Genomic DNA, 127,429 nt, shown 5'->3' with positions numbered 1-127,429 from the left:
ATGAACTTTTGGTACGGGAATAGGAAGTGAGAATATGGATTGGGAATGAGAATGAGCGGGATATGTAACCTGTAGAGGCATTGTGTGAGCACTAGGAAGAGGAGAGAGGGTTTAAAAGGAGATGTCGCTGCACATTGGTTTTGAATTCCTGAATGTTGCAATGACTAGGAAAGGCAGAGTGTGAAAAGGAATTTCACATTCGCGTAGTACGGTTAAAGAACAAATCTCTGTATTTGAGATTTCGGCCGAAGTTGGATTCGAGGGTATACTGATGAGCATTACTAGAAACGCGAGTATTACGGTTGAGCTGTTCAAGGGGAGGAATACTTACTTACTTACCAACTTACTTAAGGTGGCGCTACAGTCCGGGGCGGACCTGGGCCTCAACCAACATGCGTCTCCAGCCAGCTCGGTCTCTAGGTAGCTGTCTCCAGTTTCGCACGCCAAGTTGGTTGCGGTCCTCTCCAACCTGGGTGCGCCCCCTGAGTCGCGGTCTTCCTCTACTGCGCCGTTCCTCAGGATTGGATTCGAAGACCTTCAGGGCTGGAGCGTTGGTGTCCATTCGCTCTACATGACCAAGCCATCTAAGCTGTTGGACTTTAATTCTGCTAACTAGGTCAGTGTCGCTGTACAGCCCGTACAGTTCGTCGTTATATCTTCTCCTCCATTCTCCATCTATGCGTACGGGACCGAAAATCACCCGAAGAATTTTTCTCTCGAAGCATCCTTAGACACTCTCATCTTTCTTTGATAGGGTCCAGGCCTCATCGCCATAAATGAGAACCGGGATGATGAGTGTCTTATAGATGGTGATTTTAGATGCTCGAGAGAGGAGTTTACTTCTCAATTGCCTTCTAAGTCCAAAGAAGCAGTGATTTGCAAGAGTTATTCTTCGTTTGATTTCAGCGCTGGTGTCGTTGTCTGCATTAATAGCGGTGCCTAGGTAGACAAATTCCTTAATTACCTCAAAGTTATAGCTGTCCATGGTGAAGCTTTGTCCAAGACATCGTTGTTCAATGTCCTTTTTTGATGACAGTGTTGACGGTTGAGTTTTTGCACAATTCTTTCCAGAACGATATTGAAGAAGTCGCATGCCAGTGCATTGCCTTGCCTAAAACCTTTTTTGACATCAAATGCATCGGTAAGATCTTTTCCGACCTTGATAGAGCAGCGTGCATTCTCCATCGTCAATCTGCACAAACGGATAAGTTTGACAGGGATGCCAAAACTAGACATTGCTCGGTAGAGCTCTTCCCTATAGATGCTGTCGTACGCGGCTTTAAAACCGATAAAGAGATGGTGGGTATCGATTTGAAGCTCCTGGATTTTTTCCAAGATCTGCCGTAGTGTGAATATTTGGTCGATAGTGGACTTTCAGACTTTCCTGGTCTGAACCCACACTGATAATGACCTATCAGGTTGTTCACGAACGGCTTCAAACGTTCACATTATACGGAAGAGAGGATCTTATATGCAATGTTAAGGAGACTGATGCCTCTGTAGTTGATGCAATTAAGAGGGTCTCCTTTCTTAAGTACTGGGAAAACTATGCTAAGATTCCACTCATGGGGAATGCTTTGTTACAACCATATTTTGGAGATCAGTTGGTGCATACTCCATACCAAGTCATCGCCTGCTGCTTTGAATAGATCGGCAGCGATGCGTTCAGCTCCAGCAGCTTTGTTTGACTTAAGTTTAGATATAGCTATCTTCACATCGTCAAGGTCGGGTAGGCGAAATTGTTGATCTGCGTCGCCGAGGTTGAGTGGTTCTATCTCCCTTACAGCGGAATTTGGTTCGTCATCGCTGTTATATAATTTGGAGAAGTGTTCTTTCCATATTCTCAGCATCGACTGCAGGCTTTGGTTCGTGGCTGGTACCCTTGGGAGGTTTTATTTACCTTTTGTTAAAATTTACGAACCTCATTGCTGTTGTAACATCCCTCTATCTCCTCGATCGCGCGCTTCTCATGCTCTCTTTTTTTCATCTAAGAAGCCGGTGTTCCTCTCTCCTCTTCTGCTCGTAGAGCGCGCGAGCAGCTCTAGTCCTTTTGAGCAGCGCCGTTTTGTATGCCTTTTGTTTCGCTGCGTGCGCTTGCCGGCATTCGTCGTCAAACCAGGGGTTTTGCTGTGGTGGCTGCATAAAACCTAGCACTTCAGAGGCGGCATCTCTGATGGCTGCAAGGCAATGTTGCCACTGGTTTTCAATGCTTAACGCAGGCAGCATAGGACTCCTTAAGAGGTTATTAGAGACTCGATCGAAAAAGGACATGGCAGTCTCTTGCGATTGTAGCCGTCTAACGTTGAATCTTCTCACAGTACTTCCTTGTTTTGGCTTGGATCGGGATATCCGTAGCCGTACCTTGGCTACAACGAGGTAGTGGTCCGAATCAATGTTGGCCCCTCGGAATGATCGGACATCCTGTATACTGGATAAGTGTCGCTCGTCGATCGCAATGTGGTCAATCTGGTTGACGGTTAATTGATCAGGAGATTTCCATGTCCCCTTGTGGATATTAAGATGCGAGAACTGCGTACTAGCTACCAGAACGTCTCGCCCCGTAGCAAAATCGACCAGCCTGAATCCGTTGTCGGAGGTAGTGTCGTGCAGGCTGTATCTCCCGATTATGCCACCAAAGATGTCTTCTCTTCCTAGCTTGGCATTAAAATCACCTAAGACAATTTTAATGTCATAGCCAGGGCACTGCTCATATGTCTTGTCCAAAAGCTCGAAGAATATGTCTTTGGTGTCTTCATCTTTCTCCTCTGTTGGGGCATGCGCGCATATTAGGCTTATGTTGATGAATTTAGCCTTGATGCGGATTGTCGTGATGCGCTCGCTCACACTGTTGAAACTCAAGACTTTTTGCCTGAGCCTAGTTCCAACAACAAAACCACACCCAAATAGACGCTGTCTTTGTGCTCGGTAGCAGTCGCCGTAGTAGATATCGCAGTCTTTTAGTTTGCGTTTGCCCGGTCCATCCCATCGCACTTTTAGGATGGCGGTAATATCTGCTTTGCAGCAGTTTAGGGCTTCCACTAATTGTTCGGCTGCACGTGGTCTATTAAGGGACCTAACATTCCACGTACATATCCGCAGTTTGTTGTCCTTATTTCGTTTGCGTGGGTTGTCAACAGTGAATCCGTCCGTATCCGAGGCTTGTTGGTGCTTCGAAACTAAAGGTAGTTTTTACGTGGCCAGGAAGTCACCCCGACGGCACAACCCCCAACCTGGAGGGCCAGGTCCTTAGTATAACTCCACGGAAGGGAAGCCGGATAAACCGCTCCTTACAGGCCTGGGCTCCGAACATGTCGAAGAAGCCCTATAAGGTGTTCACTAAGTAGTTCAACCTTACTGGAACTGTAGATGCCACCGTTAAATCCATCTCGAGAATTCCTCCGCTGCCGGATAAGGAGAGGTGCCTTAGTGGAAACATCTCTCTCGTTTGCTGCCCCCAACAACTTTCCACTGGGGTTGGAACCCAGTCTCCAGTTGAGGTACTAGGCACCCGATGTTCACCGCGGGGAAGTGAGAGTAGGAGTTCATAGACAGAGGTGGGTTTTGAGAAAAACCTGTGGACGCTTGTGTCCTCTTGAATGCACATGTCTACCTTTAGTCAATTCAACCATAATTAGCGTTCTTCTAGGAATTATCATCAGTTTACCTTTGGGCCCCATTTCGGAAGTATAGAAATTTGTTCTTTAGCCAAACTTCACGAATGTGAATCATTTTACCATGCCCAATATTTCCCATTCATTGCAATGTGCAGATATTCAAAAGCAATTGGCATCTGTATCGTCTTTCTAATCATATCGTTTCGTAATCATTGTAAGGGTATTCATTATCCTTTAAGTGCGCGAATATTGATTAGAACACTTTTTCTTAAGCTGTCATTTTTTAATGATTAAAACTTAAAAGTATTGACATTCTTTTCTTATTTACAAAAAAGAAATCTTTTTATTCAGCAAGAATCTAAACCTCACAAAGCATTCCTGGCAACATTAGTCATGGAAAATGTTATGTAAGGGATATGGTGAAAATTTTTGTTAGCAAATTAATTGAGCTTTGATAATAAGTTAGATATTTTATTGTCATGGGTCAGTTTCTAAATTTGTCAAAATGTCGGGTTGATAGTTTTTTAATTCTTTAATTGATGATTTCATATTTTTGTTGAATGTATGCATATGAAATATTTTCTATTTAAGTAATTTCTTTAACTTTTAAATTTAGTTAATAGAATTTTGTCTGTTTCATTTAGCCTCAGCACCACTGTATACTGGATTAGTTCGAAATATTTACTTATTTATTATTATCAATTTTATTGTAAATAAATACAATTTGACAGATGAAAATGTTTGATATTGTTTATATTGATTTTATTGTTAAACACCTCATTATATTGTTATGATAGGTAAGAAATGCAAGAACAATTTTAGCCGGATGGTACTTTATCTAAAATTAATTATTTTTTTAACCTTTATTTTATTTCTTTTTCTTCTTATCAATTTTTTAAATTATTATTTTGGAATTTGGAACCATATGTTCAATGTGACGAAAATGATTACTCTTACCGCTTTTTTTACTTTTTCGGTCGATAATTGTATCTTATTTCCATATAAATAGACATTGATCTAAAGCTTAGGGCAGATGGTTATCAAAACTTTTGTTATTGTCAGATTTGTCAATAAAAAAATTGTTGGAAATGTCTTAAGCTCGTGTAAACTTTCTGAGAATTTTCTCAATCAGATTGACAGAGCAGGATAATGAAATATAAACACAATTCAATAATTATCTCACCTAGCAATTGAATTAGTTTTTCTTTTCTTAATTTTAAAATTGGGCGATAAGGAGTTCTTGAATAATTGAGTAATAAAAATTCAATTTTTAGATTTCTGACAGCAAAAAGGAGACATTTTGTTTATATTTCTGAGAATACAGAAATCTCTGAAATGTTATGGTGTTTTTCATGGGTAAATTTAGATTTCCTGATAAAATTGATTTTTGTTCGTGGTGCATGTTTTTTTTAAATCATTCAAGGCTGTCAAATCTCCAGCTAAATGTTTTTTTTTTAAATTGGAATACAATCTAAAAAAAAGGGAACATTGTTTTGACATTTCTATATCAAGAATAAATTAATTTATTTTACCCATGAAAACCTCCATTAGACATATAAACTGGCCTTATAGTTCAAGAAAATTGTAAGATCTGCCAACCGTGTAAACACATCATTATTATCTGTCATCATATTCATGTTAGAATACTCTTGTCAAGGGTGAATTTTTTGCATATGGTGCCTTATTTGAAGAAATTTAGTAATATATAGCAAGCTGCAAAGAAAAACGGCCTTCTCGGCCTTAATTTAAGTAATGCTGGTTTCCAATGCACTATACTAAACGTAAATTATATTGATTCACTAACCTTCGACATCCATAACACTTCAACACTCATCAATTTTCTTCACAATTTTTCCGATGCCTTACGTAGTGGCTTTATTAGTACGACCGTAATTATCAAAAGTTAGATACGTTTTAATAAAAACACTATAAGCATTTTACGATTTTTAAACAATCCATTATTAGAAATGACAAACATTCAGCTTCAATTTGACATGTATCAAAGGCTACTAACTTGAAACTTCGAATGAACCACCCTATATTAATCTTTTTGTGTTTACCGTCATTTTCTGCGTAGTCCCAAAAAATGCCTACCGAATTTATGTTTATTCATAATTCATTCACAAATTAACAAATCACTTTAATTTTATCAATTAAATAACAGTTACAGATTTAAATAAAATTCAACTTAATTATACCAATTATTACCAAAATCAATTAAATTCTGAAATCAAAACAAAAGTCCTCAACCCTTTACCATAACCGAACATTAGATAATTATCATCCCTTTTTACATAAACTTTATTAATCGAATAAAAAGAAAATAAATGTTTAAAGTATTGACAGTTTTCTTCTTGATTTTCTCCGAAGCAGTGGATTTTTAACCAAATGTCAGTGCAAATTGAAAGTCTACCATTATATTCGATGACAGCTAAGATTTTGAAATTTTTTGCTTATCTAATCGATGATCATTGGAGATGCTATATTTTCCTTATGATAACGTTGGTTTTTAATTTATTGGAAATAATTTACGTTGCCACATCGGATAATGAACTTGCCAAATTGGTTATTAATTTATTCCTCGTGGTTCTATGGTTGTCGACAAATATGCGGGCGTACGTTTTAATTCGCAATCGAAAGAAAATGAATTCATTTTTGACCGAGATTCATCATATGTATACTCATATTATGGTATCAATAAACGTCTTATGCTTGTGAAATTATAGGACATTTAATTTTATTGCATCTCTTTTCTCTATTTTTAGAAATATGGTGACTCAAATACAAAAACTATGCTTCAGGAATGTACGAAATCTGCAAGAAATCTGGCGAATTTTAATCTTCTTTTAGGGTTTTTTACATGCGTTGGAATGTTTGAAAGCTCAGGAATGGGAACAAGAAGAGGTGTGTACTTACCATAAAACTATGCAAGTCCATGAAGATATTTTTCATCTTTCTTTTCAGATCTCATTTATGACATGTATCTTCCATTTTACAACGACAAAAAGTTGCAATCTCCATGTTTTGAAATTCTCTTTGCTACACAATTTGTTCTGATACCGGTTGGATGTTGCATGTTTGTGCCATTTCTAAGTCTTATAATTTCACTGGTGATGTTCAATATATTTCTGTGTAAAGTCCTACAAATAGAATTTAGAAGTCTAAAGGAAGGCATAACAATGGAGGTTGTGAATAATAAAATAGCTAAATGCGTATATTTCCATAATAAAATCATAAGGTAAGATGAAATTTGACAGTTAAAATATTTGTACACAGTGTGTTCATAGCTTTAAAAAGAAACGTTTCCACTTTATCATTGTCCCTAAGCTCCGCTCACATAAGACTATTTTAAGACGTTTTATAATCCCGCTGTAACTCATTTTAAACAAAACTTTTAAGCAGTTTTAAGTTAAGTTAGTTAAGTACGTGACATAAAATAACCTTAATTGATGAAATTTTACGCTTTTGACTTAAGTCGAAGGACTGTATATTTTTCATAGAATTTTTTGAGCGCTCAGATCCACTTTATCAAAAAGTTTAACTTGCTTGTGACTTATTAGAATCCATTAAATGACAATCCAAAGAAATAAACTGCATTCTTTTAATCATAGTTTAGACCAAGGCAACTAGTTTGTTTTTCAAGTGTCATTAATTTAAACATATCACTTAACAAATTAATTAAGAGATGTTATACATATGTCATCTGAATCTGCCCAAAATTAATGTCCAAATGCTCGCTACTGGACTTATGGCTGAATCACGCTTCAGCTTCGTCGGCGTTACGGTGGGCCTGCTTCGGTGTTGCTTTAATTGTCATTTCTATTATTTCATCCCTCCAAAGAGCAAATATTTAGTTTGTGGACATTTTTACAGCTGTTGAGCTGTCAGACAAAGCAAATGTTCAGATAATTGAACTAGAGCTTCCGTTTGGAGTCACATTACGTTCTTTTCCTTACGATTGTCAAAAGAAACGTGAGGTCGAAGCTCCATTGTGATAGCATGCATTGAATTCCTATGGCTGAACTCGTAAACGTCAGGTGAAGCCGAATCTGAAGCTTGTTTGTGATCAGCCATTACTGTTGGCTGAAATAACTGATACAACATTTGACAATTCTAAAGCTGTTCTTATACTTTAAAAATTACTTACTACTGATCTTTTTCTTTCAGCTACGTTGCCAGTGTCAACAGTTTATCAACCTTTGTTTTTGCAGTGGAATACGTATTTTTTGGAGCATTAATGTGTGTTTTATTGTTTTTACTGGTCATTGTAAGATTGTGTTTTTAATAGATTTTAGAATCCATTGAATTAGTTGTGGAATACCTTTTTGACACTTTAACTGATGGTGAAGTGTCAAATTTGACATTTGATTTTCTCCACTGCCAACTCATTGGATTCTATAATCGTTGTGATTGTTTTCAAATGCTAATTTTGTCTCTTCCTAGGTAAAAACAGTTTCCGAACAACTAATAATGTCCGCATACATATCAATGATTTTCGTTCAACTTTCTGTCACATATTTCTTTGCAAATAATTTGTTCTTTGAGGTATACGTAATTTAGTTTATTCCGGTTGTCACATTTTAACATCTTAAGCCTTTTCGTTATTTTGGTTCTCCTTTCTTTTAGAGTCTCGCTGTAGCTGATGCTGCTTATGACACTAGCTGGTATGAATATAATGGAAAAACAAGGTTAAAACTGATGCTTATAATACAGAGGGCACAAAAACCGATTTGCGTACGCATGGAACATATTTTAGATCAGAGTTTGCAAAAAAATTAATAATTATTTAATTTCAGCTTACTATGGGAAACTTTCATCCAATGACACTAGAAGTTTTAACAACTTTACTCAATTTTTCATATTCTTACTTTACGATTTTGAGAAATATGATGGAATAAAACTGCTAAAAATATATTAAAAATAAACTTGATTTATTATAAAGATGTTGCTTGATTGTCAAATGGTTAAAAGAAGATACAAACATGAGATTCTTGCTACATTCAAAGGGTACAAAAGTAAGAGATTACAAAATAAGTTGAATGCTTATTAAAATACGTTATCAACTTAAGACACGGTTTTTAAAACATCGAGCTTAAACCTTTCATTATTTACAATAAGTTCTTAATGTAGCTAGCCCGAGCCATTTTAGTTTCTCCACACACGGTCGATTTCGGATCGGCTCGGGTCCATTTGGCTGTGTCGTGTATGGAAAGCTTAAGGTTTGTAGAATAATATAAGTGACGTTTACCAAGTTTCTCTTGTTAGGTAACTCGAAACGTTCACCAAGTTTCAGCAAACGCACCTCAGACTTGTTTACTTCAATTATTGCTCATTTTGCATAAATTATTAAAACGATTTTTAAAAAATGGGAAATCAATAAAAAATTTTAAAAAAGAGTATAAGGAAATGTCAAAAAATGATAAATGCACATTTTTTGGAATTATTTAATTTTAATGGTGTTTTCGATAGGCAACTTAAATCAATTAATTCTTGATCTAGATCTGGGAAAACACAAATATCAACTGTTTTTGAATTCTATGAGGGAAAAACAAATTGATTTATTTTTGATTTAAGATCAAATCTGCAGATTGGATTTTTTGCATATTCACCCCTCCTTACACCAATACTAAAAGAATTTTGTTTTAAATATTTATCTGGGAATTTGACAGTTCTACCACACTCGTTAATATGTACTTTTACATTGAGAGAAACAAATTTTAACGAATTCTGAATTTGCCAATAGAAAACCATAAGAGTGAGGTCAAGGATTAAGGTTGTGTAATAAGTTACATTGGAAATATTGAGGGCACATTTCCCGTTCGAAAAGCTCGTATACTGACAAAAGACAGTTGTCATTTTAAAACTCATAAAATTACCTTTCTAAAAATAGGTGGATGAACTTTTCAAGCGAGTTCTGCAATCAGACGCTCTTTGAATAACATAGAAATTTTAGCTGAACAATCGTAACATTTGATATCAGTAAATTAAGTAAAACTCAATTGTGATTTAAAGTTGTTAAACAAAAAAAAAACTTAAATCATGGTTCAACTTCAGTAAATTGATGGGAATTTTGCTAAAAGGCGGAGCAAATACCCGTGTTTTTATGGAAAATCTAAAATCTAGTAGGATTTTACACGAATAACAAAATCAATATCCGCAGTATGAGTTCTACCGATAAAATTTAAAGTAGAATCATACTATGGATGGGTTTTTGACATTTATACGAGTCTCAAATGGATCTTATGTGATTTCGTTCTCAAATGTTGGTACTATTGATATTGAATTTGTATCACCAAGGCTGTGTTCGTTGAGTATTTTGAATCATTTGTTTTCCATTAGAGAAAAAAATCAATCTGTTACTGTTGATATTATTTAGTTTTGTTAATGAAAATGAACTAACTGGGCTTATTTTTTAAGAATAGAAAAGATAATTAAGTTTTGCTATGTTTCTACTAAAGGTTTATCTCAGTTAAGATTAAATAAATCATTTTGGTGTTTCCACAGCACAAGAAGATTTAAAAATGATTAAGTTTGACAGCACTTTCTCAAATGCAAATGGCGTTCCGATGTTTCTTATGAAGTGCAATTGAGATAGTTTGATTCATGTTAAATAATAAAGAACTGAATAGGTCAGCAACTTTTTTTGTTTTAATTTCATTAAAACAATAATATATTTTTTCTATACAAACATGCAAATATACAGACCATAATGCATTTTCTGTAAAACCAACTCCTCTACACAGGTTTTTCTTCTCTTCCTTTGAATCGACTCCGATCCCCGACCGAAATCGAGTCAAATCAAGCTCATTTCAACCCGTTTCAGTTATGTAAAGAATTGAGACGAGCTTCAAGCTCGCTTTAATACCACAAGTTAATGTAGTAGCCTACGAACAAACGCCGTTGTTGAAGTTTTAATTTTATGTCAAAGCTGCAATTGTTAAATGAACTATTTTTATAGAATCTCAATTTGAAGACGTTTTCTTACCATTCCTTCTTAAAAATTGTCCATGTTATTAGTTTTAGTTAGTTTTTTTGCTGAAGTTAATTTTAACTTTTGATTTTCACAAAACTTTCTTCTATTTGTGTGTTTTCTTTTATTATTATTTTGACAGATCTTCTTTCAGTTGTACCAATTCTTAAATACAAAAATCTGGCTACTGCCAAAGCCCTTTCTGGGGAATTTTCTACTTTACTATTTATAGAATTCCAAAAAAACACGGGTAATATTGAACCACGATCTTGCAACCAAATTTTAAAAATTGAATTAAGAAATTTGATGCTTTTAAAGTTGTTTGTCAATATTTAAGGTTTTCCACCTAGTGGTATCTTTTTAAATCATAGTTTATTTAGCCACTGACTGCTGTTACCCATTCGAAATTTTCATAGAAAGTCATTGACATGCCTTCACTAAACTAAATATATCGCTGAGCTCTTGAACAACATTTTGAAATGTCCAAGGCTTAGCCTAACAACGTTTCTTAACAGAGCTATGTTAACCGATTTGGGTACCTTCTACTTCATGCAAGATGGCACCCCATGCCACACTTTCCATGTCACAATTATATTTTCCCCACACAATAACAGCGAACTGTAATTTTAAAATGTACAGCATTTTTTAAATGAGTTTTAACATTTGCAATGCCTTTTTTAACAATATATCGTTTTAATTTTAGTATTAACAATGTATCGTTTTAATTTTAGTAATAGTGAAGTTCTAATTTATCAAATGTCAAAAATGACGGCTTCATAATTGAAAGCTGCTCAAATAAAATTTTAATTTGAAAAACAAAATTCGAATGTGAAATAGAAATATTTTGAAAAAGGAGCCTTTGTAATAATAATCATAAAAAGTGTATAAACACGTCGCTTTTCATCTCCTCATACATTTCCTAATAAAATTAAGGGCACGCTTACAATATTTGCATTTTTATTTTGTTTTCACGATATCTCACCACTCACCTTTATACGGCTTTGTATTTTTGCCATAAACGAGTCTCGCCATAATTCGCCATACCGCGTGAGCTGTCATTTCCATAATTTTTATTATGCCAGCTGCCATTCCTCATTGGCTGTCACCACTAACCCCCGTTCAATAATATTTTCATTTTTTCGTGTGTTTTGATTTTTCGTTTATTTTGGTAAACACAAGAAGAGAGGAGTCTGAACCGCGGTATTAAAATATTTATCCTTAAAAAATCCAGCAACAAGGAAAAATGTCGAACGCTGTGCAAGATTATGTTTACTTATACGAGTAAGTAACCAAAATAAAACCCAGCGTTTCAACAAATCGATCATTGATCAGCTTCAGAGACAGAGAGACAGAGCCCCGACCCGACCGACAACGACGACGGTGGAGAAGAAGAAAAAAATAAGAATTCTATATACACACAATTGGCCAAATATAATTTCGATAATCCTCGAATTAAAATTTATTCTTTTATTTCAGATTGCTGATGAACAAAAACATTGAGCACCAGCCATTCGAACTTATTTCAGCGGTAGTTCAGCACCGCTTTAACCACGGGAACTACTTAAGCGGTAAGTTTGATGTTTATGGTGCTTCGAGCTCATGGTTCTTGGGAGGTGGCGGCTCTTAGTTTTTTTTTTAGCTTATTCTTATCTTTTGTTTGGTAAAATATTTTGTTTTTTAACTCATTAAAAATAGTGGGCACTCTTCTGACTCTGCTAATCCGCCATGGTGACCTGCCGGGCATTTTGCAACGCATCAGCGCGTTCTACATAATCTATGATCTCTTTCACTCGGACGGGCAGGAAGAGAGCCCGTTCTCGGAATTCCTGCTGGCCCAGCTGCACAACAAGGACATGAGCGCTGGGCGGCAAATAGAGAGAAACTTCATTGTTCACCTGCTGGCCAACGGAACATCCGAAGTAAGATTTATTTTCTACTTGTTTTTTTTCAAGGTTAAATAATAAAATATTTTGTATTTACTTTCATTTGTTTTTAAGCTGGGAAAACAAACCCCAGGACACATCCTCAAATCAGAGCTCTTTCCCACCACTCTGGACCTGTCGTTTTTCAAATCGCAGTCGTGCGAACGACAGCGAGAAATTCCAGCTGCTGCACGTTCGGGTGTCATGAATTGTGCAGCAGCTGGAACTGGCATCCCAAATCCCCCCGGCCAAGAGTCGACGGTGCGCGAGATGATGGAGGGCCTGACATTAACCGATGTCAGTCCGCTTAACAACTCTTTAATGCCGCAAATGTATTCTGTCGCCCCACCACTAATGAACTTCGAGGACGAGCTGGTGTGGTTCGATCTAACTGTACCTTCGTACCATAAGCCGATGTTTGATTCGACAAATGATATCGGCGCCCAGGCCAAGCGGCTGATTGAGCGCGCCCTAACGCAGGCTTTAAGTCTTCCCGATCAGCAGCTTTTGTTGGACGAATTGAAAAGGGATCCAAATTTAGTTTACCAAATTGGATTGACTCCAGCAAAGGTAAATTTTCTTTCTTTCTTCTTCTTATTTTTTTCTGATTTTTAATTCATCGTTTTAAGTTTTCTCTCGTATCTCGTAAAATATCTGTTTTGTTTACACTTTTATCTCTGCCTCCAGCCCCAGCCCCAACCCAGTTCAACAACTGAGGCTGGGGTTGAAGAGAAGAAACAAAAAATCCATAACTGTATCTACGTACGTACGTACGTTGGGTTCGTACAAACGTCGACGACGGAAACGAAAACAAGTTAATTGATTATTTTCATTTTTTTTTTTTTTTCAATTTCATTTCATTGTTTTTGTTGTTGTTTTGATGAATAATTTTGTGTATTTTGTGTATATCTGGAAATCCGGGGGAGTATTATTGGGCATTGGCATTCGTCTTGTTCTGCTTTTGCTTCTGCTTCTCTCACTTTGACGTTTGTAAACACGTGGTTTTTCTGTAAACATCGATTTTTAACACAAAATGTTTTTCTGCTTTCTGTGATTCTGATTAAATTTATTCCATTGAAGTTAAAAACTTAGACTAGCAGATTTTTATCAAAGCTCTTTCTTCTCTTTATTGTTGCCTTGAATTTGGTTTGTTTGGTTTAGCTAAACGATACGCGATGCGACGCGGCTATAGGCGGCGCACGCATTGGTGAAATATTAGTCATTGTTGTTTTATTCGCAATTTCAATTTTTTAAGTTTATTGCGATATTTTTATTGTTTGCTTTCGAATTTCGACTTTTCGAGTGATGTCATCCACAAAAGAAAAACAGAAGAAGAACAAAGTATACCAAAGCTACTTGGTTCTTTGGTTTGGAGTTTTATTTACATATGCTCCGCTCCGTTGCTCATGATAAAGAATAAAAATAAACATTTTTTACGGACATCCATATCGTATCGGTCGAATGTTAATATCAGTCATCTTCAAGAGAAGGAAGAGCCGGTGTTTTAATTAGATACACAATTAAATAAAAAGTTTTGTCTAAAGGGAGGAATTTAAGTTTGATGAGTGAGAGAGTTTCAAATAGGTCAACAAGTTGAGAGTTTTCAATAACTGTCTGTATGGTTTTTTTGGTTGATGGTTATAATGATGCTTTTCTGAGAAGATTCTTTGAAGGTCAAATGAATGTCAAGAGTAGATTGTTGTTGTTGTTATTTTTGTTTTGCAGATTTGATTTTTTTTTTCAGGGAAGAAATGAAACAGGTTTCCTTACAATAACAACAACATTTAACACAAAATATTCCACCACTGTATTTTGTTGTGCCAAACACACAGTTTTCTTTCAAAATAAACAAATAGGTACACGATACAAGTTTTCACCCCCTGTGATTCCTTTTTTGCAAAATATACCTATTTTATGTTAACCCTTCTTATTGCATGGAATGTTTCAACTTCAAGCATAGAATGTGTTTAAGAAAATTATTAAATCTAGGGGTAGTTAATTTTATTAGAACACATCGCAATTGGTTTCGTTTAAGTTAGAAGGGTTGTGTGTTCTCAAAGATAAACAAAATAATAAGGAATTTAATGGAACAGGATGTGAGGATAAAGGAAATAGAAATAAATGAGACTACATAGAAATATCATGTTTTGCTCATTGTGCAAATTGGTCTGCTAAACGAGCTTGGAGCGTCTTCTAGGTGACATTTTTCTTTCGTGTTTGGTAGAAAACTTATTTAACAAAGACTTGTTTCAAATTTGAATTTAACAGAAGTAGGATACAATTAAAAATGGTTTTGAATGAAAAATGTTTTGAATTTCATTCATATTGAATTTCATCTTTGAGCTAAGTTGAAGAAGGAATGTTTGTTATTAGTTAGAATTACAATCAAAAATCACAGCTTAGACCAATGTGCAATTACTTTTAGGTGAATTCATAAATTGTTTAGTATGCTTATTTAAAATAATGTCCTAATCTCTATAAATACATACAATGTTGTGATTAGATTAGATAGATTTGTATTTACTTGCAATTATTTGTACAACTTCAGCAACAGTCTTTAAATCATGGTTTTGTCGTCTGCCTGATTGACAAAGTTTTAACTTTATTAAAATTTTATAATTAATTAAGTTGCAGTTTTGTTAACAAAAAATTTTCATCTCTAATTCTGCTTCTATAAATAAGTGCTGTTTTGCAATATATAAGCATTTTGGACACATCTACTTCATTTAAGAGAGCTAAAGTTTCGTTTTCTGATAAAAAGTCTCTACCGAGTACATTTCTTCTAGTTTCTCTCGGGACTGGATACCTTCCAATAAAATGAAAAATATCCTCTCGTTCAGCCATGTTGCAAATATCACATAGCAGTGGATGATCCTCGCGATGCGGAACGTAATTAATGTTTAGCAGTTCACCTCTTGCTCTACAATATTTATGTGCTGAAAGTAGTTTCTTTCATTAAGATTATAAGCCTGCTATAGATCATCCGATGAAGTGAGCTGGATTTGCCTGTTCTGTGAACACATTTCTAAAATTTTCACCCAGGCGCCTAATTACCTGGTTTAGTGACGATTTCCATGTACTCTGTTCACTGAGATTTAAAGTTACATCTGTATCTTCTGCTAGCCCAATCCACTCTTTAACCAATCCTGTTTTGCTATGTATCGCTTGTAAAGCTGCTTTTTTTGTAAGCGATTGTTGGGCATATTCAGTACTTTCAGAATGTAATCGACTTGCAACTTTATGAAGAGTGGGGATAAGCATGTTTCTAACATTATGATGTAGTTTGGGATGCATGAAGGAAGGCGAAATGTTCGTTTTAAATAAAATCGCAGGAGCTTTTCCACAGTCTCAAATTTCTTTGCTCCCCACACTTTGGCAGCGTAAAACAGGATTGATTGGGATACTGCTTCGAAAACTTTATATTTACTGCTATGTGCAATATTTTTGTTGTTGAAACATTATCTCCGTGCCACGTTAATCGCGGTTTTAGACTTAAAAAGTTTTTCGTTGAGGTGTTTTTCCATACTTAAGTTTTGATTAAAATATACTCCCAAGTATTTGTATTCTTTCACTCTTTCTATGTTCTCATTGTTGAAGTACCAGTGTTCCCTTGACCTTAACCTTCCTCCACCTTTCTTGATAACCATCAATTTCGACTTGTTAATGTTCACTACCAAGCTCCATCGTCTACAGTATTCAGAAAGTCGATTTATCATAAGCTGTAACGATTGCTGTGAGTTTGCCAGCAAGACTATATCATCTGCGAAGAGTAAGGCTTTATTGACCGCTAATGCATCATATCTAACACCTCCTGGTAATGCGTCAGTGATGTCAGTGAGATCACAGCCCTGTCTTACTCCTGACTGCGTCTGAAACCATTCAGATACCTGCTTTCCATTCCATATCGCTGCTCTCGTGTCTGCGTACAAGATCTGAATTACTCTTCCAAACTTAAACGACATCCCGGATCCAAACAACTTGAACATCAATGCGTTTCGATCAACTGAGTCAAATGCAGCTTTAAGATCCACAAAAAAAGTGTATAGCTTTTTATTTTTTTCAAAAAAAGCCTCTGCAATGCTTCTTAGAACGAATATATGATCGATGGTTGAGTAACCCGACCTGAATCCGGCTTGAGACTCACATAATAGATTATTCTAGTCTATCCACGTGTTCAGCCGTTTTAGTAGAATCACAGTAAAAAATTTGTAGGAATCGTTTAAAATCGAGATTCCTCTATAGTTGGCTGGATCTACGATGTTGCCTTTTTTGTGTATCGAAAAATTCAAAGCATCTTTAAACTGCTGAGGGATGATTCTAATTTCAAAAATTTGATTATATATGTTTGCCAGGTTCTTAATCAGTTCGTCAGTGCCATATCTGTCTGCACCTGCCGCTTTTCCATCTGCTATTGCGTTGACCGATACGCGAACCTCAGGCTGGGAAATTGCACTGTCTAAAATCTCGTCATGAATATAGGGTTGGGCATAGTAGATCAGAACATTGCTGGGATCAGCAGTTGGCACCTTACTCGGCGTTTTAAAATTTCCCACAAATTTTCGATGGGGTTCAGCTCAGGGGATTGAGCTGGCCAATCAAGCATTTCAATGTTTTTACCTCCAAAAATTCTTTAACATACTTCGAGGTGTGTTTTGGATCGTTATCGTGTTGGAATCTCTAAACCAACGGCATCACTTCCTCGGCATATGGAAGCATTACTTTTCCCAGCATATTTTTGTATCTGAATCTATCCACATCCCTGACCTAAAAAAAACCCATACCATTGTCGAGCCATGTTTCAAAGTACCCCGAACATGATTTGGCTTATATCGGGTCCTAGGTTCTCGCCGCACAAACACTATACCGTCCGAAGAAAACACATTAAATTTGCTCTCATCGCTAAAGAGAACTGTCTTCCATCGTTACAAAGCCAAGTTTAAGTATTTGCTGGCAAATTGAGTTTTGCACAAGCTTTACCTTCTTTGACGATGTTTTATGGTCAACAAAGTTTCTTAACTGCTCGATATGCCCTTAAATTTACCTCCTTGGCATGTCTACGCACAGTGCTCGAATCAACCATTAAATTGAGCTCCTTCACAATGGATGCCGACGAGATAAATGGTTCCCGCGGAATCAGATTTTATATTCTTTGGTCAAGGCGATGGTCCGTTTTACGTGGACGACCACCTGAGTGTCTTGTTTCTATGGGCCAATTATTTCGATCCCTTGAAATAACTCTGAAATGATCGCTTCATGGATTTTTAACCGATTTCCTTCGCCTTATCCCGCACTTAATTGCTGCGATAGTTAATTTGTTTTAATTTTCGTTTTTGCTGTCAGAACTCTGAAATTTAGAATTTTTAGGATTCTATTTATCAACATTTTTATCTATCGCACACTTCAAAAAGTTATACAGAGCTCATTTGACTTTTAGCCAGAGAAATCTGTTTTTGTTTTATTCTTCTGCTTAGATATGGGCAGGTTCATACGACATAAGGGACTTGAAAGTAAGGCAAGTTTCTACCATCTGATTGGCCAGCTCTCAAAAATTTGCCTTCCAATTAGGCAACTTTATTGGAAAGTTGACTGGAAAGTTAGTCAAAACAAATCTCCCAACTATCCAGTCAAGTCTACTTCTGCCAAACTGACAGTTGACCATGTCTTTTCCTTTAACTGAAAGTTGAACTTTATTACTCTATGATTTATTTATTTTTTGCATAGTTTAATTTAATGTTTTGTGTAAAAGGGTTCCTTGTCAATTTGTAAAAGAAATAATTAATATTTTCTTATAGTACAAAATAAAAATCGTGATGGACTTGTACCTTGTCTGAGGAGTGTTTTGTAGGCAGTAATGTTTTTGGTAGTTTTGGTACCATGAACTTAAAGTAGAGGGTTGTGAAGTAAAGTTCTGAATTTGAAATTTATGATCAAAATGTATATTCAAAGAATGAAGTTGACTGCAAATAAAGTCCGTTATGTTGTCTGAACCTGCCCAATATAAACTGGCCGATTTCGCAGGTTGTTAAAATAAAGTCTCAGTCTCAGAAATCATTTAGTGATTTACTTAGAAATTTACCATAAGATATTGACGATATTTTGTTTATTGTATTTAATAAAATTACATACAAAGGAGATCTAGTAATTGGTAAAATAAAGAACTTAGCCGGAATAAATTGATAAACAATCATCAATGTATAAATACTACACAAACGGATATTGAAATATGTTATGTGAATAAGAACTTGTTCTGGCATTTTTTGAATATCAGTAGATGTGCTGATTTGAATCTTTAACTTATTTATCTATGTGGTGGTACATAAAGAGAACCATAGTGTACAGTTTGTACATAAAATTGCATTAAATTTTGTCATACAAAATAGAAAAAAATCTTCTAATCTGATTTTAAATTAAAAATCATCAAAATTAGCGCTGATGACCAGTTTGTAGAGAGTTAGACAGAGCTAGGAAATTGTCTTCGCAGGACACTGCCTAATAGGTTGGCATGCATTTCAACTTGGAAATATTTTTCCAGAAGCTGCATGGGTGAAGAAGAAGAAGAGGAGACAGTGTCTCACCTTCTGTATATATGTCACAAAGGCGAATGTTCCACTTAGCAGACTTCTAATACAACGATACTATTGATCTGATAAATTCCTACATTTATAGTCTTTAAAGAAGATCTTAAATCTATTTGAAATCACGTGTAGTAGTAGTAGTAAAATGGTTTTTTATTTCCGACTTAATATTATCTAAAAGTTAACATTTTCAAATAAGATTTTAAGTTTTTTTTTAAATTTAAAAACGCAAAACTTTCGACATTGACAAACGTCGTCTTTCGTGATAGTGATAATTTAAATTTTGTACTGGTTATATTCTCTCACTAGTTAATTTCGGTATGGTAAGGCTACAGTAATAACGTTCGCAAGTCCTTCAAAACTGGTGCTTTTTTCTCCATTGAGAACCTTGATTATTTCCGCTTCTGTTAACCAAACTTTCCCAAGGAAGGCCACCCTAAATTCCTTTAAACCCGGACATCTGCCCAAGAAGTTCTGGATGTTTTCTTCCTCCCTTAAGTTGCACACAGTATATAATGATGATGCGTTCTGGCCAAATCCGTTTCCATTAAGCTTGATTAAATCACATCTTGCCTTTAAAATCCAGGTGATCTTTTTCAGTTCGAAACCATCGTTAATGTAAATCTGTCCTCTTTAATGATCCAGATGTTTGTAGATTCGCGTACAGCTCTCAGATTGCCTTCGTAGGTTTTCTCGTTGATCCTCTGATTTCAACAGCAGCAATAGATCATTGCCTTTTTGGATCCAATTAATTTGACAAATAAATCTCTCATCCTAACGCAGTCCAAAACAATATCCAAGGTTGTTCAATTCCTTTACTCAGAACAATTTTTCCCTCCAAAGCATTTTTGTTAGCTGATGCAGTAGTCTTGTTGCACTGTATTCGAATATTTTTTTGATATATATCTGAGGTGAAGGTCAAGGGTTTAGTAATGTCCGTCCTCCCTCCAAGTTTTCATTGCCAAAGAGTAGTTTGAAGTTAATGTAGGTAATTTTAAAATTCGTTTAAAAAAATAGCGTTGAAGTTTATCCACTTCCTCAAACACTCCAAAGCCCCAGTTCTACATTTGGTTCTTAAGTTGATTTTTCTTTTTGCTAGAAAACATCGCCTCGTCGAGTTTATGCTGTTCTTGGCTGCAGTGTTTCTTTTTTCTACGTGCTTTGAAAACGACATCTTTAGTAAAAGTAAGACTCCTTAGTAAATATATTTGGAGACAATTCGAATTTTTTCTCCATTTATTGTCCAATTTTCTTGACTAGATAACCTTCCACCATTTCTGAACACCATTATCTCAGATTAAGGTAGATTAACTTCTAGGTTCCATTTAATGCAGTAACATTCCAGTTGCGTTATCATCTGCTGCAAGACCGTGACATCATCCGCCAGTATAACCATATGGTCTTCATAAACCTTATTTTGAACAAGTCAATAAAGAGTCCTCCTCCTAAAGATTCATGCAAATCGTTTATATACAGTGCGAAAAGCAATGGTGATAGCAAGCATCCTTGGTTGACTCCAAAAAGTGTCTCAAAATATTCGGAGAGCTCTTCTCCCGTCCAAACAGCTGATTGTGTGTTGAAATCTCTGCAAACCAACTACTAGTCAAGTCTTCGTGTGTTGGCTTTTCCTGCCAGCAACAACCTTAACCTAACCTAAGGCAAAATAAAATTTGTATTTTTTAATTGTGTGGGAGTGGATAATTGAGTGTTCGAATCCTTAAAATTCAGAGAAATTTGAATGCGAAAAGGAATAGGGGTACTTTGGTATAGCTTTTCTCCACAATTTAACAATATATCATTAGAAAGTTTAGCTCTAATTTTCGTCATGATATACAATTCCATGCAATTTCCATCAAGCCTCTTAAATGGAAACGGCATTTTAACTTATTTGCCAAAGTCCATATTAGCAGAAAAGATCATGGTAACCAAATAATTCGCATAACGGTATATTCAATTTCTTTCAATTTCATTTAGTGAATTAAATGAATGGGAATAATTGTGTGTCTATAGTGTTAACCAGTTGTGATATATTAAAGTTGGAAAGCTTTGTTAAAGAGCATTGTTTTTAATAATGCAAATAGAATTGTAAGCAATGTGGCTTAGACAGTATATTACAATTTTAGAGATATTTTGGAAAAAGGTGTCGTAGTAAGAGATAAACGATAGTTTTTACTTATTTTCACTTCTAAACTTGTTCAAACTCTTAGCTGATGTCAATAGGTATAATTTAGTTGTTGAGATTTTGGCATAAATCATTCTGATTTGGAAAGAGCTTTTCTTATACTCGTACGTTAGTAAACTCCATAGCACCTAATAATTTGTTAAGTTCTTGTTTCGAGGCACTAGGTAGACTATGTCGCATATATTTTAGCCCGTTCTATTTTGTTTACAGTCTTAGCAATATTTTGCCCAGCACACAACCAAATATTAAAACTCGATTAATTATACCAAAACGTATGTTTAACATACATCTTAACAACTTTTTTTCTGTGTTGTTAAGTAATGGATCATTTGATTGGAATAGAAGTGTTTTTCAAATAATTTCTGAGTTGACACTAAAGAGCTTCTTTTGTTTTCGTCGATGATACTGACCTTAAATTACATGACCATTTATTCAGAGAAATCAATTCATTGAGAAATCAATTGATTTTGATTTAATTATGATGCGAAAAGTAACTCAGTATGTGGATTTCCTCGTTATTGACAAAAAAAAGTATATTATAGTTTTTGAATTAATGGATAACATATTACCATAAACCTAAGTTTTCACATTAAAATGTGTAAACCATAAAATCTGTATGGTCCGAATAATTTTTTGAGAAAAAAACTCAGTCAAGAAATTTTTCTTGTAAAATTGTGATTGTTTTGATACTTGACCATGCTAAGCACAGTTGTGCCTATTAAGGTAGTCTTTACTAAGTTAAAATGACATCATCACTTAAGATGATTTTTTTGATGAAAATCCAGTTTTCATTTATGTATGTATTTTTAAAGACTCATTCAGTAAAGATAGGACGTTGCTGTTGGTTCAATTGGTTTTAGCTTATGTCTAAACTGAACCTTAAAAGACGAACGGCCAGTCTTTGTACAAGAATATGTTGCAATATCGTTATTAGCATGCATAATTCCAGAGATTGAAGAAAAACCCACAAACCTAGGTTTTTTTTAATAATTTTAATTTTATTTATAAGATTGATTTATTTCTCTTAAAGTAATTTTGATATCATATTTAACATTAGCATGGCCTTGCCCGTCACCTCAGATGGCAAGCAAAATAATATAATATAAATAAACAATTTATAATAATAAGTTTTTTTTTAAAGAAACAATTTTTGTTTTTAAATAAATGTTTGGTACTTGGGTTGGGTATTTTTTGTTTTTGGTGAACTTTTTTTTTAAATTCTTCTGCTATTATTTTGGATCTGTAGCTAGCAGCTTCCTTACAGAATGCAGCAAGCAGCTTCCATCCTTCACATCCATTTAAAATTTCTCTAATGTTATTTCCGATATGTCGAAAAAAATCCTTCTTATCTTACTGAGAACGGGGCATATTGCTATAAAATGGAATATATGCTCTCGTGATCCAAGGTTACATAAAGTGCAAAATAAAGGAAGATCATGCCTGTGTGCTTTGAAATTCAAGTTAAGCAGTATTCATTTAAGCCGTAATTAAGTGTGCAGTAGTATCGTCTAAAAAGAGATGACTGCGCTTGCTCTTTAAACTCCTCTCTCAGTTTCTCATCCAGTCTACTTATGAAAACTTACAAATTCTCTCTCCGAGCATCCATATTAGCAAACGTAACATTTAGATCCAGGTTGTATCTTCTTGACATTGTTGCCACTTTTTTGTAAAACAAAGATTTGGAAGAGATAGCATGTTACAATAAGCTTAGTTAGACGGTTAGATGGCTGCGACATTGCTTTCATTATATAAGCAAAGTGAAGCTTCAAGGTTGCAGTAAATAATGGCGAACATCCCGTTTCTGATAAAAACATATAGTTTGGACAGTTCGAAGGGAGTTTGAACAATCTCTTGAGAGCTTCTTCACTTTGCTCGTAACCCCAAACCTGAGCATCGTAAAACATGACTGATTTAGAAGTCGCATCAAAAAGTTTATACTTTGCACTTAAACTGAGTGTACACGAATTAATGCAGGATTTCCATGTAGAGTTCAGTGCTGTTTTAGCTAGCTGAAGCTTGTTGGAAATTCGACGTTTCAAAGATAAATTTGATACTCCTTGACGATTTCAATATCTTCACCACCAAAATTCCACTTTTCATTTTGGGCATACAGTCCACCAGCCTTTCGAATTATCATTATTTTCAAATTCACCGCGAGATTCCATTTTTCGCAGTATTCTGCAAGGTCCAAAATCATGCGACTTAAATCATGCCTGAGTCGTGTCCGATAAGAAAACAATATCAACAGCATACATGAGCACTTTAATTCTCCTTCCAGTCCACCAAATTCCATCTTTGCGGTGCACATTATTCGGGTCGTCAAGAAACAGAATGAACAAAAGAGTACTTAGAACACACCCCTGTTTTACTCCCATGTTTGTTGGAAATCATTTCGAAAATATCTTTCCATTCCAAAGTTCTGATTGTGCATCCGCGTACAAGAGTTTTAGAATATTTAGTATCTTTGTGGACATTCCCATCGATGACAATTTGTAAAATAGTGACCTTCTATCGGTAGAATCAAAAGCTGCTTTAAAATCGACGTAAAAAGCATACATAATGTTGGTTCTGGAACGATTGCGCAATATTCATTAGAGTAAAAATCTGGTTGATTGTTGAATGATTTTGCATAAATCCAGCCTGAAAATCACTTAGCAGGTTCTCCTGAACAGATGAAAAATCTTTAATGAAGAGTTCAGGAAGGAAATTTCTCTATAATTCTCGGCAAAACTTATGTCACCTTTTTTATGTAATTGAAAGAAAATCGCCTTTCGGAAGTGATTAAAAGAGTAAGTCAGCATAAATCCTCTTCTGTAAGACTCTTGTAGCACTCAAAAGGTATTCTGTTTTCCCCTGGAGCTTTGTTCAACTTTGTTTTTGCGATGGCCTCTTTGACTTCCTCCAAACTTATGCATCTAACTAGATAGTCATTTTCTACTAGAGGGCTGGCATATTGTACTAAAGGGCCGTTGTTTATTGGGTTGAGAAATTTGAAGAAATGCTGCTTAAGTATATTAGGGTGTAACTTACGACAAATTGTGAAGAATCTGCCATATATACATCTTATAGCTTTCCAAAACTGTTTTGCATTTGTTGCGCTTGAAGCTTCCTGCACTAGTTGAGCAAAATGATGAAATGAAATCTAGGTTTTCGACTACACTATGGGATGCAGCTGTGAATTTCTCAGTTCTTCTTAAGCAACACACACGGTTTCGATTCTTCATTTTACTAACTAGTCATAACAGCTCAAAATGTATCACTAGTTTCCGATAGGTATTTCATAACTACCTAAAAGTTTTTTGCGACTGAAAAATGTTCTCCATGTTTGTAGTGAATTTTTCTTTCCTTATTGATTTTTACTACTTAAAGACGCCTTTAATGCCGACAAACTACAGATATTTGTCATATTCGCCACAATTAAGTAAAGTAAAATCAGATCCATTATTTCATTGATTAAAATGGCGTTTTCATTTCCCTTCATCGAAATTAATTAATCACTGAGTTCGCTAAATTTCTTAAACAACCAAAGTGCTAAGGCCAATTTCACAGCTTTCAATATTTTAAAGATTTCTTCAGAGATTTGATTAACGATAAACCCCTCCGTTAAATTTTAAAAGTCTGATAGTGAAAATATGATAAATGAGAAACTATAGATATAAGTAAAGAAACAAGTGTATGGTGTAGAGAAATTAGATATCAAATGTCTCCTAATGATTGTGATCAAAGAAGAGTAACCAAGGTTGCTCTAGAAATTCGTCATATTTCTTTCATTCAAAAGTAACGTTTCCACATTGAATAACAGTCCTAGTCCTTGAAAATCTATTTAAAAATATTTTCTTTCTTTTCAGTTACCCCAATTGGTTGAAAATAATCCAATTATTTCCATCGAAATTCTTCTAAAACTAATGGACTCCATGCAAATCACTGAATATCTCAATGTTCTAGTTAATATGGAGATTACCTTGCACTCAATGGAAGTTGTGAATAGGTAACTAGACTTTCATTCTAAGTAAAAAAAACACAATTTAAATCTTCCCTTTCTTTTTACAGACTTACAACCTCAGTTGATTTACCGACCGAATTCGTCCATCTCTATATAAGCAATTGCATCTCAACTTGTGAGACAGTTAAGGATAAGTATATGCAAACAAGATTGGTTCGTCTGGTGTGCGTCTTTCTTCAGAGTTTGATACGCAACAAGATTATCAATGTTAAGGTACATCAAAGAACCTACAACTTTCTTTCCATTTCCATATTTATTAATGAATTTTTGTTCTGTTTCTTTTAATAGGATCTATTTATTGAGGTACAAGCCTTTTGTGTGGGTTTCAGTAACACCAAGGAAGCTGTCGGCTTATATCGTTTGCTCAAGCATTTGGAAATGGACGAAGGCCAACAAAACAATGGAAATCCAAAATAGAAAGGCACCAGCCATCATCATCCAACAACCAACAACAACAAAAAAACCCATCAAACAAAACAAAAAAAGCAACAAAAACAATTACATAGAAATGCATAATGCTACTCTTTTAAAATTTTATTAAAAATATAAACTAATGCATAATGTGAATTCCTTTTTCTTAAAAAGCAAAAACAGAAAACAAAACAAACAAAAAAAAGAAGAAATATGAAAGAAAGGACAAAATGTTGAATTGGCTTTCACACATGAAATCATTATTTGAAACTTTGTTAAGAACGAAAGTTACAAAAACAGAATAGAACAAAAGCAAAACACATTTTGTTTTCCTTGGAATAAAAAGTATTTAAAATAAAATAGTCTCTCGCTGTCTTATAAAATAAAACAAAAACAAAAAAAACAAGAAAAGTAGAAATTGTTGTTCGCCTTTGCTTCCTTCGTTTTGTGTGTTTCTGTGGTTGGGTTTGGATTTCCCTGTTTCCTGTCTCTTCTTCTGTTTTTTAGAGTTTGTTCTTCTTGTGTTTTATGTGAGGGTTTCGCCTTGAGTAACGCAGGCTTCCAGGTAATCAATACGGCGCTCGAGAGTTGTTAGTTTCTCGTTCAGGACTGCCAGTCTAGATCGACAAGACATGTCTAAGAGAAAGGAACGAGAATGTAGTTATTTGTTATAGTTCATGATGATTCAAAGTGTTTACTCACCAAAGGAATTTAGGAAGTCAGTGATTCGTTTTATGCTGGCGGTTATAACTTCGATGTACTCCCGATTGGCCCAGTCTTGATGGATTTGTTTTTGGATAGCTTCTCGGTGGACACCACTCATGTTTGCTTGATTTGGAAGATACTTTGTTTTTATTTTTGTTTGCTATATTTTTTGTGTTGTAAAAATAGGAAATTGGGCAAGAAAAACAACAAAATATTGAACTTTTTTATTTTTATGGGAATGGCTAGTTTTGTGACAGATGTAATTGCAATTGGAAGACAAGTGCAGTCATTCGAGACTCGTAAGGGTGGCTTACAGAATATTGACAGAAAAAGCCTTTTGAGAGGGTGACCAGCTTAGGAGTATTTATTTCATATATCATTAAGGGTTTTCCAAAAAGGCTTTAGTTTTGAATTAAAAAAAATATTTTCAAGAGAATTTAATTGGTGTTTATTTTATTTTAAAGAAGAAAAGAAATAAGGAAGTATGTAGGTCTCCGATAATTTCGCAAATTAATTAAATCAAATATGGAGCAGTAGTAAATAGCACTTTTCTTTTAAGAGGACCATAAGAAAATGGTGTAAGGAGACAATCAATTGTGATCACCTCAGACTTTTCTTCAAAAATTTGCAATATGATTAGTTGCTTGAGTGCTACACAGCGCCTTTGTTTTTCTTTAAACAGAATCAATTGATATCAAGACTTTTCAATTCCATTCAAAACACTAATCACAATACCAACCAGTTTTGGATTTTTTTGGGCCCCAAAAAATAAGTTTAACGGTTAATGAAGGCAAAACAAAGTACATGCTGTCGTCAAACGCATAAAACAACACCAGCGCTGAGATTAAACGCAGAATAACTCTTGCTTATCGCTGTTTCTTTGGGCTAAGAAAGCAGTTGAGGGGTAAAGTCCTCTGTCGAGGGACCAGTGTCGCTATATAAGACTCTTATCATCCCAGTCCTGCTATTCGGTGCAGAAGCATGGACTATGTCAAAAGCGGATGAAAGCACCTTGGATCGGTTCGAGAGAAAAATTCTTCGTGTGATCTAAGGTCCCATAACCATTGAAAGGGAGTGGATTAAAAGATGGAACGACGAGCTGTTCGGGCTGTACAGTGACTTAGATTTCGCCAGAAGGGTAAAAGTCCAACGACTAAGATGGCTGGGTCACGTAAAGCGCATGGAAACCAATGCTACAGCCCGGAAAGTCTTCGAATCCACACCCACAGGACAGCGCAGTAGAGGAAGACCTCGAATCAGATAGCGTGCACAAATAGAAAGTGACCTCACCCAACTTGGAGCTCGAAAATGGAGACATCTAGCTAGGGACCGAGCTAGATGGAGAAGTTTGTTGGGTGAGGCCCTAGTTCACACAGGACTGTACCGCTACCTTAAGTAAATAAGTAAGTATAAAAAATCAAACCTCTTATTGGAAAAATCATATACAAGTGGTGTGTAATTGTACATATGATGCTATTGTTAGTTGAAGATTTTCACACAAATTAACATTATTGTACTTTACTCACTTTTTTAAATATTTAAAAAAAAATTGCTTCTGGTTCTTAAATAACACGTAACAAGCTGTCAATTGTGTGAATGACATTTAAAATAACCCAAGATATTCAAAAAAATCAAATGGGGTGGCGCAACAGTCCGTTATGAACCAGGGCCTAGTGGCTTACAACTCTCAACCATTCCTGTGTGCGAGTACTGTTGTCAGGAATGGAAGGGACCTACAATTCAAGGCCGAATCCGAACGGCTAGTTTGAGAAAGCACTTTTTCATGACAAGAATTACTCTTGAAGGATTTGTCAATTCCTCGCAAGAGGCAGTACCCGCGAAAATTATTTTTTTTAAAATTAAGGTGGCACAGGCAGGGATTGAACCCAAGACCACTTGCATGACAGGCCAACGCACTAACCATCATGCCACGGGTACATAGATATTCTGTGTGAATAAAAAATATAAATAACTGCCTCTTGTCAAGATGAACTCAAAACTTTTGATTTGTAAAGAAAATATAATATTTATTTACTGATTAAAACTAAAATATACATTAGAATGCGCAGAAGGCGACTTATCCCTTTTAAACGACGTCGACGACTCCCTATCTCTCCTTCTTCCGATGAGTTTCTGGTTTATGGCAGTGTTGCCGTTGACAGCTCGGCCTCTCCTGACATTTCGTCCCCATCGGACGAATCTTCATCTTCCGGTTCTGATCCGCTTCGGTTAACATCTATATCAGGACTGAGTCTACACCATGGCTTCATATGGTCACTCGAAATAACGTTGCTGTAGCGCTTTTGTTTCAATTGATTATCTGGAAGGTCTTCAACGATGTATCTGTCGTGGTCTAAAACCTTGGTGATAATATATGGACCCTTGTATTTTGGATCGAGTTTATGTGAATCTCCTGTTGCTTGAGGAACATGATCAATAACGATGAGATCACCTTCAGCATATTTATATGGTCTCTGATGTTTTTTATCGTATCGTTCTTTCCATTTACGTCTTTCTTCCATAATGCTGGCAGCTGCATTTCTCGTTTTAGTTACAACATCTTCACATTCGTCTGTCGCGTCATCTTGTACTGCTTGAATTAATTGGTTGTGACTGACATCTCTGGGATTGAAGTTAAACACCAATTCGTTTGGACAATACTTTGTAGTTGAGTTCGGTTGTGAATTTAGGTTCCATTGAATGCCTGGCAATGCTAAGTCCCAATCCTTATCACTTTTGGTTGAGCACTTCAGTGTTGCTAGCAGGGTTTTATTGACCCTTTCGGCTTGGCCATTAGCTCTTGGGGTGCGGACAGCTGTTTTGACGTGCTGCAAGCCGTGGTGATTGACAAAGTTACTGAATTCACTCGAAGTATATGCTGTACCTCTATCCGATGTAATGCGTAACGGTTGACCAAAAATTGACATTACCTCGTTCAGCATACTGATGACCGGTGCTGTCTTCGTATTCCTCACAGCTTTGAGGATACTATACTTGCTGAAAGAACAGACAACAACAATTATATAAAGGTTACCTCTTTTGCTCTTTGGGAATGGACCCAGATGATCGATGTTGACACTTCGAAAAGGAATTGGTATAACCTCCATTACGTGGAGCTGACTTTCAGTCTTCCCACCCTTGACTTTGTTCAAGCAACATTCTGGGCAGGCTGCAATATAAGACTTCACATATCGTCTTATTCTGGGAAACCAAAAATGTTTTGTGATCCGTTGGATTGTCTTATCAGTCCCAAAATGTCCAGCTTCATCGTGGCAAGCTCTAGTTATTCGCCACCTCACCAGCTCTGGTACCACCAACCTCTCTTTCCCATCAACTTTACGATGAAGACGTCCACCTTGAATCACGTAATCCTCTCGTATTTGTTGTGTCGTCGAATCAGTTCTTGATGTTCCCTCTTTGATAATTTTGATGATATCTGCGAGTTTCTTATCTTGTAGTTGCATGGCTAATATCCAGTTGTCATCTAAAGTAGCTATTTTCAATACCTGGTCAGCTACTGTCATTGGCTCCTTTGGTGGAAGAGTTGGTATTCGGCTCATCCCGTCAACATGCTGCATTCTTATACCTGGTCGGTGCACACACTCGAAATCAAATTCTTGTAGTCGTAACCACCATCTTGCTATGCGTGGCGGTAGAGGTGTTGTCTTTTTTGTAGTCACAATCGCGTTACAATCCGTGATGACTCGAAACCTTGTACCTAATAGATAAATCCTGTATCGCTCCAAAGTTTCAACGATAGCCAAGATTTCTAATTCGTGACTGGCATATTTACTTTCGGAATCACTGCATTGACGACTGAAGTACGAAACTGGTTTGAATCCGTCTGATTCTCGTTGCATCAGAATTCCAGAAAGTCCAATTGAACATGCATCTGTATGCACTTCGTGCTCCTTCTTCGTGTCGAAAAGTGCGAGAACTGGTTCTTTAGTGATTGAAGCCTTAAGACATTCGAACGCTTCCTGTTGTTCAGGTTCCCACTGGAAGTTGACTTGGTTTTTAAGAAGTCTTGTAAGCGGCTGAGAGATGCGAGAGTATTCATGGACAAATTTCCGAAAAAACCCTGTAACTCCAAGGAATTGACGTACCTCGGTTACGTTCGTTGGTCTTGGAAACTCCTCAATACATTTGGTTTTATTTTCACCTGGCCGTATGCCTTCAGGACCAATGATATGTCCCAGAAAATAAACCGTCGTTGCCATGAGAACACATTTCGATGGTCTAAGCGTGAGTCCAGCTCGTGTCATCGCTTGAAGCACCTCTTCTAACACATTTACACCCTCGTCAAATGTATTTGTTGCTATAATCAGTTCGTCTACATAATTTACCACATTTTTGCGGCACGACAGATTCTTGACTACTTCTTGAACAACCTCTTGGAAAACCATTGGTGCATTTACCAAACCAAATGGCATAACGTTGTGCTCAAATAGCCCATCTGGAGTTAAGAATGCCGTAAGCTCTTTGCATTCTTCTTTTAAGGGAATCTGATAGTACCCAGCAGTCATATCTAAAGTAGAGAAGAATTTGTTACCTGCTAATTGTGACAGCTGTTCCTCTACCACTGGCATTATACACTGCTTCTTGACCGTAACTGCATTGAGTGCACGATAATCTATGCACATTCGACTCTCTCCGTTAGCTTTTGGAACCAAAACCACCGATGCTGCATGTGGTGACGTACTTGGACGAATAATATTATGCTTCAGAAGATCGTTTGTGATTGCATTTAGCTTTTCCCTAAAGGCAAATGGGACCTGGTATCGTTTTCCAACTATAGGGTTGCTTGTCGTTACTGCAATCTCCATGGTCTTCATATTGCATCGACCCAGTTGAGAAATATCTTCACCAAAACAATCTTCAAATCTTGTAATAAGATCTAACACCACCTTACGTTCGCTCACTGTCAGCTCGTCACCAATGGTGGGGATTTTCGATGTTCTCGATTGAATTTGCAAAACTCCAGCTTCGAGTATCATACGATGATTTTTCCGGCATAGAACGTCGCGACCCAAAAGAATCCCTTGAGGTAGAATCTCATCTGGTACTATCTGAAACGTAACGTGCATTTCTTGATTATCCATCCGCAGAACCACCTCGATGACTTCTTTTGATTCTACGATGGAACCTCCGAACCCTTTAAATTGTTTAACAGATTCTTTTCGTTCTACGCCTTTTGGAGATGTTGATTCGTTGATAAATGAATGATCACTTCCCGTGTCAACAAATGCTGAATGCTTCTGTCCAGAGAAAACAACATCCTTCATGACAGGAGGAATAAATTGCGCAACTACCTCATTTTCCTCGACCTTGGCGATTGTTGACTTGTTTGCACGACAAGTTTTCGACTCGTGGCCAACTTTATTGCAAACCGCACATCGAGCCTTTCTTGGTGGTTGGGTACATTTGGATGATATATGTCCCATCTCGTTACAATTATAGCATTTTATATTTTTTTGGAAGTTCAAAGCTCGTCCGAAGTCTGGTTTCCGTTCTTCAGCTTCAGTTGAACCAACTGTTGACAATACCCCTCTCGACGAATATGCAGGAACTGTTGTGGACAAACTTTCTAACGACCTCAAAAGATCGTTGCACGTCCCGAAGTTCATAGCCAAGAGCGTTCGTGTAATGTTGGGATCATTAATACCATTAATAACGTAAGAATTAACAGAAAGATCATCCAACTTACCTCGTCTTCCAATGGTAAGTATTGCGTAATAATATTCAACCAAAGATTCGCCTGACTTACGTTTGCGTTTCATTAGTTCTCGATGTATTTCTGCTATGTTGACTGAACTAGGGAAATCGTTAAGCAGAGCACTGGTAAAATCCGACCAAGTCTGGAATACCGGCAGTGCATCAACCCAACTCTTTGCTATTCCTTTAAGCTTGTGTTGAACCGCAAAGAGCATCATTTCATTGCTCCACGAATATAAGCAACGTAATTGCTCTACTTTTGCGATGAATTGTTGTGACGATAGATTTCTTTTCATTGGATCGAATTCAGGGAGGATTCCGATGATATCGTGTGTTTTATTTGGAAGAATCATGTGAGCTGTGAGTGGCGTTCCATAGATTGAAGATTCCGTCGAACCCGAACCGTGTGACATTGCATTAGACGCTGCTCTGTCGTGAGGAGGACCCTCTTGGCCTCTCGGGTTCGTCGGCAATTGTGGTGTAGCCGTGGCCGTATCGACGTTTCTTATACCCACAGCTAATTCACCTACAATTTTCGTCAGATTTGTCATCGTATTCTTCAAGTCGTCCATTTGTGTTTGCCAAGACTCTTCCGTAGCCATCTCGCTCGACTCTAATTCTTCCGAATCCACCACATCCGATCCAAACAGCTCAATTAATTTTGCAACTTTTTGCGCTTTATTGCCAATTCTTGGTTGGTTTTTCGATTGCAAAAGGCAATTTAATTGGGCAACTTTTAAGCTTTCGAATTTAATCATTTTATTTTATGTATCTTCCTTTTTTCCTAATCGTGTGCCGCCGACTCTGTTTCGTTGTCCTCCCGAAGTTTTTTTTCCCTATTTCGTTTACTTTTCCGTTTCGAGACTCGTTGGAACGTTACCCTGTCTCTTTCGTTTTTATAGTGTCGAGGCTCGTGGGTCTGTCTCTGCCTCTTTCGTTTTCAGTATTTTCGTTGAATGAATTCGTTTTGTTTGATTTTTCCCCGTTGGACGTTTCTTTATGTCCTCGTTGAGTATATCGCTACTCCGTTTGTATCTATATACATTTTCGTTGTCGTTGCGCCAAAGATAATAAATTCTAACTTATGACTGAATGGATTTCTTAAAAAAAAAATTATTTCTGAATCTTTTAACTAGAAAGTAGGTTATCCCACTTCTGATTCTGTCAAGATGAACTCAAAACTTTTGATTTGTAAAGAAAATATAATATTTATTTACTGATTAAAACTAAAATATACATTAGAATGCGCAGAAGGCGACTTATCCCTTTTAAACGACGTCGACGACTCCCTATCTCTCCTTCTTCCGATGAGTTTCTGGTTTATGGCAGTGTTGCCGTTGACACTCTTCTTTAAATGATTGAATATCTAATATGAGCTGATCTGTCGTAAGAACGAAGCACAGAAAAAAGTTCATCAGGTCTTGACAGCTTATATTAACAGTTTATACAGGGTCCGGCAAAAATATCTCCCATATTTTAAAAGTGAACGCCGTGAAGTATGTACTGTGGCTCCATCTTGTTCGAACCAAACTTCTTTGTGATTCCTAGTAAACTGATTTAAGTTTGGTTGGAGGAAGGTCTCAATCATGTGACAGTAGCGACTCGCATTAACTGTAACTTTTTGCCCATTTTCTTCGAAAAATATGGATATATTCCTCTACGACAAATGCGTGATGCTCACCGTGCCACGCCATTATGATTACTTAAAACGGCACGTACATAGACCTCTATCTATCTATACCCAGAATACCATTTTATCTATAAATAACTTTAAATAAATAAAACTTCTAAAAATACGGGAGGTTTTTTTGCGAACCCTGTGTAATTTAAAGCGGTTACTCCGGAGGCCTACTAGAAAGGCCACAAAAGTTTCAAAAATAGAACTGAATCCATTCGTGGCTCATTCATCGGATTCTTTAATAGGCATGATAACATGTTTCATGAAAACTGACACCAAATTTGTCGTTTGGTCTTAAATAACTATTGTTTTATAGAATTACGTCTTTTTGTTTTATTTATTTAGTTTTTATGTTATTTGTTCATATTTTGGTTTTGCATTCATTTCAGCCTTATATATTATCTCGAATTCGATTTATGGTGAATTTACATTGCATTTTTGTAAACCTCAACTTAACGAACACACCCGCTCTGTCAAAAAGAATTACGTTTATCGATTCTCGAACTCTTACATCGAAATGACAGTTCTTTATGTCAAAATACAGCCCTGTGCTGAAAGAAGTTGAAGAAATTCCATTCTTTTTTCTGTAAAACATCGGTCTCTGTATTTTCTATTAAAACAATGTCGATCGCAAGTAATTTACGTAATGCAATCCTTCGAAAACCCCTGTGCATTGATTTGAATAAAACACTTTTGAACCTGTCACTCAGATGTAATTCAAATGCCGCCCTTCAGTATGGTAAGTTCTTGAGGTTATTATGGCATAATTTCATGAGTTCCTGAAATTAAACCGATATCTCCTTTAGATAAAGATCCCAGCTCGGACTTCCTTAATCCAAAAATACAGAGCCTATTAAAATCACTGACTAGAGTTCGTCTGGATAAGGTCTTCCGGAAACGTTCTGTACAGGATAACACAGTTGAATACAAGTAAGATCTAAGGATCTATGTTCAATATCAATTCATTCTTATTCTGGTTATTTATAGATTCCTGACCACCGAACAGCTGGAAGATGAATTCAAAAGAATTATTGCCGATTCCGAGAGTAATCTTCAAATGCCTCCAGTTGTCATGGTGAGCAAATGACCTGTGATTCTATTTTACCCAAAAACTCAAAAACCCATTGAATTCCAGGTCAAAGAAGATAAACAGAAAATCATATCCCAAGATCCGGCCCTAAAGAACTTCTCCGATTCGAAATTCGTCATCACAGACATCACCTTCGGCATCAAACAAACCCAACGGAAAGTGGTTGTCCGGCAGATCGATGGAACTCTCGAACAAGCTCCAATGGAAGTCACCAAGCGAATGATCCAGACATACTTCCCACTTCCTGGGCGCAAGATCCGCACTCCCCGAATGTTCGAGGAGAAGAACCTCCAAAGATGTCTCGATGAATTCAAATACGAATTTGTCTTGGATCGACTATGCATTCAATACGAACCATTCGAGAAGGAATTTCACTCGGTCTCGGCCAAAGTTTATTCCCATATCAACGAACACAAGAAATTCGATGATCTTCGGTCGACTCGTCACTTCGGACCAATGGCATTCTTCCTAGCATGGCACAAGCAAATCGACGATCTCCTCTACGACATCATCAAGCGAGATTACCTACGCAACGGAGTCGAACTCATAACCATCCTCTACAAAATCCACAAAATTCCATTCGATGAGAGTGTCCTACAGAAACTCGATAGTATTCCCCAGTCATCTGATATTCTGGGCGAACTAAAGAAGTCCTACCAAGGAACTTCGGATGATATTCATGAAGAAATCAAATCAGCCATTGGCAAGTCCCGGGAAGACTTCGAAGCCGATGACATTTGCTTGGGATTCATCGATAATTTCGTTAAGCAACATTCACTGAAGAAGGTGCAGCTAGAAATGGCCATACAGACATTCAAAGAGGATAACGACGAGAAGAAGAAATTGTACGAAGGACTTCGGAAGGCTCACGGGGTCAGCACTTGAAGGAATGTAGCGAAAAGAATTGGGAAGTTCTGATAATAATAATTGTTGTTTTAATTTCTTTGAATAAAATAAGAAAAAAGAAACGTTAAAATTTCTTGTAGAATCTTTCTTTTATGAAGTTTTTAACGATGCTAAAGATGAAGTAAGTAAAGAACCAACACAAATATTGTACGTGGTAAAGCATTCCACATTTTAGTGTGGCTAGAGAAAGAATGAAAAACTTCTTGAATCGCAAGAGAAACGCTAAAACCTTAGAAAAAATATCATTTTTAAATATAAGAAATAGTGTCGGAGAAAAAACGAAGCCCTGCGGCACACCAGTTTTTAATTTATTACTTGTATTGAACTTTCTAAAAGTTAATAACAGATAATTTGTTCTACGAAAGCCATATTTACGTTCATTAAATAGTTTCGTTCTCTAAGATATTTCATAAGCTGAAGATTGATAATAATCAGAGGTTCCATGACTTTTTAAAAGAAGTAACGGAAATGCAATTGGACAATAGTTAGAGAAGGAGGAGGATTCGTCCTTTTTAGGGATGCTTGAAAAGCTGTTTCCACTTGGGAATAGACTTGCAAAGTAGGTAGGTAGGTAGGTAGTAGGAGGGATTCTATTCATACCACCGGATTTGTGAATGTCAAGACCTTTTAAAGTTCTAACAACTGTACAAATGTGAAATAACTAAAAGCCCATTAGATCTTTATAAAATGCATGTACAAAATTGTGAATTCTATCTGACAAAGCTTAAATCGGAACATGTAATTATTCTTGGAGATTTTAATCTGTCAAACATTGAATGGGTATTCGATCCAAAGGGACTACAATCTCTTGTCATTTTATGTAAATTTTTTGAATGTGAAATAATTGATCCTTTTGCAAGTTATGATTTAATCCAAATTAATTGTTGTGTGAATAATTTAAATCGTATTCTGGACCTTGTTTTTGTTGACAAAAACAATGTATGTATGTATGTATATCTGCTTTAGATTTTTGTTTCTCTTTTTATGATTTTATCAAATCTAACAATTGTGTGAAATTGAAACTGAATTACAAACAAAAATAATTTCGAAGGCATAGCGAGTTACATTGTACATATTCTGTGGTGTGAGTATTTTTGTTCTTTGGATTTATTACATTTTTATGATTTTTTTATTGATAACCTTAAATTGGCAATTGATACGTATGTATGTTCCTAAAGTTGAAATTAAAACAAATTCCAAGCCACCTTGGTTCAATAAAAAGCTAAGTAACTTAATCAATAGAAAAAACAAGGCTTATAAACGTTTACGGATAGCAGAAAATAAAGATGAACTACAAAAATTTTTATTTCAAAATTATATTTTTGCAATTGAATGTAACCTTCATCAAGAAAAAAAAAATCAATTGGTATTCCCAGGTTCGACATTTTCAAATGTATCAAGTATTTGTGATTCCTCCGCACACTATTTTGAATCGAGTTACGATTATTCGAATGTAATGTTCAGCATGGAAAGCCTAATATTTGTCTTTTGAATGTAAAACAGATATTGGATGTTTAGATTAAATATTTCCGAAATCGAAGATGGTTTCTTGAGTTTAAATGATGATAATAAAACAGGTCGAGATGAAATTTCACCTATTGTTCTTAAAAATGTTCTGCTTCTCTAGCTGAACCGCTTTTCATAATTTTAAATTGCTCTTTGAAGAACGGCGAATTTCTTCCAACATGGAAGAAATCATTTTTAAACAATATTCACAAATCAGGGTCTAAACAGCAAATATCCAACTACCGTCTGATTTGTAAATTGTCGTGTTATCCAAAACTTTTCGAGAAATTGATACATTTTTAGTTAAGGAACACATTTCAACGCTGCAGCATGGTTTCGTTGCAGGAAGATCAACAACGAATAGTCTTTATATTTTCTCCAATTTCATTTTAAATAATCTCGACGAAGAACATCGATGTAATTTGTACCGATTTTTCAAAAGCATTTCACTCAATTTTAATTAAGATATTAAAAAACTTTGGATTTCATTCTAAGTTTTTGAAATGGTTGGAATCTTATCTTAAGGGTCGAGTTCAATTTGTTTGCATTCACGAAAGTTCTCTCAAAACCAATTTTTCGTTTCATCTGGTGTGCCCCAAGGAAGCCATCTTAGACCCCTTCTTTTTCTAATTTTTATAAATGACATACCTAGTATTTTCCTCAATTCTAGTCAACTTCTTGTTGCCGATGACTTAAAATTGCATACAAACTATCAATGACTGTCATCTTTTGCATACGATATTTCGAAACTATCCCGATGGTGCACGAAAAACTTATTATATTTAAATGTCGCTAAAGGTCAATGTTTTTCTTTCACTTTGATTGAGGATCAAGTTCTAGAAAGAGTAAGGGAGAAGGAAGGTGATGGAAAATTACTACAGATCAAACTGGATGCATAAAATTACCGGGCGATTTTTGCACGATTCACAAGATTCTCTTATTGACCAGATATTTCCCGATGTACACAGACAATGTAAAAATCAAAAGTGGCAAAAAATGTGGAATGTGGTTGTCAACGAATTAAATATCAAGATAACATATTTTTTACCAGGAGACCTGGTGTCAAACAAAACTATTGATACAGTTTGTGATTCTACCGAATCTGTTAATTATCCAACTGAGTTTTTGAACTCATTGGATTTACCAGGCATGCAACCGCATAATTTAAAACTGAAGGTGCGATCTCCAGTAATTTTGTTTCGTTATTAGAACCCAACACGGCACGCGATTAGTAATTACAAAATGTTTTCGAAGCCATAATTCTAAATGGCAAATTCTGAGGTGAAAGTATATTATTACCGCGGATCCCTATTATACCCACAGATGTGTCAAATCAATAAGTCTCGAGGCCAAACGATGTATGTCTATTTGAGCACTTCATGTTTTTCACACGGACAATTATAATTGGCATGCTCTCGAGTGGGCAAATATACCACATCCTTCCACACTTACAATAGGGGAATTCACGATCTAGTGCATTTAGTCTGGGAATTGTATTTGAGTGTAAATATATGCGCAACATAGTGAACGCCCGAAAACCAAATGAAAAAGCAAGGTGTTCTTGCAACGATTTTTGACAGTTGTGTGAACAGCTGATTATTGTTATTTTTATTTTATGTGAAATTCAAAAGTTTATTTTGGATTTTATATGCCGAGGAAAATTGAAAAAAAAAACAAATTATTGATTCGCTTATAGAAGAAGCTGCTGCTACAATTATTGATGAATTTAGGTCAATTATTCGTATACATCATTTCGTCAATTGACCACTTTTTATTCGGTTCTTCTCTTTTTAGATCAGCCATGTTGATTATTTAAATATCAACTGATTTATTGCTGTCAAAACACTGTTGCTCATGCTTGTGCATTTGTATACTTTAGGGTTTCAGCCAAGTAAATTTGCAATACTAAAGCATGTGCATATTCATATATTTTGTTAGTGTAGAGCATCTGTATGCACAAAAAATATGCACATGCACTGATGCAAGACCATTTACACCCGATCTTGAATTCCCCTATTAAGTTATTAATTTCTAGCAAAATATTCTCTAGAAATTATTTATATGACAAAACAACTTTTGGCGGGTCAGCTAGTAAATAAATAAATTGTTAATATTTGTTCCATTAAGTCGCTTAAGCCTAGTACATACTTGTGAACCATCTCGTGAACCCATACAAATTTCAGTTTTTGGTTCACCCGTGAACTTGCTCGTGAAGCTGAGTGGAGAACAAAGTGGAGAGTTTTCGTTCACGGGCAATTCACGTGCAAAATGTACGGGAACTGTTGGTGAAGCTGAAGTCAAATGTTCACAACGTGTACTCACAAGTGTGTACCAGTGAGCAATTTCAAAAGTTCACTTTCTCCACTGGCGAACGTTCACTTCACGAGGAAGTATGTACTAGGCTTTACGCTTTCAAAAAAGGGATGTGCTATGTCAAAACTCTGGCAGCCTAAAATTAGCAGCATCATACGTGCTGCAAGCAGTAGAAGTGTCATTTAAAAAGAGCGTAGAAACCGAAGATGATAAGGGTACGATTGAAAACTATCCCTAAATTTCTGGCAGTACTGGCATATCAATGACTTCACCTGCTAGCTTTAAGGAGTTTAGGATCAAAAAATCAAAGATTTTGCGATAGATCGGAAGAGCTGTTGATATGAGAGGATTTTGGATTTTTTGGACCATTTCATTAAATCTACGGCATCATTTTTTGCTACAAAAGGTCGACTTATAAGGAGCTTTGGACTTTTTGGACCATTTCATTAAATCTACGGCATAATTTTTTGCTACAAAAGGTCGACTTATAAGGAGCTGTACATCATCAGCATAAAGATGAACCAGACAATTTTTAACAACATGCGGAAGCTCGTTTACATATAGTGAGAAGAGGATTGGTCCGAGAATAGATCTCTGAGGCACTCCAGCTAAGACATTGAGAAAGGAAAAAGAACTTTCAATTGTCACCACGTATTGTTGTCTTCCGCTAAGATATGAATGAATAAGCTTACAGGATTCTAAGGAAAAACCAAAATTTCTTCACAGCTTCTTACACAGAATTGGATGGCTAACAGTGTCAAAGGCTTTTGAAAAGTCTAAAAGCGTTAGCAGTGTCATATAATCATTATCCATTGCGATTTTTATTTCATCAATAACTAAAAGTAAGACTGATGATTGACAGAAACTTAACAGGTTGTTGATTGTTAGGTATTTTTTTATCTGCTTCCTTTAAAAGAAACGGGAGAATAGCAATGGGCCGATATTCAGCAGTAACTGTTTGCTTTTTGGGCCTTCTTCCATTCTGATGGAAACTTGAATGTGGTAAGTATACTATTAAATAAATGAGTAATATAGCGTAGTAAATATGGTAGCAACAGTTTAAGGGACTTAGGTTCCATTAAATCCAGGCCTGTAGCGTTTTATTTGATGGATATTATTGCCTCCTGCTCTTGCATTCCAATATATTTGAAGTAGCTGTTTATAATAGTTAATTCCTATTCAATAGGAGAATAAATAGCTGAAGTTACATCCAGGGACGGAGGTGAGGTGGTAAATTTTCTACTAAGAGCATCACATTCGATGTCACCAACTAACCTCTTACATGGGATTTCCTTATGCCGATTTGCCGAAGTTATTCCATAACTTTTTGCCAGATGTACAATTTCCAAGTTTGTGTTCGTAGTAAATCCTTTTTGACGTTCTGATTATTAATACAACTTGATTGCAAAGTCTGCAATAAGATTTGTGGAATTCCCCAAGCTTGTATCGCATCGTGGCATCGCAGCAGTGATTTCACCATTCAGCCAATGTCTAGCTCCATTTTTAACTACACGGGTCTCTAAGGGTATATGCTGATCGAAAAGTTGATTCACATTATGTTGTAAAAAACCTACTTGGTCATCTACGTTTTGCATGACGTACAACGAGTCCCAGTCTATGCACTCAAAGTCAGGCACCAATTTAGCTGCGTTAATATTTTGGTAGTCTCTTGAAACCTTTGTTGTTTAACTTGACACGCTACCACCAAACACACGAAAGCCAAAAGTTGGGTGTAGAGAAGAATTACCTTAATCGCTTAAGATTCCTTAAAAAGTCTTTAAAACTATCCTAGTTAGCTTTTTTATATTACCAAACGGTGATATAACGGTTCTTTTTAGGCCAGAATAGAATAGAAGAACAGAAATCTTTCAGGATTCGTCCCAAAAGACCAATTGAGATCTAGATTTGTATATCTTCATTAGGGTCATCTTTTTCCTAGTGCAAGTAAAAAATTCATTTACTAACCTTCAATGATTTTGGGAGTTATAAAAGATAAGTTAAATAACGAAAATTTATTAATAAGGAGTTTTTATCAATATAAGGAGTTTTAACCTGCTTTTGTAGGCTTTAGTTTATCTTGATTCGAAGTGATTGACTTCTGGGCACAAAAGTTATGCCTTAATCAAATTTGTCTTGTGCAGTTTTTTGAAATAAAAACACAATTCTATGCAAATATTTAGTGTAGTTTATTTTGTCAGTATTTTTGAGACTAGTTTTATTATATTTCTTAAATATATAAGTACATTTTTTCTTAGCTAATATTTATTACATTTATATTATTTATATAAAAACGAAAAGAAAAACAACAATCAGCTCGAAAAGCATGCATATTTTTGTTATCTTTATATATTTTGATTATAACAAATGTTTGTATGTAAAATATTTATTATTTTGTTTATGTATAAATTTATGTATGTAAATTTGACTTAGCTAATAGTTTACAAAAACGATTTACGAACGATGGGTTGGATTTTAGAGCAATGCAAAATTTGTATTTTGTATTTTGTTTTTGTTTTTTATTAGTTTGATTTTAGGATGTTCGCCAGGTAGGCGCAGACTTAACAGTTTTTTTTGTTTGATTTATGATTATATTTTATTATTTATCATAGCTATATTTTTGTTTTGTTTATTTATTATTTATGTTGTATAGAAATATATATACTTGTTAAAAATTGTGTGATTTAGTTATTTTCAATTTTTACAATTTTCATATATTTATATATTTTGGAAAACATCATAGCTACATTGTTTTAAATAAGGCTTTGTTGTTGATTTGTTAGTATAGTAGAAAAATGTATTTAATTATTAAATTAGTTGTTCTTAAATACAAAATTTAAAAATGGAGGGTTAGATAAGTTCGTAAGTTTAAGCATTAAAATATTGTAGTTAGTTTTTGTTTAAAATACATATTTGTAATAATTTTAGTTTAAAATTCGATTTCACTCTTCGTTTGAAAAAAAAAATAACTTATAGGAATAGTTAATAGTTTAAGCAAGAATAATTATTAATAGTTAAACAATTATAAAATAGGTAGTTAAATAAATAAAATAACATATTAGTTAAAAAGAAAAGATTTAAAGCAAACAGAATATGAAAGCTGTTTATATATTCAAATAATTTCGTTATTATTTGCTTACAATATAAAAGATTATTGTCTTGCAGATTATAATTTACATTTATTTGTATACAAAAGTATTATTTTGTTTAAAATTAAAAAAATTATATAATAAAGTTAAAATTCAAAACACAATTCAAAACACAATACAAAATAAAACTGTTATGGAATTTGAAAGTAAGGCCTTAAATTTCAATGTATGTTATTGTTTTTTTCTATAGAAATAATAATTCATTTTGTATGTAATGATTTCCTACCCCTCTCTTGAGCATTAAAAAACGAATTAGGTGGCGTAATAGTCCGTTAAAAAATAGGGCCCAATGACATACAACTCTCAACCATTCCTGTGTGCGAGTAGGGTTGTCAGGGATGAAGGAGACCTACAGTTTTAAACCGAATCCGAACAAATTGTTCGGATTCGGTTTAATTGGGGAAAGAACCTTCTATGACAAGAATAACTCTTTGGAAAAAACTGTAGACCACATATTATGTAAGCAGGATTCGAACCTAAGATACAGTCCTACGCACTAACCATCACGTCACGAGTACCATCTCTCTGGAGCATTGATACCTAAAAATTTAATTTGGAATTATTTGGTATCAAGGACAAATATTTTAATATAAATCTAGTTAGTATTCCGTTGGATTTCTATTCACCGAAAATTAACTTTTTGGAAGATTTACAATATAAGATGCAATTTTGATGGAAAGGAAAACTAAATTATACCGGAAGTTCGTTTGAAGTATATTGACACACTTATAAAGATAATATTTCCTGTGAAATCCTTTTTTCGTATGTATTCAAAAATTCATTTTCTCCAAGATTAGTTCGCAAAACATGATTTTTTTAAAAGTAATTTTGTAGGTTATACATTTTGTTAAAAGGTTAAAATCAAAAGCAAGTTAATTCACACAAAAATCAGTTTTTATTTACTTCAGGACCAAAGTTATACCTATACCCAGTTTAAGTCATCCAATTGTATGTTTTTTCACTGGATTAACAAAACATATATTATTTGAATTTATTTCATTTTAATTTGTTACGTCTGTGAACTAGCTTCAACTTAAACCCTATGTGAGATCATTTCAAACGGAATTGCTTTTAGGCGATTGAAAAACTGGGATAATTATTTATATTGACTGACAAGAAGACTAAGGTGTTTTAAAATCAAATTTCTTTTATTCTTTTACATTTCAAAACGTCTTTCCGAGTTAATTGTGATTTACTACGTAATTTTGAAATAATTTGGTCTTAATTTTTAATGGGATTGGGAAAGAAATTCGCTCTACCTCAAATAAACTCCAAAGAATAATTATGTCATTAAATTGTAAAAACAAATATAATTTCGGAATTAACTCATAATTCAATACCTATCAACTAATTATTCAATGGCGTTTAAGAATTTGAAGATTGCATTGGTTAACAAAATTAAAATTTATTTTTGGCTTACAAATGAAACAATAATTTTTTAAAGGATTATGTTATCCTAAATTATATCAGGGTTAACAAATTTACTCTTTAAAAATGACAAAAAACCGCTACTGCGTTGTTTTTAAAACTTGGAATAGCCTTTAAGAAAACCATGTATGATGATTTTGCAAAAGTCCAAATCTTTATCTTCTTTGAACAGTTAAAATAATTTCAGTACCTCAATCATTTTTCAAAAAACTCTCATTAGTTATGAGATGATTGGGTTTTCATTTCACTTTATATAACATTTTGAAAAAACTTTAAATATTTTGCTTCGTTTAAAAAATACCTTTCAAAGTAAATTTTTTGGTACTCATACTAGTTTTCAACATTATTTCTTTCTTTTTAAATATATTTCAAAACCTAAAAATTACTTTTATACCAGTTTGCATTTTTCTGTTCAAAACTATGCATTAGCTTTCCTTTAAATTTTCTGTACGTCCGTCATTACAACTAATGAGGATTTTTTGAAAAGTATATTAGATGTTGAAAACATTTAAACCAAATATTGAAAAAAAGTATTATGGATACGAATTTTATTTAAAAAAAAGCTTTTTTATAAATTTACAAAGCCTCAAAAAACAAAATTATTAAGATTCGTTTTCTATCGAAAGTTATTCGAATTCGAGAAATTTATTCGATCTACTCGAAAGTTTGGTGATTCAATCGAAAGTTCATTTAAAAAAAAAAAAAACAAGTAAACTTTGACTTTCGAATGATTCGAATTAAAAGTAATTTTTATGTCGTTCAGATATTTTCTGGTGGAAGATGTAAGTTTTAACAATTTTTATACGATAATTAAACGAAATTTGTTATATTGATTAGTTTTTTTTTTTGATATTTCATAAAGTGCACAGTCACATTCAAATTGGACCAATAGGGAGCAAAAAGAAGTCCTGATACTGATAAGGTTGATGGAAGAGAATCCGGAGGTAGCAAGTGTTTTTTCTGTAAAACGTATAGATGCTGACCGGTTTTGGAGAGATGCTGCCGTGAAGCTCAATAGCCATGGACCTCCATCTAAAGACGGTGCTACATGGAAAAAGGTTTTTAAATAAAATAATTGAACTAAAAGATACAAAATCTTCGTGCAGTCCGGTTTCAACAATAATAATTTAATTCCATTATCAGAATTTGAAGAAGCTATCATTAGAATTACCTCTCTAAGCCAGTCTGTCAGTGGAATCAAGGTCAAGGCATTTGGACTAAATGAAACTCGTATTTAGGAGTCTGATGTAGCAGAAACGGCATCAACATCAAACAATAACATATATCTATTAATGAAGATGAAGAACATTTGGTGGAAAAACAGCGATCGAAACGGACAAAGAAGGACACTCCGGTTCAACTGCTTCAAAAGCAAAACGAAGTTTTTGAAAAGTTTTTTGCTGATTTGTGTTCTAAAAGAAATCTGCAGAAGACTGAAGACAGAGAAAAACAAATATACGACGAAAATCGTCGACACAATCTCGCCCTGGAAACATAATGCTGCAGAAAAAACTTATAGAGATGGAACTTGGTAAGGTCACCGAAAAACTCGTCGATGCATACATTTTTTTTCACTCGGATTCTGGGAATGAATTCGATTCAAAATATAAATTGAAGTTCTGAAATTCCCTTTTATCGATATCGATTTCTTTTTTTTCGAACTCAAAATAAAGTGAACTTCAGTGTTCTATATTTTGATATTTTGAATTCGACCAGATTGGAGTGATTTGATTTCGAAAAGAGGAAATTGTTTCAAAACAGTAATATTTGTACTTAAAGAAAATAAAGCTCCAATTTTTTTATAGAATGCACTTCATTCGTGAAAGTTGCAGCTTTGGCTTTATATTTGAAGAAAGGAACAAAACATTTAAAAAGATTTACTGACACATCAAATGTCATCTCTATAGTAAAAACAACGTTTTTTTTCAAAAACTTCCAAGACACATTCATACACTATACTTTGACAACAAAGAATTGCTTAACTAGGTGTATATCTCAAATTCCTGACATAATAGTTTTGAAAAGTATAATTTGAATCGGCTAAGGTGATAGTTGACTATCATTTTTTTGATAGTCAAATTGACTATTATTTTCATATCGTCTGGGTAAGATGATTCAACTTAATTCAATTCTATTGAACAATTTCAGATTCAAATTGTCAAAATTCATTGTAGCATTGGTGAAATTTTAAATTCATTCTTATAAAATATCTAAACAAAAATATCAAATTTTCTATGTTTGAAAACAAATCTTATTTTTCTTGCTTTTTTTCGAATGTCGTAAGCTTTATCGGTTACATAAATGTGTTTTTTTAATGAAACAAAGTGAACTAGGAAAATTTTTCAGTCATTTGTGTAAGCGTCTGGTAGCTCTATTCGGAATAAACATATTTGTTTGAAAATGACTGTCACATTTTCTTGTGACAGCTTTTTAGGTATCAATTTGACTATCACCTTACGTAGATCAAATTCGATTATTTTGATTATCATTTATCAAAAATCACCTTAGCCGATTCCACCCCAGTTAAAAAATTTCTGAAAATTATTTCCAAAGTTTTATAAATAAAAAATATGTTTGAAATCTCAAAAACCGTCATCATTTTCCACTTTTTCGCTTCCAAATGATTTATTTCTATTTTGATTCGATTGAAGAGGGGGGGGGGGGGGGAATATGATCATTCAAGAACTATACACAAATCAATATTTCTTTCGTAATGTATTAGTTTTCCAGTAAATTCTTTTGTCTTTTTCAAAAAAGAACTAATCGAAAACTCGTTACGAGTCTCACTTTTGGAAAATTGTATAGCTCTAGTAGTTTTTGAGTTATTGAGCTTGGTAAAGCATTACACATTCGAGTAGTCCGGCTAAAGAAAGAATCTCTGTACTTAACAATACGACCAAAATTGGGCTCAAGGGTAAACTGATGGACATTTCTAACATTGTTTAACTGGCTATATCAAGAGCATTGTTTATAAAAATAGCGATAAAACAATGACAGACATGAAACCTTTCTGCTGTGTTCAAGAGAAGCAAATGTCTAGGTGAGAGAACGGTCTCCAATCATTTTTAGAGCTCTTTTTTTGATTCTAACTAGAAGACTCAAGTACGTTATTGAGGCACCAGCCCAAATATGAGAATAATACTTAAGTTTTGGACGAATAAAAGCTTTGTAAATTATAGCCAGATCAGAAGGGATAAAAAACTTAGCGCATTGTTGGGGAAAACCTAAATACTTAGCAGCATTTCTGGCGATGTCACATATGTGATCACTCCACAACAAGTGGTTTGTGATGAACATACCTAGGACTGATAGTTGTTCATTCTCCTCGATGAAAGTACCACTCGTGGAAAGTAGCAGTGGGGGAGTGTTACGCTTTTGCAAAAGTACACGGTTTTTGATTAACCATTGAACAATGCTGTCAAGATCAGTATTTAATAAGCTTATCATAAGCTGCCGTTGGTAGTAAACATCCGAAGAACAAGGATGAGAATCTAAAAACGCTATATGAAAAGCTGAGGGCACTGTCATTTGCGAAACAATTTAGTGAGTTTGAAGTTTTATCATTTTTAAAAATACGGAAGAGCGTCGGAGACAAAACGGAGCCTTGGGGCACACCAGCGTTTATTTAGTGTATATCAGATTTAAACCCGTCTAATACTACTTGAATTGAACGGTCCGAAAGGAAGTTTCTAACCCAACAAATAAGAGATTCATCGATAGAGGTTTTTCGATAAGAGAGCCTGATGCCAAAATCTATCAAATGCCTTTGAAATATCAAGTGCAATAATCTTACAGTAAGCCGTTTTAACCAAAAGGCTGAAAAATGCCAAAGTAGAAAGCTAAAGTTGAAACTTAAACAAAAAATCGTGATCAATGTTATATTTAAGGATAGTAGCAAACATATTCAGCCCTATCACGATTCCATCTTAATCGTAAACTTTTACGAATCCCAAAAAATCCTATTCCCAAATATGCTTGAGGTGAAAAATCTCATACATTTTCGTATTACGATGGAATTTCTTCAAACGGTTTTTCGGAAATCGTAAATACTCTCGACTGCAATGGAATTCGTGATAGGCCTGCTCGTTAAATCTGTCAAAAGAAGGGAAATCTTGTTTACTCTTTTGTGCCTTCGAATAAAAATCTCAATCGATCCTCCTTAAAGACTTATTCAAGGTTGAAATTCATACAACAATCTCATCAAAATAAATATTTACTATACTGAAACACTTCCTCAACGCAGCGACTATTAATATAAATATTCAAACACCTAACAATGCGTATGTTGAGGACATTTTTAATGAAAAATAAAATAATTTGTTTTTTTTTCCGAATTAATTACACCCACGCAAATTTCTACAGCTAGAAAATAAACAAAGAAAAGAAAAACCCAAACTAAAATGAGCAGTATTTTTTTTATTGATGACACTAAATAAAATAATAATTAAAAAAGAAACTAAAAATAGAACAAAATTATATAAAGACAAAAAACAAAAAGAAAACTAAATAAAACGATATTGTTTACGAAAAAAACGTTTTAAGAAATAATAAAATCTAAAATAAAATTACATTACAAAAAAAATGTCTAAGCAGTTTTGGGAAAGGAATAGGATGTGTGAAATGTGAATGAAACAATAAAAAAAGAAAACAATCTCAATTTAATAACAAATGAATATTAAATAAGAATTTAATTAATCTCTTCTTTTTGTGTTTAACTTTTGTTTTTTTCTTATAAAATGATTGATTTTCTTTTTCATCATACTAATTAAATAAAATTTCATAACATCGATAAAATAATTTAATAATTTTAAAAAACACTTTTCAACTGCAACTTATTTAAAACTTATCTTTTTTTTACAATAATTTATAAAACCTCTTTCAGATGATAGTTATTCTACATTTAATAAAATAGAAATAAGAAAATCTAAAATACATAAGAATGAAATAAAATGATATATAAAAATTAAGCCTAATTCGTTGGCTCTTCTCACATTTCTCGTGTGTGTGTGTTTATTTTATTGTGTTATCAATTAAAAAATACTATAATTAATAAAAAAAAAATAAAAATCAACAGTTTGGTACTTAATGCATGTTAATTTGGCGTAGTATATAGGTTAATAATTGTTTCAGCTTTCATTCTAGGTATATAATAAATGATTGAGTTTGTTTTTATTTTTTTAAATTTTTATTACAAAAACAAATGTTAAAATAATAATTATTGTTGATTGTTTTTCTTTTCTCTTACTTACACATCAACAGTATTTTTGTTTACTTTAAAATCATTTACTTTTTGTTTATTATTTTTAATTAGTAAAACATTTTTGTTTCTCAAAAGAAATAAAATATTGTAAAAAATAAAATATTTTGTATAAAAAAAAAACATAAAATCTGTTTTTTTTTTTGTTTCTCATTTTGTTTTTAAATATATATAAAACAATTATTTTTTGTTATGAAAATAATAATAATAATATAGATGTAGGTGGTAAGGGGTAAAGGGGGATTTTCGACAATTTACACATCGTCAGGTGCTAGTTTTGTGTGACTATCATTGTTGGCACTTTTATCATTATCCTTGCTCGATGTGGAGTTATCGTTCGCCGTCGTTTTTGTTTCACTATTATTGGCAGACGAAGCACCTGACTTATTGGCTGGAGCCGCATCCGCTACGTCTTCTTCTTGCGCCTTGAATGCAGCTTCTAGAGCTCGAATTCGATTCTCGTGCTTGACAATAATTGCTTTGAGTTTTCGAATTTCATCAGTTATGTCACGGAGGTCCTTTTCCTAAATAAAAAGATAATAATTTTATTTTGAATTCGACTAAAATTGACAAGAAATGAATACTCACACTAATGCCACTAACAGAACCACTATCATTGTTATTTGATGCATTCGAGTTGCCTATTGAAAGATCGACTCCCTTTGATGCACTTCCACCGCCTCCACCACTGCTTCCACCACCAGAACCGCCAGTCTTCGAACTTTTATTTAGGATATTGGCTTTTTTCGTCACCGATAGTGATTTGGTGCCTGACTTATAGCCTCCCTGTACAATAGATACACGATCCTATTTTAGATTTTTTAGTAATCTGTTCTTTTTGGCTTAAAACATGGACACTCACACACGACGTGCGGTTAATAAAACTGATATCATCGATATCAAACGAAAATCATCACACTAACCAGTCAATTTTGATGACTAGAGAGGTTTGGATAGTTTGGTGCTTTTTAAAGCAAATTGCATTTTAAGAACCATTGAGTTCTAGGAGGCGTTATTATTTTTTAGGAACATTTAAATGCTTGGTTCAAATTCTTCAAAAACATGCGCATTTTTGCAGTACATTTTTCGTTAGCATATAGAAGCACTTCAAAACTTTTGTTAAACAATACAAAACAAATTGGCTTAACTTGAATACTTAAAGCTTATTTTAAATCTTTTAAGGTGTCGATAATGTCATCGTGATTCTTCAAACCTTTTAGAGTAAAATTTTGTATAAATCTTGGCAATTTTCAGGATAACGTTAATTATCCTTACGATCAATGTATTGAGATGAGCTACTTTAAGTATTCAAATTAAGCTCAGGAGCTTATTGCGAGAGTCTGTTTATATTCAATGGCACTTAGGAGACAAAAGTCTAAATTGAATTTGATTTTGAATAGACTCTCGTAAATCAACCCCTATATAAATGTCTTTTAACATTTACTCCGATACTCACTTTAAGCGATATTACAACTGGATCAGCATCTTGTCCGGCAACCCATTCTTCAGCCGTTAATGCAGCATCATCTGACAAAGTATCCGGATATAAATCCTCTTGGAACAGATCCGATTTCCTTGGTACTGTCATTGATATAACTTGGCACAGTCCATTATTATTGAGACGATAGAATTTAGATATTTCGCAGGTTGTAACATCACATCCACGTTTCGGCATCATACCAATACCACGTTGAGGATCCGGCGTTTGAAACGTATTAATATAATGTACAAATGGTGGTTCTGGTGTAATCTATATAAATTTGAATTTAATAAAAAAAAACACTGTCTTCATTTGTCAAAAAAAAACAAGAAGAACTTACTTCAAAATAACGTATGACCGAATCACCTTTACCACAAAGGTAAATCAAATTCGTATCAGGATCATACAGAGGGAACATAACACCGTTAGACGTATCCAGCTCAACCATCACAATTGGTTCACTAAGAGCATCGGGTGCTCGTAGTGAGTACTGACGTTCCGATGATCGATTGAAACCGGTTGTGAAAATTAGACCATGTCGCAGGAAGAGGGCACGTGTTGCTTTCGATCCTTCATGGCAAAGAGCTTCACTTTCCACTTCACCTGTGCGCGGATCTATGATACGGATTTTCTTATCCTTACATGTTGTTACTAACTTCGAACCGTCCCAGTTAAAGCAGGCACTATAAACAATATCCGGATGACTATCAATGTGCACGAGTATATCACCAGTACCCACATTCCAGATGACAACCTTTTTAAAAAAAAAAAACATTAGTCAGATTGAATTGGAATGTTTTTGAGTTTGAATAAGTTTTTTTTTTATAACTTACTTGATTATCTGAACCAGCTGTAAGGAGGATATTTAACGCTGATGGATGCCATAACACTAGACCAACTCTTCTTTGATGAAATACAAGATCTACGACTGGATCGGTAAGAGTTCTTGATAGACCACCATCAGGTATTTGCCAAACTTTAACAACACAATCTTCTGAACCAGAAGCAATGACATTGTCATTGTGTGGGCACCATGCAATATCTAGAACAGGACCTTTGTGACCGCCTACTAATGGATGATCTGCTGCAATTCTACCAACCTGTTGAATAAAATCAGAAAATTGTAAAACATTTTAAATAGTAAAATAATGTCAAGAACAAGTTAAGAGAAATGGTTCGTTCTAAAAAGGAGCTGACAAATTTAAAAACATAGAATTTTATCTAACGAAGTTGTGAAGAAATAAGAGCTTAAAATATCAAACCGATGAGATTAGTTGTAGTTTTTAGTGTTATGGCAGCTAAATGAAAAATTTAATATTTTGATTGATTTGATAATTGGTCTTATTCTTGTTTCAGGTAATGTCGCAGATAACCGTTCTATTGGTGAATGAAGCCATTATATAAAGTTAATACTTTTACTCATACTTAAGGCTTTTTAAACTTAGAAACTTATATATCTATTTAAGTTAAAGTAACAAGTGAGGTGACCTGTTATTAATCTAATATACGTAGTTCCTGCTTAGAGTTATAGAATCTAAAAATCGTTTGTGAGTGTCCATTACAAAATGTTTACGTTTAGGCCTCCTCTTCTAATTTGATATTATTTTTGATCACATTTGGAACCGTGAAGTATGCAGTTGCTTCCTCTTTTCAAAGGAATCTTCTACATCATTGCCCTTGACTCGAACGAACCCCGGTGCCCAATGAAATGAGACTTTTTATACTTTTCCAATTTATTTAGTCTGCCAACACATTCCCATACCTGTGTTGAGCTGGTTGAAAAGGACCTTGTTGCTTTCAATGCCTATTTGCTACCTGACAGCAACAATTTGGTTTCTACAGTCTTTTGATATTAACTTTTGAACATTTTCTTTGCTCCCGTCTGAATGATCCTAGTCTCTTCAGATGTTATTCATCCACGGTGTACCTCTTAATGCTTTTTGAAAATTCTACTAAGTTCAGAAATTTTCAAAAAACTTAGAAAGAAAATTATTTTTGAATTCTTTAAAGTTATTGATGTTGGTATCAAAAGGCCTTTGAATGTGCAAATATACGTAAAACTAGAGCTTCTAATTTTTTGAAAACTTGAGCATGAAAACTTTCGAGATCACAACTTTTCATTATGATTTCGTAATGTATAGCACGTCACTTTTTAAACATATTTCTTGAGATTTTAATAAAAAGCAGTACATTACTATGATAGAAAAGTCGAAAAAGTGGTTTCATCGATTCGATCCGTCTGACTATTAGTGTCCTCGCCATTACAGCCTAAGTTACTGGGTCGATTGAGTTCAAACAAATTAAAGTTTTAAGAACCTTCGTGCTTTTAAATTTTGTTTAAGACCATTTTTTTGTGATGAAATTTTCTCATTTTTTTTTCCTAACTTAGCTTCTTTTAATAAAAAAATATTTTTCGAAGGATACCTCCAATAAAACCATTTTTTTTCTAAACAATAACAATTTCTACTTAAATAATTTTTGATGATCAAAAATGTCTAATTTTTCTGGATATTGAAACAAAAGCGTAAAACTGATTGTGGTAAAGCTCTCCACATTCGTGAAGTACCGCATTAGAATAAATCTCTGCAGTTTACAGTACGAACGAAATTGGGATTGAGAATTCCGGAAGACGTGCGTATTACGGTTAAATTGTTCGAGGGGAAAAACGCAGTAGATATTACGACGGAATTACCGTTTACTGCATACATACATCAACTGTAACCATTTGGAAACTGATTTTGCGAAACTTGAAGAATTTGTGGCGCAACAGAGCTCTTCGAATCTGATGGTGGTGGGAGATTTGAATGCAAGAATTGATAATGAAGCGGGAAACGAAAACCGAATTAGAGGGTTAGAGCGGAAGTCTAAAGATACAGTCTGCAACGCTATGGGAGCAAAATTATTTGGTGTTTGTAACTCTTATGGTCTTCGAATTATCAATGCAACCAGCTGGGAGGATAAGGAAGGGGAATATACTTTTGTCGGCAATCAATTGGAACGACCGAATAATTGAGTTCAAAGTTGAAAATGTGCCCTTTTTGGATCACTTTCTATTAGTTGTGACTTGTGGACTTTCGATTGCAACTGAGGAGTCAAACCCTATGAGACTCATACCAAAACTTAGGTGGAATCAAAAAATAGAATTCAATACCAAATAAATCTTAACACTTCCCTCCAAAGTTATCAACAATATAACCTGAGTCAGTTAGAAGAGGTCATGAAAGCATCATATCCGAGAACGTTGTGCAGTATTAGGAAAGCACACGATAGCTTTATTGCCCCCTGCTTTGATCTAGAGTGTAAAAAGGCCAGAAAATTATCATTTGGATGGTAAGAGCTTATCGTCGCTCAAGCCATGAGCACTTTAAAAGACAATATCTTTAAGCAAACACCTATTACAAGACCTTGTGTTTCCAAAAGGAAACAAAATACTTTAAGACAGAAGCTAGACGGTTATCAAATTGTATGAACTCGATTGAATTTTGGAAGTAGGTGAACAATTTAAATGGTAAACCCGTTAAAATCCATCCCAAGTTGAGCCCCTGCTTTTGGCAGACCATTTTAAAAAATTGCTAAACCCAGTTTATAAAGGAAAAAACTTTTATTTTGCACATCCGGGTATTTATAATGAAGTTTTGGACCAACGAAAAAGTAAAAAAATAAAGGATGGAAAAGCGGCAGGCTTCAATGGGATACTAGCGGAATTTTTTTAGTATGGAATCGTTGAGTTAATAAGTAAGCTTACTGCAGTTTACTACGAGTTGTTGGAAACAGGTATGATTACTCTAGGGAATCAATTATTTTCCAATCCACAAAAAAGGAAGCTGGTCTGAGATGTCGAAGTATCGAAGAATATCTTTTGTAAATTCGTGATATAAAATATTGACAGCTGTTCTGCAAACACGGCTAAATAAATAGATTGAAAAAATAAGCTGTTGAAAGAATCACAGGCAGGCTTTAGAATCGGTTACTCAACAATCAATCATATCTTTGTTCTGAAAAGCATTGCGTTTTCATTTATAAGAAGAAGGAAAAAGTTATACGCGTTTTTGTGGTTTTTAAGTCTGCATTTGACACGGTGAGTAGGCAAGCTCTTGGGTAAGAGAATGTCGTTAAAATTGCAAAGCCTGTATATGGATACTAATGCAGCAGTTTGGAATGGTGCAGAAAGGTCGAATTGGTTTAGAACTGAATCAGGCGTTAGACAAGGTTGCACGATGAGTCCAAGCTTATTCGCTCTATTTATCGAAGACTTAGTCGATTTCTTACCTGCTGGTATCGAAAACGGGGGAGAGTTAATTAAAGCACCCTTGTTTGCGGATGATATTATGGTTCTCGCATCATCTCCAGAATCACTACAGCTTATGATAAACCGGATTTTTAAGTACTGTAAAATATGGAACCTAATAGTAAACATGGAAAAGTCCAAGATCATGATTTTCAAGAACAGAGGAGGTAGAAACTGCCTTAATGAAAAATGGAACTACAATGGGGAAAATATAGAGATTGTCAAAGAGTTCAAATACCTTGGAGTGATTTTGACAACAAATTTAAATATGGAAACGCATATGAGAAAAAAGCTTTCAAGTGCAAAAGCCGCCATCAGCGCATCTTGGATTAGGTGTTTCTCAAACAGAAATATCGCACACAGCAGTAAGTTTAAGGCATTAGCTGAATCTATTTTATTTTATGCAGCTCAAGTGTGAAGAGTGAAGCAATATAAAGATGTGGAAAAATTGTTACGCTTCTACGTTAAAAGGATCTTCCGGCTGCCACCTAATACGCCGAACTATATAGTTATGTTGGAAACGGGACTGCAGCCACTCTTTGTACGGACACTTTAAATACAGATTGATTATGTGCTCAAAATCATGAATATGGATAATTACCGGTTACCGAAGATAGTGCAACTTAAAACTATTCGAGAGAGGTCGGGATGGTATGCAGAATGGATGAAACTTTCTAGGGAGAGTGACATGGACCTTATAATAGATAACTTTGAATTCATGATATGTTATGGGAAAAATGCCTTAGTGAAGCAACTGGGTCTCTGCACAGAGCAATTTACAGTAAACTCAATCACAATTTGGAGGCGAAGAACTATTTCCGGGGCAAATACAGCGTAGATGAGATTTCGATGATGGTAAAGCGGCTTGGTGAACTCGTACCTCTTAACTTCATTCCACATAGGGAGGATTTACCAATATTATGCTCCTTATGCAATCTACAAGTGAGAGAAGACGTATTTAACTTCATGGGCAAATGTCCAATTCTCAAAGATATCAGGAGAAATGTTCTTAAAATGGGTTTTTTGAACGAAATTGAAATTGTTAAAAAACTGTATTTGTACTGCAAACTGCCTCTAAATTATAGGAGGAGAATTGTTAATGAGAGTTTCTGAAGATAATATTTAATTTTAATAGTAAACTATTCAAAAAAAAAAATGTTAAGCAATAAAAATCTATCTAATCTAATCTATTACGACGGAATTCAAGTGACGTTAATAATTCAGCGATGTTAAGGTCATGAATCATTTGGTCAAATGACTTGATTGGAATTAGAAATGAGTTGATTTGTTAAATTTTGAATATTTTTACAAAATCTATTTTGATTTACCGCTATGAAAAATTATAACAATATTTATTTAATAGTTTTTATACTAATCTTTGCTAAACAGGTGCAAATTATTACCTAATTTATGTCAACAAAATCAAAAAAACCACATCCCACTTGCTTTCTTAATGAGTCTTAAATCATTTCTATTTGAATTTGATTAACAAAAAAATACCACTTTCTCTTTCTCAATCCAAAAATAACTCAAAATATTGAATATTTTCCATTACGCTATTTCTATAGTTATAGTATGACCTTTGAAAAAAATTTAAAAATAATTATGCACACGTCCGCACTTAAAAATATTAATTACATGCCATAAAACGTGTAATAATTTACCAAAATAATTGTTTTAAGTATTGTAGCCTCACAAATCATCACCTGCCGGCCACCAGCCGACGGACAACAAACAGCGATGCGGCTCCCGCCCACTTGACAACCTAAATTCTAAAATAAAATTGCAGCAAACTATTCGATATCCTTCTGAGACTGAGTGCATCATTCTTTTCGTTTTCATCGAGAAAGTGCATCTTTAAAATGCACAACAACAAAACTAAGTAATAAATAAAACAAAAACTGGAGCGAGGACTGTCTGTTGGATTTGTGCGACACTTTGGCTACACGAACCGGCTTAAGCATCACAGTTCGGTGGTGGTATAGAAATAGGCAAACAAATGTCCAATAGACCTGCAAAACACTCGCCCAAAGTTTCGAAAATATCCTAAAATGGTTTTTTTTCGAATTCAAAAATAAAATCGCCTTCATACCGGCAAATGAGTGAGCGACGACGACGGCGGCAGAGGCAGCGACAGCGGCGTGTGGTAACGCTGCTGCTGCGCGCGCTTGTATTCTAAAATGTGGTGAGTAATTTTCTAATTTTAAAACTTATTTAACGGTAAGTAAGTGTGTGAAAAACGGGAAATCGTTCAATAGGACCACACGGACACGGAGGATTGTGCGACTGCGAGATAGAAAGAGTCGAGGCGAAGCCGTTTTTAACTTTCTAAACATATCTCTACACCGTTCTCGGTTGCCGACCTATTTTTAAAAATTTCCATAATAATTTAATTTGTTTTATTTGTTTTTTTTTTTTTTTTTTAAATTCTGTTGCTGTTTTGAGATTTAAATAGATTTTTCTGATTGGACAGGATCCAATTATTGTTGAGGTAACCGTTTTTCTTTTTCACACAAGGCGGATGTGTGGTGTGTTAAGGGTTCTGGCTAATTTTATGCGTTTTTATTGTTTTGAAAATTTTATGAATTGTTTTAAAAAGAATTGAGAGGGTTCATATTTTGGATGATGATTGATTAGGCGTTAAGTGAAAACGCAAAAACTAATTGTACATTATGATGATGACTTACGTAAATTTTTAATTTGCAATTATTTAAAAAAAAATAATGTTGTCAAATAGAATAATTCAATTATTTTTCATTTGTGATGAAATTCAAATTTAATGAAATGTCAACTTAAATAAAAACATCAGTATTTTAAATTTTAATGATTCTTGTAGCGCAGTAGATTTAGGGGAAGAGATAAGTATCTCTGGCCGTGTGTCAGATTGGGATTTAAAAATAACATCATGTTAAAATATTTAAATTTAATTTTCACATAAATAATAATGAGTATAAGTAAAGAATATTTGTGAGAAAGGAACAATTTCAAAGGAAATGAATAATTTATCATTTTTCTTCTTTGAAAATATATTAAATATGACATAAATGATTTTTACTTATACAAATTTAATTTTGATTTGAATAATTTGCAATAGTAAAAGATTTTTCGATGGAATCACGTTTATTTTCGAAAACGAGTCAGTGATAGAAAAGCTAAGGTACTTATAGTTTAAGAAGACTGCTTGTAAGAATTGATAAAATTAAGAAAGTTATGTTTCTCTAGAAATTTCGAAAAATCGATCATTTAACTGGTTCCAATTACGTCAAAAAAGATTTTCGCTGTGTTTATCTCAATACTGGATTTTTTATTGTGCCGAATACAATTTTCTACTAATACAATTTTCAGCCGGTCGACTTACAATCTCAAATACATTTCCGAAAATACATTCTATGGAAGTCCAGAATTATTTTTTTAACGGTGTAGTTCAATTCCATTCCTGCCGGATGATTTTCAGGCAAGTTTTTAATCCGGCTCAAAAACTGTGCACAGTCGCCCATTTTTAAGCTCGGTTTGGCTATTTTAAAGATACGCCTTTAAAATCAATTTGATTTATAATAATCATCCACATAAATGCTATTTATTTGACATATTCCAATCCACGAGCCTATTATCTCGGTCGTGTACAAAGAGAGGTTTTTTGTTAAGAGATTTTATTCTGAGAAGGCCGCAATTTGGGCAGCTGTCAGCTTTGAAACTATCATCTTTTGACATTTGGAAAGTTGAAACTACGATAATGCTTAGAAATGGAACGATACACACTTCAACAACGCATTGATATTGGCCACGTTTTATTATTACAATTATGCAATCCCGATCAGAGCAAGAAAATAAAATATATTTTATGACGTTCAGATCAGAGTTGCCCTTCTATTATTTTGATTTGATGATTTTGTTGTTCTTTTTTTAGATAACAACTATGAAGTTACAAAATATTTCGTTTTCAGATATATGAAAATGGTAATATTTTTATCGAAATACATAGTTGGAAATGCTACAAGACTTTAATAGACAAAATGTCATCTGGTGTAAAATAGAACAATTAATTTTTAGATCATAAAAATAAATCACATCATAAAGCAGAATTTCGCTTTGAAGATGATCTGATTATTATCAAAATCCATTGATTTCCCTTAAAAATACTTGTTTTTGGCAACTTCTGGTTATAGACATTGGGCAGGTACAGATGACATAAGGGATTGCAAAGTAAGGTAAGTTTCTAGCATCTGATTGGCCAGCTGCCAAAAAATTGCCTTCCAATAAAGACAATTAAATTGGAAAGTTGACTGGAAAGTTAGTCAAGAAAAATCTCCCTGACTATCAAGTCAAGTCTGCTTCTGTCAAAATGACAATTGATCATGTTTTTTTTTATTCAACTGAAAGCTGAACTTTATTACTCTATGATTTTTTTTGCACGAATCCATTTAACGTTTTGTGTAAAAGGGATTCTTGTAAAATTGGAAAAGAAATAAGAAATATTTCTTAGCAATACAAAATGCAAGTCGTAAAGGACTTGTAGCTTGCCTGAGGAGTATTTTGTTGACAATGATGTTTTTGATAATTTTTGTATTTGTACGATGAACTGAAGGTGTAGGCTCATGAAGTAATGGTCCAAGTTTAAAATGTATGTCACTTGAAAAATAAGTTAGCTGCTTTGGTCAAAATTTACGTTGAACCTGCTTATGACTGGAGCAAAAATTGTTGACAGGGTGAATAGGGGGGGGTAAGTTTTCATTTTTATCAAAATAACTCGAAAACTGTCTTTTTACATTTTAGCTACTGTAATTCTACACCAACAAGATTGCTACACTTTTTCTTAGTAAAACTCATAGTTTTGGAAAAAAATCGAAAACATTGAAGTTAGCAAGATTTTGTGTTGGGCAAATTTCTATTTTTTTGGTATCATTGGGCAATTATATTCTATTAAAAAATTAGGTCTTCAAATGGAACCCCCATCATCTTGAAAAGGCGGGTTTTTATAGTTAAGAGTTGGAGAATTCAATATGGATTTCAGTTAACTAATGATCACGAAATACATACATTTGTTTTGTTTAATTTTTCTGATTTTAGGAAGTCTCCGAAACCTTAGACGTTTTCTACTCAATTAAAATATCGTACATTTCAAAAGAGGTTGCTTTAAGCTAAAAGCACTAGAAGGAAAAGATTTGTCTCAATTTGCACAACGTCATTGGAATTAAGATTGTGGTGTTTATCGCTTTAAGTACCTTATCCTTTGACAACAAAAGGGGTTAGCTTTAGAGTAATGGTAATGCTCCAGAGGTAACCAAACTATTACGAACTTAAAACATGTAATGAAAAGCATTATATTGGTTCAAAGGTAGAACTCAATAAAGATTTACTCATAATGAAGGTTTCAATCAATCATTTAGCCCCGAGCTACTCGAAAATTAATTTCAACTGGCCAATATAAATTTGAATTAAATTAAATACTAAGGGCTAAGTAGACATGTACATTGATTTGCGTTGCAGCATTTCAATGCAGATATTGAAATAAAAGCTAAAAATAGTGACGTTTGGAAGCGTAAAAAGAAGGATTTATAAAATAAGCTCCCTAACGTCAACTTTATCTTTTTTTTCAAAACCTAATTTAATACAAAGTGTACAACTGTCATAACTTAAACTTAACATACAAGTTTGAACAAAACCATACATTTATTTTAGGAGTTTTCTGAAATGTTCGTGTTCTCAGAAATATAAGTTTCTCGTGTTTTTTGGTATTAAGATTCTGAGATTAGATATATTATAGATTTTTGAGGGTTAAAGATCGAAAGTAAAGAAAATATGTAATTACTCCACTGACTCTATCTTTTACTAAACAAAGGTCATTAAAACAAAATCAGATTTTGCTTTCAGATTAGAATATTTAAAATTCGGACTTTAAAACATTTTATGTTACACAATTCAAACAGGAAGACAATAATAAATACAAATTTATGAAGTTAAGGTGAGAAATTCTGAATCGAAAAATTCTCAGAAATATGAACTGCCCAAATAAATTAAGTGAAAATATTTTAATTACATTTTAAACACTTTTAAATTTGGCTCTGTTTAATTATATTGTTAATAATACAAACAAGTAGGTACATATATGAATATTGAAAAATGAAATATTTAAATCGCTTGAGAGAGAGAATGACAATTACCGTCTGTTGTGACGGTACGGTTGCCAAAAAAAAAAGAATCTTATATCCATTTTAATTCATAAAAATTGAGACAATGAATAATTATGTATTCTCTGAGTTGCCAGACATTTCTTGTTTTTTTTTTTTTTTTATTTTCAAAACATTCCTCACGACTCATCGATAAAATTTATGACTCATTTGACGGTGGTATATATCTTAAATCTGTTGCTAACATTTAAAAACTCTAAGATCGAGAGACAGGAAATCAATGGTGCTAAAAATAAAACGAGTAGAAAAATCAATTTAAAAGACAAACAGAAACAAATAATAAAATAAAATAAAACTTACCTTATTGTGTGGCAAGACAATAAAAGCTCCACCACCAGCTGACTCGACAATGATTGCCAAAAATTTGGGATTTACAGCACAGAATGTTGAATCCCAACTGCTTTTCGATACCCGAATGTTATCATAGCATTGCTCACGTTTCAGTGCCTGGCCATAGACGTGACGAAATTTCGAACTTCGTACAACACGAAATGACATTTTCGATTAGGTTCCGTTTTTTTTGTCTTGTGTTCTGTTCTTCTTGTTTTCCTTTTTTTTATTGTTAAAAACTGAAAAAATATAAAACAAAATAAATTAAATGAATCGACTTAAACTTATTGTTATATGGGGCGATGGCCGGAACGGTGTGGTATGGTGGCAGAGGCATACCCAATACACTATATTCCATACTTCATACCACATATCGGCTACTGCCCCATTTAATCGCATTTGATTTCTTTATTTTTTGATATTCCATGGAAATTCTGTGTGAATCATGACGTCTAGAATAACATTGACACAAACACTCGACTCGGCTCGACTTGACTTGATTCGACGCAATGTACTTGCCAGACCTCATTTTACTCATTCTGGACACATTATTACGAGAGTCGAGTAAAGCCGGCAGCAAAGTACATAGAATAAATAGAACTACTCTCTGATGGAGCTGTCCGGGTCCGCTAACGATGATTAGCATGAGGTCGATGGTGTGGGTTGGATTGATTGACAACATAAATCGCACTGTTTATATCATTGGTTTTTGTGGGTACTTTTTGTTCTATCGTTCTATGACAGCTACGCTACGAGGAGAAGGTGGGTGATAATTGTCTATCTAGTGCAATAATAAAGAACCTCGTGAGCCAGAGCATTTGATTTCGATGACACAATTTCAAGCCCTTCATATGGTTTGTTTATTTTTTGTTTTGTGTTATTGGAAATCGTTTTGAATTCGAAACTGGAACAGTAGGTAAGTTTTGTATTTGTTTTTTTAGTTCAGTGGCGGTGTTGTTCTAAATTTACAGCCATCAGACGTGAGTGGATTATAGAAGAACGCGTGTGTAGCTTGCGTTATGCGAGACTCTCATTCGTTTGACTTTCTTTTGATAGCGTTTTTTTTTATTTAGGTAATTGTTGGTGTGGTGTGTTTTGGAACATTGATGCATAAAAGTTTCAACCTTTGACTTTAAATAAAAATGATGTCGTTTGCTTTCTTTGAATACAAAGAACCAAACATTTAACCCTGAATAATTGAATTTTCTTACTTAGCTAAATAAACTATAAGAGTTATGTATTTGTTTTTATGATTGCGAACTGAATTTTTAATGTCAAGATGTGAAAAGGGTTAAGATTAAGTTCAATGGAATTTGGAGGCAATATAAGCAGTGGCAAAGTGGAAGAAGCATTATAGTTTTTCATTCTTTGAATAATTGCTAGAAGATACAATAATTCTTGACTTTAGCACCATAAAAGTTAGTGGCTATGTTTATTTTCATGGAGAAAGTTTTTTTGGGGCCAATAAATTCTGTGTTTTAAATACCTAGATGGTAGAAATTTTAGGAACATTTTACACCTTCCAATGAAAAGTTAAACCAAAAATTAGGATATAGTCTTGTTTCGTGTGAAACATTCATAATGTACATGTGTGCATGTAATAAGATAGTAAAGTGAGGCGTATACGAAGTCTTTTATTAAGTTTATTCACATTTAAGATAATTTATTCTTTATGTTTGATCACATTATTTTTGGGGTTTTTCATGGGTAAAATAAATAAACTTGTTCTTGATCTAGATAAGGCAAAACACAAATTTCCTCTATATTTTGCTTTTCATGGGCAAAATAAATTGATTAATTTTTGATTTAAGATGAAACCTACAGATCAGAATTTGCTCCTCATTGCATGAATAACATTAAAAAAAAATGTTAAGCTGTGAATTTGACAACACTTATACAATGGCGAAAACAATAACAATCGTGTTCCATGCGCCACAAAAATAAATCAATTTTTAAAGCAAATCAGAATTTACCCATGGAAAACTCCATTTGACTTACACTAATAGATAAAAAAAGAGAAGAGACAATGGTTTTCTTAAAAGAGCTTCAAACTGTCACTTTTGGAGCTTTTTATCTTTTTTACTAAAAATGCAACGATATACACTTCAACAACGCAATAAAATTACAATTTTGTAGGAAAAGTTTGTTCAACGATTGTGATTTGACCCCATTTATACTTTTTGCTTCGTGACCTTGAAAAATATAAAGACAGAATTCGTGAATTTATTGACGACATAAGGCAAAAAAACATACAACTGTGCAAATTGGTACTGCAATCCAGCCACGACGGTAATTTTGCTAACTTCGTTTCTCATTGTTTTGGTATACCTTTTATTATAATTAAAATACTAAACCTCTAATTGAAAAACTATACCTATAAAGTTAAAAAGTGTGAAATTGGTGAATTATTTTGACGTTTCATGATTTTATCTGGATGTCCCACTGGTAGTTAAAAAAATACATATTGAAGACCAATGATAATACCGCCGAAAAAGTGCACTTTCAGAAAAGTTCAAATGAGTTCCAGATTGTCAAATTAATATGACATTTTAATCTTAACTGCGTTTGACATTTCGACATTTTATCTCGCTTTCACTTAATTTGACAGTCCAGAACTGCCATTTTTTTAAGAATTCACATGGCTCCTTGTCAAATAATACGACATTACTATTTTTACATGAATTCATCCACCTGTTATTCAAAATAAAACATCATCTATGTCAAACTCCACTAAGCCATGTAATTCTGACTTTCAATCGTCATATATACTTAAAAAACTTCCATTGAAACCGCAGATGTTCAATTTGAAACCCAAGTTCAATATGAAAAAGGCAAAAACACAAATTAAAAAAAAAACTTTAACAAAAATGTCAAGTGTGAAGTATTTAATAACAGTATATAAAATGACACGCTCGAATTCACCACAAATAAATGTGCATTTCACATCAAAGTTCATTGTTCCAACCAAAACCGCGAATTGCGCCATCAACCAAATGCACTTACTGCCAAGCAAAGTACTGACGCTGAGCTGAAGTCTAAAGCGTGTTTCTTTTCTCAGGTACATAAACTAAACCACCATCTATCGGCGCGGTGGCACAGCCGAGCCGGCGTGGCACTAAATTAATCCGCTAATCATTTGCATCGGTTGTTGTGGCTTTAAGTGTGTCAAATTAAATGTCAATCTTTAGAACTCTATTATGTCTCTATATATCTCTATTGATGACATTTGTTTTTATCGAACTGTAAAGAAAATTTCTGGTTTATTCATCTCATTACTTTACTCATTCGAATAGAAAAATAAAAAAAGGCAAAATAACACTTGCATGATGCCCTTTTAATTGAAACGAATTAGTCTTTCGTAACAACGGCAACGACGACGGATACAATGAGGAGAAAAAAAGAAGATATTCAACTGAGTGAATATAATGTCACTTTCCGCTTCTGGCCAAGTTCACACGACGCAACATCATATCGTCTCCATTATACAGCTATGGCCAAAATTATAGGAACAAAAGTTAATTTTTGATAATAATTATTTGTTTGTTTCTGTAAGACAACAAATATACAATTTAAGCATTTAATTTTGTGGTAGTGTATTTTATTTATGTTTCCTAATTTGTAACTTTAAAAAAGCAATTTTACAAAAATTAATCAAACAAAACGAATCAGTAGAACGGAATTTTGTTTTTTAAAAGATTTTTGTCAGGCATTTTTTTCCAGCGAATTTCAATCAGAAATTTTCACTGATCGCTATTAATGCCTTTTTAAAAAAATTCGAATGTTTGGTTTCAATAATGAAAGCATTGATTTAGCTATCCTCTTTTTTCATCGATGAAATCACTTTCAAGAAACAGCTGATTCGATAATTCGGAATGAATTTGTTTTAGTTAAGGCTACTACCATTGAAATGAATATTGAAAACAAAGTTTCACCACACAAATATAATAATAATATAATTTTTATAAAGTTTCTGAAGCAAGTTAAGAGCAGCTTGAATTTTTCAATCCTTAACCATTTTTTTCAATTTCGATACAGGTATGTTAAAATACATATTAACAATTTCTAACAATACTCGTTCCAAAATGATTCTTACAAATATTATTTCATGTTTTTTGACATAACAACAATAGGGATTTAAATGGGGTCTGAGCTGCCAAAAAATGCATTACAACTTCGTTGTAAGGCAACTTCGTTGTAAGGCAACTTCGTTGAACATTTAGTCAAGAAAAATTTCGCTAGTTATCAAGCCAAGTCCATTTATGTCAAAATGACAGCCAATCATGTTTTTTCGTTCAAAGAAAGCCCAATTCTATTTAATATTTTGTGTAAAAGGGTTCTCTGTGAAGTTGGAAATTGAATAAGTTATATTTCTTAACAATACAAAATACCAGTCGTAATGGAATCTTGAATAAAAGTGTTTTGTTTTGGACGAAGATCCAAATTCCGCCGTCAGGCAGGATGATCCATTCAACATAGACGACGAAAGCCAACAATCCCGTCTCCCCGACTTAGACGAAGTAAAGATTGAAAAATCTAAGCTGAAATCTAATAAAGCGGCTGGAGCGGATGGATTGAATGCCGAGCTCTTTAAAGCAGCTGGAGATAAGTTGGTTAGAAGCATGCAACAACTTATTTGTAAGATATGGTCGGAAGAAAGCATGCCCGATGAATTGAACCTAATGAAAAAAGGAGACCCTCTAAACTGCACAACTATAGAGGAATCAGTCTACTTAACATCGCCTATGCAATCTTCTCTGCCGTAATATGTCTAAAGCCCATCGTCAAAAACCTGATAGGTCCTTATCAGTGTGGTTTTAGACCAGGAAAGTCAACAATCGATCAAATATTCACATTACGGCAGATCCTGGAAAAAACCCAAGAACACCAAATCGACACCCACCATATTTTCATCGATTTCAAGGCCGCATATGAAAGCATCTACAGGGACGAGCTTTATAGAGCCATGTCTAGTTTTGGCATCCCCGCCAAACTGGTCCGTTTGTTCAAAAAAGGTTTTAGACAAGGTGATGCGCTGTTATGCGATTTTTTTAACATCGTGCTTGACGGCAAAAATGGTTTTAACGGTTAATGAGGGCCAAACAAAGTACATGCTGTCGTCAAGAAAGGATTTACAACACCGACGTCTTGGTCGATCGATAAACGTTACTTTGAGGTAGTCAAGGACTGCGTCTACCTAGTCTCCACTCTAAAAGCAGAAAACAAAACCAGCGCTGAGATCAAACGCAGAATAACTCTTGCGAACCGCTGTTTCTTTGGGCTAAGAAACAATTGAGTGGTAAAGTCCACTCTCGAGGGACCAAATTGTCGCTTTATAAGGCCCTTATCATTCCGTCCTGCTATACGGTGCAGAACCATGGACTATGACAAAATCGGATGAAAGCACCTTGGGTCGGTTTGAGAGAAAAGTTCTTCGTGTGATCGGCGGTCCCGTATGCATCGAAGGGGAGTGGAGGAGAAGATGGAACGACAAGCTGTACGGGCTTTACACCGACGTAGACTTAGCCAGACGGGTAAAAGTCCGACGACTTAGATGGCTGGGTCACGTAGAGCGCATGGAAACCAATGTCTTCGAATCCACACCCACAGGACAGCGTAGTAGAGGAAGACCGCTGATCAGGTGGCGCCCACAAGTGGAAAGTGACCTCACCCAACTTGGAGCGCGAAACTGGAGACATCTAGCTATAGGGACCGAGCTAGATGGAGAAGTTTGTGGGGTGAGGCCCTAGTTCACACAGAACTGTAGCGCCACCTTAAGTAAGTAAGTAAAAGTGTAAAAACTGTATTGGAAAGTTGACTGGAAAGTTAGTCAAGAAAAATCTCCTTAACTAGAAAGTCAAGTTCACTTATGTCAAAATGACAGCAAGCTTTTTCATTCAATTGAAAGCTGAGCTTTATTACTCTATACATTCATTATTGTCTACACAATTCCATTTTATATTTTGTGTCTAAAATTTGAAAAGGAATAAGTAATATTTCCTACATTACAAAATATGAGTCGTAATTGACTTTTCACTTGCCTAATGAGGGTTTTGTTTACAACATTTTCGGTAGTGTTTGTACGATCAACTGAAATCAGAGGTTATTAAAGTAAAGTTCTGAGTTTGAAATTAGTGGCACTTGAAAAACGTGTTGTCTTGCCTTGTTCGAAATGTACTTTCAAAGAATGCAGTTGACGGCAAATGAAGTTCCATACGTTCCATTGTACGAAAAAGAATTAACCACCGCTGTTTTAGATTGTATTTTTGCACTTCAAGTGCTAGAAAAAAGGTATCTTGATTTCCTATTTATCTAAGATTCAATGCAATCCATGATCACTTGAACGAAATGTCAACAAATTCCAATGCTTGGTTTCAGGTTATATTTCTTTAAGCTTAACAAACCCTACATTGAATTTAACATTAAAAAAAAAACATTATATACGCCTATGTTAAAAAGTGAAATGAAATTGCATATTTATAATTCGATCGATTTCGAAAACTTCAAAATTGCTTCGAACTGTCAGAACGGAAGGATCATCCATTTGTATTTTGTTTTTGAAGTAAAATGTTTGCTGTTTTAAAAATGGATGCAATATTTTCGGCAATTTGAAGTAAGACAAATTTTTGCGAGACAAATCAAATATATTAGATTTAAGTGACACAATGTGTGTGAAAATTATGTACAATTGTTCTGATAAAAATTCTTGATTTCCTCTTTTAATCTTTCATTGTTATCTTAGATTAAGCAAAGACGCTTTTTATATGTTCTAGGAGAAATAGAACCTTTTATAACACCTTTAGTTCAAAAACTTGCTGCAACCTTCCGATTCCTAGCAGAAGGAAACTATCAAATATCAATTCCCAGAAATAGAAAATGTGATTTGAATGCGTTCAAAAAATGAGAAAAAACGAAACACAGAACATTTGCATGTTCGAAAATCTAATTCACAATAACGTGGAACACCCAAATTCACTTTCGCAAAGTGTACGAGTATTCACAATAAGTGAAATGCAGAACATGGGCAATGTAATAGCTTTTTCAGGAAGTGTTAACTTTACTTAAGTGAAAGCAACAGTTACATTCAAAATTAAGAAATGTTCCTATTTTTATGGCTATAGTTGTAGGTACCTACTCCACTTTATGTCAGATCACTTCGCTAACCGCAACCACTCAGTTGAGTTTATTTTAACAAAGATGTCAACTTTGTTGTTGTACTTTTAGTTAAAGTATTCAATAAATAAATTCAATGTTGTCGTTAATTCGATGTCGCGCCTTAACAAGTCGCAGCTGATTGTGCCATTAAGTCGATTGTGTGTTTATTTCTTTTTTTCCACTGTACACGCACCATCATCATTATCGTCATCAACATCATCATTTAGGGATGTAATTATTCGGTAGAAAAGTTCATTAAACTTTTAATTAAACTTTCAGCTTGATTTCAATGTTGTTTTCCTCTCTAGGCACTACATACATACATATGTACATATGTTACATATATGCTGCACTGCTTTGGTTTCTCGTTAATCTTTTGTTTTTTTCTAAAAACAAAAATAATGATGAATGGTAGACATAAATAGCCATAATGTGGAATAAGAAGATTCGCTAAATGAACTTCATGAACAAAATACTTAGCTATACTATAACTACTTTGTACCTGCCTCCTAATGCAAAAAAAGCTGGTTCCGCTGCGAGGAAAGTAGGTTAGATAAGTTTTTGGCCAAAGTAAAAATAGGTATAACATAATAATCCGGGTGATTCAGGTTTTTGAATAAATTTATTCCGCATATTCACAAAACACTTTTATTAATAATAATCAAATGAAAGTGTTTTATTTAGTTTATTATTTTGATCTTCATTTAAATATGAAAAGGATTAATTGGATTGTGTAATCATTTAAATAGGTAATTAATTGCGATTTGCAAGTTGAGCAAAAATGATAAAGAGCGTGTCTTTTGTTAAATAATAAACAATAAAGATTCAAATTATTACACAAACGTTGATTTTTAAGTAATTTGTATTGGAAGCTTTGCGCTGCAGCGCGCTGCTTAGGCGAGTGCGAAATCACTTAGCAATTAAAGATTCTTCGGTCTAGTTTTCTGTGCACAGCTTATCAGAGCTATGTAAGGTTTCTCTGAATAGAAATTATTTAACTAGGTATTTAAACAAGAAGTACGTTTTTGAGTGGTAGGTATACATGTCTAGGAAAATTAAGTATTCTATTTTACCCGCTTCAAAAATGCAGTGTAATCAAAACTACTCAAAGCTTAAGAACTTTTGGTAATTTTAAAGTCTTCTGGAATTTTTTCAAAGTCTATAACTCACTTAGAAAAAAATATAGTATTGAATCTGTAAAAATTCCCGCACTCAATTATATAGGGTTTTTTAATAAGAGGTTTCGTTTCCAATAAAAACAATTTTGGACAGCTGTTACTTTTGAAGATTTTATCTTTTCACACTTAACAAGTTAAAGCTATACAATTAATTTACAGTATGAACAGACAACATAAGGGACTTCATTTTTCAATTAACTGCGTTCTTTCAGCGTAAATTTAAACCAAGCAACTAATTAGGTTTTCAAGTGTCATAAACTTTAAACTCGGAACTTTACTTCACTAACCTTTTCCTTCAGAAAAACTACCAAAAACATGATGGTCTACAAAACACTCCTAAGCGGAAAATAAATAAATCACAGAGTAATAAAGTTCAGCTTTCAATTGAATGAAAAATTTGTATTAGCTGCCATTTTGACATACATAAGTGGTATTGGGCAGGTTCAGACGATATAAGGGACTTGAAAGTAAAGCAAGTCTCTAGCATCTGATTGGCCAGCTGTCAAAAAATTGCCTTCCAATTAAGGCAACTTTATTGAAAAGTTGACTGGAAAGTTAGTCAAGAAAAATCTCCCTAACTATAAAGAGAAGTCAACTTATGGCAAAATGACAATTGATCATGTTATTCATTCAACCGAAAGCTGATTTATGATTTATTTATTTTCTGCACACCTTTATTTAATGCTTTCTTAAGACCTTTAGACTTTTTTTTGGGACCACAATAAGACCTAAGCAATTGCTCCACAATTTTTTTTCGATAACTTAAAGTTATCGAAGACATTCAGCCTTAAATGTGCGAAAAATTGAACATGTCTCTCCTTTTAATTTCAAAATGAAAAATCTTATTGGAAAACCACATATGTATTCAAAAGCTAAACTAGACATTTGCCATTTTATTATTAGTTGTGAAACATACTGCAACGAAAAACTCACTTACAGTAATCACTTCAAAAAAAAAGCTGGGAAAACGCTATGAAAATTCTAGAGTTTATCATTATTGAGTTGTCATTTTGAATTAGAGTATTAAGCAAGAGCTCATGACAGTTTGAATTGACAAATATTGTCAAATTGAATTATTAGGTTCGTTCCTTGAACTTAACCCATGGTTAATTCAAAGAGGTTTTTTGTTTTATTCTCAGAAAGCTTTCAATAGCTGCCAATTATGTTGAAGACATTACAAAATTAAGATATTTTATGTGAAAACTTAAACGTGTAAAATTACTATATTATTAAGTTACACTACACGCATACCCATTATTTAACAAAAATCATCAAACTATTTACAGTAAAATTAATTCTTTTCATCTTATGTCACTTTGGCAGTTCAGTCTTTTGCTTTTCGTTCACAAATCAAAATGTTTGCTTCAATTGTTTTAAGGGAATAGAATTCTTAGGATACTTAAAGAATCATTGAATAATGGAGTTTTCCTTCTTAAATTGATTTTTTCGCATGGAACACGGTCGAAATTGTCTTTTTTGTCATTGTATTAGTGTAACTTATAGGCTTTTCACACCAAGTCCAAAATCCGTTTTTCGCGAGATTTTCGGTTTTCGCCGAAAACCTACATCGAAAGCTCAAGTTTTGCCATATATTTTTGCTAAACCACAAGTTTTATATAAAACCTCCCGAAAACTATTAGCAATTCAAAGTTGAACTAAACAAACAAACCTTTCGGAACATTCAGCGCTCAAATTAATGTAAACAAAACACCTGGTGGCTGCTGTGAATATTTTCTTTTGAAATAAATTTGGTCGTGGTAAGTAATATTACTTATACAATTTTCTTACCAAATAAAATTTGTTGCTTTTTTTTATTTACAGAATATGGAAGAGAAAAAAACGTCGAGCATAAAAGCCCCGGTGACTATTTGCGGCGCTGGCGGATCTTTCATGATTCTCCAGAGTTTCAAACGCTCTTTGTAAAGCGAGGAACCGGAATTCACCATGGCTACTGGCGTGACGAACCAAAGGACGAAGAAGACTTGCTCATAGTACGTAATGACGTTTCCAAGGGATGCGTCTTCGAACTCGTCGCCACAAATATGTTCGACGCTTTCGTGCACTACCTGGAGAAAGACTTTACGGTCACTTCGTTCAATCACAAGGGTTTGGGAAATATGAGAAAGGCGGTAAGTACATTTGTGGAGGAGAATAAATATGAAAGAAAATCTCTAGTAGAGGCTAAGAAGCAGTGGGCTAGGAAAATTTGGGCCAAAACATTCCACAATGTGGGAACATGGCGATTGATTTGGGGATTGAATTTGTTGTGAAAGAAGATAATGTTTTAAATAAAATTAATTTTAATTGTAAAGTTTTCTTTTTTGTTGATTCTATGATATATTTTCTAGACAATATAATCTTCTCCTTAGTTAATTGTTCGGACCGGTTGAAGTGAACAAAGAGGATAGCAGCAGCCAAGCGAGCTTGTAGTTCATGTTGGTTCATGTCGTGAGCCCATTTCACCTGACCCCAGAACTTCAGTTAAAACTCTTCTTCGAGACGAGCTAGAGCTACGGCCTATGTCTGCGCTTATATGTTGCTCTATCACAGCACAGGAAAGGATTATCGACTTAAGGGTGTCAACGGCAAAGACAAATCCTTAGGAGAATGTTGTTCATTTTATTTTCACAAATAATTTGAGAAGAAGAAATAGTCATAACTTTTTACTCACAAATTTTTTCATCAATTCAAAATTTGACAGCCGGTGTTAAACAAATTTAAATGTCAAATAAAAATAAGTAAATATTCGGTGTGAACGATTTTTGGGTTTTCGGTAAATGTTTGGATTTGGTTTGTAAAAGCCTATTATTGTGCATGTGTGAATTGATCTTAAATGTAAAATAAATTAATTTTATTTGTCCCATGGAATGCAAAAACAGAACAACATTGTTTTTTTTTTGACAGATCTAGATCAAAAATACATTGATTTATTTTACCCATGCAAAACTCCATTAATATAACAAAAATTAGAACCACAGAATATTTGGACGTCAAACTGAGTAGACGTTGCTCCTATACATTCATGAACCATTTTGTAGTCTATCTGCTTGCATAATTTTGCTTTAATAATAAAAGATAAGTATTAGAACGAAGCCAATTTATTAAAATTTGACAAATAATAAAAAAAAAATTACAGAAACAGAACCAACCAAGTTCTGTTCGTTAACTACTCGTATACGGAACTGTCAACTTGTGCATGCATTAGAATATCAAATTGTATTAATTAAAATATGTTTTGCTATTTCAAGCTTCATTTAAAAAGTCTTTTCAAAATGTGATACATGTTTCATTTTTTTCAAATAATATAGAAGATGTGATCATCGATCTTTATATTGATATGAATATGGACAAGTTCGATTTTTGTATTATGCGTATATGAAAAGGGTTATGAAAAACACAATGCGAGTAATAAGGAAAGAAGGATACAATTAGATAGAAGATTGTAATGAGTAGGAAGAATTGAGTCAAGTAAAGCGTTCCGTATTCATGTTGTGCGGCTAATAAAAAAGAATTTTTCTATTGGGCAGTACGTCTGAAATCACGCTCAAGTGAGCATTCCTAGAAGAACCAGTATTAAACAGTACTAATGGGCCTATAAATATTGGACAAGATTTATTTGTAATCTTAGAAATTTGAAATGAAGAACGAGTTGCGATGTATTCCGATTGAATTTTTGACGTTTTTAATATCGTAGGAATGTCAAAATTAACATTTGCCTCCCTAGGCTCCATGTGTTATAACTTTATGTCAAAGTACATTTATGTAAACAGAAATTGTATTTTAACGGAGCTTGACTTGATATTTGGAAAAAATATGTATTACATATCAACATAAAAATGTATTTGATTGCACAAGTATAATCATTTATTTCCTCAAAACAAAATTTCTTTATCAAAATCTACTTATCAGTTTCCTTCTTTCTTTTTTTTTTGTTATTTAATTCCTTTTACAACCACATAAGCATTATTTTTCGATTAAAATGAAATTCCATCTAAGGCAACCACAGTGAATCTTTTTTTCGTTTTTATTTTTTTTTTTAAATCTTACTCTTCCGATAATGAGGCTTCGAGGAAAAATTCCTCTTCCAAATATGACCAAGTAATTGAAATATGCTGTTTTTTTTCTTTTCTTAACGTCTAATAGTGATATGGAAATTAAAAAAAAAATACGCAGACGCACATGCAAGATGCAACAATAAATAATTATTGAAAAATGAGTATTCAGACTATTTGTGGCGGCATAAGGCATGAAACATTCCATTGTCACATAAAAAAAAGAAAAACATACTTATGGGGGGTTAATGAATATAACTCGTATTTCGTTTCCAGAAATGGTGAGTCGTTCAGTCTGGCAATGAAAAATTGTCCATACATATTTTGACTTGACTTATTAAACAAAAATTATACTTTTTTTAGTCTGATGACTAACACTGATCAAAAGCGATATCAACTGCTGTTTCAATGAGTATACCGGTAAAGTCTATAGAAAAAGACGTTAAATTCAATTAAGAAACGTCAGTTTATATTATTTGGGGACTACATTGAATTTTTTTTCTTAATTCTTTTCATAAATTTATAGTTGTTGAATTTGTTATTCCCTAAACTATTGACATTTCGCACCTGTCAAACTTAGCTGTCATTTTAAGTGTCATAATATTAGTTTGCCAAGTACTGTGGATAGCTTAGCAATCTAACATGATTAAAACACCTTTTCGCGAATAAGACGATGATAATGTTTGTCAAAGTCGATATATTGTAAAGAAATAAACAAAGGCAACATTTTTGCTAGCAAAACCACATTGCCGACCATGACTGCCAATAATTAAGCGACACAAATAACAAAGCTTTCATACGATCTACTTTGTTTTTTCTTTTTGGTCTCCTGCTCCTCCATCTCCTTCAACTCTCTAAAAGTCTGAAGCATAAATAAGCACCGATTGCAAATAAATATAAAAAGAAAAAAGAAAAAGTAGAAATCCAATATTATTACTAATCGTTCAGTCATTGGAACAAAAAAACCAACAATAAGAAATCAATCCCAACCAAAACCAAATATGATTCATTGCGCTACTGTGTTCTGCCCTTGATAAGATTATTATTTAATCACTAAAGTTTAAGTTTCGTTGTCGTCTTCGTTTTCATTATGCAACCATAAAACGGCTCGGGTATGTTCCCATAAAGTACAATATCCAATTCATCGCTTCGTCGTCATCGTCCCACACAATGCGTAACCTTTTTCAATTGATGCCATGATACATTGTTGCTTCTTGTGTTTGGTACTCCTGCTTCTGTTTATTCAATAAACATCTGTCGATCATCATTCCACTCGGAAATGGAACTGACACTAAGCCTGAGTGCCACAGCCGCCGCCGCCGCTGTCAACCATTTAGAGATGCGATAAATTGGCATGTAGTACAAACTGTCTGTACCTATATATGACGTGGTGTGTTGTGCTCCACAATGGGGCACCTGTTGATTTAAGTTTCAATAGATTTACCAGACCGCAAAAATCAAACATCAACCATAAAACAAAAATCATAATAAATGCTCGTTTCTTAAAGCGGTATTCGTGATGTGATTGATTGTTGAAAATGTTGCATTTGACATTAAAGACAATATACAATACTTCCGAGACAGTATATTTTTTGGGTGCGTTGAGCAAAACGTGACAGATGTCAAATTGTTATTCAAACTTAAAGGAGCGTTTTTCCAGTGCAATTTGTTAAAATAACTTTTAAAAACAGAATAACAACAATAAAGAAAAAAAACAACAATATTTTACAAATTAAAATGACTTCATGATGTGAAATGCAGTAATTATTGTTGATAAGTATAAAGAAAATAAAGTAAGACAACAAAAGTCAAATAAGACGTTTCACTTGGCGGCAAATATAAGTATAATATAGTAGACACGTACAATACAACAAATTGCATCTAGCAAGCTTAGTTTACTTTTTTTAAAAAATATTTATTCAATATGTTATAAGAGGGGGAGAGATGATGTGGTGGTGGTTAAGTTACTATGAATGTAGCAAAAGACTTGTTTGTTTTTATGGTTTATTCACATCGGTTTTCAAGGTTGAAGTTGTTAATTATTAACGTAATTAGCTAGAGAATGCTAAGATTCAAATGTCGAATGCATTGAATTGAAGATAAACAAACCAAAGAGCAAATCAGATGAAATTAGAAACTAAAAAGGTAAGAATAAAATAGTAAGATATGGAAGTAGGCAACTGGAGAAAAAATCTTATTTCTTAGAAATTAGCATATTAAAATGTAACAGTGACCTAACATTTTGGGGAGGACAAGTTTTTTGTATGTGTCTTCGAAGTATATTATTGGGATTGGAAAATTTTTGGAAGACATCTTGCAAAATGGGCTTAAAAAAATAGTTAAATAGAAATAAAAAAGTTACAGCAGAAAATTGAAAAGGCAAATGTGTTAACACTATGAGATTATTTTCAAATTAACGATTGATAAACGAAAAATTTGACATTTGAACTGTCAAATTCAAAATGTTGCCTCTATTTTTGTTCAGTGCGCACGGACATTCAAATTAATTTAATTATTGTCGTTTTCGGGATGCTTTCCAAATGTTCAGAGGGCGTACAACAAGCTCGGAAAAAATTCCAAACGTTTTCCTTTTGTGCCCGATTACACGAGATGTTTTTTCGGTTGTTTCCTCTTTCGTCTTTTTGACAGATCGGGTGAGGGGTGTAGAAACGTAGGGGGAAAGAAGTCGTGAAAAGAGTCCTGAAAATTTATGGACTTTTTTAGTTGAACTTTGACGTTTATGCTTTGACAACCAATAAAAAAAATGCATAATTTACAGATATAAGTTCAGTTTTCCAGAGTACGGTGTAGTAAAGGCAAATATAAACGTGAAATAATGTAAATTTAATTATGTATTTAAACGATTTAAGAAATGTGGACAAAAATTCAAACGGAAGTATTATTAACGCTGTTTCAAAGTTGGCCCAATTTGTATAACAAGCTGAACAAAAATTAATAAAAAATCAATAAAAATTATTCCATAAATTTGTTTTATTTTTCACTAAATTATTGCCAAAGAAATCCAATTATAATTTGTAGGTACTCTCTGATTATTACTGCCCGGACAACGAAACAAAATTAAATTCTTCCTCCACAGTTTTTTCAGAAACGTCAAAAAGAGGAATAACGAAAGGAACGAAAAAAGGAAAGGTATAATCACGAGGGTAGGTACCTGTCAAAAGACGAAAACGAACGAAAAAACATCTCGTATAATCGGGGTCTTTCAGTAAGAAGCTGAGAACAACAAATGTCAAGCATGTCAAGTTAGATGAAAGATAGACAAAATGTATAAATTTTCGAACAAAAAAATAAAACGAGTTGTGAACTTAGTTGCCCTGACAAAGAAGCTTCATTTTATGGCAAATAAATAGTTAAATATTTCATATAAATTTTTTTTTTTGCATGCATTTTGACTAAGGCAGCTAGTTAATTTTTAAGTGTCATGAATTTCAAATTCAGAACCTTACCTCATAAACCTCTTCTTTTAGATCATGGTACAAAAACGACCAAACAAAATTATTTTCTACAAAAAACTCCTCAGGAAAGCAACTGTAAGCTGTAAGGAAATATTACTTATTTCTTTTCCAAATTGACAAGGAACCCTTTTACAAAATAATTAAATGAAGTTGTGCAAAAAACTAATAAATCATAGAGTAATAAAGTTCAGCTTTCAGTTAATTAAAAAAAAACATGATGGAATATCATTTTGACAGAAGCGGACTTGACTTGATAGTAAGGGAGATTTTTCTTACTAACTTTCCAGTCAACTTTCCAATAAAGCTTCCTCAATTGGAAGGTCATTTTTTGACAGCTGGCCAATTAGATGCCAGAAACTTGCCTTACTTTCAAATCCTTATATCGTCTGTAGCTGACCATTCTGTTTGGTCAACTGTCATTTTTGACATTTGAAAAGCAAAAACTACACCATTACTAAAAATTAAACAATACCCTTAAATATAAAATGTCTAGCATTATCATCGTCACTATATTCCACCACCCTCGTTAAGTTCTACGATAACAGTAAAATATATTTTATATACAAAGACGATACACGTTTCAAAAACGCATTGGTTGCGTTCAATCTCAGACCCATAAAAGTCTTTTTTTTTGTGTTTTACTTTACCCGGAAGCTTCAACCCCTTTAAAATTGCAGTTTTTCTGCTGGCAAAAAAAGATTAAGGTTCCGGTTTTATTCACACGAAATTAATCCCTCAGCCACTTAAACTCTTTGCCTTGCCGTCAAAATTTGTATTTTCTTATTTTTTGAAAGGTTCTCTAGTTACCTTATATAAAATTTTTGAAACCAGTTCTGAGCCTGATCAGTAACAAACTAAGAACATACGTTTGAATTTTTAATTTTAAAAGAATGTTGTTTGTTTGCAAAATAAACATAGAGAACTTGGTAATGCATCCTTTCAATATTAATATTGGATTCGACAAAAAATTATTTGAAATTCACAGCGTAAAGGATTTGCATGTACTACTGTTCGGCACTGTTGAATTGACACGTTTAAAGCAACCCCATTTATTTATTTGTTATCTCTTATATAGATATTTGATTTTAAAAATAAGCAGAAATATGCTTCTTTTTGATAAGCACAATCAAACTCAATAAGTACCTATGTAGGTAAGAAATACCAACACCTATTAACCAAGTATTATCGATTCTTATTAGTAATTGATTTGCTATAATTAGATATCACAGAGTTTAAAAATTAATTTCGTCAATAGAGAAGACAGAATGCAAGAAGCACACCCATTATTGTGTCCTATTGTGGTGGCTTATTCGTCTTTGTCAGTGATCTCATATTATTTTTGTGTTATTAATTGAAATAAGAAAGTTTTCAAATAGGAACAATCATTCAAGATAAACAAAAAAGAAACATACTTGGGACAAAATGTAGGTGCAACTATAAAAACTAGGAAACATGATATCACTACTTGTAGATTAATATTGTTTGTATAATTCTGAAATGTTTTTCTTAATGAATAAGAAACATGCCATTTATTAATGCATATTCAATCTTAAGAGAACATTATTTGTAAGCACCTTGATCTCAGGTTGTTTAGATATCAATTGATTTATAAAAAATCTTTATACAAACATACATACCTACATATCTATAAAGCTATCTATTCATAAATGTTTACATACAAATTATTTTGATTACGTGAATTTATTTCTTCATCAGAAATTTAAAAAAAATATTGCAAGTTAAATTCATGGCAGTGATGTCATGCCAATGGAAATAACTTTCCATTTTAAAATATTTAGTAGCGAATTTTAAATATTTGCACACATACCCTCCTACTTATGTTTGGATTTGCTTAAATTAGAATTTTGAAATATGAACACTCAATAAATGTATGAATGTATATACACTGTAGTATAAAATTATGCTGTAAGATTTTGTTTTCTGATACAGAACTGCAAAGATTGATTGGGATAAATGTGTCAGTGATTTACTTTGTACCTAAGTTTATTTCAAAAATTAGTTTCTTTTCTGTCAATTTTAACAAATTATTAAATTTTTGTAGTTAAAAACAAATCATGTCTCGAAAATTTGAAAGACAGCACTATTCTATTCCCACTGTCAGCCATATGGACATGATTAAGACAACATTCAATTAGTTTTTAACTTTAGAATTTGAAAAAAAGTACAGTGTTAAAATTTTGCATTCGAAACATAGGATCCATCAATTCGGATAGTAGAACAGGTAAGAACTAATTTTTCATTAAAACAATAAAAAAAAAACAATTATTTATGAGGGGAATACAAAACATAAACCTTATCTGAGAAAAAACTATTTACTAATCCGACTTTTAAGAAATTGGGGCATATTCATAGATGTTTGCTAAACTCTTGCTATGTTGTTACTTTGGAATTCCAGGGTGATGGCTATTTATAAATAATTTTAAAACTTAGTTTAGGGCTAAACCTACGGTTTAACTAAAAACATAGGAACTGCTGTGTTTAAGTAGTTATTAACACAGCCAAATGTCATATTTGATTTTTGTTTGTGAATTTAAAAGCTGAAAAAGTAAATTATTGATTATAAAGTAAATATCGATTGATTATAAATTTACTTAATATTGGAGAACTACCAAGTAAAGGATTACCCGCTTCTGATAGTCTCAAGGTTTACCAGCATGAGATTTTTCGGTAGAAATGTCCCCAGAGTGATATAGGTAAGAACAAATCTGAAGCAGTATATAACTAAACATAAATCCCTTATTTACATTTAAGCTGATCTTCATAGTATTTCGCAATTAACGGTTAGCAGAATAATCGTCAAAATTTATATACAGTGAGTGTCATTAATATTCGGTTTTTATTCTTAAACATACTTTTGTTGTTTTTTTCGTAGTAAAAGTTGATTTTAGGTTTATTATTTGGTTATTTTATAAATAAGTATATTATTTCCTAAATATTTCAATAAAAAAATGTTTGCAATCACTTAACTGCATTAAGATATACGATAAACAAATTAAAAAGGACACATGTAAGCGCTTCATTAATATTCGTTTTTTTTTCTTTGCTGAGTTTGACATTTGCTCCGATTAACAGTTTGTCTATTCAAGAGTACCGTTAAAATAAAATATTGATTAGACGTTTGCATACATTTTAAAAACGATTTAGTGTAAGATCGTTTGTTTTTTTAAAAAAGTTAATCATAGGGCGCAAAGGAAAAAATGAAAGCCTTGAAAAAAGAAACCTTGTCATTTTTCACCATAATTATGGTGAAACATGTAAAAAATATTGCTGATATTTTAGACATGAAGCCAAACACTGTCGGTGATATTGTGCGGAGGTATAAAAAAGAAGGAACAAAAGTTAACAATGAAAGAAGAATGGCTTATAGTAAGAAAAATTAAAGCGAATCCTAGTTTTAGTGCACCAAAAACTGTGCAAGAAGTGTTAATGGAATGCAAAATAAAATATCTGCATCAACGGTACGCCGAACCATAAAGACAATTGTCGTCTTGCCGGAAAAAAGCCAGATCTTAATCTAATCGAGAATTTGTGGGATTAATTGTAGCGTCGAGTTCGCGAAAAAGCTGTCTGTTCAAAAAGTGCACTAAAGCAACGGCTTCAAGAAGAATGAAGCAAAATAGACATTGAATACCTTCAAACAATTATAAAAAATATGCCCAAGCGACTGGACGCAGTTTTATCCAATCAAGGGTATCCAACAAAATATTAAAATCAATCGTAAGAAAAATTATTTAAAAAGTTAATATAAGTATGTAAAAAAAATGAATATTAATGAAGTGTTATTTTTTGAGTTGTCGTATTCTTTATTTACTTTATTTTGTTAATTTGCTATTTTAATTAAAAAATGTATATAAATATATTGAAATTATTAAATACAAAATATTTTAAAGAGAAACTGGTTTTTAACCTATGTCTATTAAGTCAATTCATAGAAACGAATAATAAGTTTTTATGGCTGTGAAAAAGGAGACTGTAATGTTGTTTTAGAAAAAGTGGATACAAATGTCTGAAATAAGCACGGTGCAGCAAATTTTGCAAGAATGACATTTTGGATACCGACATTAAAGACTCCTCTTTGCTGGTGAATAATCCAAGCTTAAAGGTTCAAGCTTAGAAATAACTTCATTGTTAGCAAAAGGATATAAGGTGGGGAAACGTACAATTTTTTAATCAAAAATTTCGATTTGAGATTTTAATGTTTAAAGATTGGCAAATAAAAAGTCGACATTTTCAAGTACGGGGACTTATTTCACCAATTTAAAATTTGCATATTGCAAAATCTTTTCTTGACTGCAAATGAAGTCCCTAATGTTGTCTGAACCTGCCCTTGGATTTAAAAATGAAGAAGCAAATAAAAGTTACAAGGCAGTGGATATACATAGGCAGTTTTGAAGAATTTACTGAAGAACATGAATTTTTGAATTGATAGAATTTGACAGCTTATAGCAAAAAAACGTTTTTTTTTGAAAAGCTATTGTACAATAATTTATTTAAAACAAATATCTGATTTTGAAGAATATTTTGAAAACGAAGAAGGAGTGGTAAAGCGGTCCCTAAACGCTCAATAATTTTCAGAATATTATTGGCTAGGCGTTCCAGACGATTCAATATTTTGGTTTTGACATTATGATTATTATTATATTATGATTTTATACAAATTTATTATGATTTTATACAAATTTATTATGATTTTATACAAATTTATTAAGAAAAAGAAAATACTTGAGGGGAGATTTTACCCCTAACTAATAGTGGAAAATTAAGAGATATTATCCACATGCATGGTGAAATGAAGTACAATTTTTGGTATTGAATTTCAGAATTATGTAGGTCTTTTCATGATAGTAAATAAGAAAAGATATGAGGTACGAGTATGTATGCGATCACCTATGTACCTATAAATTTTTTTTAGAATGTTAAAGGAACACTCTAGGTATAGTAACTTTTAGGTTACCGTGATGCTAGAAACCTTCCGGATTATTTGTTTGTATATTGCCTTCCTTAATATCAACCAGGAAGGTTAGGTTAGGTTGGAGTGGCTGTCCAGATGTCATTGACGCACGTAGACCTCAAGGGTCTATTGTGATACCACTAATGAGGTTACTCATGGGAGAGTAATGAATTTAAACAAACCATTTTGTACTTTTAATAAAGTTAGACAGACGTTTTGTGTCAATCGTTGCCAGTTCATTGGTGTTATCGAAGAAGGGATCACCGAGAAAGTAATTCCTTCTAATGAAGAGTGCTGGACATGTACATAGAAGGTGTTGGACCGTTTCCTCTTTCTCCTCGTCCATGCAGCTTCTACAGAAGTCATTTATGTAGACCCCTAGCCTCAGAGCATGTCTTTCTATGAGGCAGTGTCCCGATATTACTCCAATTGTAGAGCTTATACTTTGTCTGCTCAGTGATATCTTGGTTGCTAGGCAGGTGGTACGTTGTGACCATCTAGCATTTGTTGTTTCTAAAGCATATTGCTTGAGAAGATATTTGCATGTAGCAAGTGGTGTTCCAATGTTATGTTTTTGTCTAACATCCGCTTTTGGCGAGCTCATCGGCTCAACCAGGAAAAATCAAACTGAATTTGTTGTTTGTATTTATTTCAAAAACATATTGGTATAGTTTATAAATATTTAAAAAAAATAATGTTCTGTTAGTAAAAAAAAACTATAGATTTTATAAATTGACTCCATACCATCCCTGCTCAAAACTAACCGGATTTTATACAAAATTTCGAGTCTTCATTTTTAGGTAACGGTTTTTCTTGTCACTTGTCATAACATAATTAATTAAAAAAACTAAGCAGGTTGTGAGCTGTCTAAATAGAAATGAATCCGATTAATAAAATGCCTAAAACACGTCACACAATCACTATTCGTTATAAAGTGTTAGAAAAGTATCAAGCCGGTACAAAACAAAATGTAATCATTATCAAACAAATTAGAAGCGGAAACTAAGTAAAAGCAGAACTCGTTGTGGACGCCCTCGCAAATTAACGGCTAAAACAGATAGGCTCATAAAGAATTTTGTTCTTAAGGACCCTTTTGCGTCCTCGAAAAACATCTATGAGGATCTAAATTTATCTATAGCGCCATCGTTTATGGGAATGCGGTTTTATGCGTTCCGACCAGCAAAAAAGCCACTACTAACTGAAAAACATCGTTAAAGAGATAAAATATGATAGGTGTATCGGAAAGACCTTCAATTTCTTAATTAAAAAATATTTAATCAGGGTTGAATATGCAAAAAATCATCTGAACTGGACTATAAGCTTTTCAGTGATCAAATTCAACTTATTTTACTTCGATGGTAGAATGACAGCAAGGCGCTCGAAATGAACACGCTTAAAGCCAGCAATTGAACTCCCTACGGTTAAGAACGGTGGTGTGTCGGTGATGGTCTGGGGTTGCTTTTCCGGTGCAGGCGTTGGTCCGATACATCAAATCGCAGGAATTATGGACCGTTTTTAATGTAGGGACATTTTGGAGTCAACAATGCTGCCATATGCTGAAGAGGAAATGCCTTTGCGTTGGGTTTTTCAGCAGGAAATTATCCCAAACATTCTTCAAAGCTGCTAAAAGAGTTGTTTGCAACAAAAAATATTTGTGTCTTAGAGTGGCCGTCCTAATCTCCCGATTTAAACCCCATCGAGAACTTGTGGGCAGTTTTAAAAAGCAGGGTTGGAAAGAAAATGCACATTTAAACAAGCTCTCTTTTTGCAGCTTTATAGAATAGGGAGAATATTCTTGCCACTAAAATCGATGCCAAGAAGTTATTAAAAATAAAGGTTACTAGATATCTTCAGTATAGAAAATATAAAAATAATGTGTACATTCTTGGGTTATTAATAAACTTGACCAAAAAAATCCGGAATGTTAGCACCACAGAAATACAAAAAGCTTAGTACCTGAAAGAAGGCATCTACATATATTAAGTACCTACGAATAATATTAGAAATGCCTTATTTTTATTGAAAACTTTTACTAACAGCGCAAAACAGTGTAGGTACATCGTCCTTACGACCTTAAGGTCTTTGTTTAACTTCCGTTAAAAAGTTTGCTAAATCTATCTATCTCAATTGTATGTAGGCAGGTAAGTACCAACCTGTCTTAAAATTTGATTTGCAAAAACTTCCAAATCAATCTTTAAATGGCCTCCAACTTCAACATCAAAATAAACATACCCAACTATCTTCATAACTAGAACTACTTCGCGGTTTGGACATTACCAAGTATATGTACCTTCCTAAATATGTATCTATATTGTAAGCCATTCATTAGTCTTTTAAGACTTGTTTCCTCAAATTAGGTGTGTATATAAATATGTTTAGTGTACACTGAATATATATTTAAATACAAAAAAAAAAATAATTTAAAAATAAAATGATGTAGGTAGGTGTTTGCCAGAGGTTACCAAGTTCTGTATTTTCTGTACTCTATTCCATATTGTCTACATATTTGGTGCTGGATTTTTGTGTATTATTATTTTATTATATTTTATTCAAAATGCAGGTAAATAATTTCAATAAATAATGAGTGCTGCTTAGCTAGTTGTATTCTATTAAACAGAAACACACAATTTAAACGTATAGGTATATTCTTTTCTAAAAGAAACATAAAATATATTATATCGCGGCAACCCAAATCCGCCCACATTTGAATTTATTTTTGTAAGAAAGTTGAAATTATTCTCACAGATACATCAACAAATTCAAAATATAAAACATCAGAAACCAACAAAATAAAAACAAGAAAATATCGAAAATGTTTATTTATAACCCCATCCAAGATTCAAATCCAAATCCAATTCACTGCGGATGCGGATGAGAACTTAAAAAACAACAAATCCACATACAAACGACGTCGACGGACAACATAACCTCACAAATTTAAATTCAGCGGCAAAATGTCCCATTCTTTAGATTTTTCTTCTTACAAAAACAAAACCCGGACAACGCATTCCACCCAAGTGATCCTTTCCCCTCTTTCTAGTGCACTCTAGTGAACATATACAAAAAAATCGGCTCAACTTTCCATTACCGCAGCACGAATTTCGACTCGCGGTTTTTTTTATTCGATAGATATGTGCAAATAAATAATAAGTATAGCAATTTTAGAGCGAGGAAACATTTATTTCTATTTTTAATTAATTTTTAAAGTTCACTTTTTTCCATACAAAACACTCAAAAATGGTTGATTTTGACATTTCTTCCCTGTTTTTTGTTCAGTGTTGCCATACTTTTTTTTTTTTCTTGGTAATTTCTTTTATTTTAGTGCTCAAATGGAAAAGTACTTTGCATATACCCAAACTCGCACCCACCCCAAATCCTATAGTGACCCCAAGCAGGGGGGTTGCAGGGGGGCAGCATGCCCCCCCTTACATACCTAGCTCTTAGTACGCCGTGCTATCAATTAAAAAAAACTTGTTTTAGGCTCAAAAAATGCAATACAAAAAAGTAGGGTTAAGTCCGAAAAAGAAAATATTTTTTTTTATGACTTAAAGTTGTTTCCTCGCCCTAATATTTAAAACATGTTCTATTGAGACCCCTACCTAACTGTAAAAAAAAAATCAGAAGGAAATTCGTGCTGCGGTAATGGAAAGTCGCCCCAAAAAATCCACCTTTGGGGGTCGATCCTGTTCCAGACAGGATTAGATATTCCTTCAAATCCATTTCTCCAAATAACCACAAAAATAACGATAACCCACCAAACTACCAACAACAACAACACGAACACCAACAATTCAGTGATCGCCTCGCCAGGAAATTTTTATTCCCTTTTTTGGGTGTTGGACTCATATAACACTCACGTCACTTTTATACATCTGGCCTCCTCACTCATCCTACCAACCCGAGTGAGTGCAAGCGAGATGAAATTTTTCTCTTCTTCAGATTTCTACACCACTCAACACACGCGAATTCAGAAATTGAAGGCGAAGACGACGGACGATAGACAGACGAAGGAGGATTTCCATTTCATTTTCTTCGTCACTTTCTTTGAATTTTCGAAAAAATATATTTTCTTTTTTTATTTTCACACAAAATTTCCAGCGAATATCGTTGTTTCCTTTTATAATAATTTAAGCAAATTCCATGCAAAATTTCACTCACATTTTCTTTTTATCAATAAGGAGAGCAGTAATAAATATAAAACTCAAGAACGGGGCGAAATAAGAAGATAATCGAGTTTCACTCTTTACAAGAAGTAAAAAAAAACGAACTGCTGTGGGGCGACAAGCGACAAGAGAGAAATTTCGCGTAATAAGTTCGGGAAAAAAGCCAAAATCCAGGAGTTTCACCGAAATAGAAATAAAATTTGGATTTTTTAAATTAATAGAAAGAAAAGAAATTGAGTAAGTTTCTTTTTGTTTTATGTAAAAATTCGAACACAAGAAGAATGCCGATTGCCGACGACCAAACACCACCCCGTGTGTACGTTCAAAATGCAGCGCACGAAGAAAAGAAGAAAAACTCAACCGTTCCGAACGCGGGGAAATAAACTTTTGACAGCGACAGCGAGTAGCGAGCGGCCGAATTGAAATCAAATGAACACAGTCACAGACACATCAATAAAAGCAAAGCAACAGAGTGGACCCGAAAGAAGAAGAACTCACACATAGGCAAGTCACACAAACAGAGCATAACACACCGACGTTGGCGTTGGAAGGAGAAGAAAATAGTTTTTTTTTGTCGGTTTGTTTTTGTGGTTCTTCCTTGGAGAAATGGGTGTGTGACAGACAGTTGTTTTTTTCTTTTCGTTTTGGTATTTGACTCAAACTGGAATGTAGAACAAAGCGAACGGCGAAAAATTTGAAGTGTGTGAAACAAGTGGAATGTGTTGTTGTTGTTTTAGGTGACGGCGAAATCAACTGTCAAAACTACAGCCATTATGTTCCATTTTCAAATTCAAAGTTTCTTAAATGAGAGATAGATGGTACTGCATGAACGTAAAGATTTTTCACTAGATGGAACTAAGTCGTACCGGAAGCTGTTTGGCATTTTATAACAAGTAATGTTTTAAAAGGTATTCAAAAAAAGCAATAAGTTCAGAAGCGTAGAGGCAATATATTATATTATTAGGATAATTGCATTCATCACTCCCTTGGCTTGGGAGTTTAACTCTTTGTAAAATCACTTCAAGTGTTGGACGCACTCCTCTCTCGTCCTCATAATGGGAATCCTATGTGCTGGCAGTACTTTTTATCTAGCACTGCGCCTATAAGGATCTATACCATCATACATATACATATCTACGTAGTGATGTTTTTCAGAAGGTGAATCAGATAATTCTGATGTCATGAATATTTTGAAACAACCTTTAAATGTTTATAAATGAATAAATCAATGAATTCAAATTTGTTTTGAATTTTAAATAAACTTACTTCTGTGGTGTAGCTCTGTCCTTGAAGTAGTTGTTGCTATTTTCAGAATCATCTAAAAACAGCCATAGGAATAGGAATTTTTATCATCTTCCTTTTTCTATTTACGTCATCGAAATCGATTTTATTGAATGGTTGATAGTTGTAAATCACTAGGTTTCAGTTCTCTACGGACTGTTGCGCACACTAATTCCCTTCAAAACATTCCTCTTCTTCGGCTTCAAATCTAAACCATCCTCATCATGCTTCAAGCTTCGTTAACTAACTACTTGATCGGTGACTTGATAGATGGTGTCGATGTAACTGATTCAGATTTGGAGAGTTTTGGTGCTCCTGAATTTGTCTCCAAATTATTACCACCCGATGAATCCGACGAGTTCGAGGCCGATAAACGTGACTCAATCTTCGAGATTTTAGAATCTCCTGGTTAGACGCAAGCTTTGATGATTGTATGCAATGCAAAATATGCGTTTGAAAGAAAAAATATCCATTACATTTTGTTTGTTTTGTTTTCATTTTCGCTATCAAATAACTCACCTCGTTGTTAATCTGTCATAAAGCCTAGTACATACTTCCTCGTGAAGTGAACGTTCGCCAGTGGAGAAAGTGAACTTTTGACATTGCTCACTGGTACACACTTGTGAGTACACGTTGTGAACATTTGACTTCAGCTTCACCAACAGTTCCCGTACATTTTGCACGTGAATTGCCCGTGAACGAAAACTCTCCACTTTGTTCTCCACTCAGCTTCACGAGCAAGTTCACGGGTGAACCAAAAACTGAAATTTTGTATGGGTTCACGAGATGGTTCACAAGTATGTACTAGGCTTAACTATGTTCAACTCAAATTGGGTCGAGTTTGCATTGCAGTTCTAGGGTGCGCCTATACTTTCTGCATTGTTTTTTCTGTTTTTAGCTAAAAGCAGTAAATTTTTTTTAGCACAGTTTTCACTGAAAAGAAGTTGTACATTCATTATTCTTAAAATATTGTATTCATTTTTCAATTTTGAATTCAACGGATCTCTTTTTTGAACGGCTGAATTCACGTCATAATTTTTCCCCCGAGGTTGAGCAAGATTGGCACTAATTCCATAACAACTGCACTCATAAAGGCTTGGTCCCATAAGAAATGCACGGTACAAATAACACATGCTTATCCCTTAGGACAAAATCTTCTCTGTTTAGCTTGTAGGCGAAAGAGAGCAAACCCATTAAGTCGGGACTCTTGATAATATATTTTCTCTATGTTCAGAAGAATGCATGAAGTCTTTATTTAAATCGATATAGTCCGTATAATTTAAGGTTTGAAGATTATTTCTTAAACATTTTGGCCGCGGCTTTACTGCCTTTAAAAGGATAATGGTAATTTTTGTATTGGCCGTGATCCCTGTTCTAATTGTAATGAGCCGCATATCACATCATGGTCCTTGTCTGTATTTTAAGGAGTTATTCCTCCTCATAACTTTATGAAGCCGTCTAACGTCCAATATAGAAGAAATATATGTTTAAGAGTTATAGCATAAATAAACTAGTTTGTCTTTTTTGGTCAGGTCGTATAAAAACTTGTTTGCTCTATAAATCTGTGTACAAGTAAAAGGTCCGATTGAACAATAAAACAAGTTTGCTCTGATGACGCTAAGACAGTTCTGTGCGAACTTAAGGTCCAAAACGGGTTGTGTTTTGTTAGGGTTTACGAAAGTTAACAACTGGCTACTCAGACACTTTGACAGGTGTTTAAGTATCGAATAAGTAAAAGACTATCTCGACGCCTCGCCACCGCATCAAACAATTACGATTTTGATGTTCCATTTTGAGTAGCAACACAGTCAATACAGTGTATTAGCTGATGTCAACGTTTAAAGTGGGTAACAGAGTCTAGTAATGTCCCAGGAATTAGGGATACAAATAAAAAGAAAACGCAGAGAAAACGAATTTTTCCATAAAAAAGTGGGTGTTTCGCCAACTTTTCAAGAGCCCACATCAAAAATTAGGCTTCGTTCTATTTCAGTCCTTTCACCAGCTGTATTTTGAAGGGCTTCATATTTAATTTGTTTTCGTAAAATTTTCCTCGTTTTGCAGTAACAGAGGCTCAATTGGGAACGGTTCCGAATCAATAACTCACGGTCATCACTTGCACTGGCTGATTAAGTTGCCATATTTTCCTCAGTTCATAGACTGCGTAAACAAATTGGTGGTTTAATGTTTAACAGTGAAAATTTGGAGCGGAATTAAATCACAAAAGTTTGAATATCTGCATTAGTAGGCCACAGATTAACGGGGCACGCATTTTGTTTCTAAACTTCAATAATTTGCAAGCATTGTTCGTTGGTACGACAATTAATTGGTTAATAATAGACCAAAATGAAGATGTTTGACACTGACACAAACACGAAACGTACGTGAGCTGTCAAAACCAGTGTTATCAAAAAGAAAGTAGTAAAACAATAAAACATTATAAATGGACTGCTAGTAACTAACTTCGAATTGATGTCATCTGTTCCTTCTCTAGGTTCGGCAGGAATATGGAAACATTTTGGAACTTGATTTTTTAATTTTTAATTTTGTTAAACTTTATACTAGCAGATGTTATTACTTTTATTGTAAAAAGCTTGTTGAGGCCTAAAAACAGGAGATGGCGTTTTAAAAACTAGTCTTTATTTTTCCACCAAACCTTCAAATATACTTAGATCGTTTAAAGTTAGTAAAAACATCTCTGAGTAACTAACTAAAATCACATTTTACTAAATCGTGTCAAATATTTTTCAATGTGATTAATGTTATGGAATACAAATAAATGCTATTATATTTTCATAGGGTCACTATTATAGAAAGTCAAACTTGCTAAGATCCATTTTTAAATAAAGCGACGTACACATCACTTTATTGAAGTATTAAATGGATAGATTTTTATCTTCCTTTATTTTTTTTACAAAGAAAATTAAATTAACTTTAAATCTTTTTATGCAGTGAATTTAATTATTGAATTAAATATTATTGTACGGCAAAAAGTTGTAAAAAAATTGGGCAAGGAAATTTAAAAGTTGGTTAAAACTCTCAAAAATGTTTGACATGATAGTCTCATGATTATTTGACGGACTGTAATTATTAACGTTCATACCCGTCAGAAAATCTTTCAAATATGGCTTTCTGTTTTTATTTTGACGGATGAATATCTGTTCTTATATTTTTGATTATGAAAGAGTAGTTTTTGAAAATACCATACATAATAAATGATAATGTATGTATTATAAATTAAAAGAAAAACTAGTAAATATTCCTCTTTCAGAATATGAGTTTAATTTTGTTATATTTATGTTGTAAGTAGGTATTATTAACTTCCCATTGAAAATAATTGCCCGATTTTGGTAAATTGAAAATTTTGACATCTCTCGACATTTCAAGATTTTTAGAATATAAAATCATGGGTCATGGTAAAAAAAAATTAAAAAAGGCTGGGATGCGACCCACACTGATAAATTCCTATCTCGTCTGTAATTCTGTTTCTTTTATATATAAACGATATCGTTAAAACTATATCTGATGCTAAAATGTCGTTATTCGCAGACGATACCCTGATTTACGTTGTAGGAGACGATTTAAAATCATGTGAAAGTTTAATACAAAATCAAATTGAAAAAATTAACATCTGGCTTTGTAAAAATAAATTAAAATTAAACGTTACTAAGACTAAATGTATGTGTTTAAATAACGGTGGTTTGAATGTCAACATACTAATAAATAATCAACCTATCGAATGTGTGGATGGAATAAAATATCTCGGGGTTTTTATCGACAATAAACTCAAATTTAATCAACATGTTTATAATCAGTGCGCTAAAATCTCAAAAAAAATCGGCTTTTTCAAAAGAATCCGGAGGTATATTCCTCTAAATTGTGCTGTGACAATCTATAATACATTGATTCTTCCATACTTTGATTACTGTTCTTCGATTATATTCATGTCAAATAGTGAAAATATAAGAAAATTTCAAGTATTACAAAATCGAGCAATGAGAACAGTGCTTAAGTGCGATTATAGAACACCAATTAATGATATGCTTACTGTCCTCGGATGGTTAAATATTGAACAAAGACTAAAATTTAATGCGCTTGTGATGATTTTTAAAATCAAAAATGAAATGTATCCTGCATATTTACAACGGAACGTGAACTATATAACAAATTCATTTTACAATCTGAGGAATACTGGTGATTTCAGACTTCCATTGTATAGAAGAGCAGCAACACAAAACAACCTACTATATAAAGGCATTCAACTTTTTAATAGCCTTCCTAGTAACTTAAAGACTGAGCAAAACTTAAATAAATTTAAATTTTTATTAAAACCTCTATTAAAAGATAATACTGTATAATATTGCTTAAAATTAAGTATGATTTAAGTAAAAAATGTTATTGTTAAGAGTTTTTAAACTAATAAATAAATCAAAAAAAAAAAAAAAAAAAAAAAAAAGTCTGTCTTGCTTTGAAGTTTTTTGGTTTCCGTGTTTTGTTCAAAAAGGTGTCAGTAACGAGATTCTTAGTCGAAAACAAATTTTAATCAACCTTAGTAGCATTTCTCAAAAGTTTTTATCTCCTATATGTATAAACAGATAAGAATTGGATGATTTGAAAGATTTCGAGAACCGACCATACATTTTTACCAAATATGCGTACTATTTTTTCAGATTTTTTTTTTTTTTTTTTATGAAAAAAACGGACTGTTGGATTCTTAAAAAAAATTATTGAATATCAAAAACTATATTTTCTGTGAGATAAAATAAGTTCGAAGGCAATATTTTTAAATATTGAAAAGCTATTTGAGTCGAAAGTAAATTTTTGTTTTCAATTTTTTTTTTCAAGTTTTTATTGTTTGTAAAAAAAACTATCAATTCGATTTTTTTCAAAATTTTATGAAATGTTGAAAACATTTTGTCATAGGAACAAATTAGTTTCAAGACAATATATCCAAGTTTTGAAAAGATATTTGATTCGAAATCAATTTTTACCAACTTTTGTTAATTTTTTGTAAACTAAACTGTCAATTCGATTTTCCGAAAATTTTACTGATATCTACACTGATTTTGAGCTATAAATTACGAAAAAACCATCGAGAACTGTCAAATTTTCAATTTGACAAATTACAATAGCTTCCTATTGGAAGTTAAAAATATTGATAAAAATTGACTTAATTGTCTTGGGAACAAAAATTTGCATTGACTTATTTTATCTTATTTAAAATGTTGTTAGGATTTCTTAACAATTAAAGAAAAACAAAATACATACTTTTCTAAAAAGGGAACCTTAACGGATAGTTATCAGTGTGTTGGCCTCTTTTTGTTATTATAGTTTTCATTTTGTTTTGTTCATTTTTGCTACATGTTGTGTTTTGCATTAAAACTCTTTTAATAAAATATATTTTGTATAATCGATGTCACTATACCATTTGAAATCAATCTTTCATTCATCTTTGATCCATCGTAGCCTTATATTAACCTACCGAGATCGATATATAAATTCGGATTTGATTAAATTTCTCTAACCTCAATCCACTCATGTAATCAGGGCTTTAGTTCAATATAATTCGAAGAATTTGGCATATTTACCAAAAAAACCGCGACCGTGATTTCACTCCGTCTCTATCTTTAATCTTTGGCAACCGGAAGTAGCAGTTTGTGAAATTTTTGTGCCTGCGATCTTCACGATTCTCGAATTAAAAAGTTAAAAAATTAATTAAAATACATATTTCAATGTGCGGTCGAAAACATTTAAACAAAATGTTAATAAAGTATTAAAGTTTAAGTTAATGTAAAAAAATATTAAATTAACTCGGAAATAAAGTGTTTTTTTCTTCTGTAAAATATGAAAGGTATCCATTTTTGTTTCTATTTATCACGTATATATGTGTACATATGTAGCCCAGGGTCGGTTTGTTATTATGTCGGTTCGGTAGTTTTGCTTGTTAATGTTAATTGGCGGTTCTATTTGAAAATTTGAATTTAAGTCATCTTTGGGGATGTCCCTAGTTCCCTTTCGGCAAAAAAATATATATTAAATGCTTTTATTCTCATTGTGTGGTGATAAATGGAATACAAAATAATTAAAGTTTCGTTTCCAGTGATTTTTCCTAAAATTAATTAATTAATTAATTAATTTTAATTTAATAGAATTGTTTCGGTTGTGTTGGCAAGAAAGTGAATTGTTGTTATTGATGGGTTGGCAGCAGTATAAGTAAGTTAATTTTGATTATTCAATTCACTTATTAAACCAACAAAATATACAAATATTTTGAACACCATCCAGCATATCAGAAATTCCGCTTGATGGAGCGTTCACATTTTCAATTTCGAGGAGTCACACACTTAACATATGGATGATTTTTTAATTACCCCTTAAAAATGTTGCTTAATGTTCTGTAAAGGAGCCTAACAAATTTTAAATAACATATTGTGCTTCTTAACCTTACATTTATACATTTGAAGGGCTAAAGTGAACAGTGTTCTAAAATAACTTTACAACTTAAGTTTATAGTTATTTTAGAACACTGTTGTCCAACAAGGTATGGTCTGACTTTTGAATTTGGACGACTCCCTTCATAAATTAAAGCATACCAAAATTCTAACAGTTTTCTAAATGTGCCATATTCAAGAGCTAAAACACAATAGTTTAAAGGGTTTTTGGTGCATTTCACGCAGAAATATAAGTAACGTAGCTTTTTTTTCAAAAATAATATATACTTTTCTCATTTCCATTTCTAATAATACTAAGATAAGAACTCTACAAAAATTCAAAAACAAAGTAAATGAGAGAGGATTTGATATGAAGAATGTTCAGGATTTTTTGACGTAGTTTTTTCGATTTCAATTTTCTAGGAGTCTATTATTACTATCGCTATTAGTCTGCTTACACGTAGATGTCAGAAAATATTTTGATCTTAAAGGTGGCAACAAAACTTTAAAATTGTAGAGAATTTAGATATATATGTAGGTGTATTTAAGTACATAATACCTTTTTCTAAAAATTAAATAAAAACAAATTAAGGTAAACAAATAAGTTGCGAACAAATCTTTGTGTGGCATTCACAAATTTCACATTTCAGAATTTATTTTCTCTTCAAATCTTAAGAGATTCGAAGCCTCTAAATCAATAGATATGAAACGTTCAGTATGTTTTTTAATTAGCCATTAGTATAACAAAAATGTCACTTGTGCTGTTCTGGGATTCCAAAAAGTCTATTTAAAATATGTATTATATTTTAAGATGTACAAATTTATCTGCAAAATAAGTTTTTCTCAAAAATTTAAATGCCATCTTATTTCTCAAAAAAACCTATATTAACTTATTTTTTTTTCGGAAAATCAATAAAGCGGTCATAACCGCTGCGACAGTGATGTGAACTCAGCTTAAAAGCATACAATAATTGCTCTGTTCGATAATACCAATACTCGCAATTCAACCAATTTCAGTGCTTTGCTAACGTGCAAAACTATACAGAAAATTAAAGGTATGTTCCGTTCATATGACGTTAAGGTCCAAAGCACTATTCACATGAGCACGACCAGCGAATATTCGTCGATTTTGACATGTCTTTCACATGAGAGTTTTTAATTCGTCGCGAATGAATCAAAACTAGAATGATTTTTTTAGGTTAAGTACGCACGATTATATTATTCATTCACGCGAATAAAGTTTGACAGTTCGTATCAACTACATTTTTTTCGCGACGATATGATATTCAAAAGTAAAAGTATACATCATAAATCAAATAGAAACTATATTGCTATCGGAAATACATACTATGTCTTCAAACGTATATAAACTCACATTTTGTAATTCATTCGTCGTTCGTTGGTCGCGCTCATTCATGTAAATTAAGACCTACAGGAGTATGAATTTTACACTCTTTACAAATACAAACTCATCGCTGATAAAAATATTTGAATTTTGACGTTTGACATTTCCTATAGATTCGAATATAAATGTTGGTACAATTGATAACCCTTGTGTATCTTGTCTTCGTAGAGTATGGTAAGTCCTTCAAAAAAACAAACAAATGTTCTAGGTAGAATGTTGTGTAATTTTTCCTAGGCCACGACTTTTCTGTAATTAATTGTAAAACCAAATAGAAATATGGTTTTCTATTTGTAGCCTAACTGAACTCGAATGTTTTATTATAAGAAAAAATGTAAAACATGAAAACAAATTAAAAATATTAGGTTAAAATTAGTTCTGGTCTACATTTCGCAATTTTTTTAAAAATTTGTTTTAATAATTTTGACAAATGTTCAATTGTATCAAATTTAAAATATAAAAACCGGATTGTTGCGTATCAGTTTCGAGCAATTTCTCACTATACTAGCTATAGCATTATTCATATCAGCACGACCAACGAATTAACGAATATTCGTGGATTTTGACATTTCTTTCAGATGAGAGTTTTTAATTCGTCGCGAATGAAGTTTGACTTTGACAATTGTTTTTTTTTTGTGTTTCGTTTTGAAAACAAATGATTGAAAAGATGCGGTCGAAGCTATATTTGTTTAAAAAAAAAGTAATTAGTGTCCTTGTTAATAAAGAAAACAAAAACAAAATTTCATGTGCATCCATTTAATGCAAATCGGAAAATGGAAGGAGAATATTTTTCCTTAATAAAACTGCTGGAAAAATATCCAGAAAAGTTCTTTACATATTTTAGGATGTCAAAGGAAACATTTGATTACATTTTGAGCTTGGTAAAGAACAACTTGGTTGCGAAACTTACTAGCTTTATAAACGACATTATTTGCGCAAGGGAAAAGTTAGTAATTACTTTGAGGTAAGAGATATTGCCCATATGTATATTGTTTCAATTTTGTTAAAGTGTTAACATTTTTCTAGATTCCTAGCTACTGGTGCAAGCTTTGTCGACCTTGCCTAAAGATTTCGAATGGGAGTGTCCACCGTAAAAAAAAAGCAATAGATACTACCCTTGAGATTATCAACGCCACAGCTACAGCCGAACACCATTCACCACCGAAACCAAAACAAGAAAAAGAGGCTGGGATGCGACCCACACTGATGACTTCCCATCCCGTCTGTCGATTTGTCTTGCCTAAAAGTTTGTCTATATGTACTAGTATCGATTTTACCAAATTTGCGTACTATTTTTTATAGATTTTATTTTTTATGAAAAAACGGACTGTTGGGTTTTTATATAAAAATCACTGAATATTGAAAACAATATTTTCTGTAAAATAAAATAAGTTTGAAGCCAATATTTTGAATTTTTGAAAAGCTATTTGAGTCGAAAGTAAATGTTTACCAAGTTTTAGTATGTATTGTTTTTTTAGAGTTTTATTTTTTGTAAAAAACCCTCAATTCGATTTTCTTCAAAATTCTATCGAATTTTGAAAACAATATTTTCTATAAGATAAAATTAGTTAAATTTGAGTCGAAAATCAATTTTTACCAACTTTTGTTAAATTTTTTTTAGGTATTTAATTTTTTGTACAAAAACTATCAATTCGATTTTGTTCAAAATTTTACTGAATGTTGACAACAATATTTTTTGAAAGATAAAAGTAAATTAAAGCTAATATCTCAAAGTTTTGAAAATATATTTGAGTCGTAAATCAATTTTTACCAACTTTTATTAATTTTTTTTAGGTTTTTATTTTTTATAAAAAAACTGTCAATTCGATTTTTCTCAAAATTTTATTGAATGTTGAAATCAATATTTCTTATAAGATAAAATAAGCTTGAAGCCTAAATTTCAAGTTTTTGAAAAGATATTTGAATCGATATTTAATTTTTACGAACTTTGAGTAATGTTTTTTTTAGATTTTTATTTTTTATAAAAAAAACTATTAATTCAATTTTTCTCAAAATTTTATCAGATTTTTAAAACATTATTCTTCGTTGCTCAAAATTGTTTTGGAGATGAAATCATATGTTAGTCGTTAAATTTAGGAGGTGACAAATTTTTTTTTTCAGTTTTTTTGATTTAGAAAAAAAACCGTTAGATAGATTTTTTTCAAAAAATATATTTCTTTGAGATCACGTTACAGTTTATTATATAAAATTAAATTCAAGTCTCTAGCATTTTTGGTTCGTAAGATATTTAGGGTTAACCGAAATTTTCACCTTTTTTTTAAACTGCTATGGTTAAAAAACCACCCACGCAATTTTCTTGAGATCCCTTTCTGCATCTTTCTGCCTTATTAACTGTATAACAAAATTTATTTGAAGTCGATATCTCTTCTGGTTCTTGAGCTATAGACGACGAAAAAAACGTCGTTCGTACGTCCGTACGTCCGTACGTCCTGGAAATTTATGTTCTTTTTTTTTGCGGCTATGCTGGAACTCATCAGCTCTGGCAGCATAGAAATCGAGAAGGGCTTCTGTTGACTCCTTTTCTTTGTGTTTTCCATTTCACACTTGACTTGGTGGTTGATTTCAAAGTTTTAAGTTTAACCAAACAAATTTGACATAAAATAAAACTCCAAAAAGGGGGTTTGTTCGTAGACTACTACATTAACATGTGGTGTTGAAGCGAGCTTGAAGCTCGCCTCAATACTTTATATACCTGAATCGAGTTGAGATTTATCTATTCTAAACTGAGATAAACCTTTTTTGGAAACATAGCAAAACATAAATATCTTTTCTATTGTTTTTTCTTGCAAAATCAGCCCAGTTAGTCCATTTTCACTAACAAAATTAAATAATATCAACAGTAATAGATTCGTTGTTTCCGCAATGGAAAACACACATGATTCCAAATGCAGACATACTCAACGAACACAGCCATCGAGATACAAATGCAATATCAATCGTACCAATATTTGAGAACGAAATCACATAAGATCCATTCGAGGCTGGTATAAATGTCAAAAACCTATCCATAGTGAGATTCTACTCAAAACTTTTATCGGTGTTATTCACACTATGGATATTGTTTTTGTTATTCGTGTAAAATCCTACTTTACTATGGATTAATTTCCCAACAAAACACGGGTAATATTGAAAAGCAAAAGTATGCGTCATAAATCAAATAGAAACTATATTGCTATCGTTTTGTTAAGAATTTGGGTGGAAATATCTCTTCAAACGCATATAAACTCACATTTTGTAATTCATTCATCGTTCATTGGTCGCGCTCATGTGAATACTGCTTATATGTAAACGGAATCCCAAAAAACTCTGCTAATGTAAGAAGACAAGTTCTGGAGAGTGTATATGCACGAAGCCATGGTATCTTCATTTGCCGTTTTTCTTTTTTAGTTCAGAGCAGTGAGCAGAGCTCGAACTGTCAAAAGCAAAAACACTCTAGTAAAGATATAAATCCTTCGTACGTATCACCCTCCAAAACCCATTTGTTTACAATTTACATTATTGTATTTGTAATGTGGACGAATTCAACGAGAAAAATTGACGTGTTTTCACACATACATAGACACACTTACTGAGTTTTTTGGGGAAATTTAATAAATTAGAGGAGAAATTACACGCACACTATGAAAAAATTTATGAGGCTGATTTCCGGTTTAGCTTGTAGGCAAACCAAGATGTCTACCGAGGATTTATATCTTTATATAGAGTGTTTTTGGTCAAAAGAATAATTGTGTTTCTTTTTGAGCTCTGATCGTTCAGAGTTTCGAATTCGTGTTTCTTTTTTAGTTCTGAACATGTTCAGTGCACGCTCTGTGAGCTCAGAATAAAATAACAGAGTAAACGGAGTAAAATGCTGAACACAAACAATTTGACATTTTAAAGCCGGGAAATTACAAAAATTATCGTCAAAACAATAAAAATAGCGGAAGAGGCCAGTCGCTTTCGTGTAGAAGGAAAGATAATTTAGAAAAAATTATTTGCATATAGCATTTTTATGAATCAAATTTATTTCAGGATTCAAATGGACCAACACTATGACTGTTTTATAAATTAATTTGATTAAAGACAATTTTGAACGCCTTTAAACAGACGACATTTAAAATCAAGACAGTTTAGTGTTCAAGTTGTTAACTTCCCATAGGAAGTTATTGTAATGCGTCCGATTTGTCAAAATGAAAATTTTGACATTTCTCGACGTTTCAAGGTCCCTAGAGTTGAAATAAAAGATTTTTAGAAAAATGCCTGTGCGTGCGTGTGTACATACGTTTGTACGTCCGTACGTCCGTACGTCCGTACGTTCGCGACGTTCGCGACGTTTTTTTCGTCCATAGCTCAAGAACCAGAAGAGATATCGACTTCAAATAAATTTTGTTATACAGATAATAAAGTAGAAAGATGCAGAAAGGATCCTCAAGAAAATTGAGTGGGTGGTTTTTTTACCATAGCAGTTTGAAAAAAGTTGAAAATTTTGGTTAACCCTAAATATCTTACGAACCAAAAACGCTAGAGACTTGAATTAAATTTTATATAATAGATTGTAACGTAATACCAAACACGTATATTTTTTGAAAAAAATCAATATAACTGTTTTTTTTTTAAAATCAATAAAACTGAAAAAAAAATTGTCACCTCCAACATTTTACGACTGAAATATGATTTCATCTCTAAAACAATTTTGTGCAACGAAGAATAATGTTTTTGACATCTGATAAAATTTTGAGAAAAATCTAATTGACAGTTTTTTTTATAAAAACAAAAATCTAAAAAATAACATTACTCAAAGTTCGTAAAAATTGAATATAGATTCAAATATCTTTTCAAAAACTTGAAATTTAGAATCATAAGAAATATTGTTTTCAACATTTGGTAAAATTTTTAAAAAATCGAATTGACAGTTTTTTTTACAAAAAATTAAACTCTAAAAAAAAACAATACTAAAACTTCGTAAAAATTTACTTTCGACTCAAATAGCTTTTCAAAACTTAAAAATATTGGCTTGAAACTTATTTTCTTTCACAGAAAATATTGTCTTCGATATTCAGTAATTTTTATATAAAAATCCAACAGTCCGTTTTTTCATAAAAAATAAAATCTACAAAAAATAGTACGCAAATTTGGTAAAAATTGATACGAGTACATTATAGACAAACTTTTAAGCAAGACAAATCGACAGACGGGATGGGAAGTTATCAGTGTGGGTCGCATCCCAGCCTCTTTTTTCATAATTAAATCAGAGAGCTCTGAACATACTCTGCTCAGAACTCTACTTTACTCTGCTCGCTCAGACTCTACTCAGAGCTCAGCTCTGAACTAAAAAAGAAAAACACGCATATTAAAAGTTTTTTTTTTTGGAAGGAACTAAAAGCAAACCTTATAATAGTACAACAATAGTTGTCAAAAGATGACAGTTTACAAAGTTGCAGCTACAAAAAAAGTGGAGTATTCAAATTTGAAGCCTTTAATTTATATTAATTTATACAACATTTAAAAACAAATGAAACCAATTTGTTTTGTTTTAATTTAATACTGGACTATTTATTTATTTATACATACATACATATATGGCATTTAAAGTTTATTAATATAAGTCTTCGTGATCGTTAATCTAGCAAAAGTTTTTTTTTTATTATTTTTGTCTACCAATAATATCCATGAGGGTATCCTCCATAACCATATCCACGTCTATATCCACCCCAGTGATGACCATAACCACCGCTGTATCCCCAGCCTCCATATCCACCATATCCTAATCGAACAGTTGGATAATATCCAAAGCCGATGGTTTCTGCTGGCTTGAGATCACTTCCCTCTCCAGCTACTTCCAGATCAGCTTCATTTGGTTTGTCATTAGGCTTTTAAAAAAACAAACGAATGTTATTGGTCAATTTTTGATCATTTTAAACTGATTTCACTATAAGGTCTTACCAATGACGGGCTTTGAAGCTTAACTTCTTCTTCAGCAGCAGGATATGCGTTAACTGCAACAACGGCGAGGATCACAACAAGGGCAAGAAACTGAAAGTTATTTATTTTTTTAAAAAAAGGTTTTTGGTTAACGTGTTCACATCTCTTTATGACTTCCACCATCACAACTTACTTTGAACATGATGATTTGCTAAATTTTTTATTTAAACAATTAACACTTAAGTTTGAAAAATTATTGTGTGAATGATCTTAAAGTGATGATCGCTTTTGAAAGGCAATGATATTCAAATAAGTTCTCGATGCAAACTGATCTTGGAAGAGACTCTTATGGACCTTTTATACCTTATACTAGCTTCTGAAATATCATCAGTCCATGGATAATGAGTTTACGGATTCATACATACGTAATAAGAACAAAAAACAATTCTAATGAATTTATGATGATGACCATGAATATCAGACGTCACCGCGTGTTGTAAAAGGGGGGAGGAAGAGGGTTAGTGGAACGCAGCGAAGTGTATATGAAGTGTATAAGGAACAGTCATTCAATCACTAGTGGTGTAAATGGGAAACACAGATAAAAATGTGCAGCTTCAATTTAAAAGGTGTTTGATCTTGAAATCAAAGTTGACCTTCAATTCCAATATTTTTCTTATGATGAGTATACCTTTAGGTACTTAAGATATCAATAAACTCAATTTTAGTGGCGAAGATTTTTTATTATAACAATTATAAGAGCTATGATAGTAACATTGCAAAATGCTATAAGTTTATGGGAAAACCATAATAAATTATAGCAAAAGGAATTTTATGGTTTAATGTCTTTAAACAGATCTTGGCTTTAACTGGTCTTTGTGTAAACATGATGTTGAATTAGAGTCAGTAAACTTCATGCAATATTCGCTAAAACAAGGAGCCTTAATTTATGGCTTATTACTGTAAGACAGGAACAAACAATTAATCTACCTGAATTATTGAAGTTGTAACTAATGTTTTTGTAATTACAATCCATCAAAAGAGCTCAAAATTACTCATTTGTTTGACTTGAACGGATTTGAACTTATCAACATTTAAGATTTTTAAAACAAATCAATTAATATCAAAAATTCGTTATTAATTTCTTTTGTAATATGACTAAGTGTATAAATGTTTACTTTAGTGGGTTCAATAGAATTGGTTAAAATCAATCAAAAACTTAATTAAAATGACACATGTCAAAAGTCCAAAACGATCTTCAATTTAGTTATAGCTATATTTTTAGAAAAGGTTTAGAAAAGAATAAGTTGATGGACTATTATTCATTATGTATACATAACAAATGCAAACTCATCATTGATCATTGATTGTAGGTCATTTTAGGGGATTCCTAAGATTTCTAAGTTGATTATCATGCTTTTGCGAAGAAGCTTTAAATTATTACGTTTGTTTACACCATGTAAATAAATGCGAATCATGTATGTTCGTAAGCCATATTTTCTATAGAAATGTTAATTACATGGCCTCACATTCTTTAAAATGACTAATTTCTAATAACTGAACAATAGACATCGCAGTTTTTGCATTCATTGTGAAATGTAATAATAAATTGACATGATAGAACTATAAAGCATCTCGCCAAACAGTTTTTGAATGTTTTAAAAGAATTTAAAGCTTTTCAAATTCGCACTGGTAGAGTTTGGCGCCCCGTGTTTGCCATTTTGTTTTGGTGACATCTGTCAAATCTTTTGTTTATTATTCTGTTGTTTTTGACAAATCATTATGGCGAGTTACACGATTGAACAGCACGTTTAAATGAGTAAACTTTATTAACAAAACGTAAACGTAGTGACCCTTCACATTCGACTCTGAGAGGACAGCCAACACCCGTTCTTTCAAGGAACGCAAGATCGACTGAGAACATCACCGCGGTTCGTGAAAGTATACAGCAGAACCCGAGGCAGTCTTTTCCTCGCCGTGCACAAGAACTCGGTTTTTGGCACACTTCAACTTGGAGAGTTTTGCGTCCGGAATTGGGACTATACCAATACAAGATCCGACTGACCCAGGAGCTCAAGGTTTATGACCATAGACAACGCCGTAGATTCGTGGACTTATTTACTTACTTACCTAAGATGGCGCTACAGTCCGGGGCGGACCTGGACCTCAATGAACATGCGTCTCCGGCCTGCTCGGTCCCTAGCTAGCTGTCTCCAGTTTCGCACGCCAAGTTGGTTGAGGTCCTCTGGGTGCGCCACCTGAGTCACACTCTTCCTCTACTGCGCCGCGGCCGTCCCTCGGGATTGGATTCGAAGACCTTCCGGGCTGAAGCGTTGTATTCATTCGCTCTACATGACCCAGCCATCTAAGCCGTTGGACTTTAATTCTGCTAACTAGGTCAGTGTCGCTGTACAGCCCGTACAGTTCGTCGTTATATCTTCTCCTCCATTCTTTATATATGTGTACGGGACCAAAAATCACCCGAAGAATTTTTATCTCGAAGCATCCTACAGTTGAGTTTCGCACAATTGTTTAAAGAACGATGTTAAAGAAGTCAGATGACAGTGCATCGCCTTGTCTAAAACCTTTTTTGACATCAAATGCATCGGTAAGATTTTTTCCGACCTTAATAGAGCAGCGTGCATTCTCCATCGTCATTCTGCACAAACGGTTAAGTTTGACAGGGATGCCAAAACTAGACAATGCTCTGTAGAGCTCTTCCCTATAGATTCTGTCATACGCGGCTTTAAAATCGATAAAGAAATTGTGGGTATCGATTTGAAGTTTCTGGGTTTTTTCCAAGATCTGCAGTAGTGTGAATATTTGGTCGATAGTGGACTTTAATGGTCTGAAGCCAAACTGATAAGGACCAATCAGGTTGTTGACGAACGGCTTCAGACGTTCATATAATACGGCAGAGAGGATCTTATATGCAATGTTAAGGAGACTAATGCCTCGCAGTTTAGAGGGTGTCCTTTCTTATGTATCGTGCACACTATGCTTAGATTCCACTCATCGGGCATGGTTTCTTCTGACCATATTTTGTAGATGAGTTGGTGCATGCTCCCTACCAAGTCATTGCCTGCTGCTTTGAATAGTGCGGCAGCGATGCCGTCAGCCCCAGCTGCTTTGTTAGACGTAAGTTTATATCTTCTTCACTTCGTCAAGGTCGGGTAGGCGGAATTGTTGTTGCGTCGCAAAGGTTGAGTGGTTCTATCTCCTTACAGCGGAATTCGGTTCGTTATCGCGGTTCGTGGCTGGAGTTTTTTTTACCTTTTGGTAAACACATTCCTGTTGTGACATCCCTTTCTCTCCTCGATCCCGCGCTTCTCACGTCCCTCAATTCTGTCTATCAACTCCTACTCTCACCTCCCCGCGGTGAACATTGGGAGCCTAGTACCTCAACTGGAGATTAGTTTCTAACCCCAGTAGAAAGTTGTTGGGGACAGCAAACGATAGAGAGGGGGGAGAGGTGTTTCCACTAAGGCACCTCTCCTTATCTAGACGGCAGCGGACGAATTCTCGAGATGGAATCAAAGGTGGCGTCTATCTACAGTTCCAGTAAGGTTGAACTACTTAGTGAACACCTTATAGGGTTTCTTCAACATATTCGGAGCCTAGGCCTGTAAGGAGCGGTTTATCCGGCTCCCCGTCCTTGGAGTTACTAAGGATCTGGCCCTCCAGATTGAGGGCTGTGCCGTCGTGGTGACTTTTTGGCCACATAAAAAATACCTTTAGTTGCAAAGCACCAACAAGCCTTGGATTCACTGTTATTCGCTGAATGGGCTTCGAAAAAATCATCTTTAGTGACGAGGCGCATTTTTGAATGAATGGCTGTAATTTTAGATTAGATTGGTTTTTATTTTGGTAACGTTAATTACAATTTTTTAGTTGAAAGTAGAGATCCTGTGGCGTCATTCAAGTATTTCTCTCGTTGTTTTATGTCCACTGCGGAAATGAGGTGGTATAAAAAAGCTTGAAATAATCCAAGTTATTACACAAAAGGTTAAGTTCCATTCCACATTCTCTTGCCAAATTTATTCAATCAGTACACCAACTTGTTTTGGTTCGTATTACTTGAAGCGCTACTATCTTCGGAAGCCTATTATTGCTCATCTTTAAAACTCTCAAGATGTAATCGACTTGCATTTTTGGGGTTCTTTTGAACATAGGTGATACTCCTGATTCCAACATAATGACATAGTTGGGTGTATTTGATGGCAGTCTAAAAACTCTCTTAATAAAGAATTGGAGAAGTTTCTTAACTGTTTCGAATTGTTTCGTTCCCTAAGTTTGTGCAGCGTAAAACATGACAGACTCAGATACCGCTTCAAATATCTTGAACTTGTGCTATACTTTTGTTAGAAAAACATCTTTTCCAAGTTGCACTAATTGCACCTTTAGCCTTAACAAGTTTCTCTTTTAGATGAATTTTCATTCTCATTTTTTTCGTAAAGTGAACTCCAAGGTATTTGAATTTCGTGACAACTTCAATGACCTCTCCATTTTAGAACTATTTTTCTTTCACTGAATTGCGGCCTCCTTCTCGTTTGAAAATCAAAATTTTGGACTTATTCAGATTCACCATCAAACTCAAAAGCTGACAATATTGATACAAGCGGTTTATCATTAACTGCAATCATTCAGGTGATGCTGCCAAAAGAGCAATGTCGTCCACAAACAGCAATACTTTTGTCCGGCGAAGTCTATGCCACCTGGTAAGAGGTCTGTGAGATCTTCAATAAACAAGGCGAACAGACTCGGACTCAATGTACAGCCTTGTCTGACTCCCGATTGTTTTTAAACCCTTTCGACAACTCTTCTCCATTCCATACCTTACCAATTGTATCGGCACATAGATTCTGAATAAAGTCAACGAAAAACGTATATAGCTTCTTGTCCTTATTGAGGAATGTTTCTTCGATACTTTTAAGGGTAAAAATGTGGTCAACCATCCAATAACCTGTCCTAAAGCCTGCTTGAAACTTCTTTAAGAGCTTGTTGTTTTCTATCCATTTATTTAAACGTTTCTGCAAAACCAGCGTGAATATTTTATATGAAGCATTTAGAAAGGATATTCCTCTATAATTAGAAACCTCGGCCAAGATCCCTTTCTTATGAATCGGGAAAATGATTGACTCCTTGAATTCTAGTGGTATCATTACTGTTTCCATGACATTGTATTATGTAGTTGTCGGTAGATTGGTTAGCACTGCTGTTCTATACTTATAAAATTCTGCTGCTTTCCCAACTGTAAGATCCATTACAGCTAAAATCACTTCTTGGTGTCTCATTGCAGCATCAAGAGTTTCAATTTAAAAAACCTGGAGTAGCGTATTGAAGAACAAATTTCCCCTCTGTTGGATTCAACAAACTCTGAAAATGATCTGCAGGCTGATGAGAACCTATACTAAAATGGATTGCAAAATTGTTTCCGTTCACCTGCTTTGCCAGGTTCCAAAACTCCTTTCCGCTTTTACAAGACGCTAATTTCTTGGATTCAGCTTCGAAGAATGCTGCCTTCTTTAGCTTACATATTGACTTGAAAGATCCATTTGCCAACAAATATTGATCTGTATTCTCTAAGCCTTTCTACAGTCTACATCAAACCATAGCTCTATGAAGGTCCCCCGGGCTTTGTTGGCAGCTACAATTGGATACGACTCCTTGATTATTTTATCCAGCTTGCTTGATATTTCATCTCGTCGGTTTCCATTTCAGTTTCGGTAGGAAATTTATAACCTTGGACTCTTGAGCTTCTCTGGAAATCAGTCCGAACGTTATGATCATTGGAAAGTGGTCTGACTACGGTACAGTCTCTATTTTCATGTCAATGATATGCTCATTCCATTTGTTGCCTACGAGACTATAGTCTATCACAGAGCTTCCCTGACCACTGATAAAAGTTAAACGGCTGTGTTAACAACCAAAATTGCCGTATATGGGACGACACCAACCCACGCGAGGTTCACCAGGTGATAATGTATCCTCAAAAAGTTACCGTTTTGTGTGGATTTTGGGCCGGTACGGCGGCGTAGTTGGTCCACATTTTTATGAAAACGACGTTAGTAAGGCGGTCTCCGTCAACATTACGATGATAACTAATTTCTTATGCTCAAATTAAACCATATAGACCTAGACTACTTGTGGTTCCAGCAGGACGGTGCTACGTGCCACACAGAAACGCCACGATTGACATTTTCATCATCTTCCCGCCTTTATTGAAAAACCCTTTAAATTATGAAGTTCTGAAACATCTTTTCTTCGATTGTTGGCCATTAACTTTTTATCATGAGTAAAAGTCATTTTTTAGATTAAGTTTTTGCGATACTTGCATTTTTCGGATTTAGTGATTTTGCAGCTCGCATTATATTTAGTTTGGTTATTTTCTTGCCAAACACTAAAAAGAACACAATTGTTTTTGAATAATAAAGATTATAAAATTTAAATTTCAATAAAAATTGAATTTTTTCGCCCTTCATTTGTTTTGGAACTACCTGCACTGCCAACCACTAGAATACGGCCACGAATTTTGCCATCGACTTTCGGTTTTTATACCTGGAAAAGTTTACGACCTTTGAAAGGGTACATATTTCCCCATTTCAATAAAAGTAAAGGGTTAGTTTAGTAGGAAAGGACCGTTGGAATTCCCCAAGATCTATCTATCAACTACTAAAAACCATATGAAATGGTGTTTCACTTGAATGAGTTTAGTCCGAATATTTCCGTGCTGGAGTTTACATGTGCCATCTCTTAAAAACTTGTGCATTTTGATTTATACCGTTCTTTGCATTTTTTTAATGCTAAATATATTGTGCTTTTGTGTTCTGTTCTGTGTTTTTAAGTGTTAAAATTGAAAAAAGTATTGTATTGAAAAATGTCACGATATGTGTAAATAGTCCCGACAACTTTTGTTACATTTGCGGTGAAGTGGTATTTTGTAAGCAAAGGTGTTCCATGTCGGTCCGAGGTTGCAACAATGGGATCTTATAGGAAATGGTTATAACATCTTTTCGTACTAAACAAAAGGAGTTCCAGCGATATTTTGAAATGGATGTAAGTTTAGTTTCTTGCAATAATGTCAGTGCTTTGATGGTAGCTCTTAACAAAACGTACAAACGGAGTGAATGGAGACTTTTCATAGTTAGCTCTAAGTTAAGGTTAAAAGGCTGTGTTGCTACATAACATCAATATTTTACCTTTGGTTACGCAGTTTATATGAAGGAGTCTTATGAAAATGTAAAAAGTGTTCTGCTGCGGTTTAAATATGAGAAGCACCAACGGCAAATCTGCATGGGTTTGAAAGTCGTAGATCTGCTGCTTGGACTTCAATTAGGCTACACGAAATTTTGTTGCTTCATCTGTGAATGGGACAGTCGTGATAGAAAACAGCATTATATTAAAAAGTTGTGGCCTCATCGTCAGTCGCTTTAACCTGGGCAGAAAAATGTCAAAAATTACCCTCTAATTGATCCACGAAAGGAGTGACTAAGGCCCTTGCATATAAAGCTAGGACTCATGAAAAACTTTGTAAAGGCAATGAACAGAGATGGAGCTGCTTTTCAATACCTTCGCCAAAAATTTAAAATAATAAGTGAGGTTAAAGTCAAAGAAGGCAAATTCGTCGGTCCGCAGATAAGAGATATATTTAAAGATGTCAACTTTGCCTTGGTTCTAGACGGTAAGGAAAAAAAGCCTTGGAGGATTTTCGCCTTGTAGCACAAAATTTTCTGGGAAATAAGAGGAGCGACAACTATGTTGAACTTGTCGAAAATATGCTTTCCTCATACCAACAATTGGGTTGTAGTAATATTTCATTAAAAATCCACTTTTTACATTCCCACTTGGAGTTCTTTCCGAATAATTGCGGAACTTTTAGCGATAAGCACGGTGAGCGTTTTCATCAGGGCATTCCCAATATGAAAAAACTGTATCAATGCCATTTGAACGTTTCAATATTAGCGGACTTTTGTTGGACTGTTTATAGAGATATTAATAATAAATAAATAAATTAACTGGTGCAACAATCCGTTTGAGAACTAGGGCCTAGTGACTGACAACTCTTAACCATTCCTGTGTGCGAGTACTGTTGTCAGGGATGGAAGGGACCTACAGTTTTAAGCTGAATCTGAACTGCGAATTTGAGAAAGCACTTTTCATGACAAGAATTTCTTTTGGAGAATTTGTCAATTCCTCGCAACAGGCAGTACCCGCGAAAAAAACTTTAGGTGCCATATGTATGGATCGAACCCAAGACCTCTCGCATGACAGTCCAACGCAGAGATATTAAGGACGCAAAATACAAGAGGGCCACGAAAAAACCACGTTTTAGTTCTGTCGGGGATTGAAAAAAACATTGAAATCCTCTCTCAAAAAATTATGTTTTCGTTAAATATTTGCCAAATGGCAGCCGCGGCCCCAGTGGCACATCTCCATCCGATGATTCGTTAAATATATTGTTGCTGGCTTTTCGACGTACTTACACCTTTTTTTATAAATAACCCAGAAAAAAAAGTCCAACAGTGGTCAAATCACATGTTCTTCGCGACCAATTGCCATTTGCCACCACGCGGGTTTACGCCATTGTTTCATTAGCTGTGTGGCAAGTGGCATCGTCGTCCATGTTTAATCCACATATCGTCTACATCAATATCCTCCAATTCGGGCTAATATTAAAAGTTCGTTACCATCTCACGATAGCGAACACCATTCACTGTAACTGTATGAACGGTCGCATTTTGGAAAGAGGAAAATAATACGCCCCTATGATGCCGCAAGGACATTGTGGGTGCGTTCATTTTTTGACAATCACCGATGGACATTAAACCACTGAGGAATAACTTTATCGCATTGGTCGACTATTTATTTTTACATGTTTCTAATTGAGTAAAGGCCCAACTATAATAGACCTAACCGAGCTTAAGCCAGCTTAAGAGAACGAACCAATACGCAGTTTTATATGTCACTAACCATAATAGACGTTCTGCTCAATTTTGTTAAATCTCGAGCTCGAGCTTAAGCAAATGTAAAATTTGAAACGCATTTCAACCCAACATTTGCTTAAGTTACTTGAATCCATTATGGTTACTTTTTGTTTTGACGATAACTTCTGATAACTTTTCGTTCTTTTTTGACATTAGCTTACTTTCGGTTAAGTCTATTATAGTTGGGCTTTAAGTCTGAAATTGAAAAATGTCAAATGAAATAAAACTTGACGTTTAGGTGTGGTTCACATTCAACATCCACCCTTCGTTAGTTGAAATGTCGATGAAAAGATGTGAATCGCAACCGGGGTTTTTTCCGGGTTTTCACCCATTCATAGATTCAAGTGATGAGTTTTTCACGCACACTTAGCCATAGATAAAACAAGATGGCTTCTGAGATTTGGTATCTTCATCTAAAGTGTTTTTGATTTTATCAACTTCTTTTTCTTTTGATCGTTTTTTACGTATTTGGAGAAAATTAAAATTCGACTAACGGTAAATATCGCCTTCGATAGCTCAGTTGGTAGAGCGGTGGACTGTAGAAGTAAAATAATGTGATGAAAATCACAAGCGGATATCCATAGGTCGCTGGTTCAAATCCGGCTCGAAGGAATGAAGTAGATTTTTTTCTCAATTTCTTACATAAATATTCAATAAATATAAACAAATGAAATGAAACATTTATTTATAAACAAAACGTTTTAATGCCAATAACGTAATTAAAACTGTTCTGTTCCTTTGCTTTTAATTTCTCTGATCTTTTGTGTTATTTAGATCTGTAAAGTGTATATACCAAATCAAATTGACAGAACTGAGGAGGATAAAAACAACCCTATGTACATGAATATTAGTACCTTGGCAGTTGTGCTAGTGGCGCTGGTGATACCGAAAAAGTATTGTTTAAAAAATGTATTATACATGAGTATTCCAAATATTTTCAATTATTTTGTTGAACTTGCTTAAAAATTACCAATTTGTATACATATCCTCCACAACTCTTTCAGAAAAGCTCTCCATAAGACTACTATAGATTTTATTGATAAAACTTACCATTTATTATTTTAGCCACATTCAACATTTTAATTAGCTGAAATCATAATTAAGTTAAAAAAAACTACATCTTTTCCTTCGAGCCGGATTTGAACCAGCGACCTATGGATATCCGCTTGTGATTTTCATCACATTGTTTCACTTCTACAGTCCACCGCTCTACCAACTGAGCTATCGAAGGCGATGAAAATTTGCTGTCAAAATACGATTTTATTTTTAAGTATTTATTGGCCTAAAGAAAAAAGTGTGAATGTAGCCAGTTGGCAGCAAGTCTTTGAAAAATTACACGTTTAGAAAACATTCTAGGTTTGTTAATTCTGTTTGTTTCGTTTGCAACAATCCGAATGCGTTGTTGAAAAGAGTATCGGATTGGATTTTAAAGAAATGACGTAGTATTTACTTTTCAAATGTCAAGAGATGACAGCTGTCAAATTGTTTTATGGTGATTTTTGTACTGTTTTCTTTTTGGCAAATTGGTTTTGATAGTTTACGCAGGCTAAGTGTTTTGAGCTATTGTCAAACATCCTCAGTTCGGTCTATAAGTTAAACCATAAATCGATTATTAAACGAACAACGTTTGCAAGAAAGTTCATCGCCCAATGACGGTTTTAACTTTGACAGCTGCCCCAAATGCTTTGGAAAAACCTTTATTTCTATATGGTGTTTTCGGCAACACTAGTTTTTTATGGGTACTGCCTCTTGTCATGAAAAGCGCTTTCTCTAATTAGACGTTCGGATTCGGCTTAAAAACAGTAGGTCCCCTCCATCCCTAACAACAATACTCGCACACAGGAATGGTTGAGAGTTGTAAGTCACTAGTCCCTAGTTCTCAACGGACTGTTGAGCCATCCAATTTTGTTTTTTAGTTTCGACAGCTCACGCACGTTTGGTATTTTCAGTTATTGCCAAAGATCTTTCGTTTGGTCTAAAAGTAAACGAACGAACCACGCTACCAAATTATTGAATTTTATTATAAAATACGTGCTCCGTTAAAAAAGTTCATCGTGCACTTTTTTAGCGACAAAAGATGATAGTTTCAATTTGACAGATACCCAAATAACGACATATTCAAAATAAAATCCGCCTTTTCTCTTTGCATAAATACCCTTATGGAGTTTTAAATGGGTAAATTCAGATTTGTTTTCGTTGCAACACAAGTGGATCTGTTTTTTTTTTTTTAGTTTGTCATTGTATTTGTATACGTGCTATGAAGAGTTAGGTAAACCTGTCAATTTCTCAGCTAAACTTTTTTTTAAAAAATTGCTATAGCATTGGAATATTGGATATTGGGGTAAACCTGCCGAAAAATCCAAAAATAAATCAATTTATTTTTCCCCATGGAATGCAAAAAGAGGGGAGATTTGTGTTTTGACAGAACTATATCAAGAATAAATTGATTTATTTTTGGATTTTTCGGCAGGTTTACCCCAATATCCAATATTCCAATGCTATAGCAATTTTTAAAAAAATTTTGCTGAGAAATTTGAAAACCCCATTGTGAAACCTTATAAAGTTTAGGTTTAGGTTTAGGTTTAAAAATTCATTTATTTCTTATAATAAGTTTAGATACATCAAGTTTAATAAGACTAAAATGTAAATAAAAATTTTGAAATAAGTAGTGGCATTATTGTTAGAAAATAAAACAGTATTAAATGCCACTTCGATAATTAACAAAAAATCAAATAAATTTTAAACGTCAAGTATAAATACATATAAATACGTACAATTGGAAAATAAATCAAAGAGAATCACAATTAAAAAAATAAGTAAGCAAAGTAAAGAAAATCTTAATTAAGGACAAAAAGAACGACCAGATACAAAAATTTCAACAAATTAGAGAACCAATTCCCAAAAATTCACCAGAAATTAAAAGGAAAATACAAAAAACATTAAGTTTATGAAAACATTATTTTTTCCAAATCACCGAAATCAGATTCAAACAACCAACTCTTAAGATGTTTCATAAAAAGATTTGGTAAAATAAGTGTCCTTAACATACAAGGTAGTTTATTAAAAAATCTAGAAGAAGCAACAGTATAAATATTTCGAAAAGTAGTAGTCCGGAAGTTAGGAATAGATACAAGATATTTCAAGTTGTTTCGTACGTTATGACTGTGTAAAACTCTGAAATTTAGATTTCCTGAGCGCAAAAAAAAAGTTTTTAGGACTTTGAAACAATAGAGGTGACGAATTGGAAGAATTTTTAGGCTCACAAATAATGGAAAACTGTGATGTAGTCGCCGTTTTCTGCTTATTATTCTAATAACATACTTTTGGAGAGTAAGAATTGGTTTAACTTTGCAAAAGTGCGTTCCGCCCCAACAAGCAATTCCATATTGTAGTTTAGAGTGGAAGATCCCATAATAATTTTTTTTAAGAAGTTCGGGTGAGTAAACTTTTTGGAGAAAGAAGAAGTGCCTGAGTGTAGTACGAAAATATTTTTGTAAATTCTTAGTTTGATTACTAAAGGTCATCTTTGAGTCGATTAGCAGTCCTAGATATTGAAAAACATCCACTTTTTCAATTTGAAAACAAAGATCACCACAAAATAGGTGGTCACAGTAAGTGATCGTTAACCTAACCTAACCTAAGTGATCGTGCTTGTTTCAGAAGAGCAAGAGCAACTATGTAGTTTAAACTTTTTGCACTCAGGCTCATGAAAAAAGATTTCCGGTTCGAAAACATTCTGAGAAGAAAGGCTGAAGAACATAATTTTCGTCTTAGAGCTTATTAATAATTTATGTTCAGCAAACCACGACCTAAAAAGATTCAATTCCCAATTTATATCTGCAACAAGATCAAGGGGACTATCAGCACCATAGGCACAACCAACATCATCTGCAAAAGCGGTAATTTTCGACTTGAATGGTAATTTAAATAAAGAGTTAATGTAAATTAAGAACAATATTGGACCAAGCACAGAGCCTTGTGGTACTCCAATATTAAGAAATTTGAAGCCACTTCTAGTATTGTTAATTTTTACTCGTAATGATCTATTAACAAGGTAGGATCCAAACCAATCTCTAATAAAGCTTCGAATACCAGCATTTTCCAATTTAGACAACATGATATCATGATCAACCATGTCAAAAGCTTTAGTGATATCGACAAACAAGCCAGCTGAACACTTTTTACTATCTAGGTTAAAGAAAATCTCGGAGCTAAATTTTAGAAGAGCGTCTTTCGTGCATTTACCTTTCTGAAACCCAAATTGCAGGGAACTAAAGAAGTTGTTTTTATTTAAGAAAGTGCATAAGGTCAAGCTGTACTAAAGAAAAACAAAACAAACAGAACACATCCCGAATGTCAAAAAAGTGCAGACGTAGTCCTATTATAACCAAATTCGATTATCGAACAGTTCCATCGTTTTGAAAAAGAAGAACGACAATTGTTTTTATAAAAAATAGAATATATTAAAATAAATAATCAACATTTTAATTCAATAACTCTGAATCTTGTTCACTAGCAGCAGTCGGTGGATTTGTAGAATCAGAAGTTAGTTCGTTTGTAGTTCCACTTGGTGTTGATGAACTTGTTGTCAAGATTTGATCATTACCTAGATTTTCTAAAAACGCATCAAGGCTCTCAGTGTTCTCTCCAATAGTTGTGAAATCAGTTTGTTCGACAGCTTTAGATCCTCGCAAATCAATTCCTCCATTATCTGGCTGATGTTCGACAATTCCCAGGTCCGTTGTCAAAGGAGCTGTTGTTGTTGAACTGAAGGCAATACCAACATCAGCATTACCAATTTGAGGATCCAAGTCATTTCCTTGAACTGGACTTAAGGTTGTCGTTATGTCATTATTGCTTAGGGTAGTCGAGGTGACATTTTTATTCTGTCCATGATGATGGTGGTGATGATGATGACGGGAATGATGGAAACGAGGATGATGATGGTGATGATGATGATGCCTATGACTGCCATCGCCATGATCGTGATGATGTTTCCCGCAATCATGGCCGTGTTTCTCCCCGGAATACCCTTCTTCCGACGAACTATTCTCACTATCTTTGGCTAGAACAAATGCAGCCCATATAGCTGCACTACACCAAACCGTAAAAATCAAACGACTTGAAGATGACATTTTTCTTTTATTGTGACAGCTGATACTACGACGAACGACGTATTATAAATTATATTTACTCCAAACTAACGCTCAATTCGAACTGAGAAGTTGTATTTATAATAATTATATGAAAGGTACACTTTCGATGAGATTGTTTTGAATTAATATTTAAAATTGTTGACCCTACAACTTTTGCTATCAGTGTAATTAAATCAAAGTAAGGAAAATCCAGAGCGAACACATCCATGATTTTGATAATAAAATTATATTATACGATATTTTGTTGGGGATTTTTGAATTTTATTCATGATGATGTGAAAAAATTATGTATGTACATAAATTAATAAAATTTCTGGTTTCTCTTTTTATTGTTTAAACAAGAAGAACACAAAGTTAAGAGAAGTCGACTTTTTTTTGGAGAAAAAATCTCTGTCAAAAATCATGATTCTGGTCAATCAACATTTTAACATCAATCTGCAAAGAAACATGAATATTTCATTCCTGTTTTTTAAGTGCTGAGTTAAGACTTCTGTAACTCAAAAAATAAAAAATGATTGAGAGTAATTAGTTGGGGGGAATGTGGCAATTAACGGAGTATGAGTAATTCAATCCATCAATGAACTTGGTGGTGACATTGAACTTTGGTTTTGTTGACAGACGGACTCACCTAAAGATTGTTGTTATTATTATCAAAGGAGTAAGCAACATAAAAATAAAATCGTAACAATGAAGGCTGATGAACGTGCTCGCTAGAAAAGATTACCAGTTTTTTGAAACTTAATTATCTATAAACGATGTTATTTGAATAAAAAATCAGATTTAATATTAGCAGCGGATGATAATGGTGGGTTTAATGATTAAAACAATTTGAAAAAGTTTGGAGTACATTTTTGAAAAAAAAAAAATGTTTTTGGAACTTTATTTTTTAGTCTTGAATTGAGCACAAAGAATTTGTATACTGAATGATAAAGTACTGCGTCAATCATTTCGTGGTTTCAAGTTTTTAGAGCTGATATTTGACATCTCCTGTCAAACTCAACGGTCATAAATTTAGCTGAATGTTAGCCATTTACGATAATAGATCGCTTAACAGTCAAACAACCAATTATTAAAACTAAACAAGGATGGTGATTCGAATGCAGCTCCTTTTCACAAATTAGACGATGAATTAAGCTGTCATTCGCTGTTGATCAGAATTTACGAAAAACTTACGGTTTAAAGAATCTACGAACAAGTGGCCAAGGCCGGATCTAGACTTAAAGTTATGGAAAGGCGTCACATAATTATTATAAAATCGAATTTTTATACAAAAATACCTAAAATTTACGCTTAAGGGTCCAATTAGGACTTCAACTAAACTCTGTGAAGTTTATGGATTAGAGGGAGGAGGGATGGATATGGTCATGACCAACCCGCCCCCCCAATGATCCACCATTACAGGTGGCTAAAATTAAAATAAATAAAACAATTTATTTGAACGATTAAGTTTAAAAACACAAATATAATTTACCCTATATCTATCATTTGGAGTTGCCTGAACATACTCAAAATTTCAAATATCGTTTTCGGTTTCAAAATGTCGGTAAGTTGAAAAAAAACACGACAATCTCATGTATCCTAGGAGTCTGTTTAAAAATATTTCCTGCATTTTAAGATTTAAAAAATATACCCTCAAAAAATATTAATTTATGATTTCTCAAAAAAATATTAATTCGTTAGAGCGTTTTTTTTTAAATATATTTTGTACTAGCTCTTACCCGCGATTTCGTCCGTATAAGATAGTTTATTGGATAGAAGTATGAAAACACCTGAGCTGCACTTTTTTGCATGTATGTTTGAATTGTGCCGAGATGGGATGTGGCCACACTAAGTGTGATTGTCATAGGATAGGCTAGGTTAATATATATTTAAGAAGGAGGTAGGTTACTACAATACATTTTTATATACGACATAAGGATTTTGTGGGTTTGAGACTCGTGAGTACGCTACATATATGTACATGTTACCTGATCCGTGTCCATAACTTTGTCTAATTAGAGGTACTCGAAGGTATCTCCCTCCATGTCCGACATAATTTCTTCGTTTATGTGGCTAACTTTCTCATTAGTTGGAGACCTATCACACAACCACTCCCGATGGCCCATATTTATATGCAGGTTTGGATAGACATTACTTTTTAATTCATCTGTGCTACAGACATTGTGTAGCCGCATATTCGTAGTCAGACAAAACTTTGTACATGTACCCATAACACAGATGCTTTCAAACATGCGTTTAATTTATCTGCCGGTGTTAATCTAGTATTTAACGGCACGGTCTGTCTAAAGTCGCCAGCTAAGAGAACCACCATCCCTCCCATGATATCCCGGTTGTTCTTGATGTCTCTCAGTGTACGATCTAGTGCATCAACTGCTTTTTTGTGGGACTCAATGGTTTGGGGTGTAGTGGCGAGTACTAACAGACAGTCAATCGGGACCCACTTTTTTCGACTTAGCCATCGTAAGATCATATTTAAAAATCTCGACTTCGATTTTTTTTTGGAATTTTTATTGTCATAAGTTTCGAGTAATGAATTGTGTTTTAATTGGGCTTTATTTCGAATATTGTAAGGGATCTTCATTTCAATCTCATTGAACCTCAGAGAACCTGAATTTTGGGAACGAAACTAGGGCCAACATTTCGATTCGGGTGTGTTATTTTTCGTATTTAGTCCTCGATTTGATTGAGTTTATGTTTGGGCCTTGTCTTGGAGGTCAAAGTTGTTTATGGGGTATTATTTAAGAGAGACAAACGCGGATGATGTGCGGTGTGTATGGGATCATTATTTTGCTAGAAGCAGTACTCGTTTAAAATACCTGCTGAGCATTACGGCACTTACTTTTAAATTTCTTTTAAGGATGTCAATGTTAACAAATTCATAGCTTCTTCGACTATTTCCAGCTTAACTACCACTAAAGACGCCATACAACTCCACACCATAAGAACTCCATCACCACCCTTCACACTCTTTGTAGTGTAATTGAATTAAGGGGAGCGATACGATTGATCGCAAACTAAAATATCTTATAACGAAATATCGCATTTTTAAAAATTTCACGCAAAACATTGAATTTTATTACCAAAATCAGTGTTCGGTTCGAAATGTGTTTCGCGCTTTACGTCCGATTTATGGTCTACATAATCGAACAAATGAGCAAACAATTAATGCGATTGCGACCAAGTTTCGCACTCAGTTTACTTTATTGGACATTAAACCAACCACACGAATGCGTGCAGTGCGTACAGAAGAGAATATTGCGTCTGTTTCTGAGAGTGTTGCTGAAGACCGTGAAATGTCGATTCGTCGCCGTTCGCAGCAATTGGGTTTGTGTTATTCGACCACATGGAAGATTTTACGCAAAGATCTTGGTGTAAAACCGTATAAAATACAGCTCGTGCAAGAACTGAAGCCGAACGATCTGCCACAACGTCGAATTTTCAGTGAATGGGCCCTAGAAAAGTTGGCAGAAAATCCGCTTTTTTATCGACAAATTTTGTTCAGCGATGAGGCTCATTTCTGGTTGAATGGCTACGTAAATAAGCAAAATTGCCGCATTTGGAGTGAAGAGCAACCAGAAGCCGTTCAAGAACTGCCCATGCATCCCGAAAAATGCACTGTTTGGTGTGGTTTGTACGCTGGTGGAATCATTGGACCGTATTTTTTCAAAGATGCTGTTGGACGCAACGTTACGGTGAATGGCGATCGCTATCGTTTAATGCTAACAAACTTTTTGTTGCCTAAAATAGAAGAACTGAACTTGGTTGACATGTGGTTTCAACAAGATGGCGCTACATGCCACACAGCTCGCGATTCTATGGCCATTTTGAGGGAGAACTTCGGAGAACAATGCATCTCAAGGAATGGACCGGTAAGTTGGCCACCAAAATCATGCGATTTGACGCCTTTAGACTATTTTTTGTGGGGCTACGTCAAGTCTAAAGTCTACACAAATAAGCCAGCAACTATTACTAAAAAGTTACCCAAAATTGGACTTTCCGAATGGACCACCTAAGACGCAGCCGCGGTCAACTTGTTATCAATATTTTATAAAGTTTTTGTTAAAATATTTAAATAGGGATAGGCTTGAGTTTTAAAAATAAAATTAGGGTCATAACACAATTTTTTTAGTTTCTTCAAACAAACAAACGTTTTTTGAAGATTACCGTAAAATAATCTACAAGTCCATATGCACAAACATTCAAATAGAGTCTGTCTGAAAAATGGGCTGGGATGCGACCCACACTGATAACTTCCCATCCCGTCTGTCGATTTGTCTTGCTTAAAAGTTTTTCTATATGTACTCGTATCAATTTTTACCAAATTAGCGTTTTTTTTTGTAGATTTTATTTTTTATGAAAAAACGGACTGTTGGATTTTTATATAAAAATTACTGAATACTGAAAACAATATTTTCTGTGAAATAAAATAAGTTTTAAGCCAATATTTTTAATTTTTGAAAAGCTATTTGGGTAGAAAGTAAATATTTACCAAGTTTTAGTATTGTTTTTTTTTTAATTTTTTGTTTTTTAACTGTCAATTCGATTTTTTTTTCAAAATTTTATCGAATGTTAACAACAATATTTATTGGAAGATAAAAGTAGTTTAAAGCCAATATCTACAATTCTTGAAAAGATATTTCAGTCTAAAATCAATTTTTACCAACTTTTATTGATTTTTTTTCAGGTTTTTATTTTTTGTTTAAAAACTGTCAATTCGATTTTTCTAAACATTTTTCAGAATGTTGAAAACAATATTTCTTATAAGATAAAATAAGTTCGAAGCCTAAATTTCAAGTTTTTGAAAAGATATTTGAATCGATATTCAATTCTTACCAACTTTGAGTAATGTTTTTTTTTAGATTTTTATTTTTATAAAAAAAACTGTCAATTCGATTTTTCTCAAAATTGTAGCAGATGTCAAAAACATTATTCTTCGTTGCAAAAAATTGTTTTGGAGATGAAATCATATTTCAGTCGTAAAATTTTGGAGGTGACAATTTTTTTTCATTCGTTAAATGGATTTATTTCAAAAAATATATTTCTTCGATATCACGTTACAATATATTATATTAAATTTAATTCAAGTCTCTAGCGTTTTTGGTTCGTAAGATGTTTAGGGTTTACCAAAATTTTCACCTTTTTTTCAAACTGCTATGGTAAAAAAAACACTCGCGCAATTTTCTTGAGAGCCCTTTTTGCATCTTTCTGCCTTATTATCTATATAACAAAATTTATTTGAAATCGATATCTCTTCTGGTTGTTGGGCTATGGACGACGAAAAAAACGTCGCTAACGTACGGATGTACAAACGTACGTACACACGCACGCACAGACATCTTTCTAAAAATCTTTTATTTCGACTCTAGGGACCATGAAACGTCGAGAACTGTTAAAATTTTCGATTTGACAAATCGGCATTACAATACTTCCTATGGGAAGTTAAAAATCTCGAGCTTGTGTTTTAATTGGGCCTTATTTCGAATATTGTGGTTACGTTTTTTTGTCAAATCTATCCCCCACATATTTAATTGGGTTAATATCTGGGCTTTGTGTTGGAGTTTCTACTTGATATGGGGTATTATATAAGAGAGACAAACGCGGGTCATGTGCGGTGTGTATGTGGTCATTATTTTGCTGGAAGCAGTCCTAGTTTGCGATACCCAGCATCTCGGCACTTACTTTTAAATTTATTTTGAGGATGTCAATGTTAACAAATTCATAGCTGCTTTGACTATTTCCAGCTTAACTACCCTTAAAGACCCCATACAACGCCACACTATAATACCTCCCCTACCATGCTTCACAGTCTTTGTAGTGTAATTCAAATTAAGAACATCATTTGGCTTTCTCTAATGGCTTTTTTTTGTGTCTTTCTTATTATTATGTAAATCTATTTTGAAATATGGCTCTTCGAACCGTTCCTAAGTGCACTTTAGTGTTGAGATGCTTTTTCTGGTTAGTGTTGAGATGCTTTTTCTGGTTATGAGCTGTTTTGATCCACCTTGCGTTTGTTTAATCACCGCTTATCTCTTACTGTGTTCATCGATAGTCGGCCCGATCTTGCCTTAGATTCTACCTGACCTAAATTCCTAAAGCTATCTATGGTTTTCTGGATCGTTGGTCGATTTCTAAAAGTTTGTTTCGAAATTTGGCTGTGGGATATTTTTTGTTTCACGTGAAGATTAATCATCAACTCTCTTTCACTCACACTTAATTCTTTCTTCGAACATGTTTTATTTCAATTTCATGAAACTCAACAAAAAAACTTTTATGCAACGAAAATTACAACTTTTTTTTTTTTGTATTTGTTTAATCAAAAATAAAAGTATTGACAAAAAAATAACACTTACCGTTCTCTTTTTCCCTATTTTATCGCTGTTCGCAAAGTTTTTGTAGCACTGTATTTTAAGGGTAAGTTTGTAAGCATTTCAGATAAGTTGTTATTTCTCATGATTGGCCTAGGGTGTCCCGTCGATGTATGAGAGCTACACTATCAAAAGGGGTATCAAAATTTGCGTAATTTTACACAGATAAAGAAAACGTCAAAAAAAGTTAAAGAACATGTTATCTTGGGAGTAGTAATTTATAATTAATGACATAACCTTAGAATTTAAACTTATTTTTGTGTCCAAAGTTTGGCATTTCTGCACGAGATTTCAACTTGTTTTTAATAAAACCATCTCTAGAAGTAGGGTCAGTTACAATCTGTGATGCCTTTGTTACCAGTTTAACACATCTTTCCACAGATTGGGTGTGACAGGGAAAGTCACCAATTTCCAAGCTCTTATCTTTTGCCATGATGTGAAGGTCTTCAAAAGAAAAATGTCGAAGAACCAGGGGTGATGTTACCTGACATTGGTTCCACACAAAAATGTCGGTATAATCTCTAGCAGAGAAGTTGATCTTTGATGGTTTATATATCCTGCGTTTGTTGATATTTTCAGCTTCTCTAGCTTTTTTTATTCTTCGCAATGCCAGCTCCCGAACGTGGTCCCTTTCATCAAACAACATAAGCATTTCTTTCTATAACAGAATCCACAACACATCTCAAATTTTCGGGTAAATATCGAGAGTACATAAATAATTGGAAAATATGTTTGGCTCCATTCTTAAAAGATGCCTGTCGCTTGATTCGGAACCAAATTGGAGCCTATACTTTGACGACGTTGTTGACAAGCAATAGCAAATTCTATGATGGACGAAGAGTACTAACATGCGATCAGCTGAAGTAAGCCATCTCAACTGCGCCATTTTTCCAGGTTGACCGTTTGCTAGCTCAGGAGAACAGAAACCAGTAGGTACAGCTTGACATATCTGATAAAGATATTTTTGATCCGTACTAAGTTCAACAACCACATTTTTCGGCAAGTCAGGCATATTACCAGCCACTGCACAAAAACTCACGGTGGCTTTACTTTCGCAATCAGCTAATTGTTTCCCAATAGGTCCAGAATATTCTCTAGGCCCGAAGTGCAACCATCTAATGTCAAGAATAAATGACGAAGAGGTAACTCATTGGCGTGAATCATGCAAATACACCATTGCAACGGCCTCTTCAAGAACTCCTCTAAATATTGAATGACGCCTCGCTTCCACCAGTGATAGTTGCAGTTCCGTCACATCCAATGCAAAGCACGTCATCTAAATTCCAACCGTGACTCTCTAAAAAGGTTGTGATGGAAGTAAAAATCCCTTTTGCGGTGCCACGACCTGGTGTTGAGTGTCCCAAGTAAATTGATCCAGGTTCTGCCAAAATTGAGATGTGTTCTTCAAAAATGTCTTTAAGGTGATAACGCGCCCCTATTTTCTCATTTATCGGGGTCTTCTCCTTTCCTCCATCAAAGTAAATGCTTTTTATAGCAATACCTAAAATATCTTCTAAGGCTTCTTTACGTGATTTCGATACTGCTCGGTGAATCTTATTTTTGTTTATAACAAGAGTTGAATCTTTGGAAGAAACTAAGCCGACATCAGCCAAAACAGCAGAAGCGACAGCAGCAGCAGATCGCGTCGATAAATCGTATCGATCACATACCTTGGCAACTGTTGGCAACATCAATCTATTGCGATTAGCTCTTGAAGTCTATGGTGCCTCTGTCAAGGGAGGGATTTTTGGGGATGCCTCTGTTACCGAATGTGTTTCTGGAGAAGATCCACGCACCAACTCTTCATTGCAGTTATTGGAGACAATATCCGTTTCCTGCGTAGACTATTTTTTTTGCTTCCCTCTTAGACTCTTCAATTTGCCTCTGCTGTCGTTTCTTCTAGATATTTGTTTCTTTCTTGTCAACCCCTCTTATAACCATTTTCCTTTCATTTCTTTGATCCAACAAAAAACTTCTCTTCAACGTCGCAGCAACGTCGAAAAGCTTCTCAGATGACTCTAAAAAACACTTCAGTTTATTTTCGAGACTAGCATTTTGTTTGCTTTTTTAGGATTTAAATAATTGAATAACTCTTTCCTTAGTTACAATTGGAATCGAAGCTTTAGCGCAAATAATGTCGATTTCTTCAAAAACGATCGCATATATTTCTGAATGAGAAGGATCCTTACCGTTGAATTTAAGTTTAGGTTCGTTTCTTACAAACAAAATAAATTTAATGACATCTCTTGTAGTTGGTAGCTGCCGATTATCAAGTTTTTTGAATGATCCCCATATAGCACAAGTAGTCCCACTACGTCTTGAACTCATTATTTTAAAAAAAATCACAAAAGTTGCTTTTAAAACTGTTACAACGCACTTTACACAATCCGTTGAGAATCTCGAATGAATACTAAGGACTTCAAAGTGTGGCTTTTGTATAAGATCAGGTCTACAAATTATGGAGTACAACAACCCATTTAGTCATAAACAAATAATGAATGAAAAACCTCTACGTTTCCTCAATAAACCACATATGTGGTTTTTCCCATATTTGTCCATAAAACGCTCACTTTTCAAATCCTTGCGCTTTAAATCCCACTTTATTACCGGATTGAATTGTGTAGATATTTGTCAGGTAGAAAACAGCCTTCAGAAACAGTTAAAAACCCATATCCTTAAAGGACATCAAGAAATTAAGTCATTTGTGCAGGTAGGCCTCAAATTTATAAACAAATTTTTCTTCAAAATGGGGTAGGTATAGAAACTTTAATCCAAATTGTGTCAGATTTATAGAGCAGTGGTTTTAAGTTCCAGGAAAATGATGATAATAGCAATATGCGCCAAAAATTAAAAAAAATTGAAACCGCTAGAAAAGCATGCAAATCAACACGTCAAATATGTTCTAAACCTAATAAGATCAAAAAGTTAATGTTTTATAATAAAAAGTAGTTCAGGAACCGAAATTAAGGAAGGGAAAAAAAAGCATAAAAATATCAATTTGTCAAAATTTTGAGGGTCGGTACACCCCCTAGACAAATTTTAATATATTTTTGTAATCTAAGTCCAACTTTTGAGAGGTCTTTTGTTCGGAAAAACAAAAATTGTCGGGACATCCTAAGATCGCGGCGTCGTTCTTGATTGGTTTGTACTGTACTTAATAAGCATTCTTATTAAATAAAAACTTAAAACTCAGTAAAGGAAAATAAGTTGCTGAAATCTGATTTAAACAATTTAAATTGATTATAATATTAATAATTATATTAAATTAGTATCACGCAAGTAGGCTTTTATTTAGGTTATTATTAGACTCGATACCTGTGCAAAAATTAACCTCAATAGATATTATTCAGTTTTAAAATTAAAGCTTCAAAAGTTCTATACCTACGTTGTTAAATAAAATAATGTTTAAGAAAATAAATATCAATATTGTATTTCTTCTATTTCTCATTATGGTTGCATCGTTATTTTTCATCGAATGCATTCAAACGGAAGACACACCTAAACGTGATCGTCGTTCTTTATTCATATGGGAATGGGATATTGATTATGTTATAGTTCCTGATGGAAATGCTAACTATACAATGGAAACTACTACCCCAAGAAGTAATAATAATTCATTTACTTATGTGTGAGTAGAAATCTAATCTTATTTTATTTATTAACCTAAAAGTATTCCTTAAATTACAGTCCTTCAACTACAACAGCAGCAGCTCCAAAATAGTATAAAACTTATCCTAAATTCACTTAGAAATAGTGTATATTTTCTGAAATGTGAAAATGCCAATGGATTTTAACGTTTTGCAATAATAACAGAACCGAATTCAAGATATTTACTTACATATATTAATTTAGTGATTTAATAAGCAAAATAAAATTTGTATCACACAAAATAAATTACAAAAGGATTTACTCAAATATTTAATTCGGATGGGGTGCAAATGATAACCATTTTAAGTATGCTCTTAAAATGGTTAAAATATCGAACCTTAGGCTATACAACTTAATTGGACCGATTTAAAAGCAACGATATAAACACAAATGGCCAGACTTACTCGTATTTCCAAGAATACTTTTGGGTGTCAAATATATTTATGTCACTAATTTAAAAAGGTTTTATCGCCCAAATATTTGTTTCTATATTCTTGATGAATTGTATTTGTATTGTATTTATTGTACTGTAAAGGGTGTCCCAAAATTAACGCAAGATTTGAATTAAATAGAAAACGCCGTTTTTAGTCTTTTGATAGTTATATTTTTATTGACTCGTAAAGTACATAGGATAGGGTTATGTATGGAATAACACATCGGACAAATGGCCTCCACGGCTTTGCATGCACATGAGCACTCTTTTGGTGAAATTTTCCATGACCATTCTGCATAAATGTGGCTGAATTTCGTTGATGCAGCGTTGAATCTCCTCCTTTAATGCACGGGTGGTTGTGGGCTTGTTGACATAGACTTGTGATTTCAAATAACCCCATAAAAAGAATTCTAATGGTGTTAAATCACACGATCTAGGAGGCCAATTTTGATCACCGAAACGAGAGAGTACACGACCTGGAAAAGCCTCATGCAGTAATTGAATTGTTTCACGGGCTGTATGACATGTGGCACCGTCTTGTTGAAACCACATATTGGAGACATCAATATCATCCAATTTTGGCAGAAAGAATTGTGTAATCATGTCGCGATATCGAGCACCAGTAACAGTCACTGCTTGACCAGCATCATTTTCAAAAAAATATGGCCCAATTATGCCTCCAGCCCAAAATCAACACCATACAATCACGCGTTGTGGACGCATTTGATTGACAAAGCCATCAAGATGAAAAAGTTGACGAAGTTAAAACACTATTCCGACCATATTTTGTATGAAATTTTCGAACTGCAGCCGCCAAGCTTTCACTATTTTTCAAATATTCTTTAATAATGAAGACACGTTGTTCTATCGTGTAACGCCGCTCCATTTTTAATAACCCTATACTGTTAGCTGTCAAATTGCTTTTTTTCAGGGTTGCCAACACTTCACTGCACAAATGGGGGTAAATTCTAATCTTGCGTTAATTTTGGGATACCCTTTATTTATTAATTCATTTTGGTAGGTTTACAATGCTTACAATTATAATTTAAGTAGAAAAAACATAGTGATCTTCCGAATAACCATAGTTTTTTATGTAACACTAACAAAACAAAT

At 33.8% G+C, this 127,429-nt stretch overlaps 6 protein-coding genes, 1 long non-coding RNA gene and 2 other non-coding genes across 10 annotated transcripts; 5 read left to right on the top strand and 4 right to left on the bottom strand.

The window, feature by feature from the left end:
• Nucleotides 1-5,995: 5,995 nt before the first annotated feature.
• On the top strand, nt 5,996-8,521 carry LOC129952298 (odorant receptor 30a-like). The gene is made up of 7 exons (XM_056064815.1): nt 5,996-6,305; nt 6,380-6,518; nt 6,579-6,852; nt 7,782-7,881; nt 8,058-8,159; nt 8,241-8,348; nt 8,411-8,521. Exons 1-7 carry the CDS (start codon nt 6,003-6,005, stop codon nt 8,510-8,512), a joined length of 1,128 nt encoding a protein of 375 aa, XP_055920790.1. The 5' UTR covers nt 5,996-6,002; the 3' UTR covers nt 8,513-8,521.
• Nucleotides 8,522-11,651: 3,130 nt separating this feature from the next.
• Nucleotides 11,652-25,827, top strand: LOC129951334 (CCR4-NOT transcription complex subunit 11). The gene is made up of 7 exons (XM_056063431.1): nt 11,652-11,865; nt 12,061-12,152; nt 12,280-12,503; nt 12,582-13,076; nt 25,112-25,251; nt 25,314-25,479; nt 25,555-25,827. Exons 1-7 carry the CDS (start codon nt 11,828-11,830, stop codon nt 25,681-25,683), a joined length of 1,284 nt encoding a protein of 427 aa, XP_055919406.1. The 5' UTR covers nt 11,652-11,827; the 3' UTR covers nt 25,684-25,827.
• On the bottom strand, nt 25,770-26,656 carry LOC129951335 (probable protein BRICK1-B). Its single transcript, XM_056063432.1, has 2 exons — nt 26,380-26,656; nt 25,770-26,313 (listed from the first exon to the last, which is right to left on the bottom strand). Exons 1-2 carry the CDS (start codon nt 26,498-26,500, stop codon nt 26,204-26,206), a joined length of 231 nt encoding a protein of 76 aa, XP_055919407.1. The 5' UTR covers nt 26,501-26,656; the 3' UTR covers nt 25,770-26,203.
• A 7,647-nt stretch (nt 26,657-34,303) lies between these two features.
• Nucleotides 34,304-35,844, top strand: LOC129949608 (28S ribosomal protein S22, mitochondrial). Its single transcript, XM_056061169.1, has 4 exons — nt 34,304-34,514; nt 34,582-34,705; nt 34,763-34,850; nt 34,911-35,844. Exons 1-4 carry the CDS (start codon nt 34,397-34,399, stop codon nt 35,748-35,750), a joined length of 1,170 nt encoding a protein of 389 aa, XP_055917144.1. The 5' UTR covers nt 34,304-34,396; the 3' UTR covers nt 35,751-35,844.
• Nucleotides 35,845-49,173: 13,329 nt separating this feature from the next.
• LOC129949421 (coronin-1C-A) lies at nt 49,174-87,132 on the bottom strand. Of its 2 annotated transcripts, none has more exons than XM_056060872.1 (7): nt 86,696-87,132; nt 61,678-61,946; nt 51,735-52,001; nt 51,242-51,655; nt 50,878-51,171; nt 50,010-50,228; nt 49,174-49,945 (listed from the first exon to the last, which is right to left on the bottom strand). In XM_056060872.1, the coding sequence occupies exons 2-7, from the start codon at nt 61,873-61,875 to the stop codon at nt 49,676-49,678; spliced, it is 1,662 nt and encodes a 553-aa protein (XP_055916847.1). In that variant the 5' UTR covers nt 61,876-61,946; nt 86,696-87,132; the 3' UTR covers nt 49,174-49,675. The 2 variants fall into 2 exon arrangements, with proteins under 2 accessions (XP_055916847.1, XP_055916848.1); XM_056060873.1 differs by having other exon boundaries at nt 50,010-50,207.
• A 14,200-nt stretch (nt 87,133-101,332) lies between these two features.
• On the bottom strand, nt 101,333-102,085 carry LOC129951217 (protein suex-1-like). The gene is made up of 3 exons (XM_056063257.1): nt 101,927-102,085; nt 101,755-101,844; nt 101,333-101,681 (listed from the first exon to the last, which is right to left on the bottom strand). Exons 1-3 carry the CDS (start codon nt 101,933-101,935, stop codon nt 101,466-101,468), a joined length of 315 nt encoding a protein of 104 aa, XP_055919232.1. The 5' UTR covers nt 101,936-102,085; the 3' UTR covers nt 101,333-101,465.
• Nucleotides 102,086-111,219: 9,134 nt separating this feature from the next.
• On the top strand, nt 111,220-111,326 carry Trnay-gua (transfer RNA tyrosine (anticodon GUA)). Its single transcript has 2 exons — nt 111,220-111,256; nt 111,291-111,326. It is a non-coding gene; the product is annotated as a tRNA-Tyr (tRNA).
• A 512-nt stretch (nt 111,327-111,838) lies between these two features.
• Trnay-gua (transfer RNA tyrosine (anticodon GUA)) lies at nt 111,839-111,945 on the bottom strand. Its single transcript has 2 exons — nt 111,909-111,945; nt 111,839-111,874 (listed from the first exon to the last, which is right to left on the bottom strand). It is a non-coding gene; the product is annotated as a tRNA-Tyr (tRNA).
• A 13,582-nt stretch (nt 111,946-125,527) lies between these two features.
• LOC129951627 (uncharacterized) lies at nt 125,528-126,152 on the top strand. The gene is made up of 2 exons (XR_008782212.1): nt 125,528-125,863; nt 125,923-126,152. It is a non-coding gene; the product is annotated as an uncharacterized LOC129951627 (long non-coding RNA).
• Nucleotides 126,153-127,429: the final 1,277 nt, after the last annotated feature.

Source organism: Eupeodes corollae, chromosome 3 (assembly GCF_945859685.1).
Source record: "Eupeodes corollae chromosome 3, idEupCoro1.1, whole genome shotgun sequence".
In the NCBI taxonomy this organism is placed as follows: Eukaryota; Metazoa; Arthropoda; class Insecta; order Diptera; family Syrphidae; genus Eupeodes; species Eupeodes corollae.
This window is presented reverse-complemented; position numbering and strand designations above follow the sequence as displayed.

Coding starts and splice junctions, on each gene's coding strand:
- LOC129952298 (XM_056064815.1), top strand. CDS start 6,003: ATGTCAGTGCAAATTGAAAGTCTACCATTATATTCGATGACAGCTAAG. Junction 7,882..8,057: donor TATTGTTTTTACTGGTCATT/GTAAGATTGTGT, acceptor GTCTCTTCCTAG/GTAAAAACAGTTTCCGAACA. Junction 8,349..8,410: donor GGGCACAAAAACCGATTTGC/GTACGCATGGAA, acceptor ATTTAATTTCAG/CTTACTATGGGAAACTTTCA.
- LOC129951334 (XM_056063431.1), top strand. CDS start 11,828: ATGTCGAACGCTGTGCAAGATTATGTTTACTTATACGA. Junction 12,153..12,279: donor CCACGGGAACTACTTAAGCG/GTAAGTTTGATG, acceptor CATTAAAAATAG/TGGGCACTCTTCTGACTCTG. Junction 25,252..25,313: donor TCAATGGAAGTTGTGAATAG/GTAACTAGACTT, acceptor TTCTTTTTACAG/ACTTACAACCTCAGTTGATT.
- LOC129951335 (XM_056063432.1), bottom strand. CDS start 26,500: ATGAGTGGTGTCCACCGAGAAGCTATCCAAAAACAAATCCATCAAGAC. Junction 26,314..26,379: donor TGACTTCCTAAATTCCTTTG/GTGAGTAAACAC, acceptor CCTTTCTCTTAG/ACATGTCTTGTCGATCTAGA.
- LOC129949608 (XM_056061169.1), top strand. CDS start 34,397: ATGTCGATCGCAAGTAATTTACGTAATGCAATCCTTCGAAAACCCCTG. Junction 34,515..34,581: donor AAATGCCGCCCTTCAGTATG/GTAAGTTCTTGA, acceptor TATCTCCTTTAG/ATAAAGATCCCAGCTCGGAC. Junction 34,706..34,762: donor GATAACACAGTTGAATACAA/GTAAGATCTAAG, acceptor GGTTATTTATAG/ATTCCTGACCACCGAACAGC.
- LOC129949421 (XM_056060872.1), bottom strand. CDS start 61,875: ATGTCATTTCGTGTTGTACGAAGTTCGAAATTTCGTCACGTCTATGGC. Junction 51,172..51,241: donor CGGTCATACGTTATTTTGAA/GTAAGTTCTTCT, acceptor AAATTTATATAG/ATTACACCAGAACCACCATT. Junction 49,946..50,009: donor GTTCTGTTAGTGGCATTAGT/GTGAGTATTCAT, acceptor CTTTTTATTTAG/GAAAAGGACCTCCGTGACAT.
- LOC129951217 (XM_056063257.1), bottom strand. Junction 101,682..101,754: donor AGCTTCAAAGCCCGTCATTG/GTAAGACCTTAT, acceptor TTTTTTTAAAAG/CCTAATGACAAACCAAATGA.